The 144,179-nt window shown below is 38.9% G+C and overlaps 1 protein-coding gene and 2 long non-coding RNA genes across 24 annotated transcripts; 1 reads left to right on the top strand and 2 right to left on the bottom strand.

Moving 5' to 3' along the window:
* Window positions 1-42,699: 42,699 nt before the first annotated feature.
* On the bottom strand, window positions 42,700-57,625 carry LOC139153712 (uncharacterized). Its single transcript, XR_011556873.1, has 3 exons — window positions 57,560-57,625; window positions 56,628-56,670; window positions 42,700-42,777 (listed from the first exon to the last, which is right to left on the bottom strand). It is a non-coding gene; the product is annotated as an uncharacterized lncRNA (long non-coding RNA).
* A 6,653-nt stretch (window positions 57,626-64,278) lies between these two features.
* LOC139153713 (uncharacterized) lies at window positions 64,279-72,381 on the bottom strand. Its single transcript, XR_011556874.1, has 3 exons — window positions 71,542-72,381; window positions 69,873-69,966; window positions 64,279-64,416 (listed from the first exon to the last, which is right to left on the bottom strand). It is a non-coding gene; the product is annotated as an uncharacterized lncRNA (long non-coding RNA).
* On the top strand, window positions 71,758-135,038 carry ICA1 (islet cell autoantigen 1). Of its 22 annotated transcripts, XM_070728005.1 has the most exons (16): window positions 72,111-72,315; window positions 72,900-72,953; window positions 73,051-73,098; window positions 83,530-83,569; window positions 84,214-84,382; window positions 92,210-92,282; window positions 95,574-95,697; window positions 96,699-96,897; window positions 105,337-105,462; window positions 105,651-105,749; window positions 114,413-114,504; window positions 117,666-117,715; window positions 120,769-120,849; window positions 128,248-128,520; window positions 133,545-133,640; window positions 134,124-135,038. In XM_070728005.1, exons 4-16 carry the CDS (start codon window positions 83,553-83,555, stop codon window positions 134,240-134,242), a joined length of 1,518 nt encoding a protein of 505 aa, XP_070584106.1. In that variant the 5' UTR covers window positions 72,111-72,315; window positions 72,900-72,953; window positions 73,051-73,098; window positions 83,530-83,552; the 3' UTR covers window positions 134,243-135,038. The 22 variants fall into 22 exon arrangements, with proteins under 22 accessions (XP_070584112.1, XP_070584105.1, XP_070584102.1 ...); XM_070728004.1 differs by lacking the exon at window positions 72,900-72,953 and having other exon boundaries at window positions 71,779-72,315; XM_070728001.1 differs by lacking the exon at window positions 72,900-72,953 and having other exon boundaries at window positions 71,788-72,315; window positions 84,211-84,382.
* The last annotated feature ends 9,141 nt before the right edge of the window (window positions 135,039-144,179 follow it).

Here is a 144,179-nt window from a genome sequence, read left to right as displayed (position 1 = left end):
TTGATTCTCACTTTTTTTCCTATTTCTCAATTATGTAATCTCTTGCACAAATCGCTCCTTAATCATTCTGATCAGTTCTATTTTTTCCTTACTACAGATAATGCATGTTGAAGAGTTAGAGCCAGTGTGTCATGCCATCTCAGAAAATTTTGGAAATTACCTGGCCAGACCTACCATGCTGGACTAGCTGTTAGACTTTGGCGAACCCAAGGTTATTATTGAAACTAGGTTCATGAGATCTAAAACAAACTTTGCCCCACGTGGTGAATGCTTGGAGTTCTGTCTATCTCTTGCTCTGATCTTTTGCAAACACAAGGCAAAAACTTCAATGGGCAGAAGGCAAGTCTCAATATGAAGGCTCAAAATTCTGCTTCCCAAATTTATATAGTTTATATAGTTCATATTATAACTAACTCAGAAGTGTTTATATTATTTTCTTTTTGTATTACTAATACTTTGTTTATTGCTTTTTGATATATATATACATATAAGTATATTATTATTATTTTTTGTTCAAATATATATATATATATACAGTGGAACCCCGACATACGAGCAGCTCTACTTACGAGCTACTCGAGATACGAGCTGCGAGATTAGAGAAATTTTTGCTCGACTCACGAGCTCACATTTGAGATACGAGCCGAGAAGACCCGGGCTGGCTTGCTTTGCTTCCGAGCGGAAAAGCCGTGCGTGTGTTTTAAAACATCGGAGCCGGCATGGGGAGGCTTTTAATCAGCCCCCGAGCCCCCAACCCGGACTCGGGGGTTGATTGAGAGCCTCCCCATGCCGGCTCCGATGTTTTAAAACACACGTGCGGCTTTTCTGCTGCCTCCTGGCGAACTTCCCCGCTTTAGGAGGCAGCGGAAAAGCCGCGCGTGTGTTTTAAAACATCGGAGCCGGCATGGGGAGGCTCTCAATCAACCCCCGAGTCCGGGTTGGGGGCTCGGGGGCTGATTAAAAGCCTCCCCATGCCGGCTCCGATGTTTTAAAACACACGCGCGGCTTCTTTGCTGACTCCTGGCGAACTTCCCCGCTTCAGCCGACGTCTTTTCCCCTCAGCCCTCGGGCTTGCACGCATTAATCGCTTTTACATTGTTTCCTATGGGAAACAATGTTTCGACATACGAGCTGTTCGACGTGCGAGCCTCCTTCCGGAACCAATTAAACTCGTAAGTCGGGGTTCCACTGTATATATATAAAGAAACTCAATCAATAATCTTAATTTTAAAAATCTATAATTAAATTTAATGATAATGTAATCTTCAAGTGTGGCTTTTCTGCTTAGATCTTGTAACAGTTAGAGCTTTTTATATTTTGTATTAGTTAGACTTCTATGATAAGCGGAGCAATAGTAGCTCCTTAAATGTTCAATGTTGTGTGTCTTTGTTCGTTTTACTTTGAAAATAATAAAAAATATTTTATAAAAAAAAATGAAGGCTCAAAATTCTGCTTCCCAAATTAATGCGCTAAGATTATATTTGTGTGCTTGTTATATATAGTTCACTGGAACTGAAAATATATCTCTTTTCATAGCGCAGGTGCTCAGGCAATTAGAATCATGCTGCAGAATGAATCCGTGGTGCGAGAAAGATAGGAATTTTTTTTTTAAAAGCCAGAGTGCTGTAGCAAAAAATGGCTGACACTGTTCTTTTCCCCTTTTCCTTGCTATTCCACGCGCTGGATGCATCTGAAGTCTGACTGACAGGGGCTGAGGCATTCGCAAGGGAAGAGAGATGCCAATTTTTGTCAAAGAAAAATGGAAGTGCTGTTGCACAGCTCTGCTGAGTGAGATCACTAAATCTTCAAGCTTGTTTTATAGTGGGGAAGCAGTGAAGCAGGAAATTGCTAATGCAAAGTATGGAGGAGCAGTTCTACTGCAGGGGGAGACTGGAAGAAGGATACAAAGCAGTGAAGTTTTAACAAGGATTTTCATCTTCAAATCCGCTTTCCCTGCATGGAACATGAAAGGAAAGGAATCACGACATTCATGGTGTGAATGAAGAGAAAGTGCCCTTCGTAATAAAGTCAGTTTAGAATGAACTATGAATGCCAGCATCAACGGTGATAAAAAATGTCTCCTTCCCTTCCCTTCTTCCCTTCCCTTTTCCTTTCTTTTCTTCCTTTTCTTTCCTTCCCTTCTTCCCTTCCCCTTTCCTTTCCTTTCTTCCTTTTCTCTCCTTCCCTTCTTCCCTTCCCTTTTCCTTTCCTTTCTTCCTTTTCTTCCCTTCCCTTCTTCCCTTCCCTTTTCCTTCCCTTTCTTCCTTTTCTTCCCTTACCTTCTTTCCTTTCCTTCTTTCCTTCCCTTTCTTCTCCCTTTTCTTTTCCTTTCCTTTTCCTTCCCTTCTCTTTTCATTTCCTTTCTTCCTTTTCTTTCCTTCCCTTCCCTTTTCCTTTCCTTTCTTCCTTTTCTTTCCTTCTCTTCTTCCCTTCCCTTTTCCTTTCCTTTCTTCCTTTTCTTTCCTTCCCTTCTTCCCTTCCCTTTTCCTTTCCTTTCTTCCTTTTCTTTCCTTCCCTTCTTCCCTTCCCTTTTCCTTTCCTTTCTTCCTTTTCTTTCCTTCCCTTCTTCCCTTCCCTTTTCCTTTCCTTTCTTCCTTTTCTTTCCTTCCCTTCTTCCCTTCCCCTTTCCTTTCCTTTCTTCCTTTTCTTTCCTTCCCTTCTTCCCTTCCCTTTTCCTTTCCTTTCTTCCTTTTCTTCCCTTCCCTTCTTTCCTTTCCTTCTTTCCTTCCCTTTCTTCTCCCTTTTCTTTTCCTTTCCTTTTCCTTCCCTTCTCTTTTCATTTCCTTTCTTCCTTTTCTTTCCTTCCCTTCAAAATTCAAAACAATGTTCTTTATCACAAAATTCAAAATAAACTAAAGCACTCTTTTTGTATTGCAAAGAGCACTCTTCCCAAAACAACCGGGTAGTCCGTACAAGTTCCCTTAAGCAGTCATTAAGTACTTAGCTAGTAGCTGTGAAGAAATTCACACCCCTTCTTCTTCCAACAAAGTGAGACACACACAAACACACACGTTGCTCTTCTTTGGTTTCCAAGGCGTGAAAAAGCAACAAAGTCCAGCAACACAAGATTCCTGACGAACTGCGATCAGATATTCTTCCACAATGGCCAAACCCACATGCTGCTATTTATAGCAGCAGCCCTAATTACTGGAGCCCCATCCAAATACAGGTGGCCTCCCTTATTTCCTGTAATATGTTCTTACTTGGTCTCTTCTACGCATAATTCTGCGCTTGCGTGGGTCCAAAACGTCATCATCTGAAGATAAGGGAGATTGACTGCCTTGGCTGTGTGCCAAGCCCTCCTCTGCCGAGTCACTTCCCCCTTCTTCTTCGTCCGAGGAAACTAAACTCTGAACTGATTCTGTCGGCAGTAACACAGGCCCGTGACATGTTGAAGTTTCCCCTGGATCCACCTCCCCATTCCCTGGGGCAGGAGCTGGGGCAGAGCCAACCACAACATTTCCTTTCCTTCTTTCCTTCCCTTTCTTCTCCCTTTTCTTTTCCTTTCCTTTCTGTTCTGTCTGGGTGCCCCCAGACTTCAACACCAACTGGAAAAAGCAGCCAGACACGCTGGTAAAAGCAAAAGCACTTTATAGTTTGAAAAATAAACACAGAGAAAAACCTGTTCTTCCCAACAGGCAGGCTATGAGACTTCACAGCAGAGTCCTGATGGCCAGACAATACAGCAGACTTCTTGCTGGCAAACCCACCACTGTAGAGAATAAGACCCACACCTTTTCCCCCCAAGGTTTCAGTATTCAAAGTCACAAACCAGAATTCCAAGACGCCAAAGATCACAGCCAGGTCCCAGGACTCCCAAAGATAATACTCCACAAGCCAGGAAAGGTGGGTCTGCCTTTTCAGCCTTTCCAGAGAGCACCACACCCAAACCCAGCTGTTGCCTCTTTAGTGCTGAAAGTACCTGGCTAATTGTCTCAGACGGAATCACAACACTTTCCTTTTCCTTCCCTTCCCTTTTCATTTCCTTCTTTCCTTTCTTTTTCCTTCCCTTCCCGTTTCCTTTCCTTTCCTTCCATTCTCTTTCTCTTTTTTCCTTGGTTTTACCCAGTGAAGGACTACCAACATTTTTACTACCACACTGTGGGCGTGGCTTATGCAGAATGCCCTGCATTTTCTTTCAACATCTTTCAAGTTGGGTGCTCTGGGAGCTCCATTTTCTCTTTTTTTTTAAAGTATTTTTTATTAATTTTTCTTAAAATAGACGAACACACATACAAACATTAAACATAGAGTGGGGGTACATTTCCCCCGCTTATCTTGAAAGTATAAATTCAAATACAGAAAAAGAATACATAGTTAAATATATATTGAATATTAAAAGTCTAGTATATTTGGGTTAGAATTTTCCAAATTTACATATTATAATATGATTTTAAGCAAGGGAAGAAACATATTTTTGGAAACCAAAAAGCTGAAATTTTAGGTGGCATTGGCTTGCCTTTGGGGCAGCCTGGATACCATATTTGGAATACTGTGTTCAGTTCTAGAAGCCTCACCTACAAAAAGATATTGATAAAATTGAAGGGGTCCAAAGACGGGCTACAAGAATGGTGGAAGGTCTTAAGCATAAAACATATCAGGAAAGACTTAATGAACTCAATCTGTATAGTCTGGAGGACAGAAGGAAAAGGGGAGACATGATCGAAACATTTAAATATGATAAAGGGTTAAATAAGGTTCAGGAGGGAAGTGTTTTTAATAGGAAAGTGAACACAAGAACAAGGGGGCACAATCTGAGGTTAGTTGATCAGAAGCAACGTGAGAAAATATTATTTTACTATAAGAGTAGTAGATGCTTGGAACAAACCTCCAGCAGATGTGGTTGGTAAATCCACAATAATCAAATTTAAACATGCCTGGGATAAACATATATCCATCCTAAGATAAAATACAGGAAATAGTATAAGGGCAGACTAGATGGACTATGAGGTCTTTTTCTGCCGTCAATCTTCTATGTTTCTATCAGGCTTGAGTGAAGGACAGCCCCACTCCAATGCAGTTGGGCTTGGGCAAAGGGTGGGGGCGGGGAAGGAGGTGCTGCATTTGCCTTCAGCAGCCTCTGGTACAGCTTGGCCCATCCCACTTTACTTCCAAGCTTGGCTTACCTTCAGACGGCCTGGATACCATAAGGCTTGGCCCAGTCCCCGCTACCACTGGTAGAAGGGCAGCAGGGGAGGTGTGGATACAGCAGGGAAATGGCCGGACTGCTCAGAAAGCAGACCTGTACTTGTCTTTTCAAGGCAACTAGCATTCTGCCTTGCGATAGCACCTCATGGCTTTTGGCTCATGACCTGCCCATCCCATGGTCTGCCCAACTCAGCACAATGTATCTTTTCTTTTATGTACACTGAGAGCATATGCAGCAAGACAAATTCCTTGTGTGCCCAATCACACTTTGCCAATAAAGAATTCTATTCTATGCTATCCTATGCTATCCTATGCTATCCTATGCTATCCTATGCTATTCTATTCTATTCTATTCTATTCTATGCTATGCTATGCTATGCTATGCTATGCTATGCTATGCTATGCCATGCCATGCCATTTTTTTTCCAGTTTGACAGCTGACTACATCCTACCCTCCAATACACATGTTCAAAATGTTTTGTGGATGGGTGGGAGTGATGTTGCATTGGCCACATCCACAAGGCATAGCTGGGGTAGGGTGGGTCATATGACCAGTATATTGAGTTGGCCACCCCCACCCAGGCAGAGTATCTCCCAGTGTTTTGTTTTCTGTGAGAAATGGGTCCAAGTGGTTTATTTATTATTTATTTATTTATTTATTTTGTCCAATACACAATGAGGGTTTTAGTGGGTATATACATAGTGGGTATACACATATTAAATTCATGGCGAAGGTTATAGAGGAGATACTCATAGTAAAATATATCTAAGAAATAATAGAAAAGAAGGTATAGTAATAGAACATATCAATGAAAGAATAGAAGAGATATAGGAATAGAAGAAAGTTATAGGAGATATAGGAGAGCAATAGGACAGGGGACGGAAGGCACTCTAGTGTACTTGTACTCGCCCCTTACTGACCTCTTAGGAATCTGGATAGGTCAACCGTAGATAATTTAAGGGTAAAGTGTTGGGGGTTTGGGGATGACACTATGGAGTCCGGTAATGAGTTCCATGCTTCGACAACTCGGTTACTGAAGTCATATTTTTTACAGTCAAGTTTGGAGCGGTTAATATTAAGTTTAAATCTGTTGTGTGCTCTTGTGTTGTTGTGGTTGAAGCTGAAGTAGTCGCCGACAGGCAGGACGTTGCAGCATATGATCTTGTGGGCAATACTTAGATCTTGTTTAAGGCGTCTTAGTTCTAGGCTTTCTAGGCTCAGGATTGAAAGTCTAGTCTCGTAGGGTATTCTGTTTCGAGTGGAGGAGTGAAGGGCTCTTCTGGTGAAGTATCTTTGAGGGTTTAGGTTTGCAGCTCCCTGGTATAGGGCTTGATGACCTCCAAGGCTTCTTCCAATTCTGTTATTCTGTTCTGTTTCATTCCATTCTAATCCATTCCACTCCTCTCCTCTCTGCCCCAGCCCACCCTTTTCCATTCGGCTCCATTTCATTTTTTGTTGGAGACTTTGTTGGAGTATTTTGAAAGTTCCCAGTTTCATCATACTGATTACTGACCACCAGAAGGCACCACGTCCTCAATTTGGCCCTTCATTTATTTAAAGGTAGGTGAAAGTACCCTATCAAAGCTAGGTTGTTCTGCTATGTTGTATCACAACAGTTGCAAGACTTAACTTTAAGCGGAATGACACAGATGTCCTAGGAACAAATGCAGATAGGCAAGGGATGGAAACTCTATTGGAGAGTTGTATATTAGTTCATTTGGCCAACACTTTCTAAGCTAATTGTCTTTGTGGCCCACTGCCAGAGCTAGGTTCCATATACATTAAGGATCTGCATATAGAAGAAGCATTATCTGCATATTTCTCATATCTGTCTTGTTATGTTGACTGAGTTAAAAATATTATCTTTCTGTCTTTCTTATGTCTTCCGCATTCAGGCAATGTTAAAAAGGACCAAATGACTATGAAAAAAGATGCAAAGCAGCAAACCAAAGGTACTTCTAGATGAAGTAGAACAAATGGATTTAGCATATATTAATAAATAAAGAGTCGGGATCTTAAAAATTGGCAGTATTACATTTCAACAAAAGCTAATTAAGCTTCATTTTTAAAATGTGGCTATTAAACATTTGGAATTCATTGGTTTGTGAATTCTTGGGTATATCAGGCTTGGGATATGATGAAGAAAATACAAGTGGTTAGAAAAAAGATTGCAATGCAATTCAGAAAAAAATGTTCATTTTTAGCCTGTAAATTGGTTTTGTTAAAGACACAATTGAAAAACTGAGCTTCTTTATAATAGTCCTATATTTTATATAAAAGTGGGGTGGATTATGTTATACTTTTGCTTTTCTTTTTCTAGCCTCGTAGCAATAACTTAATTTTAAGAATAAAAGCAAGGAGTAAGACAAGAGGGGCGGCATACAAATCTAAATAATAATAATAATAATAATAATAATAATAATAATAATAATAATAATAATAATAATAATAATAATAGAATAGAATAGAATAGAATAGAATTTTTATTGGCCAAGTGTGATTGGACACACAAGGAATTTGTCTTGGTGCATATGCTCTCAACGTACATAAAATAAAATATACATTTGTCAAGAATCATGTGGTACAACACTTAATGATTGTCATAGGGGTCAAATAAGCAATGAAGAAGCAATATTAATAAAAATCTTAGGATATTCGCAACAAGTTACAGTCATACAGTCAACATGGGAGGAAATTGGTGATAGGAATGATGAGAAAAACTAGTAGAATAGAAGTGCAGATTTAGTAGAAAGTCTGACAGTGTTGAGGGAATTATTTGTTTAGTAGAGTGATGGCGTTCGGGAAAAAACTGTTCTTGTGTCTAGTTGTCTTGGTGTGCAGTGCTCTGTAGCGACGTTTTGAGGGTAGGAGTTGAAACAATTTGTGTCCAGGATGTGAGGGGTCAGTAAATATTTTACCTGCCCTCTTTTTGACTCGTGCAGTATACAGGTCCTCAATGGAAGGCAGATTGGCAGCAATTGTTTTTTCTGCAATTCTGATTATCCTCTGAAGTCTGTGTCGGTCCTGTTGGGTTGCAGCACCAAACCAGACAGTTATAGAGGTGCAGATGACAGACTCAATGATTCCTCTGTAGAACTGAATCAGCAGCTCCTTGGGCAGTTTGATGATGATGATGATGATGATGATGATGATAATAATAATAATAATAATAATAATAGAAAAAAATATAAGAAGGGTCATGGATGTGTAGGTGAGAGGGAAAGAGAGGGAGAGGGAGAGAAAGAGAGAGGATAAGGTTTAACAGTTTTAGTTTAGTTTGTGGGTGTGAGAATTATATTGAGAAGCTTCGAGCGTTAATTATACTGTACACACAAACAAGGTAAGAATGCATCTTTCTCATCATCACTGCTATTTTCACATGAATTTACTTGATGCTACAATTGATCCCAAACTTATGTTCAGTTACTTAACAACTGTTCACATTGATGAAAGCAACAGAATTGTTTCTTATGACCTCTAAAGCCCTCCCATCTGTCATAAACACTGTAATTATGCCTTTCCCTGGCATCACACGACCACATGTTAGGCACTTGGCAAGCAGTCACTTTTTTTAATAAATAGTCACAGTGTTTCATGGTCTGTTTCAAAACAGTGCCAATTGTTTTGCCAGATTCTGACATTTTTGTCCTATTTAATCCATTCAAATTAATTGGTTTACCTAATGCATCTATTTAGCAACCACTACAAAAAAGAATAGGATAGGATAGAATAGGACAGAACAGGACAAAATATAATAGAATTCTTTATTGGCCAAGTGTGATTGGACACACAAGGAATGTCATTGGTGCATATGCTCTCAGTGTAAAAGAAAAGAATGTCAAGATTGATGAAGTACAATATTTAATGATTGTCGTAGGGTACAATTAAGCAATTATTAATATTAATATAAATCGTAAGGATGCAAGCAACAAGTTACAGTCATACAGTCATAAGTGGGAGAAGATGGGTGATAGGAATGATGAGAAGACTAATAGTAATAGTAATGCATGCTTAATGAATAGCTTGACAGCGGTGAGGGAATTATTTGTTTAACAGAAGGATGACATTTAGGGGGGAAAACTGTTCTTGTGTCTAGTTGACTTGGTGTGCAGTGTTCTATAGTGTCATTTTGAGAGTAGGAATTGAAACAATTTATGTCCAGGATGTGAGGGGTCAGTATGTATTTTCATGGCCCTCTTTTTGGCTCGTGCAGTATACAGGTCCTCAATGGAAGGCAGGTTGGCAGCAATTGTTTTTTTCTGCAATTCTGATTATCCCCCGAAGTCTGTATCTGTCTTGTTGGGTTGCAGAACCAAACCATACATTTATAGAGGTGTAGATGACAGGCTCAATAATTCCCCTGTAGAATTGTATCAACAGTTCCTTGGGCAGTTCGGGCTTCCTGAGTTGGTGCAGAAAGAACCTTCTTTGTTGTGCTTTTTTGATGACGTTTTTGGACTTTAGGTGACCATTGTTAGGTCTTGAGATATTATAGAACCTAGAAATTTGAAGGTCATAAAATGACTTCCATTCATGGGGGCGTATCAACTTATGACTATAATGACTTACAACCAGATTTCTGGTTCCAATTGCAACCATAAGTGGAGGATTACATGTATCTGGTGGGGAGAGAGATAAGGATGGGGATGGGGACAGTTTGCACCACAAAAATAGGAAAAGTGCATCTGAGCCATGAAATGCAGATCCTGAAACTGAAAGCATTAAATAAATGCCTAATGTACCTTAGTTGCTGGAAAACTAAGCAAATTGGATCAAGTTTTACCTTCAACTGAGTAGCAATAAGAATATAAAGCACTAGAGTAAGACGGTGCATCTCCTTTTAATATTAAACAAATGTACATGCATCCAAATTGGCCTCTCAATATTGCCTATTGAGCAAGAAATTAACACTGATATTAGTTTGGAAAAGCAAGCTTAATCAGTGCTGCGACTAGTTAATAATTCTGTAATCTACAGGATTTGTTTTTATTGGGCTACATCTGGTGCACAACATGTGGAACCAAAATGTGACATAAACTAATAGTTATGGTCAACAGCAGCTTAGATGTTATGCATTTTACCAGAAAGGTCATCACCAAGTACATAATTTAAAGAACAGTTTGGATAAAGTAGGTAATGAAAATCCTTAAAATACTGATTGTGAGCGCTGGCTAATGATTCAGCAGGGTGGAGGGATTATTTCAACGTCACTTCTGTCACAAAGAAAGGCACCAGCCGTGTTTTATCCCTTGAATTTAGTACCTTCACATGTTAAAAGCCCTTCCCTAAATGCATATTAAAGGATTACATGAGTCAAAGGTAAATTTGCTGGAACCTCAGCATGAAACACCAGCACAAGAAAATTACACAGTAGACCAAAACATCAAACTTCAGCATCCTAAGAAGAAACACTCTGTCTGTCAGGATAATGGCTACCCTAACAAATTGACTTTGGTTTATGATTGTAGCTCACTTCTCTATTCATAAATGAGTAATTGTTCTGTTACACCTCATCTCCCCACTACATGGATCTTTTCCCTAACCACAAGAGAAGGGGGAGGGAGAGAGGGAGCGGGGGAGGGAAGGAGGGAGAGTTTAAAACATGTTAGGCTCAAATGGAAGGTGATAACATACATCCCCATCCATAAAACAAAAGTAAAAGGGGTTTAAAAAGAGCTTGTTTAAGCACCTATTCAGACTTTTCATATTTGTTTGTTTGTTTGTTTGTTTGTTTGTTTGTTTGTTTGTTTGTTTGTTTATTCATTCATTCATTCATTCATTTATTTATTTATTGGATTTGTATGCCGCCCCTCTCCGGAGACTTGGGGCGGCTAACAGCAACAATAAAGCAGTGTACAATAGTAGTCTGATGTTGGAAACAATTAAAAACCCATTAATATAAAAAACCAAACATGCATACATACATACCATGCATAGAATTGTAAAGGCCTAGGAGGAAGAGGGTCTCAATTCCCCCATGCCTGACGGCAGAGGTGGGTTTTAAGCAGCTTACAAAAGGCAAGGAGGGTGGGGGCAATTCTAATCTTTGGGGGGAGTTGTTTCCAGAGGGCCAGGGCCGCCACAGAGAAAGCTCTTCCCCGGGTCCCGCCAAGTGACATTCTTTAGTTGACGGGACCCGGAGAAGATCCACTCTGTGGGACCTAACTGGTCGCTGGGATTCGTGCAGCAGAAGGCGGTTCCTGAGATAATCTGGTCCGGTGCCATGAAGGGCTTTATAGGTCATAACCAACACTTTGAATTGTGATCGGAAACTGATCGGCAACCAATGCAGACTGTGGAGTGTTGGTGTAACATGGACATTTTTGGGAAAGCCCATGATTGTTCTTGCAGCTGCATTCAATTAGTCAGACATACCATATTTTTTGGTGTATAAGATGCATATTTTTACTTCAAAAAGTGCTTTAAAAATTGGGTGCGTCTTATACATCGAATGCTGCCAAGCCCACCCGGCAGCACTCAACGGGAGGCTGGCAGCTCTGCCCCGAGGATGAGCAGGGTGCCGAGCATAGCACCAGCAGCAAAGCGTTGCTTTCTAGGGGGCTGCCTGGGGCCTCCAGCTTGCAGGGACTAGGCAAGCGGACCACCTGAGTTAACCAGTTCTGGTGGATGCAGCAGCAGCAGCAACTGCTGAGGCAGCTCCGCAGCTTCCCTTCGAGGAGCAGCAGCACCAGGGATATCACGTCCATGACCCAGGCCCCCATTGCCGAATCGCAAGGCTGAGGAGGTCAGCAAACAGGCCCTGAAGGGGCAGAGCCATCTTCCACACTGACGCCGTTGTGAGTGAGCGGCTTTGGCAGGGGCCGGGCAGGGGCTTCGGAGCTGCCTGAGCTAGGGAGAGCCGGCCCGGCTCAAGCTGAGGAGGTCAGCAAACAGGCCCTGAAGGGGCAGAGCCATCTTCCGCAACAGTGCTGTCTTCCACATCGGAGAGCCAGCCCGGCTCAGGCAGCTCCAAAGCCCCTGCCTAGCCCCTGCCACAGCCACTCATCCAAGCTAATGTGGAAAACGGTGCCAGTGCAGAAGACGGCTCTACCCCTTCAGGGCCTGTTTGCTGACCTCCTCAGCCTCGTTATTCAGCGGTGGGGGGTCTGGGGTGTGGACGTGACATCCCCAGTGCTGCTGCTTCTTGAAGGTAAGCCCCTGGATCTGCCGCAGCTGCCACTGCCTCCGCCAGGACTGGTTAACTCGGGCAGCCTGCCTGCCTTGCATTTTCCTGTTACTTCCGCCCTATTGTCATTGCCTTCACTTCTGACCACGTGACTCCACCTCCGCCTTCATCCCTGATCCTGGCAAAGCCACCTCTTCAGTTCAACAGTACCGTTGTACCTTATGATTCTTGATGAATGTGAAAGAAACAATTCAAGATGGAGGCACTAATAGCGTTCAGTAGTTTTAGGGCGCTGAGCTCTTGCAGGCAGAGCAGGTGCGATTTGTGTATGTGTGCGTGAGTGAGGAGTTGATATGTTAACTACAGTACTTCCTCCTGCCATGGAGACTTCTTGCAGTCAGTTAATTTGTTTTTCAACATTTCCATTGTGTAGGCAAGCAGCCTTTCCAGTTCCAGAGTCATAATAACTCATTCTTAAGCAGTCAAAAAGGCAGCCCCAGGAAGAATGTGGGCATTAATGTCCCTTGCTTGTGAACCCCATTGGTCTGTCTTTAAGACTTGTCTTAAAGCTGTCAAGTTTGAAGAGCCCTGATTTAGGGGTTAGGAGCGCAAGGGTCCTCAAAACTGGCAAGTTTAAAGTTTGTGGATTTCAATTCCCATTTCTGAGGTAGCATGACTGGTGGAGGAATTCTGGGAGTTGAAGTCTACAAGTCTTAAAGCTGTCAAGTTTGAAGTTTGTAAAAAGTGTACATGGTTTTAAAAAGTATTCTGCTACACTGGTATTTTATTAAACTATATAATACTACACCATTTGGTTCAGAATACTTTTTTCCTTGTTTTCCTCCTCTAAAATCTAGATGTGTCTTATACACCGGTGTGACTTATACACCAAAAAATACGGTAACTAGAAGATAGTAATTATTTATTCTTCGTTTTCATCAGTCCTTTTGTAGGCTTTCTCTTTTTAGTAAAATCTAATCTGGATAGATTTGACTAACTTCAACATGATAAGTCTGTGAAGAATTACTACTACCACTCATTTAGGATTGTTTGTCTTCCTCTACCAAGCAGTGTTCCCTCTAATTTTTTTTTGGGGGGGGGGGAATATAGTGTCTGAGGGGCAGTCCCTTCGGGACTGGGCGGCACAGAAATAATAAATAAATAAACAAACAAACAAATAAATAAAAAACCCACCCTGTTTTGCCTCAGAGAATTTCAAAATAAAATACTGTACTGTGTATCTATAACAGTGAGCTCATAATAGGGCAACTCTATCAATATCAAAATGCCACTTAAATAGTTGAGCTAGTTTCAAACTAGATTTTGATTTTCTTTCTCTCTTCCTTCCTCCCATTCTTTTTCTTTCTCTTTTCCTTCCTCTCTTTTTTCTATCTGTTTCTCTTTCTCTCTTCCTCTCTCTCTCCTTCCCTCTCACTCTTTCCCTCTCGGCTTCTGGGCAGGTTTGGAAAACTCTGAGTTGATGATGATTTTTAAGTGAGCGATTGCTCACTGCTCAGCTTAGAGGGAACTATGCTACCAAGTTTAGTTATTGAAAGAAAACAGTCTGATCAACATTCTTTCCTATATCTCCACAGCTGTATTCTTATAATGCACTTAATCATAGTTAAATGAATTATAATTTAAATAAACTAATACAATATTCTGAATTCACAGAACCATAACCTAGTGACATAAGCTAGAAATATCTTTCTAAAATGTAATTAGTTCTTATGGCTTATGTGTTGTTTTTCCTTATAAAAATACCAAGTATTGAGCAATTTGCAGTTTAGAAACAAAAATGGAATCTTAAGTTATGCAATTTCAACATACATGCTAGTGCAAAAGAGTATCAAACTCTAAGGCCCACGGACTGCATTCAGGCCGCCAGGTGCTTAGATCTGGCCTGCGGGGCTGGCCTGGAAATAGCAAAGGATTGGCCCGCGTTGCCTCTGCTATCTGTGCCTCATTTTGGCTGCCAGAGTGCTGCACGAGCCATCCTTGACTCAGAAGTTTATAAAAGGAAGGAAAGGTAAAATATTTTACCTTTCGGGCTTGCAGGATTCTGCTACTATAGCCTATGCAATAATCTATACCTTTAGTCTTCCTATGTAGTCAATTTCTTGATTTAGTTTCTCTCTCTTAGGGTCATCAAGTGATCAAGTAGATCAACAAAATCACAGAAATGTACGTCTCTCTATTTTTATAAGTATATAAAACCATTGTGCAGAGGTGCGGTCCCGTGTCATGCCTACCACGGCCATGCCCACCCCAGCCATGCCCCACATCCCCAGCTCTCCAAGATCAACACAACAAGATAAGGCCCTCAATGAAATTGAGTTATATTAATAATAATAATAATAATAATAATAATAATAATAATAATAATAATAATTTCTATGCCGCCCTTCTCGAGGCGACTAAGGGCAGCACACAACATTAAATATAATAATGTATATAAAAAATCTAAATAACTATAAAAATTATGAAAATTTACTTTAAAACATTTTACACTCACACATATTCATCCAGTCCAATCATATCTAGTATCGGCCGGATACAGTCTCATCACTCATGGCCCCCATGCCCGCCGACAAAGGTAGGGTTTTTTAAGGAGAAGGGCGGCGTAAAAATCAAATAAAGAAATAAAATAAAGAAATAAATAGGGTTTTTTAAGCTTTATGAAAGACCAGGAGAAAGGGGGCAGTACGTATTTCCGGAGGGAGTTCGCTCCAGAGGACCAGGGCCACCACAGAGAAGGCTCTTCCCCTCGGCCCCGCCAGTCGACATTGTCTGGCCGACGGGACCTGGAGAAAGCCGACTCGTGGGATCTAACTGGCTGCTGGGATACCCCTGAGCTAGGCCCTTCAAACATGTAGAAGTACTGTATATACATTTGAATTTTCAAAGGCAAACTATAAGTTCTGAGGGTTAGTGAATCTTTAGCCCATATAAAATATGGCAATGAGCACTACAGATGACTTCCATTTCAGGGCAATGGTTGTAGGTAGGACAAAGAGGGAAAACATACCTCCTTGGCCCTCACAGTATATAGTGAATATCCTGGAGAAATTTGAATCTTGAAAGTTTTGGTAAGAGGTTTTAAGGACACATGGATAGAAGAATTTATTTTGTAAGCACCTGAGCTATATTCCCATATTCATGCTTTCTGTATTATTACTGGGACTTTTGTGAATTCTGTGTTGACAAGTCATTATATTGCTTGTAGTTCCAGACTGAAGCACAAAACATAAATAAATATCTATTGTCAATACTGTTCCAGGCAAATTGGGTGAAAAGGAATTTGGGAAACATATATTACCAATCTATGAGAAACATCTGCTTCCATCATTATTATTCAAAGGAAATTCAAAGGAAATTGGAAATAATCTTCATTGGAATTCTGTAGCGGGCATCAATCATGAAATTTTATAATAAAATTTTGCTAAGTCCAGAATGACTTTTGAATTAAAATATGTATTTTATTAGTATCCCCTACCCCCCAAAAAATCACCATGTTCATTCACTGCCACAATACCATGCCACCAAATAATCTTATAGCGCTTTAAGGACAAATGCATTTATTATGAAGTAGGTTGTCGTGGATCTCAATCAACTTCAACGTCATCAGACATAGTGGTTCAAAGAAACATTGTTTACTTTCAGAACTTTATTATTATCAACAGTATCAACAGTAGAGACCTTCAAATTTCTAGGTTCTATCATATCTCAAGACCTAAAATGGTCACCTAACATCAAAAACATCATCAAAAAAGCAGAACAAAGAATGTTCTTTCTGCGCCAGCTCAGGAAGCTCAAACTGCCCAAGGAGCTGCTGATTCAGTTCTACAGAGGAATCATTGAGTCTGTCATCTGCACCTCTATAACTGTCTGGTTTGGTGCTCCAACCCAACAGGACCGACACAGACTTCAGAGGATAATCAGAATCGCAGAAAAAACAATTGCTGCCAATCTGCCTTCCATTGAGGACCTGTATACTGCACGAGTCAAAAAGAGGGTGGGTAAAATATTTACTGACCCCTCGCATCCTGGACACAAATTGTTTCAACTCCTACCCTCAAAACGTCGCTACAGAGCACTACACACCAAGACAACTAGACACAAGAACAGTTTTTTCCCGAACGCCATCACTCTACTAAACAAATAATTCCCTCAACACTGTCAGACTTTCTACTAAATCTGCACTTCTATTCTACTAGTTTTTCTCATCATTCCTATCACCCATTTCCTCCCATGTTGACTGTATGACTGTAGACTAGCTTTGGCATTTTTCTCTACCTATCAATTCCTTCCCAAGGAACTAAGATAGGCAAATGTTTGATAGTGTTAGAAGTAGAATCATAGTTCCAAAGGCACTTTTCCAAAAAAACAACTGGATTTCTTTGTTTTTCTTGGAAAATTCGTTCACTTCTGATCACTTCTCAAGAACATCTTCAGTTCTCTTGGATGAGAAGCCTTTTGGAAAAAAATACCTTTGGGATAACCACGACATGATGATTGAGAATCTCCATACACATAAAGAATCATATAATTGTTTTCACTTCTGTTACTTCCTTTTGTGATTTTGTTCTGTTCTTTCTCTTCTATTCTTCTATATCTGGGTACTGATACATCCACTATTCTTTTTTTATTGACAATTGTTAAGCCTATAGAAATGTGTGGCAGACACTTTTCTGTTTGAATTCAAAAGTCCAAAGACACTTTATTTCTTCCTTTTCTATAATTTTGTCTAATTTTGTCATTTTACCAATTCGTGCTTCCAGGCAAATGGCATTTCTTTGCAGATATTTCAATGCACCCTTCTGCTACTTTATTATACCATCTCTTGTCGTACATTCATGCAATTTTCTTGCAGCAGCTAACCAGAAAGTTTATTGTTTCTTTGGCTTCTGTGCAGAAATGGTGTTTGCTTTCTGTTACTGTCTTCTAAGTTCTGGCTTTGGATCCATTTGTTTTATCCCCACTGTCTCTATCTACTCTGTCTGTGTCTGTGCCTCTCTGTGTGTGTGTCTGTCTCTGTCTCTGTCTCTCTCTCTGTCTCTCTGTGTGTGTGTGTGTGTGTGTGTGTGTGTGTACGTGCGTTTACCTGCCATGCTATGTAATACTTGTACATCTATTTTTGTCAGGTATGAATGACCAGGGACACATATAAATCTCCATTTAAACTGATTTATTGTTCATGTATGCACAAGAATCTAATCTAACAAATCAACTATTTTGGTGCTCGATTAGAGTCAATGAGATGAAAGAGGGATTGGCCTTAATATGCTTGTGGCAACATAGAGAATCTAAGTTGATTCCTCTTTTGATTCCAACCCCCAGGCTCTGCCATTCTTCTACATTTTTTTATTCTTCATTTGATCTTTCTTATAGGCCATGTTGGTTTGTCTGGTATTCAGTAAACCTTTGATATACTATGTTTTGGTTAGCTCTGGCCCAGCTCCTGTCGCAAGGACTGTGGATGTAGGGGAGACATCCACATGCTGCAGGCCTGTTTTGCCCCCGGTGGAATCTGCTGATGAAGGCTCCTCTGACCAAGAAGACATGAGTGACAGGGAGGAGGAGAGTGTGGCAGACAGCTCAGAAGGAGATCAATTATCTAGCTCCTCCTTGGATTCAGAACAAGAGTTAATGATACAGCCACGCATGCGGAGAGCGATGCATAGGCAACAACAACTGAGAGATTATTATCAAATAAAATGAGGCCACCTGTGGTTGGGTGGGGCTGTGATAATTAGTGAGGCTGCTATAAATAGCAGCCTGTGGGTTTGGCCATTGTGGAGGATTATCTGATCCTTGTGTTTTGTGACTGCTTTACTGACTTTAACCTTTTGTGTGCTGATTTTTCCCCACTTTGAAACTAAACCAGAGCAAAGTGTGTTTCACTTTGTGAAAGAAGAAGGACTGTGAATTGCCTCACAGCTGCAAGCTAAGTATCACAGAACTGATAAGGGACTTGTACAAATTACCAGTTTGTTTGGAGACGACTGCTCTTTGTTATACCAAAAGAGGGCTTAGGTTAAGTGAATTTTCATTATAAAGAACATTGTTTTGAATTTTCAAACGTGGGTGTGTCTGAAATTTGTACCTGTGGATTTTTGGGAGGAGTCTACCAGAGAGCCCGACAGAACATACTAGCTTCAGTGCATTATATTCACTGTCTTTCAGATAGTCTTCTAATGCCCTTTTTTCCAAGCCTGGTATACTTGCAACGTTGTATACTAACCTATACTATAAGTAGAGTTTGCCAACTTCGCTGCATGGATGAAGGAAATGATTCATTGTCATTAGTTTTCTGATCTTCCTATCCAGCATTTTCATTCTGCTTGAGTCCAGACCATTATTCCAGCTGTATATCTAATGACTGCAATTGCCCAAATGTTAGTATCCTTGATAGTACTTCCTCTACTGAATTTGGACTTTAGCATCTCACTACTAATCTTCTTTACTACGGTGTGCATTATGTTATCATATTGAAGGATTCATTCAATATGATTGTCTTCATTCAAATAATTGATGTAATTTTTTGAATCCTTTTATTTTTTACTATTTTTTTCCTGTTGATGGTGAGGGTGGTACATTTGTCCAGCCCAAACTCAACCATCTTGAATGCATGTACAGATGGTGTTTAGCAATAATTTTATTTAAGATTGTGCTTTTTCATACAGCTTCAGATAATATAAAGGAGATAGAATAGCCTAGCAGATGATTCTGATGTTTGATAACCATGGTCTGACTTGTTCAATACTGTTAACAGAGGAACTGATGCACTGGCAAACAACAGTGGTGATAGTAAGTCTCCTAGAAAGATTCTTCTCTTGATATTAACCTCTCCCAATCTATCACCTTTGACCAGCAACCATGCCTTCCATTGTGCTATTGATCTTTGTGCAAAGCTTTTGATGTTTCTACTGACTTCTGCTATTTTTAGGCCATTGATTATCTAGTCATGTGGCAGAGAGTCAAATGGTTTCTTATAATCATGCTGAGCTACAGTCAAGACAGTCTCCCTTCTGTTACAGTTTTCCAATATCATTTCATCTTTTACTTTTAGACTGCATTAGCTATCATACCAGCTATCAATCTGAAAACTGTTGGTAAGTAGGTAATTGGTCTATAGTTGGCTGGTGCTGCCCTTTTTGCTGGATCATTTGTCCAGCCCAAACTCAGCTGATTATAGATCTGTAGGTCAGCAGTTCAAATCTCATCACCGGCTCAAAGTTGACTCAACCTTCCATCCTTCCGAGGTGGGTAAAATGAGGACCCAGATTGTAGGGGCAATATGCTGGCTCTGTTAAAAAGTGCTATTGCGAACATGTTGTAAGCCGTCCTGAGTCTAAGGAGAAGGGTGGCTTAAAAATCGAATAAATAAAATAAAAATAAATAAAATAAATATTCATCAGAGGCAGTGGCAGTGTGTAGCTATCCCAGACCATCCAAACTGTGTTATAGGTCCAGGAAGCCTAAGAGATCAGAAAACATGAATGCTGAATCCCTCTACCTTTTCATCTGGAAACTGAGAAGCAAAACTTCCTCCATCCCCAGACTTCCGGTATGGGTTCTCGGTGGTAGATTTTGCAATATGCAAAATATTCTGGTTTCTAATTCATGAGAAGTATTTTTAATAATTCAATAAAATTTGGTTAAAACTGGTCTGTATCCAAATAGACAGTAATAATATTAATAGTCGCATTTGATCCTCGCTGCTAATGCCACCTTTCTTGAAATTCAGCATTTAATACATTGCCACAGAGAAAAGAAAAAACAGTTAGGAACAAAGCAGCCTATGCTTAACTGTTCTGAGATAACACAATGTTTTGCATACAAAGGCAGTGAGGTTGAAAGTGATAGTGAGGTTGGGGCAATATTATCCTTTCAGTTTTGGGTTGCTAGAATAAGCCTAAGCAAGGTTATCCAAAGTTTTTAGCAATTTTAAATGGGCAACCAGTGCAGCTCTTAAAGCAGGAGTGTTATACAAACATATCAAGGGATACCCATTACTGCTTTTGTCACCATATTCTAGATTAGTTAAAGCTTCCAGGTCATCTTCAATGACCTCACATTGATTGTACCACAATAGTCAATAGTGCACAGCTAAACCTGTGCAAGAAGAAACTCTTTGAAATCAATATAAGCCACCTTAGAAAATAAGAATGGTAAAGTTTGTAGCCCAGAGCTTGGTTAATATATAGTTGTTATATGCCAATTATTTTTTTATTTTATTTTATTTATTTGTCAAACAATTATAGGGTGATAATTTGTACAAATTAAACATTAGATAAGTAATGATAAAAAGTTACAAAAGAAGACAATAGGACAGGGACAGTAGGCACAGTGGTGCGCTTATCCACGCCCCTTACAGACCTCTTAGAAAGGAGGAGAGGTCAATTGTAGATAGTCTAAGGTTAAAGGTTTTGGCGTTAGGAGTAGAAACCACAGAATCAGGTAGTGCATTCCAGGCGTTGATTACTCTGTTGCTGAAATCGTATTTTTTGCAGTCAAGTTTGGAGCGGTTGACATTTAGTTTAAACTGATTTTGTGCTCGTGTGTTGTTGCGGTTGAAGGTGAAGTAGTCGTTAACAGGTAGGACATTTTGGTATATGGTTTTATGAACTATAAGTCGGAACGGAGACGACCGAGTTGTAAGTTGCCTAAACCAAGAATTTCAAGTCTGGGGGAGTAAGGTATTTTCTTGTGAGAAGAAGAATGAAGGACTCTTCTTGTGAAATATTTCTGGACTCCCTCAATTGTGTTGATGTCAGATATGCAATGTGGGTTCCATACAGGTGAGCTATATTCTAGGATTGGTCTGACAAATGTTTTGTAAGTTCTTGTTAGCAGTTCAAAATTACCAGAGAAGAAGCTGCGAAGGATTAGGTTAACAACTCTTAAAGCCTTTTTGGCAATGTTGTTGCAGTGGGCTCTAGGACTTAGGTCATTGGATATGAGTACTCCAAGGTCTTTGACAGATTGAGGGTTATCAATAAGTTCAATTCCTCCAAGTTTATATTTAGTATTCTGATTCTTTTTACCAATGTGTAAGACAGAGCATTTAGTGGTGGAGATTTGAAGTTGCCAGGTTTTAGACCATTTTGCTAGGTGGTCAAGGTCTTTTTGAAGGGTAGCAGCATTGTCGGTGGTATTAAATAGTTTGACATCATCTGCAAAGAGAACGCAATTGCTAGCGATGCAATCGCAAAGATCGTTTATGTATAGTATGAATAGCGTGGGTCCTAAAAGACTACCTTGAGGGACACCACTGTTAACAGGAGCAGGAAGAGAAGTGGCACTTCCTATTTTGACCACTTGTTGTCTGTTAGATAGGAATGCTGTTAACCAATTGTGTAGTAGCCCACAGATGCCGTAGGATTTGAGTTTCAGAAGAAGTTTGTCGTGGACAACTGAGTCAAAGGCTTTGCAAAAGTCGATATAGATCGCATCAATTGGATAACCTTGGTCAAGTTGAGTGGTCCAAATGTTTTTACAGTGTAAGAGTTGTAGATTACAGGATAATTTTTTTCAGAAACCAAATTGTTTATTGGAAAGTAAGTTATTAGCTTCAAGGTGGAGTGTAATGGATTGGTTTATGATTGATTCCATAACTTTGCAGGTGACACAACACAAGGAGATAGGTTTGTAATTTTAAATGTTGCTTGGATCTTCTTTTTTGAAGATAGGGATGACTGTGGCTAGTACTGAAGGATTTATTAAAAATTATGCTCAGAGGTTCAGCCAAGGTGGAGGAGAGCTTTTTTTAAAAGTATGCACACAGTCCATCTGGTCCAATATATAAAGATGGTTTTAGGTTGTGTAATGCCTTTCTAACATTATCTTCTGCAAAATCAATTTGTGTAAGATCATGGAGGTTATTTGTGGTGCGATTAGGAAATGTTGGGCATGAGCCATTGTTGTTAACAAAGACTGAACTGAAGAAGGTGTTAAAGAGGTTGGATTTGACTGATTCGTCATTATGGTCTATGTTGTTTGGTCCTTTAAGGGGTGGGATGTGTCTAGAGTTTTTGAGTTTATTGTTAACAAAGTTGTAGAAGGCACGAGTAGACTTTGTCCATAGAAGGTTTTCTTCTTGGATGATGTGATAATTGGTACATTCAGTCTTTATTTGGTGACACAAATTTTTATAGCGGCTTTTAAAGTTTGAAACATGGCCTGCTTTATTTTTGCGCCAAAAAGTTCTTTTTTTGGTTTGGAGCTTTCTTATTTTTATGAGTAATTTGTTTTTCTTAGTTTTGGTGAATATTAGTGGTACGTATAATTTGATGACTCTTTGATTTCAAGTAAAAACATATTGTAGTGGTCTTCAGTAGTGATGCAATCAGAGAAAATTGTGTGCCAGTCGAGAGGCTTTAATGAGGTCGTAATTGATCTTTTTGAAGTTATAGTTGGTTGTCCTTTCGTTAAGATGGTTTTTGTGAGGGTGTATGCTTAGGCAAAAGTCAATCATGCTATGGTCACTGTTAAAAAAGGGTTATTTTATTTGTAGTCCGTAAATTGAGTGTAGACTGTTGCAGAAGATGAGGTCAAGAGAATTAAGTCTAGTGTTGTTAGTAACTAGTTGATCTAGTCATAGGCTAGTAATGGCATTGTAAAGGGTTGAATGTATGGATTCAGTGGAACATTGGTTTAGGATCCAGTTTATACGTGGAAGGTTTAAGTCTCCAAGAAATATAAGAGGATGAGGGTGGGAACTTGCCCACGTTAGTAGTGAGGTTAGTTTGTTCACATGTGTGATATCATAATCTGGAGCTCTATAACATAGAAAGAAGCGAAGTGTGATATCTAAAGTCAGTTCACAGATGATGGTTTCAGGAAGATAAAGTTCTTGTTTAACTTGCACTTTTTAAATGTTGAGTGATTTCTTGTAGAAGATTGTAACACCACCTCCTCTGCGGGATTCACGGTCAGAATGGTAAACTTGATAGTCACTTACTGTGATAACGGAGTCGGGGAGGGATTCATTTAACCATGTTTCACAGATAAATATGATGTCGAATTTAGCAGTTTGTAGTAAGAGGAGTTCAGGTATTTTATTAACGATGCTTCTTGAGTTCATCAGTTTACATTTGAGATTAGCAGTGGATGTTGTTGAGGAAGTAAGGGGCGTGCATACCTAGTCTTGGTTTATTGAGAGTTGGTTTTGAGTAGTGATGGATTGGAAGTTAGGATGGTTGTGGTTGATGATGGTTTGAAGGTAGTGGTTAATGAGGGGTTGATCTTGGTTGAGGGTAGATTGGAGGTTGGGGTGGTTTTGGTTGATGATGGTTTGGGGGTTGGTTGGTGGATTGCGTAACTTGGTTTTGATGCAGCCGGCACAGTAGTCAATATAAAGATCAGTTTGGCCTTGTTCTTGACATTTTTTTAGATCTGCTCGTAATTCACGGGATTGGATACGTTGTAAAATTGATAACTCCAGTCTAGAGCGAAGTTTTTTAGGGTTTGAGTCATCTCTGGTTAATGTGTTTATGGTCTTAATGAATTTGTGTTTGCTGAGTTCATTTGTGAGAACTACTCTGCAGAATTTGGGGGCTACTGAACCATCTCTATATTTGTATTCCGGGCCATCTCTGGTCACTTCAACGATTTTATCAGCTGGAAAATTGGATGTGATGATTTTTCGAATTTGGTCTATATCGGATTCGTTAGTGACCTCGAGCCCAAATACGATGGCATTATTCCATTTTCGTTCACGTTCCAGGGTGTCTCTGATCAGTAGGGAAATATCATTAGGATGGTTTGAGAATAGTTGAGGGAGTTGATGTTGTGACTGAACATATGGTGGAGGAGGCAGTTGATGGGCATATGGTTGAGGTGATAATTGTTGTTGCTGAGTTGGAGTATAGTTTAGATGAACTGGGTTTCCTTTTGATTGTGTTGTGACTTTGTTATCCAAAGATGTGAAGCATGCTTGCAAGCGTTCTTCAATGTGGACTTGCAAGCATTATATAACGATAGCAATAGCAATTACAGTGATCCCCCCGAGTTTCGCGATCTCGATCTTTGCGAAACGCTATATCGCGATTTTTCCACCCAATGACGTCACTCCCTTCCTTTCTCATCTTTCTTTCTCTCTCTCTTTCTCTATCTTGCTTCTTCCTCTCTCACACTCTCTTCCTCCCTCTCTCATCTCTTTCTTTCCTTCTCTCTCTTTCTCTATCTCTCCCCCTCTTGCTCTCGAGCGGCGGGTGGCACCCAGGGAAGGTTCCTTCGGCCGCCCACCAGCTGATCTGCTCGGCAGCGCAGTAGCAGCGAGGAGCCGAAGATTGGGTTTCCCCTTTGCGTGGGCAACGGGGAAACCCCATCTTCAGCTCCTCGCTGCTACTGCGCTGCTGAGCAGATCAGCTGGTGGGCGGCCGAAGGAACCTTCCCTGGGTCTTCAACTCCCAGAGCGGCGGACAAGCGGAAAAGCGGCGGACAAGCGGGCAGGCAGGCAGCTCCTCAGCTGCTGGGTATTCCCAGGTGCGGAAGTAAAAACACCATCTGCGCATGCGCGGCCATGGAAAAAGGGGCGCGCATGCGCAGATGGTGTTTTTACTTCCGCACCGCTAAATCGCGAGAAATCAATTATCGCGAGGGGTCTTGGAACGGAACCCTCACGATAATCGGGGGATCACTGTAAATGTATAGGCTGCTTCATAGTGCTTTTACAGAACTCTCTATGTAGTTCATGGAATATTGCCTTCCCCCCCACCCCGCAAAAAAATTGAGTGCTCATTCTACAAACCTGGAGCCGATCAGGCTCTAACTTCTGGCACGGGTAGAGGTAGTCTGCAATATTGTATTCTGTGTCACCATAGCTTCTTGCCATCTATTATTTTTGTGATTTATGGCTTTTGTGATTAGAAAGGAAAGACTATGGAAGAAGGAAATTATACTATAATATACAGAAATATATTGGTAAAATATAATGCACTTCTTTTTCTCTTTTCTATTTTTTCTTGCACTTTTCCCCCGCTTACTTATTTCTTTTCTTTTCTTTCCTTACTTTTATATTTCAAATTTTGTATTGTTTTTAATATGAGCCGTGGTGGCATAGTGGTTAAAATGCAGTACTGCAGGCAATTTCTGCTGATCATCAGTTGCCAGCAGGTTGGCAGATCGAATCTCACTACACTTAAGGTTGACCCATCCTTCCATCCGTCCAAGGTCGGTAAAATGAGGACTTAGATTGTTGGAGACAATATGCTCACTCAATAAACCATTTAGGGAGGGCTGCAAGGTACTGTGAAGCAATATACAAGTCTAAATGCTATTGCTATTACGGTATATTTTTAAACAATTTTAGGAGGTCAGACCATTGCATTGTGATGAATAGATATTGCATTGCATTGTGATGAATAGATATTGCTTGTAACTCTTCAGGACTAGTTTCACAGTTATTTGTGAACAGGCATACCCTCTATAATGGCTATTACTCACAATGTATTCTTATGATACCAAATATAATCAAAGGTTGCTAAAAATTTGAATTTAAAATTAGAGTACAAAATTCCTGAAATAAATTGTTTGGTTCACTGACATCTCCCATCACAGCCACTACCACAATAGTTATTATAATTTCTGTTTAGCTCCTACATTATCTTGAGAACCAAAGATACTTGCTTTCAATATTTTAAGGAAAAGTAGCTCAACTAATAGTTTTGGGTGGTTAAAAGAAACAATGCAGATACTTTTGATCAATTATGTTATTTTCAAATTGAGTCCTTTTGCTTATCACCTCTAAAGTGGGAAAACTATTTTAAACTGCAATAGATAGAGATTATACAAACATACACATGTATACATACATACATACATACATACATACATACATACATACATACATACATACATACACATACTAAACTAAATGTTATAATGCCTTGGTAAGGCCACATTTGGAATATTGCATTCAGTTTTTGTTGCCACAATGTAAAAAGGGTGTTGAGACTCTAGAAAGAGTGCAAAGAAGTGGAACAAAGGAGATTAGGGGACTGAAGGCTAAAACATCTTAGGAATCATTTCAGCAACTGGGTATGACTAGTTTAATGAAAAGAAGGGCTAGGGGAAGCATGATAGTGTTCCATTATCTTGGGGTTGCTACAAAGAAGAGGAAGTCAGACTGTTCTCCAAAGTACCTGAGGTTAGAACAAAAAGCAATGGGTAGAAACTAATAAAGGAGAGAAGCAACTTAGAACTAAGAAATTTTCTGACTGTTAATTAATTAGTGGAATAAGTTGCCTCCAGAATTGAATGCTGCAACATTGTAAGTTTTTAAGAAGATGGTGGATAACCATTTGTCTGAAGCAGTGTAGGGCTTCTGCCTAAGCAGGGAGTTGGAATAGAGTAGAGTAGAGTAGAGTAGAGTAGAGTAGAGTAGAGTAGAGTAGAGTAGAGTAGAGTAGAATACTGATTGAATCATTTGATATTAGTGACATTTTTATCCTATTAAAGTTACTACTTTTTCCAATGAAATCTGTGGGACTACATGAATAATTTTGTCTTGTTCCACTGCCTTGAGATTAGCAGTAATTTTTGCAATGTTCAACAAATGTGATAACTAGCTTTTCTATGTCCCCAGGTTCCAACTGAATTGAATTGAAATGTGATTTTAAAAAATTAGTATGTGGTGACTCACTAACCAAACATAAATTGAAATGGTCTTATAAATAATTGGGGGATATCCTGTCATTTTTATATGTTTTTACTATAATAAATGGTAGTGATTTTGATCCTAAGATTCATTGTACCGAATAATAAAAATAGAGAATAAGGGGCAATGACAACTAGTGGTATTGCCATGGAAGTTGCCTTTGGAAGCTTAACTTTGATAGATTTCTGCATCATGCAATTAAATCCAGAGCTCTTCATAATGACATATTTCATGTGTTTGTTAGCCTGTTTTGATTTAGTAGACTGTTATAGCTGTTTTCTGAAATCTGTCACTTGAACAGTATTGGATTTGATTCAGGTAGTGAGACCTGACAACTCTCTTTGTGGTTTGTGTTATTTCTGCTGTGAGCAGCCCTCCATGCATCTGTCACAATACATTTAATAGGTACAATTCATAGTGTTGTTTGCTTGCTGTAACAATTTAGCAGGGCTACCTCTATAGAATTTAAGATCATTTTTCAGCACTAAGCAAAGGATTTTGTATTCTGTCAGGCTTCTCAACCTGGTAAACTCAGGGTACTAATATGTAACTGAACAATTATGCCTTGAAGCTGTTTTTTTTTCCTTTTCATCTGTTAAGGTTTGTTATTCTTGATACTTTCACTACTACATACTGAGTGTGGATTTATTTAGTTGCATTTAATTTTATGGGTACAAAGTGACTTACAAGTTGAAGGAAGGAAATGTAAGAGAAATATAACTCTATCATTTCCAACCTATATAATCTATAGTGAGCAAATTTTGTTCGGAGAAAAGTTTGACACTTCCTTTCATTAAAATGCTACTGCTGAGATCCCACCTACTTATTGATACATGTAGGACAATATAGGTATGGAATGTTTTGTTAGGATTCTCAGCCGTACCTCACACAGAAATCAATTACAGAGAAAATGCTTCTGGACTGTGGTTGTGTTTTTGTAATCAATAGAGCGCCATGTCTCCAGCTTCTATTGAATTGGGTTTACAAAGCTCTTTTGTTCTTACCTGCTTCAAAGAGAAATCACTCATGGCATCATGGATCTTAGCTAGCACAGACTGCATGAATCAAAAAGGTAAAACATTCAGTCTCTGGGGAGAGTGCCAGCTGCCTCATTGATTCAGCACAGTTCTTGGCCAATTCTAAAGGAGCACTGCATAATTTCCAGGGAGAGAGAGAGATAATAAGAGTCCATTAGCCTAGTTGTTACCAAGGAGAAATAAGGTGTATGGCCTGGAACAAAGAAGAAGTCCATAGTAGGAGCTTGGCTGTCAACACTCTCATACACAAAAAAAATGTTGCAATATCCTGTGTCAAAATCTTGTGGTCCAAGAAAGAAAGGAAAACACATGGAGTTTGATATTTTACATTTTAGCATAGAAACTGGTATTAAGAAATTGCCAGTAGCTCATTGTAATTCGATCTTCCCTTATTTTCTTTAGAATTGTAATTTGCTTTTTAGGGGGAGCAATATCAGCTGAGTTTTTAAAAAAATAAAGGCAATAAAATCTATATAAATAAAAATGTAAGTGTAAATTTTTGCCTTTCGTAAGCTACTTAAAACCCACCTCTGCCGCCAGGCATGGAATTAAGATTTCTTCTCCCCCTAGGCCGTTACAATGGTATGCATGGTATGTTTGTATGTGTGTTTGGTTTTGTATATTAAGGGGTTTTAATTTGCTTTTAGTATTGGATTATTATTGTATACTGTCTATGATTGCTGTTAGCCGCCCCGAGTTTTCGGAGAGGGGCAGCATATAAATCCAATAAAACTTGAAACTTGAAATGTTCATTTGTCCAAAATCTTAAATCTCCTAAAGTTCTTCACTGATTGCTTTGATTGCCTTGAAATTATGACATAATGTTGCATATGAATACGCGCATGATTTTATACCTATATTATATAGATGTCACACACGTGACAGGTAAAAACATACAGGTGCTTAAAACAGGTCCTTCTTCACTGATTGCTTTGAAATTTTGACACAATGTTGCATTTGAATATGCGTGTGTTTTTATATACCTACTATTACAGTATATTATATAGATGTCACACCTGTGACAGGTAAAAACATGCAGGTGCTTAAAATAGGACCTTCTTCACCGATTGCTTTGAAATGTTGACACAACGTTGCATTCGAATACGTGCATGTTTTAATATACCTACTATTATATAGATGTCACACCTGTGACAGGTAAAAACAGCAGCAATGAAGCTGTATGGAGAATTCTTTCATTTCCCATACATGAACAAATGTCGTGCTGTCCTAATTGGATTGATTCTGGCAGCAATTCAATCCCAAAATGACATAGCCTTGGCTCTTGCGTCATCCGGAATAGCTGCGATATTGCTACCAGGTGGGAGAACTGCTCATTTAGTTTTGAAATTGCCATTCAACATGCAACATGCAAAGGTTTTGACAGGACCTTTCAAAGGTGAAGATGTCCTCATTCCTTGCAATCCTATGATTCCAACGGATATGTCATTTCAAGTTCAGAGATTACAATTCCCAATTTGATTAGCGTTTGCATTCACAAAGTTCAAAGCCAATCTTTAGAATTGTGCAGTTTAGATCTACACATAGATTGCTTCTCACATGAACAATTATATGTTGCATCTTCCAGAGCTGGAAAACCAGACAAACCAGACTGAGCCACAGCAAAGCATGGCTGGATACAACTAGTAAACAATAAAATATAATAAATAATAAAACAAATACCATTATCATTAAATATCACTAGGCAGATAGCCAAGCACAGCTGGTTTAGGGGTTCTTGGTGCTCTATGAGCCTGGTTATTTTTATTACCCAAACTAGGTAACATTTATTTATTATTTATTTATTTAATTAGTCCGAACTAGTAAGGAATGGGGTTTGCTCTCTTTTTTATGCAAGTTTTTTATTGTTTTTAATCTTTAAACATCAAATCATTTTTTACACAAATCTGCACCCAAATTTCATACATCGTTATTTACATATCTATTTACAATACATATGTTTTCATTATCCCATTTCTTGGTCTTTTTTCCACGTTGCCTCAGACTTTTTTAAAAAAATCCAGTTGTACCATTGAGTTCAAACTTTATAATAATCCAAATCATTTTATCCTTTTAATTATATTGTCGATTTGTCCATTTCTGCACACCTGTATGTTTTATCAATCAATACATTTTCCAAATGAGTTTTGTTGTCTTTCCAATGTTGGGCATAAGCAATTCTTGCTGCCGTGATGATATGTAATGATAGATATTGTATATCCCTTGGTTATTGCTTTCTTATTCCTAATAGAAAGAATTCTGAAGTGTATTCTATTTGGCTTTCTATAATCTGTTGTAACCAATCATGAATTTTTTTTCAGTATTTTTTTGCTTTGGAGCACAACCACCACATATGAAAGAAGGTACCTTCACCTTTTTAACATTTCCAGAAAGACAAATTTGTGTTTGGATATATTTGTGTTGGGGTTTACTCTTTTTATCCTTGTGGCTTGTCCTGTCGGTGCTAGTGAGCATGGTCTTAGAGGTCCTGTGTTTGGGTTGTTTACTGTTGGCTTGTTTGAAAGTTCCTGGATTAATACATTGTATACTTGATTGTTAGTCTGATGTCAATCTTGGAGTTAGTCTATACTTATCTGGATGGTAATTGCTGGTGGGAAGATGATTTGGTCTTTTCGTTCCCTTTTTTGGTTTTCTGATTGTATAGTGTATAAATATTGCTTCTGTCTATGTATTTATTGATGGCTAATCTGTCAGAGGTTCTATAAGCCTTTTGCCAAGCTTCTAGAAATTCCCTAGCATTTTTAGACTTCACTTAGTCTACAATGGTCCCAGTTTTCCAGTTGAAATTATGGTTGAGTCTATTCATATGTTGTGAAATTAAAGAGTTTTCATCATGTTTTCTGACTGTTAATTGGTGTTCATGGATGTATTATGCCAGTCTTCTGCCTGTTTGTCCTATGTAGTGGTTGTTGCAATCATTATCTTGTAGATGATGCCTATTTTTCCTTCTGGGTTTTTTGGTTTACTTGGGATATTTAAAAAGACTTTAGTTGGCTGGTATGTTACCCTGATTCCATGCAGTTGGTTGTACTAGTCTGTTGGTGGTTTCTGAGACTTATTTATTTTATTTATTTATTGGACTTATATGTCACCCATCTCCGTGTTCTTGATATATGTTAACATTATTCTTTTTAGGGTTGAGTTGTGCTGTATTGGTTTGAGTTGTCAGGCACTTACCATATTTTTCGAAGTATAAGACATACCAGAATATAAGACACACCTAGATTTTAGAGGTGCAAAACAAGGAAAAAAGTATTCTGAACCAAATGGTGCAGTAATATATTATTTAATACAATAACAGTGTAGCAGAATACTTTTTACAAACATGTATACTTTTTACAAACATGGACAATTTTTACAAACTTCAAACTTGACAGCTTTAAGACTTGTGGACCAACTCCCAGAATTCCTTCTCCAGTCATGCTAGCTCAGGAATGGGAATTGAAGTTCATTAATCTTAAAGCTGTCAAGAAAACCCCTGGATTAGGGGTACAACGGTCTCCAAACCTGGCAACTTTAAGAGTTGTGGACTTCAATTCCCAGAATCCTCCAGTCATGCTAGTTCAGGAATGGGAGTTGAAGTTCATTAGTCTTAAAGCTGTCAAGTTTGAAAACCCCTGGGTTAGGGATTAGGGTGCACTTCAAGGGTATATAAATTTCCTGAGCTAGTCCTCCTCTAACTGTGGCTACTTTGCTCCTTAAAATTTTTAGCTCTATTTACAAAGAGCCATAAAGATTTTCACCGGAGATTCAGGAAAGGACGTGCAAGGGACAAATATTCTCAAAAGACAGGAAGTAGGGAGGGAAAGAGGAGCTGCTTATCTCTCTCTCCCCCTCCCCTTCCCACTTGCAGAAAAGATTGAAAATGATCTCCTTCTGTAATCAGGGCAAAGCTGGGGATTGCTTTAGTCCAATCTACCCTGGGAAAGAAAGACTGGAGTCCAGATCGCTTTATTTTATTTTATTTATTTATTTATTTATTTTGTCCAATACACAATGAGAGTTTTAGTGGGTGTATATATATATATATATATATATATATATATATATATATATATATATATATAGTAAAATACAGGATGAAGGTTATAGAGGAGATACTCATAGTAAAATATATCTATGAAATAATAGAAAAGAAGGTATAGTAATAGAACATATCAATGAAAGAATAGAGGAAGAGATATAGGAATAGAAGAAAGGTATAGGAGATATAGGAGAGCAATAGGACAGGGACGGAAGGCACTCTAGTGCACTTGTACTCGCCCCTTACTGACCTCTTAGGAATCTGGATAGGTCAACCGTAGATAATCTAAGGGTAAAGTGTTGGGGGTTTGGGGATGACACTATGGAGTCCGGTAATGAGTTCCACGCTTCGACAACTCGGTTACTGAAGTCTTATTTTTTACAGTCAAGTTTGGAGCCGTTAATATTAAGTTTAAATCTGTTGTGTGCTCTTGTGTTGTTGTGGTTGAAGCTGAAGTAGTCGCCAACAGGCAGGACGTTGCAGCATATGATCTTGTGGGCAATACTTAGATCATGTTTAAGGCGTCTTAGTTCTAGGCTTTCTAGGCCCTGGATTGAAAGTCTAGTCTCGTAGGGTATTCTGTTTCGAGTGGAGGAGTGAAGGGCTCTTCTGGTGAAGTATCTTTGGACATTTGCTATAATGCTAGAGGGGTTGGTGAAGGAAACCGTGTTGAATTCAGGTTTCTTTCAGTGTGATAACTGGAAAGGGAGGTGAAGTTTCTGTGCACACGCATTGTGTCTCTCTTTTCATTCTGCTTTGGGCAGCCAGAGATGTGGGCAGGGCAAGGCTACCCAGTGATAGAAATGAAGGGAATTTGCATTAGCTACCGTAGAAGGAGGCTGCTCAAAAGAAGTGAGCAATTTGGCATGATACAAATCCTTCTTCTCTCTTTCTCTCCCTCTCTCCCTCTTTCCCCTTCTCTCTCTCTCTCTCTCACACACATGCAAACACATGGAAGAGTCTGGCACTCAGGTCATGAAGGGATAGCACAGGGAGAGCAGCTTCATCCATCCTTCCCAGAAAGCATCTCTGCTGATTGACTGATCGGGGGGCGTAGGGGGGAACATTCCCCCAAAGCCTTTCATTGCAGCTGAGTGTTTGCCCTTGGAGGCTGCCTTCTTTCCTTCTCCACCTCGGGGGTGCTCTCCCACCCTACTGCTCCTCCATGTTGCTTTCATCAGAGGCTGATCGGAGCACACTAACCTTCAACCTCAGGCACTAGAAATTGAACCTTGCATTTTCTCCGGTGAAGCTGCCATTTTGATCGCTAATTTCACTATTTCCTCCTTCAGTCTTCCTTTCTGATTGGCGGTTGGATCAATCTCCTGGAATACCGCCAATCAGCTGTCTGTTGCCACAACTTGCGGCTATTACCACTGTCCCACAAACTCCCTTCCCCCCTCCACGGGTGCAGCATTCGGTGTATAAGATGCACCCAGTTTTTGACCCTCTTTTGGTCAAAAACCGGGTGCATCTTATGGGGGCTCAAATGGTGCGTCTTATACTCCGAAAAATACAGTATTCATAAAGTTGTGTTAATATCCATTTTGCTAGAATATTTTGAATAGATGTTCTATTTCCTCCCAGCATTTTCACTGTGCGAATAAATAAGAGTAGTATTATATAAACTATATGTAGGTATATACATATATTTCTTTCTCTCTCTCCATATGTGTTTACAGTGTGTGTGTGTGTACACCTGCTGCATTGATCCAAGTCAGGAAGAACATCATAGAAATAAATGAAAAATTCGCAAAACAACAATTAGATTTCTTCCAAAAGAAGTCTTCTCAAAGTATATTGAGGGGGGGGAGTCATCTTTAAATGGAAAATGAGTCTGTTTTTCAGACCCAGCTGTGGGCAACTAACTCATTAATAATCTCATCACTCTGCCTACATTGTTTCCAAAATCATTTCTTGAACATTTCCATGAAAACAAGCTCTTCAGTCTTTCTATTTTGGCACACAGGACACTTGATTAAAGAAGGCACTTATTTAAACTTGGTCTTCTGCTTCTATTTTTAATCCACTGAAAAGGAGTCAGAATGAGCACACGTGTTTCTTTCTCACAAACCATGACTGCGTTTGGAAAGGAAGAAAAAATAGTATGAAGTTGAAAGATTTAGCTAACTGGTGGAGAGACTTGGAGTAGGGGACAGATTTTATCTCAGTTGCAGACCACAGTTTTGGCTGAAGAATTAAAATTCAAATATTGAATTTGAAGAGAGACTGCTATTGTTACGTCCAGAGGGATGTAACACAAATTTGCATGCCGGTCATGGATTGGTTAAGGTTCGACCAGCAAATTTAAAGGTCTGTCAACATGCGGCTTCAGGCAAGCTGCTTTATATGCAGTTTCCCTGAGCGCGCAGCTACAGCTAAATAAACTTACAAACAGCAGCTACAGCATCCTGCCTCTTCTTTGCCGATTCTAAGACTGGTGACGAGGAGCTAAGAAGAACCATGTGGCATTGGCCATCTTAAAACCTAACCTAGGCAACATCTGGACAGAAGAAAAAAAAATGACTTCACAGATTGCACCACCAGCCGGATTCAACCCCTAGAAGGAATCCTGGAAGACCTATGTGTGCTGATTCGATATGTCCCTATGAGTTAGCAACTTCCACGACATTCCTGATGATAGGAAGAGGGCTCTCTTCCTGACCTACAGCGGCACTGACATTTACAATGTTGCCCAGACTCTAGTCGATCCAGGAGATATAGAAGAAATAGATTGGGTAGCATTGCAAGAAAAGCTAGCAGCACACTACCTGCCTGCAGCCCCAGCAATGGTGAGTAGAAATGAATTCTACCACCATAGATAGAGGAAAGGAGAAAGCATTAACAATTTTGTTGCAAGCTTAAGAGAAATTGCAACGAAGTGCATACCATAAGTATAATACAAAGACCAATATTTAGCACATTGCAAATACATGGACCAATATTAATTCTTATTCTTATTATTCTTATTATTCTTATTATTCTTATTATTCTTATTATTATTAATTAGATTTGTATGCCGCCCCTCTCTGCAGACTCGGGGCGGCTCACAACAACAATAAAACAGTGTACAATGAACAAATCTAATATTTAAAAAATATCTAAAAACCCATTATTTTAAAAAACATACAACACAAGCATACCATACATAAAACTATATAAGCCTGGGGGAGATGTCTCAGTTCCCCCGTGCCTGATGGCAGAGGTGGGTTTTAAGGAGGTGGTGGCAATTCTGATCTCCAGGGGGAGTTGATTCCAGAGGGTTGGGGCCGCCACAGAGAAGGCTCTTCCCCTGGGTCTCGCCAGACAACATTGTTTCGTCGACGGGACCCGGAGAAGGCCAACTCTGTTGGACCTAACTGGTCGCTGGGATTCATGCGGCAGAAGGCGGTCCCGGAGATATTTAGCACACAACAATATTTTAGCACACAGCAGTATTTATTATAAAGCAATAACTAGCAGAGAATGAGATTAGGGAATTAGTGTTAGCAAGAGCAATAGAGCAATAGCAAGCATCAGCAAGACTAACTGCAATAGCAACCAACAACAGAAGGTTACTCCAGAAGTATAGGAGATTCAGATTAACAGAGTTGGAAGGGACCTTGTAGGTCATCTAGTGTAACTACCACCCCACCCAAGCAGGAAACCCTATACAAGGCACGTACATAAGTGCACCAGAGGGCCTACCGTCCCGTCCTATAGTCCCTCCCATATCTCATATATCTTCTCTTCTATCCCTACATCATTTTCTGCTATTCTCTCATAGTTATATTTTACTCCTTTATTTTCTCCTCTGTTCTCCCTTTAATACATTCTACTTTATTATATTCTCTATAACCCTCATTGTGTATTATTGTGTATTGGACAAAACAAACAAACAAACAAACAAATAAACAAATAAATAAATAAATAAATAAATTTCTGACAGATGGCAGACCATTCTCTTTTTGAAAGCTTCCAGTGATGAAACTCCTACAACTTCTGGAGACAAGCTATTCCTTGGTTGATTGTTCTTACTACTATAAAATTTCTCCTTATTTCTAGGTTTAATCTCTCTTTGATCAGGTTCCATTCATTATTCCTTGTCTGGCCTTCAGGTGTTTGGAAAATAGCTTGACCCCACCCCACTCTGTGGCAACCCCTAGAATATTGGAATACTGTACAGTTATCATGTCTCCCCTGATCCTTCTGTTCACTACACTAGCCATGCAGAGTACTTGCAACTGTTCATTGTGTTTTAGCCTTAAACTTTGAGTGTTGTAGTCCAAAACATGCTTTATAGTGGTTGGCCCCTAGTGAACTCTATGAGTACCACAGGCATGTGTATTGGAGCCCAAAGTGTTGTTTTCATTTTACATTATTCCTGATATTTGGAGAGCAACAGAGTGTGCAGTGAGCAATATGCAATCTATTGTTCTCCGAATATCAGAAATAACCTGACAAAACACAGTGAGATCAACTTGTGACTTTTAGTTACCCTTGAAATTTAGGAATCTGCAACTAAGATTTAGGTGCCAAAATATACATGTTAACTTAATTAGTATTGTTTTGAAATGATTAGATCTATTCTTATGATCAAACAGGGAGCACTATTTCTTTTTTGTTGAAAAATTGGAAATTAGAAGGTTTGTGCCACTGCCTAAACTTAGTTTCTTTTCACCCTCCTGGCAAAGGAAGCAAAATGGATCGTAAGCAGAGATATTTACAGGGAAGGAGTACAATAAATCAACACAGAGGCTACATGGATACGATCAAAACATTTCCAATTTTATATAGCATTGTTTGGCTTCCATCTTGACTTTGTTCAACTCCTTATTAATATTAAATCATTTCTGGAAAAATGCTGAGTTTAATTAATTAACAAAGAGGATTGAAGTTACAAGCTGTAAAGATAGCATTATATTTACAGAGAGACAGACATATAGTATATACAGTCACGTTGTTTCATGAGGCATGGAACTCACAGAGCAGAAATAATCAGGTCAGAAAGCAATGCAATAACAATACAATTTAATTCATTTAAGGGACAAATAGTATCTTTTAAATATATTTGCAACAAATTGTGGAGAAATTAGTATCAATACCAAAACACACCTAAGGCACCCCTTTATTTATGCAAAGAAAGGCAGGTTTCTATAAACAAATACTATTTGATGATACAATGTGTTGTGTTCGTTTAAATAATTGAAGAAATTCAATGTTATTTCTGTTTATCTTTATTGGAATTGTTGCCTCTTTTATAAGAAAATTACCTTTGTTAAAATAGCGACAGAATAATAATAGTATTTAGACATACTGTATTTACTGCTCTATAGTGTTTAATAGTACTCTCTGAGAAGTTTAAAATGTCAGCATGTTTCCCTGAACTATCTGGGTCCTCGTTTTACTGGCCTTGGAAGGGTGGAAGGGCAAGTCATCCCTCAAGCTCCATCAGCATTGAACTCTCAGCTATGGGCAGAGTTTGCCTGCAATACTGCATTTTGACCAGTGTGCCACAAGGGCTCCTCCATCTGCAAAGTAGCTACAGTATCTGCAAAATATATTTTCCATTCAATACAGCCAACAGGTACATTCAGAGACTTCATAATATTTGAATTTTTAAAAAAATATTTGCACAAATAATCAGTGTTACTGTCAGCGTCCTTCCCAGAATCCCACCTAGGTTAAGGTTCATCTTACATCCCCCACACCCACAAGTTCATCACGAGAGCCAGTCTGTGTGCAGGGGATTATCAACTTCCTCTTCTCTTCAGTTGAGGCAAAACAAACGGTGGCCTTGGCTTGGAGAAATGAAGTTAATAAGCCCCTGCACACAGACTGGCTCTTGTGATGAACTTGTGGGTGTGGGGGATGTAAGATGAACCTTAACCTAGGTAGGATTCTGGGAATGAAAGAGCTTGCAATCCGGTAAGAGCTGGGAATATTGGGCTGGAACAAGTAAAGCAATGGGGGGGGGGGACTACCAAGATATTGTTTGGAAAACATGCCTCACAGAGAGTAACAATGAAAGAGCTTGTAAGCGGGTAACAGCTGGGAACATCATTAGCATCTGGTTAGGGCTGGAAAGAAACATTTGGAGCAAGTTAGACCAATGGTAAAAAAAAACTTCAAAGGCTTAGGACTTGGAAAACATTCTTCACAGAGAGAAACAATGAAATACTGTAGCTTGGGAACATTAATAGCACCTGGTTAGGGCTGGAAAGAAACATCTGGAGCAAGTAAAGCAATGAAAAAACAACCCTGCAAAGACAAGGTTTGGAAAACATTCTTCTTCTTAGAGAGTAATAATGAAAGAACTTTCAAGCTGGTAAAAGCTGGGAACATTGTTAGCACCTGGTTAGGGTTAGAAATAAACTTCTTTGGAGCAAGTTAGAGTAATGGGAAAAACCCTGCAAAGACTTAGGTCTTGGAAAACATTCTTCACAGAGAGAAACAATGAAAGAGCCTGCAAGGTAAGAGCTGGTAAGATCGTTAGCAGTTTGTTAGGGCTGGAAAAAAGAGCTACATTCATAGTATAAGACGCACCATAACTATCAGCCTCTTTTAGGGAGGAAAAAAATGCATCTTATACACCAAAAAATATGGTAGATAGCAAATAGTAAATAGATAGTAGGCAGTAAACAGTAGATAGCTTCTGTCTTGTAGGAAAAACCAAGAGTCAAGAAATGCACCATAGATTAGCATTTGGTAAAATAGCAATGAAGGCCTTGGAAAAGAGATTCAGATGTCATCATGCATCTATACTTATAAAGGTCAGAATTGGGTAGGAACCTATTCTCATGCCATTTTATAGAAGAAAAAGTTGGACTTTATCTATCTATCTAATTTATAGACTTTAAAGAAAGTCCTGTTGAATTTTGATATTCAAAATTGTGAGAATATCATGGATAGCAAAGGAAACAAAGGGATAATACAAAATCGTCAAATCATCCTGCTTCAGATAGATTAGGCAAATAGCAGCAGGTTGCACAGTTTAATTATGGCAGTACCTAATGCATTAAAGGAAAACCTGAACAGAGAGACTAAGGACAGGTGATCCCGCAGAAGACCTACTTCTGTGGTCAATAAGAGCCAACACTGATCTAATGGGACACAATAATAAATCACTAGTTCATAAAAATGTAGAATGTGAATGTATTTTTTTTCAGAGCTGCAAGAATAATTATCAAAATTGTGCTTTCGATTCAAAGAAAAAGAAAAGATGCTTTGGACCATGCATGCTCCTATAACATTTATGAATAAAGCAGCAATTAATTTTACAGGATCATTTTTGGGGTTTGTTTGTTTTTCCCCCCAAGTTGCAATGCAGTCTAAGGAAAAGATGTATGTGCTTTAAGGAGTTGCCAAGAGGTGTTTGTGTGTGCACCAAGTGTATTCTGAAACTCCTTCATTTTACATGCAAAGCACTGCACAATGGTGATGATAAAAACAACCACCATTAAAATATTATTTTCTACATTTACTTTCCTTAAACAGAATGTGCTAAGAATGTGCACAGAAAAAAATCCATAAAAACTAAACAATGAAATCTGCCTACCTGTCACTCAGGCACACATTCCCCTATTATTAAATCCTTCCTGTTTTATGGGGAGTATACACACTACTGTATCTGAGTGACTCACCTGCTTTTTGAAAATTAGCTAGCCTTCAGTCAAAAAGCTGCACAGCTTCTTTTGGGCAAAAGTCTAGACTCATCTTATGTGGTTACACTTTTTAAAGAGAGAGGGTGTATTCAGGACCAAATCTAAACTTCAATGTCATTAAATATAATCAATATAACTCTCTACTTAATAATTACTACTTTTTTTCTTTCTGGCATATTCAGATTAGCAATTAGGGAACAATTTTCTCTGGAAACCCCAAGGACACATGGTTCCCTTGGATTTTTAGTGATCCGCTCTACTCTAGATTCTTCATCCCAAAGCAGATATTTAAGTAGCTAGATCAAATGCACCTCTATATATAAAGCAATGAACAGTGAGATTTGCTAGTTGTCAATTAAATTTAGCTCAAAGCAATCACGTCAACAAGGGATTGACCATTTTCTGCAGTGGGTAATTTAAAAGGGCACACAATAGACGAGGAGATGTCACAAATGCTAAAAGCTTACCAAAATCAAACTTTAATTCATAAGCTATATACTAATAAACATTGGGGGGAGGAGTGGGAACTGGGGAGCATTGAATAAAACAGATTAAAGAACATTTGCTGTTGATCAGCCACGTTTATATAAAATGTGAATATGTTCATTTATAAAAGTAGATGAACATTGTGAAACTCTTATTCCAGTTAAATAGAACTGTAGAACATTTCCATTTGAGATCGATCTATCTATTGTCTGAGTGCTAATTGAAGTTGGATAATTTTTATGATTTTGATTTTAATCTTAAACTTGATTTAGGAGATTTTTCAAACAGAACTGCTTGCAGTAGATGTCTATTTTAAGGAAGTAGGATACATGGCCATCATATCAGCAGACCAAAATGCAAAGTCCACGGAGAGGGGCGGCATACAAATCCAATAAATAAATAAATACATAAAGTCAGTTAACAAAATTAGAACTCAGTGTTTCACGGTGATTAAGAAATGGGTAATGACGCCCATGAAAAGTTTTTTGCCCTTGGGGAATGGGGAGTATGGTGGTTGCAACAACAGAGTGATGCTACACAAATATGTAGTTCATGTTTAAAAAATCATAGGACTTTGATCGTGCAATTGTAATTACTATGTTTACTTTTTTTACCTTTCTACAGGTGTCTTTATTGGATAATCTTTGTATAATTCTCTTCACAAAAAGCAATACTCAATGAGCAAATCTTTAGCAATACCAAAAAGAGGAACATTACAGAAACCAGTGATATATGAGAGTGAAATGCACAGATTGAGGGAAGAGAGGGGCATCTGTTTAGTTACTTGTGATGAATAAGAGGTCCCATTTCTTTTTTTTCAATTTTTTTTTATTATTTTTCATAAAATAGACAAACAGACATACATACATTCAACATAAAAGGTGGGGATATATTTTCCCCGCTTATCTCAAAAGTATGAAGTTCAGTACATAAAAAAGAATACATAATTGAATATATAATTGAATGTTAAAAAAAGATTTGTTAAACTTTTCATTCAAGAAAGTTCTTCTCATAATAATTCTTTGCATATAAACTAATTCTAATATATTTCAAAACCAAACTTAGTTTATCTAACGCTATTATAACCAAAACAATTTATACATTTGTATCTTAATATTCTATTGTTTTTTCTTATCTATCCATATATAAACTTTGTTCCATGTTTCATAAAATTTCGTATCATCTTGATCATTTAAGCGTCTTGTCATCATATCCATCTCGGCGCAGTCCAATATTTTTGTGATGACTTCTTCTTCTTTGGGGATATCCTCCCCTTTCCAATTTTGCGCATATATAATCCTAGCCGCAGTTAAAATATGTATAATTAAATATAAAATTTCTTTCTTATAGATCTGATTTGTAATTCCTAATAGATAGAATTCTGGGGTAATTTCTATATCTTGCTTTACTATTTCTTAATTAATAATTAAGAGGGCCCATTTCTAAGGGTCAGTGATCTGGAAAGTAAATATTGCCATTGTTGACTGTTAAGCTGTTCTTTTCTATCATATATGCAATGGAGATTAATAAATATATTATTCAGATATTGCAGAAAGGATTTTCCAGCCAACTTCCCTTCTCAAAAAAACTCTAATGAAATAGGTTTTTTCCTGAAACTTCCGCATTGTTGAGGGAAATGAGGCCCTCAGAGAATATGAATGTCAAACCTCGTCTGCAGAGAAGGAACTGAACACCTTGAAATATTTTCTGTTTACCGCCACTGCTTTTTATAATATTTGTTAATATCATTTGCCTTCAGGAGACATACGCTGAATTCATTCTGGCTTTTTCTTCGCACATGTCATATAATCTTTGTTGCAGAGATAATAGCAATTTTTGATACTTTGGCCTTTTCATTGTTCAGCAATTTGATAGCAATTCCCACTCTTAGCATTAATAACCTGTGGAGAAGTGAAACAGAGAGGTTGTTCAAAATATAAAGAATACAGAAATGGCTTAAATAACTAAGTCATTAGGATTCTGATAGCTTCTTTTCCATGACAAAGATAGTTATGAACAGAAGGAAATGGTATACTGTGCATGCATTCATTGGGAAAATGACTATAATGAGACCTGAAGAAGGAAATATTATGAATGCAAGCCATTTTCATTATTCTTTGGGGACAAGCATTTAAAGTTCATTCTATCCATCACAATATTTACCTTGCACAACTATCAATTTTTCTCTATCGTTGCAGTGAGTATACAGTGCTTTTTTCTTTTCTAGTCTTAAAGATATTTCTTTCAGGTGAGACACCTGCAGGAGGTTCAGAAAAGTCAAGATGGCAACTGTGGGCTTCCAATCAATGTCTATCCATTTTTAATGTGCAATGTATATTTTAAAAGTGGAGGGCTTCAATAAATAAAATAAATAATAAATAAAATTTCCTTAATCAGGCTGCTTGCTTGACTTTAGTAGCCCTCCACTCCACACTCTGCAAATCACAGGCAAAAAAACCTGGTGGATTGGTTCAATTGTCTGCTGCTCTTACCTCTTTTCTATCTCCCCTTATTATAAGCAGTTACCTATTTACATTTACAGAGAGAAATGGCTGAGATCTGGTAACGTCTAGTTGTGTTGGACCATGGAATACTGAAAGCCGCTGTCTTGAAACATCTGGAGGGCCTCCTGTAGGATAAGGATGGTATGACTTGACATAAGAAGAAAACTGAAATAATCAAAGTCACATATATTCTCATTCTCTCACACACATACACACACACACACACACACACAAAAGATTCAAATAATTTAACAACAGGTTCTGTGGGCATGTGACTGAGTAGGCATGCAATTGGCCTGGGCAGGTTGTCATGTGGCTGGGTGGGCATGGCCAGTTCTATGTCACTTATGTGTGTGGTACCTGTATGGGATCGACAGGCTTTGGGAGGGATTCCAGGTTCTCTGGGGCGACGAGAGGAAAGAAAGATCCTGTGTGTGTGTGTGTGTGTGTGTGTGTGTGTGTGTGTGTGTGTGTGTGTGCAATCTTTTCATAGGGGAAGGAAAGGTTCTGTTCCACTCGAAACAGAATATCCTACAAAAATATCCTACGAAAATAGACTAACAATCCTGGGTCTAGAAAGCCTAGAACTACGGTGCCTAAAATACGATTTGAGTATTGCCCACAAGATCATATGCTGCAACGTCCTACCGGTCAATGACTACTTCAGCTTCAACCGCAACAACACAAGAGTACACAACAGATTCAAACTTAATACAAACCGCTCCAAATTTGACTGTAAAAAATATGATTTCAACAATCGAGTTATCGAAGCGTGGAACTCATTACCGGACTCAATTGTGTCAACCCCTAACCCCCAACATTTCTCCCTTAGACTCTCCACGATTGACCTCTCCAGGTTCCTAAGAGGCCAGTAAGGGGCGTACATAAGTGCACTGGTGTGCCTTTTGTCCCCTGTCCAATTGTCTTTCCTTTCTTTCATCTATCATATATATTGTCTTCCTTTCATATATCCTCTCCTCTAAGTTCACTTTACCCTTATATATATTATCACATGTCTTTTTTTCTTCCTATGTATTTGTGTATTGGACAAAATGAATAAATAAATAAAAATAAATAGTGCAGGAGCGTGGCTCAGGCACATCCCTTATCACCGATCTCTGCCAATTATTTGCAGAGCAATTTCTCCCACGCTGGGTATTAGCCAAGGGAAAGCAGCAAAATCAGTTTTTATTCCTTTGCTAAAGCTGCCTTTCCCCTTTTCACATGTGATCGCCCAACAGTGGAGAGGAAGAAGGAGAAGGCGGCAACATGAGCCGCTCTGAATCTCCAGAGGGGGGCGGCATACAAATCTAATAAATAATAATAATAACATTCCCGCTGTTTCTGCTAGCCCCACAGATAATGCTAGCAGCTACCACTGCCCAGTGGTGAAATCCTCCTGGTTTGGCCTGGTTCAAGCAAGTAAGTAGTGGCAATGGCACATGGTTCAGGGAACCGGTAGTGATGGCAGCATAAGGCTCCACCCATCTGCCCTGACATCATCACTTCCTGGGTTTTTTTTAACCCTTTTTCCCTGCTGGTTTATCTGAAAGAGAGGGGAGGGAAGGGAGAAGGAAAGAGAGGGTGGGAGAGAGAGGGAGATGCTAAAGTGGGGGGGGGATCAGAACTCCATTTCTGTGAAGACAAAAAGGTCCCTGGCCAGTGGCTGGCAAACCACACTGGCCTAGGACTGCGTGACATCTGGCGTTCTCCTAAAAAAAGATACACTTCCTTATCAGTTGTGTATTTAATCTGGAGAGACCCCTAAATCGCACCTAGGCATTGTCCTTAGCATAAGCACAGCATGAACTGACCATGAGCTGACCGTGAACTTGCCATGCAATTGTTTAACCAATGATGTCCTGTAAAGGTGTACCCAATATCCAGTGAAATGTATGGTGAGGACAATAAAAAGGGGTGCATTCCTTTTGTACGGTGTGTCTTCCCACAAGATACCTTCTGCCTGCAGACTTTCATTTATACGCCAATACAACTTTCCTCAACTACAACAGCAGCTACAATAAAAGTGCTGTGGAAACTCTTTTCAACGCATGGACTGCCGGATGTGCTCGTATCTGACAATGGCCCACAATTAACCTCCAGACAAATGGAGGTCTTCCTGGCCGAACGAGGGATCCGACATGCACTAACATCGCCCCATTTTCCGGCCGCTAATGGCCGGGTTGAACGCATGGTGAGGGTCACAAAAGAAGCCCTTCACCGATCAGCACCTGGAGACTGGCAACAGCGGCTGGACGAATTTTTATTAGTTCAGCATATCACCCCTTTGGCCAGCACAAACAAAAGTCCAGCAGAACTTCTCATGGGAAGGAAACTCCGTTCCCAGCTGGACAGAATTCACCCAGAGTATTCCAAAAGGAAAGACAAGCCTACAACGGAACCAGAACGGATGTTTAAAACGGGCAACCCGGTTTATGCGAAAGACTTTGGCTCGAATCTCCGCTGGAGAGAGGGGACAATTGACCTAAAAACCGGCCCCAAATCATACATGGTCCAATTGGCCAATGGGAAAATTTGGCGGAAACACATAGACCAAATCAGAAAACGACAACAGCACAAAGGGCAAACCAGAAGGGCATTTTCTGAACTTCCAGTTTGTCCGTTGTGCTGTTTTTTTGCACTCAGGAGCTTCAGGAAACTTCCCTGAAGCCTATGGAGTGCAAAAAACAACACAATGACAAACCGGAAGTGCAGTTTTTGAACTGCTGGTCTGCCTGTTGTGCTGTTTTTTGCACTCTGGAGCTTCAGGAAGCTTCCCTGAACCTTCCAGAGTGCAAAAAACAGCACAGTGGCAAACCAGGAGTGCATTTTCCCTAACTTCTGTTTTTCACATTTGGATTTTTTTTCACCTACCAGGCTTCAGTAAGGCCTCTGCGGAGAGGGGCGGCATACAAATCTAAATAATAAATAAATAAATAAATAAATAAATAAATAAATAAATAAATAAATAAATGTGCGGGAGGGCAGTGCTGGGGGGGTGCGCATGCATGTGGGGAGGAGAGGTGTGGGCATATGCAAGCATGCTAGCATACCCACACACATCTTTTAGCAATCACTGCTCTATCGTTTTGAGGGGAGGAATTGAAACAATTTATGTCCAGGATGTGAGGGGTCATGGTCCTCTTTTAACATGTGCAGTGTACAGATCCTCAATGGAAGGTTAAATGATGGTACGTTGTTTAAAGTAGAGATTTGTTTAAAATAGAATGCGATAAGATCTTTGAAGGAAGGACTTTTTAACATAGAATTCTGAAACATTAATACTTAGACACCATTGTTAATATTCCTACTTGAATAAATATTCTTGGTCTAGGAAAGGTTTTTTAAAAGTACTTCTTGGATCAGGGACATTAATTTTCATGCCACTTTAATGTGTCATTTACATTTTAATAAGGAAACCAGTTCAGTTCAGATCCATTATAGTGTAGGCATTTTACATCCATGAATTAATTTTGTCTTCATTTTCCAAAATGACTCTTCACATCATTTGAAAGCAACTTTTAATTAAATCTACCAGGTAGTGGCATCATTATTACACCTGAAAGATTCAAAAGAAGGTGAATGCTAGATGGCCACAATAGTGAATTCTGTCCACCCGCCTTTTGAAGGCTGATCACCCTTAAACTAATGAAAATGAAGAGTGGGACAATATAGGACAGATCTAATTAAGATAATGAACTAGAGATTATGAGCATTACTACAGTGTGTCTGAAGAATTTTAATGGAACAGGTTAACAGAAGGTTAAGTAGACATTAAAGATATTTTATTTAAATGCAGGCAGAGAAAAATAAAATTTGATCTTTTAGAGCTAAATAATACGTAATAACAAAAGCTCCAAGTTTAATATATTTTACTTTTACAGAAAAATATTCATAACAATATATTAGTCAAATGAATATGCAAAATGTAAAATGATACAATGTAGGAAACATCTGAACAAACTGATGGTATTCAACACAACTGAATTACCAAGAATTTTAGCAGCCATCAAGTATGGGGCTTGCCGCTCTTCAGGGATACATATTTCTTGTGGCCCAGAAAACTAAATCTTCATTTTGGTCTTACTGGATTGGGAATGAAAATAAGCAATTTTTATGCACATTTGAATACATACGAATATGTATTACAATGTGTATACATATGAGTAACAGAAAAAAAGGAGGAAAGTTGTAAATTAAAAAATGTAAACCTTTGGCAGCAATAAGAAATTTCTTCTGTCCACCTGAGATATAAGTATCATTCCTCTTTTTCCTCTGTATCAAATAAACTTTTAAAATATACATTTTACTAACTATGCATGCATATATTCCATTTTGGCAACAAAGATATATAGGTGTATACATATTCACATGTATTTTAAGACATATTTTGATGGCTACTAAAAGGACATAGAAGTGTGTTTTTCATGGTTTGTCATTGCTTTCTGATCTGTTTTCTAGGATCCCAGCATAGCCTACTGTCCTTATGTCCCTTGATAGCTTTCCTAGCTAAATAAGCTTCTAAATAGTGAAGGTTCCTCCATGTACCTACTTATACATGAATTATATTTTTCAGAGGAGGGTTGTAGTGCAGAAAAGCCTAAGTAAATCTAAGTAATCAAGCCAAAAAACTAAGCATACTTTATTTAGACTATGAAATCACTTGAGAGTAACTGTTAGAAGAGGCATCAGAGCACAATCTTAGTTTCCTGGTTCAGATATAACGAACTTGGGAAAACAAAGTGACCTTCTATCTTTTCACCTTCTGGTTGGATGTAGTCAGATATTAATGAAATGTACCAAATATAAGTGACTAGGAAAATGTGTAAAATAAGGAAGATGATCTTGATGGAGATGATGATGATTATTATTATTATTGTTGTTGTTGTTATTATTATTATTATTATTATTTATTAGATTTGTATGCCGCCCCACTCCATAGACTTGTTTTCTAGATTATAAGAGAACACAGATTATAAGAGAACGAACATATTCAGACTGCAGAAGTAGAAAAAGAGGGAGGAGCCTTACATTTGCAAGGCTCTGTTTTTATAGTCACTCTCGGCAAAATATGTTTTAGCTTGGTGGTGGTGTTGATTTTCTGATCTGGTCTAAAAGGTGGGGCTTATAAAATATATTTTTCCCAATTGAGAACTTTTATTAGGTTTTGTTCAGATTTAAGATATTTTTCCAGTTTGGGGGACAAATAGTCCAATTTATGGGAGCCCATCTGAACTAAATCTGATGAACTATTTGTGTTCATCAGTTCAGAGTTGTAAAAATACTATCAAAATAATTGAGGCAGACAGGTGAGATTAAAAGAAATAATATTATGAATTGTATTCTATCATATACTATTGTAAGCAGCCCTGAGTCCTTCGGGATTGAAGTCAAATTAAATAAATAAATAAATTCTAAAATTAATATATTATTATTCATTTATTCTAAAATTATGGAAATTGCATGAAAAACAACTAGAGTGGGCATTGATTAGTCAACTCTGTTAATTGTCATGCCAATGCTAGCAATTCTGTAATTGTACCTACCTACCAATGATTCTATCTTGAGATGAAATTTTCTTATTATATTCCGTGCCATATATATCTTATATATATCAGAATTTGGTGAATGATGCTCTTCCAGTCACTTTCATTCAGAGAGAAATGCAATGTATTTTTAAGAGATATTGCCATTTGATTACTATATTATCTCGGCTGTTATAATGATCTCAAGTATGTTCTTATATACTTTTTAAACATTTGAAAAACAATCTTGTTAAAATGAGTCAAAGTTTTAACATAACTAAATTACTAGTCTTTTTTAAAAAAATTGGATGTGACACTCCAAAATAATGTATAGCAATTATCATCTTATTTTGTAGAACCAAGTTTTATTTTTTCAGCCATTCTTACATACAGTAAATGATCTGGGATTTTAGAAAGCTTCTGTAAAAAAAATATAGAACATACTTCTGTGGCACTGTATATAACAGTGATGGTGGACCTTTTTTGGTTTGCATGCCAAAAGAGTGTGGAGTGGTGCTAGCATGCATTCACCATCCCACACCCCTTCCCTCCCCCCATGCATGTGCACCCGACCTGTGCTGCTCCCCCCAAACATGTGCACAAGTCTTACTGAAGCTTGGTAGGAGAAAATGCACTTCCGTTTTGCCATTGTCCTGTTTCTTTGCACTCCAGAGGGTTCAGGGTAACTTCCTGAAGCTCTGGAGTGCAAAAAACAGCACAATGGGCAAACCAGAAGTTTGGAAAATGCACTTCTGATTTGCCCATTGCACTGTTTTTGGCACACCAGGCTTCAGGAAGCCTCCCTGAACCGTCCAGAGCGCAAAACCCCCCCAGCACAACAGCTAACTGGAAATGTGTTTTTCCAAACTTCCAGTTTGTCCATTGGGTGATTTTTCCCCCTCCCCAGGGCTTCAGCGAAGCTTCCTTGAAGCATCCGGAGGATGAAACGGGCTCTCCCAAGGCCTAAAATCAGCTGGCCAGGGTACACATGCATGAGGGAGCTGACACAGGGCGTGCCCTCCGATATGACTCTGTGTCCCACCTGTGGTACGCATGCCATAGGGTATATAGGATTGTTATCTAGAGTCCAGGATATTGTGTAATATTTTTCTATTGGTTCATCCTAAAATATTATCTTGACAAAACTGTCAAGAGGATCAGATGAATATGTGAGATGATACAGATTTGTATATGCTAGCCAAACCTCATTTTAATTTTTTTTTTTACCCTGATTTTATTGTGTTTACAAATACCTTAAGGCAGTGAACATATCCAATGCTCCTTCCTTTTCCTATTTTCCCCACAATAACCCCATGAAGAGATGCCCAGAGTCTCCTAGCTGGCTTTCAGGACTAAAACAGTTTCTTGGTTTACAGCCTGGTGACTTAACCATTAGACTAAGTAAAATATTTAATATTGTAAGCTATATTCTGAATATTGATCATAGAGGATCTTGGTGACAGTGATATACATACACAGAACTTTGGATGGAATTTTGTGTGTAATTATGGTCATAAGTTGAAAACTATCGATAATTTGCCACCAAATGTTATCAGAAGAAAATATAAAAACAGTAAGGATCTTCATTGACTTAATTGTAAAAAAACTAACTGAATCCAGCCAGGAATTGATGCAACAGTAATACAAGGAAAATTATTGTATGGATGTAAAACAATACATACATTTTAAAAATCTAATGTTTCAGACATTTTTTGTGATTGCACATGATTACTTCCTTTGTAATGAAAATTTATATTGCCTTTTGCATTTAAATTATTTTTATTATCTAAAGATATTTATTTTAAAACAAATTAAACGAGCTTCCGTAGGGAGAGGTTTTGCTACATCACTTTGAAGATGTATATCTGTGGCCAATTACATGAAAGAAAAGTTGTTCAGGAAACAGGTAAGTCTGGAGATAAAGTTATGAGCTATGATTCAGAAACCTCTTTGTTTTCTATTTGCCTTTTGGGCCCTGTCTGGAGTAAGACATATTTCATTTAAGGGCAAGGGGAGGGCTTATCTTTTGCCCTGAGTTCCAAAAATGTAGATAACCCATCTCACCATTATCCAGTTTTTGCAATCCAAATTGGACAGCTTTAAGTGATCTTGTGAACTTTTCTAATAATATAAAATGTAATGGTTATAGTTCTGAGGCCATTGAAAAAGTTTGTAATTATTTACCCTGAATGGTTAATGATAAATGCAGCAGTGAACCAGTTTAATCAAAGCTCATAATACTAATTGCTTGAGCTCAAATGCCAAGGGAGCTCCTAACCAGAATGAGTTTTGATGAACTCAGGCCTATAGTATTCCCGTGGGCCCATAATTCCACATTTTTGCACTAGAAACAAAGCAAAGTCAACTAATGATCTTTTTGGGTCCTATATGTAGCTTAATATATGCTTTCCTTTAATATATTTTTGAAGCAATTGCTCCTTTTCTGTGAGAAGTCAGTAAAGATGCTGAGAAAAAAAATTATTCAGAGAATTGGAGGACAAAATTCTATTAACTAATGAAAGTTGAATAGCATTCATGGCTGTGGAGCTCAATAAAATATCCACATTTTTAGCAAAATGAGAGCCTTTATTTTCAGGATTGTAATTTTACTTCCACTACATGGAAAATGGTATCCAGCAGACAAACCCCGATATCTGCTGTTGCTCCATCTTTTCAGCAATAATGGACCACATTCAATGAAGACTTGATAGATGTTGGAAAGTATCCTTGAAGATTTTTTCTATATTAAAATTACTGGTATTATGTATGTTTTTTTAAAAAAATAATAAGGTTAATATCTTTAAAGAAATTCATCCTTCTGATAATTAGCCCACTGTCCATTATTTTGGTAAAAGAATATTTTATTGATATTCTGGATCCCTCTGGAATCAACTCCCCCTGAGATTAGGATTGCCCCACCCTCCTTGCCTTTCGTAATCTCCTTAAAACCCACCTCTGTCATCAGGCATGGGGAAATTGATTCCCCTGGGCCATTTCCGTTTTATTTATGGTTTGTATGAGATGTATGATTGTTTTTTATATTAAGGGTTTTAAACTGTTTTAATTATTGGATTTGTACTGTTTTTGTTGTTGTGAGCCGCCCAGAGTCTTCGGAGAGGGGCGGCATACGAATCGAATAAATTATTAACCTATAAGGTAAGAACTGGGAAGATCATTAGGACCTAGTTAGGGCTGAGGGGAAAATGCTTTGAAAAAAGCTACATGCAAAGTATAAGACACACTCAAATTTTCAGCCTCTTTTAGGGAGGAAAAGGGTGCATTTTATACTCTGAAAAATACGGTATGTTAATGACCATTAGACATTGACATTTCCATTATTTGAACAATATATTAATCTTTGCAGCATTAAGCATTGCAAAGTCAATCCACATCTTTCAATACCAGCTACAGCATGAAATAACAATGTACTTGGGAAATTAAGTACTTCAGTGTAAGGCTATAAACTAACTCATGATGCATAATTATGATTAGTGAACATGATTCAAATTATGAATGTCAATTGCTAATATAGAAGGAGTGGCAGAACAAAACTGAAAAAACAAAACAGTTGATGGAGATCCTGCCTAAATTCTTATCAGCTGCTCAAGAAACAAACTCTGAAACAGAGTTTATTCTATAGATTTCAAATACCACTGCGAGTTATTTTAGTTTTGCTCTATTTTGTCAGGGTAATGATGATTTAACAGCTGATCAGTTGCTATAATATTGTAATACTGTAATGCAGATGCAATGGTAGCAATGAATCAGCAGGGTTATTTGACTGTTACCAATCTAAGAGGCTGCTTTATAAGAGAGGTCCTTTGAAGGTGTCTCTGTGTGCTTTCGTGCTATAATTGATATCTGATTGTCTGTGTTTGCCTAGTTACGGGGTAGGCAAAGTTGGCTCTTCTATGACTTGTGGACTTCAACTCCCAGAATTCCTGAGTCAATCATGCTAGCTCAGGAATTCTGGGAGTTGAAGTCCACATGTCATGGAAGAGCCAACTTTGCCTACCCCTGGGACCCTAGTACATGTTCAGCGATGGGTTGCTCCCAGTTCAGCCCAGCTCAGTAAACCGGTAGCGGTAATAGCTCTGCCCATCTGCCTGGGAAATTTTTGCACATGTGCAAAAGTAGCATGTGCACACAAATCAAGAATGCATCACTGACATATACGTATATATTCCTATTTGAAAGACAGACTTCTGTTTACTATATTTTGTTCCTGGACTTCTAAAAATAGTCACACTGTGTGCACTTTGACATACTTTATGTCTTATTTGAGTGTACATCTGTTTATGCTAATTCTAGATTATGAGAATGATTACCCCATTTTGAGAATATTAGGATAGAGAAGGCTGCAGTGACTTGCTGTCTTTTAAATAATGCCAAACATTTATGGTAGCTAGTAGCGTCATCTCCTTCTTCACTAGAAAATGATAAATTACCTGTTTCATGTCATTTCCTGAACTATCCATTTTTACTTTGCAAGGTCTACCTTGCTGACAAACAGAACATACTGTTTATATATTGTGGGGGCAGTTAGCCTTCTGCTTATTTGCATGTTTTTCCTTTCTTTCATTTTGTTAATATATGAATTAATTGAAAACCTTACTTGATATATTATTACGGAATAGACAAGTGCTAATATAGTTCAATGTTATGTCCCACAAATAATTTATACAACTATTTTTCTAAAGTTATACAAGCAGTTATTTCAGTTTAACTATTGAGACAGAAATTCATTATTTGGCATCATGTAGAACTATTCCTAAAGAAAATATTATATTATTTAAATTCTTTGGGATGCTTTTTGACACAGGGCCAGATACATTATTGTATTAACTGAAATTAACATACCCATCAAATATGTCTTTATACTACCTGTCAATAGTGAAAATACTTTCATAGCCCTTATTTAATATTGAGTTGGGAATCTGTGGTCCTCCACATGTCACTTAACTCCAATCCCATTAGATCAAGTCCCCAGAGTTCTCCTATTTCTGCTTTTATTCTATTCCCTTTAAGGAACTTTAAGCAGCTTCCAGGAGCCAGCAAAAGGATGGGATTGCACTTCCTTTCAGTGAGCAAATGAACTGCCTCTAAGCTTTCCAGACTGCAAAACTGGAACTTTTATTCGGGTTGCATTGCAACTGACCTCAAAATAACTTGGCTTGGCTGTCAAAATCAATGGACACCATGAGAGCAGAGAGATCAAAAACTGCTTTTGAACTGGTGCATAGTCCTCATACAGAAGTGCCAACAGAATTTCTATAATGGGTAGTATTTTGTGTATGCTGCAGAATTGTAGTGGGTAAAAAGAGCCACCAGATGTCACTCTTGCTGCATACAAATTGCATTTTACAGACTCAGATTAATTCGCTTAAAACAGGAGAGCCTCGCAAGTTGAATTTTATGTCAGCTATAAAAGTTTAAATGCTTTGGATATTACCTCTGGAGGGGCCAAGAGGCAAAAAAAAAAGCAGTATGCTCCTCCCATATTTTGGCATACTAGGGGGATTCGACAGAAAACACACACACACACAAACACACACACACACATATATTTACATGTACGTAGACATGCATATTACATAATGAAATACAGTCAACCCTGCAAGCTGATAATGTATAATTATTTATATGGAAATGTCTATGAAACCACTATAATTAAAATAATGACCTAATACATATATGTATTGAATTTAATGGGATTGTACTGCATAAGATATAAACTATACCCAGTTTTCATTGAGGTAAGAGAATACTCATACATTCATGCAAGCTGTCATGAGTCTTTGTTATTTTATTTATTTTATTTATTTATTTATTTTATTATTTTATTTATTCATTTGTCCAATACACAAATACATAGGAAGAAAAATAGACATGTAGTAATATATATAAGGGTAAAAGTGAACTTAGAGGAGAGGATATATGAAAGAAAAAAAATATATATGATAAGTGAGAGAAAGGAAAGACAATTGGACAGGGGACGAAAGGCGCACCAGTGCACTTATGTTAATATAAGAACAGATGGAAACAGAAGAAAATATGATGCGCATATATTTTATTCCAAATGAAATTTAGGTTATAGTATTTATAGACTATATTTCTTTTTATATAGTCTGTCACAAGCACTCAGTGAAGGGCTACCAAAAAGTTTACTACCACACTGTGGGCGTGGCTTATGCATTTTCTTTCAATATCTTTCAGTGCAAATTGGGTGCTCTGGGGTGGAGCTTCATTTTTACTAGCCCACTGCACTCCCTGCTGTCCGGCCAGTAGCCCACCCCTGCAAGCACTCCAGTGGAAATAAATAATACAACCATGAAGTCATGTTCTTAATGCAAGGACTTTCAATAGATATGTTCCTGGTGACTTCAGATAAAGAATTAAGCAAGAATACATGAAGTCGGGAAATCGTATTGCACAATTTTTAAACATTAAGAATAAATTTAACTAAATTTGGATGATTACTGATGCTGAAATTACATTCTCAAGAGGAAGATGAATCAAAACAGCAGTTTTATGATAAATGCAGTAAAATGAATCAACCATAACAAAAAAGTGGCCGTAATATTCTTAGATATAGAAAAAATTTACACAAATTTTAAATAAAATGAATCCAGAAGAATTTATAATTTTGGATCAATAGTACAAGTAGTCCTCAACTAACAACAAGTCTGCAGATGGAGATATTCCATTCTGTTCATTTAGTGACCATTGAAAATTACAATGGCACTGAAAAATGTGGCTTATAACTAGGGGTGGGCTACTGCCCAGATGGAGGGGAACGCAGTGGGGTAGTGAAAATGGAACTCCTCCCCAGAGCACCCAATTTGCACTGAAAGATGTTGAAAGATGTTGAAAGAAAATGCAGGGCGTCCTGCATAAGCTACGCCCACAGTATGGTAGTAAATATTTTGGTAACCCTTCGCTGCTTATGACCATTTTTCACAATTACAACCTCTGCAGCATCCCCATGATCATGTGATCAAAATTCAGATGCAAAATCCAAGGTCGTGCTTGCACGAACTTCTCACAAGCAAAGACAATGGGAAAACCAGATTAACTTAACAACTGGGTTACTAACTTACCAACTGTAGTGATTCGTTTGACAACTGTGGTAAGAAAGGTCGTAAAGTGGCGCAAAACTCACTTAACAAATGTCTTAGTTAACAACAGAAATTTTGGCCTCAGTTGTGATCAAAAGTCATGGACTACTTGCAATGATTACAGCAATCCGAAAATTCTAAAGGTTTTGCAGTAAATAAAGATAAAGGCAAATTCAAACATTTGGAATGATACTCCTTTTAGGAAAATAGTTAGGAAATAAATAAAAAATAGAAGAATACTAACAATATTTATTATCTTGCTTTTTGTATCTTTAATCTAGTGTTTAAGCAATTTGTCAATGCCTATGCAATTTTAAAAAAAAAATTCAGGCAGTTTCTGTATGTTATACTTGCACTTGAATTTTCTTTCAGAACTGGCAGTAGGGTCACATTTCTCAAAGTCACCTCTCTTATGATTTCTACAAAGCTCCAACACTTGCAGTTCCTCCTGCTTTCATTCAGTGTCTGCTATCTGAAACAGACACTTCATCAGTCAAAAGAAGGGTTCTCCAACTTTGGCAACTTTAAGACTTGTGGACTTCAACTCCCAATTTGAAGTCCACACGTCTTAAAGTTGCCAAAGTTAGAATCCCTGATCTAAAGGATGTTTTTCTCAACCAAACAGAGTTCTAAACTACTTTAAATAAATGCTGCCATCATGTTTAGATTCTGAGGACAAATACAACAATGTGAACCTATAAATCTAGCAACATTCTTCAAGAGCCGGGGTGGCGCAGCAGGTAGAGTGCTGTACTACAGACCACTGAAGCTGACTGTAGATCTGTAGGTCAGCGGTTCAAATCTCATCACCGGCTCAAGGTTGACTCAGCCTTCCATCCTTCCAAGGTGGGTAAAATTAGGACCCAGATTGTGGGGCTCTGTTAAAAAGTGCTATTGCTAACATGTCTAAGTCTAAGGAGAAAGGCAGCATAAAAATTGAATAAACAAACAAACAAATTTCCTGATGGCTGCTGTATATATTCTACTTATTGAAATTACAGTGCAAGATTATGGATTCAAAATAAAAACATTAATAGATACGTGGGTTGTAAGTTATTGCAAATTTTCAATTTTCAGCCAATTATTTCATTTGTTATTTATTTGGTTGCCCATTTCTGAAAAAACTCTAGGCAGTATACTACAATCGATAAAACAGAAAAGATATAAAAACAATCACTATAGAAATACAAGGTCATTAAATTGAAGAAAAAATATATAAAAATGAAAATATTTTACAAACATTGCAGATTGCATTATTATGATGCAATTGCTCTCTAAAACCATAATTGTTTCTTCATGTAACAATTATACACTCCAGGATTTCTTACTCACTGATGCTTAGTGGGTCTTTTGTTGTCCTTCTTTGGTATTATTTCTAGAAGGATATAGAAAATAAACATAGTCACTTCAATAAATTAAAGGAAAAGTTGCCTTTGAATAGACCTCAACTCTAAGTTCCTGGACTTTTGCAACTATTTTGAAGCAGATTGAATTGCTTGTTCCAGAATGTTTTTCAACTTTCTAGACTAGTTTACAATATCTTGATTGTACCTTTATTAATATTATTAAATTAATATTAACAATCCCAAACCTATGTAACCAATCAACTCAGCCAAAGTGTTGTCAGCTGCTGTGGTTTTGAAAGCCAACCTCAATGTTGAGAAATAGTGCAAGTTTTTAGTTTTAAAAATGATTAGTCATCCCAAATCCTCAGATATCCAGACTTCTTGAAAAATAAAAAGAGAGGAAGAGCCAGAAAGCAGTACAGGAAATTGTGTTCACATAGTATCTGAAACTAATAGATACAAATTAATTGTATGCTATTTATTGCATATAGGCTACATTCACACCATTGCTCAAGTCAAGTCATTTTTAGATCTAGAGTTGTACAAAACTATAATTAAGGAAAAATGACTTAATAACTGTTGTTTAGAATGAGCTGCTGCTTGGCATCCATTTCCTAACAGATTTAATAAGCAAGCCTGGAAACACTGACTGTTAGAAATCTACAGTATGAATGAAGAATAAACTTGTAATGTAGAAACAAATACAGCAGATTTATGTCCAATGCATTGACACAGATATGGTTTAATTCTTGCATTGAGTATAATGTAATTTCCCCCCTTTCTATATATTTATTTATTTATTCAATTTTTATGCTGCCCTTCTTCTTAGACTAAGGGCGGCTTACAACATATTAGCAATAGCACTTTTTTACAGAGCCAGCACATTGCCCCCACAATCCGGGTCCACATTTTACCCACCTCGGAAGGATGGAAGGCTGAGTCAACCTTGAGCCGGTGATGAGATTTGAACCGCTGACCTACAGATCTACAGTCAGCTTCAGTGGCCTGCAGTATAGCACTCTACCTGCTGCGCCACCCCGGCTCTTATATAGTTTCTTCGGCATACAAATCTAATAAATAAATCAAATTTAACACATGGCTTAGCACTTATGCAAATACAGCTGTGATTTGTTTGCTAAATTACAAAAATCTGCCATTTCTACCTGTACTTGTTACAAAAACTACTTATGTTTTAACAGATTCTTCTGATTGAATATTAGTATTGTGATAATAGCAATTTTGATTTTTTGGGGGGCAAGTTCAAAAATAGAATCTAAGCATCTCACACTGCATAGTCATTTTTATGAGATATCATATAAATGTGAAAAATAAACAAATAACTACTTATTTCTGGAGCATTTCTTTGGCTGGACCAAGTTCCACCAGCCACAGAAGATAAGAACTTGGCTTTTCTAGTGAGCAGAAACCCATAAAACAACAGTAAAACTAAGAAAATGTATATACAGTTAGACCTCGTCTTACGAACTTAATTCGTTCCGTGACCAGGTTCGTAAGATGAAAAGTTCGTAAGATGAAGCAATTTTTCCCATAGGAATCAATGTAAAAGCAAATAATGCATGCAACCCCATTCCAAAAGTCACCCCTTTTGCCTTGCGTCGCTGGGAATCCCCGCCTCCGGACTTCCATTGTCAGCCGAAGCACGGGGATTCCCAAGGCTACCCTCGTTGGGAAACCCCACCTCCGGACTTCCGTTGTCAGCCAAAGTGTGGGGATTGCCCTGAGGTTCCCCTCGCTGGGATGCAAAGCAGTACTGGCAAAAATGAAGGGGAGCCTCAGGGGAATCCCCGCACTTCGGCTGACAACGGAGGTCCAGAGGTGGGGTTTCCCAGCGAGGGGAACCTCAGGGGAATCCCCGCGCTTCAGCTGACAACAGAAGTCCAGAGGCGGGGCATCCCAGTGATGGCGGCTCGGGTTCGTAAGGTGAAAATAGTCCAGAAGAAGAGGCAAAAAAATCTTAAACACCGGGCTCGTATCATGAAAAGTTCATAGGAAGAGGAGTTCGTAAGACAAGGTATCACTGTATTTTCATTTTCTTCCTCTTTGGACCCCTTCACTTCACCTTCAGAATTCCAATTCCAACATTTGTTCCAACTGATTGGAACATATTATAATCTCTGGGAGAAAACCTATAATTAAGTTCTTTTAAATCAAATTTAATTTGTATCCTTACTCTACCACTTCTTAGGATGTAGGCCTTGTTATTTGATTCAAGGGAGAAATGCTACCCTGAGGACAAAAAAGTTTATATGCCACTCGTTTAAATCTTCTGGTACGCATTATTTATTTGAAATGTGTAGAGAAATAACAGATAATTTTCTCTCCCTCTCTTTAAATGTTCTGGAATTAAATATAATATACAGGGATACTTTGCATGATGCCCTGTGTCCCACACAGAGTAGTAAATATAGCTTTCTAAAATCTAGTCAAAATAGATCATCTGTCCTCTTTTTTTAAGTCTAGAGAAGTAGAGGATGAAAAAAATCCAAATCATTAGAGAAAGTAATAAATATTCTACACGGTGCATGAGACAACCCCTATTAAAGTTCTGGTTCTTTTGTGACAGGTGATCTCTGCACTTTAAAAGACAGAAATTGCCCTTGAAAATACGTAGCAGATTGATACATATTTTGAAGAAATGACAATTTTACCAGAGTCAGATAAAATTGCAGCCACTTTTCCCAATTCAGCAAAGGTGCACAAGATAGCAAGCAATACTTGTACTTAGAAATGGATTTACAAAGACTATTTTCTATACCAATTGATAGTTTTTTAGAACACAAACCATCATTTTTCTTCTTTAAGCAAGTACAGTACGATTTCTTGACAGATAGACAGTGAAGCTTGTCAGCAGATAAGAGACTTCCAAATTGATACTTAGCAACCCACCAAATAACTTCCTGTCTAGAGACAGAAGTAAAAGGATATCTTTATCAAATTCATGACTACATGGATTTTATGGTTGCCAGTCTACTTTAAAATGTTGATTAATCATATTCATTTCTCTAGTTAAAATAAATGTGCATTTTTTAAAAAAATTGGAAAAAACTTACAATATATACAAAAATTGTTTCAATAGATATCATTTTCTAATACTAAACAATTCAAGACTCAAAAATGGAGAAATGTGCTTTTGACTTATACTCCTAACACTTCGCATTTAATTCTCCTACTTAGAATAAAAGCAATTTTTATGAAACTCATCCAAAAACAGATAAAGTGCATAGATCTACATTTAACCAAAAACTGTACATATAAACTCTGCTATCGGGATACATTTATTTAAATTAGTAGGGTCACTTGTAATTTGAAATCCAATTGACTCTCAGATTTTGTTCTTATTTCTCTAAAATAGATGCAAACACTGAATTAGCAAATAGTAAAACCTTATGTCTCAGGGAAATACAGAATGCTCGTTCATAGGAGAAAAACTAAAATAAGAAGATAGTGCAGTGGTTCCCAACCTTTTTTTGCCATTGCCCCACCTAAGCATCTCTCAAATCCTGATGTCCCCCTACCTCCATGACATATAGTTCTTATTATTCAAAAAGTGAACTGCTCACATGGAGGAAGCCTAAAAGGCCATTAATTTGGTTTAAACAAGGTTCCATTTGCCCCCGTCAAAAATCAAATTGTCCCCCTGTGGCACTGCACCCCCACATTGTGAAACAGGGAGGTAGAGCATCATCTTGTTCAACTTTCAGCTGGGAATGATTGTGTCACTCTTCTCAAATTCCCTGTTAGATTGCGTGGGAATGCAAAGCCAAGATGTAGGAGCAGTTCAGTACCTTTATTTAGCAGTAGCTGAAAGTAACACAGAATGCCAGCAAGCTACAGGGAAGGCTGTCCTGTAGCCAGCTGACCAATAACAGTTTATTTCTCCTGTTGCTAGACTAGCCAATCAGTGGCAGCTATGCGAATTCATGCCACATACAGCCATACATAACATGTGCATTCTAGAAATGTCCATGAAAGCGCCACCATATTGATTTGAGATGACATAAAAAATTTAGGAAGAAAATTTGCAATATGAGAATAATGAGGATTGACTTTATATTCTTGTTATTTAGTTTTCCAAAAATGAAATAGTTAAGTATGTTAACAGAGATTGATACCACATAGATAAACAAATTCTGTAGAAAACTGGCTTTTAAAATACTAAAATCCATACCCAAACCAAATCAAAGCAAGCATCCAGTTGCAACCCAATAATACTTATGAACTTTACAAGTCTAACATTTAACAGTTTTGAGTTAATATAGTTAAGGGATGATTGGCTCACATTGATGTAGAAATGCTCAGATTGATTGCAACCCAGAATTTTATATAAGTTCAAACCACAAAGTTTATTCCAACAAATTTATCCCAAACTATAAATACAATTTTACTTGTTGTAACCACATGTGAGCCATCGGGTGCAATTCTATCAGTAATGATTTTCAATTGTGTCTCTCCCATCATCACATCCAAGCAATGTTGTAAATATTATGTTCCACTGTCTGTGATTGTGATTTGGCATAATGTTTTGAAAGATTTGATTCAATTTTGACAATTGATAAATGATTGTGGGTCTCCTTATCCCAGAATGGAATATTTCCATCTCTTGCCTATGTGTGTGTTGCACTTTCTTATTCTGAGCAATTGGAAGTTCCGTTTGATTCACAGTTTCTGTTTGAAGAGCATGTGACAATCATGGCCAAGAGGACTTCAATTCTATCAAATGAACCTTTACCTGCACCTGGGAGAACTGCTCATGGTTACTCAGTAATGTTGGTTAGACTATCACATGTGCTCTACATGGGGTTTTCCATGAAGACCATCTGGATGCTGCAAATGGACCAGAATGCAGAGGCATGGTAATTATGGGCCTCTATATCACTGTTTTCCAACCAGGGTTCCGTGGAACCCAAGGGTTCTTGCAAAGGCCAGTGAGGGGTTCCGCAACTTAATAAAAAGGCAAGGCAGTCCCCTCCCTTCAATCACGCCCGCTTCTGCAGCGGCACATCCTCTTCTTCCATCTCATGTCCAGTAGATCAATCATGCTCAGCAGTAGTAGCTGTCAAGCAGGAGTGGCAGTGGTGGCGGCATTGGTGCTGACAGCAGCAGCAGCACCCCTCTAGCCCCTCGCTGCAGTGGTGGGGCCAAAGCATGGGCTGCAGCAGCAGCAGGAGGATGAGAAAGAAGAAGAGGCGGGAGCGGTTGCCTCTCCAGCACCTCCGATGCGGAGCTTCCCAATCCAGGGCCAAGGCGCGTCAGGCGGCTCAAGGTTCTCTCCCACTTCTCCACGCGTCTCCTTCCCACACCTGTGTACATGCCGCCATGCTCGGCCAAGTGGCCAACTCGTTATCTCCCTTTTCCCTGCACAGGGCACTGAAAGAGCATGCCCTACTACACCTCTCACGCTCAGGGCCTGAGAGGGCAGGAGAAGAGGAAGGTGGAGCGGAAGGCATTCACTCTGGCTTTGCCTTCACTGCAACCTTCCCACCAGCCCCCACACCCACCAAAAAATGGGTAGGGAAAGGGGGTGGAATGGAGCGAACAGCCTCCACTTATTGCCCCATTCAGGCCCAGCACTCCCGGTGAGGGTACGCAGCACAGCCCTCTCTCTCTCTCTCCCTCTCTCTCTCTCTCTCTCTCTCTCTCTCACTCACTCACACGCACACACACTCTCTCTCTGCTACTCCGCAGCCATGGACCCCACGCAGTAGCAGCACTTGCTGATTCTGCCTCCATCCTCTAAGGCTGCATTACTATTAGTCTTCTCATCATTCCTATCACCAATCTCCCACTTATGACTATGACTGTAACTTGTTGCTTGTATCCTTATGATTTATATTGATTGTTTCTTGATTGCTTATTTGACCCCTATGACAATCATTAAGTGTTGTACAACATGATTCTTGACAAATGTATCTTTTTTTATGTACACTGACAGCATATGCACCAAAGACAAATTCCTTGTGTGTCCAATCACACTTGGCCAATAAGAGAATTCTATTTCAGCTTCAGGATGGACAGTTTAATGCAGTGTTTTTCAACCAGGGTTCCGCCAGAAATCTGACGACACCAAAGGGTTCCCTTGAAGAAAAAAGGTTGAAAAACACTGCTCTATATATTCACTTCTAGTTTGCTAATTGCACAGAATCCTAGTAGGCTACTCAATGTAATTCAAGGTGTTGATTATCACTTATAAAGCCTAAAGAAATTAATATGTACACAAAGAAAAACCTTAGCTCACCTGATCTGAGCAGTAAGATGGAGAAAAAATATAGATTATCTCTATCAATATAAAGGTAATCATAGTCAGTCAGGTATGCATTAAAGATAAAATCTAGTGTTCTTAAAAGAAGTATATAATGATATAAAGATTAAATAAAAAGGAACTAAAACTTATATTGTATTAAGTTAATTGTCAAGTGATTCTGATAAAATTATGAGTCAGTTAAAAACTAAGAATCAAAGAGACCAGGTGCTTATTGTAATTATGTCCAAAAATGATACTGTATATCTTTTTATAAAATGAGAATTATGTGGAATATAATTAAATCAACATTTTAATTACACATTCCTCTGTACTATGCATCTTTACAGAAGAGACCATATGGAAGCAGTGATTTTTCTTGGTTTGAAATTATTGATAGAATCCATGTTATCGACACTTCGTCAGCACCTTCTAAAGAAAGCTCCATTGTGTTTTGGGTAATTAATGTATAGCAAAAGATACTAATTGTGACTCATGGATTCTAGATTAACTGAGATTTAAGAGACAAAAACAGTAGTCCCTGTACAGGTGGTTTCTTTATATCTCCTTATAAGGGAGATTATGTTTGTTGGAGAGATATTTAGCTTGTAAAAATATAGTTTCTGAGTGCTCTAAAATTGTATTCACTTGCTATTTCAATATTATTACTATATAATTACTACCGTGTTTCCCCGATAGTAAGACCCCCCCGATTGTAAGACATATGGGGGGTTTAAGGGGGGTCGGCTAATATAAGCCATACCCCGAAAGTAAGACATATGTCTTACTTTCGGGGAAACACGGTACTAAAAGCGAGGGAGGCGTCCGCTACTCCCGCCGCCGCCTTTGCTCTCCCCGCCACGCCTGGGGCTGCCTGCCTGCCTGCTGCCGTAGCCGGGCTGGGCGCGGGGCATCCTCGGCGTTGGGCAGCAGCGGGAGGAGCCGCAGCCTCCGGAGCCGGCCAGCCGGACGCCCCCCAGGACGCGCATCGCGGACCGGCCCCGCCGCGGCGCAGGAGGGATGGAGGCCAGGCCCGATGGGCAGCCGCGCAACGCCGCCTAACGCCGCCCGCCCGGAGGAGAAGAGGCCTCGCCCGGGCCGAAGCCCGAAGACGAGCCGGCCCCGGTGCCCGGGACAATATAACACATACCCCCAAAGTAAGACACAGTGGGGCTTTTGGGGGTAAAAAGATAGTAAGACACTGCCTTACTATCGGGGAAACACGGTATTACAATACATTATGGCAATGTTTATACTATATTCTATACTGTACTATTACTATTCAGTATATTATTACAATTATCTATAAGAGAGCCAGTTTAGTGTAGTAATTAAGGCGTCAGTCTAGAAACTGGAAGACCATTAGTTCTAGTCCTACCTTGAGTACAAAGCCAACAGGATGACCTATCTCTCAGTCCAAGGAAGAAGGCAATGGCAAGTCACTTCCAAATAACCTTGCCAAGAAAATTTCAGGGATTGTCCAGGTAGTCCCTAAGAATCAGGATAGCTTCAAGAACTGATTCAAGATTAAACAAACAAAAATCAGTACCATACATTACAATTACACATCAACATTTCTTTTTTAACTCTGTTCTGTCTTAAGTCCCTATCCCTCTCTTCTTTTTCCTGTTAATGGCCAGCATATGGAGCTCTTGCATTAAAAAATATATATATACAGTAGTCCCTCGCTATACCGCGCTTCACCTACTGCGGCTTCACTTCATCGCGGGTTTTCAAGAAATATTAATGAGAAAAATCATTCGCGGATCTTCGCTGGTTCGCGGGTTTCTGAGGAAGTCGATCGGCAGATTTAAACAGCCCGCCGAACTCGATCGGCAGGTTTTTCAAAAAAAAAATATCTAAAATTGTAAATACTGTATTTAAATACTGTATCTAAAATAAATACTGTGTGGGAAGGGTTTATAAACACTTAAAACAATGAAAACTTACCAAACAATTACAATATAAATACTTAAATAATTACTATCAGTCGATAAATTCCCCATCGCGGATTTCACCTATCGCGGCCAGGTCTGGAACGTAACACCAGCGATAGGTGAGGGACTACTGTATATCCTTTTGACTTTCTGTGGCAAGGTGCTTTATTTTCCTGCCTTTTAGACCATCTACTACTTCTGAAGAAAAAATACCTTTTGTTCTGTCACTGTATCTTGTTTGCTGGTTGTGCCAAAGTCCTCTCTCACCTGTTTCAATGTTGCAGCTTTTTAAAAATCATTTTGCTGTACTGATGGTGGGAGGAAGAGTGAAAGGCTCAAATAATGGGGAGAAAATCACAGCACAGATGCCTACACAGAAATTTTGCTGTGTAATTTCTTCTACAGACTTACATAATTAGTTTTTTTAATTAAATATATAATATGGCAACTCAATTTAAAAGTTCATTACATCAAACTGTTTTAAGCAATATACAGATTACTAATGTTTGTTACAGGTAGCCATGAACTTATGTCCAAAATTAGGATAAAAATATCAAATTGATTAACTAAGTAAAGTGATTGAGTCATGCTCAATTTTATGATCTTTTTTCCATAGTTATTAAGCAAATCACTTCAGTTGTTAAGTAAATCACATAGGACACTGGCCAAGATCACAAACAGCAATTCCATGACTCTCTAAGACAACTTCAACCATTGCCAGTTGTCATGTGCCTGAATTTGGTCACAAGGCCACAGGAATACTGCAACTGTAAGTCCTTGAATTGTACACTTCTTTCAATGCCAATGTAACTTCAAATGGTCGCTAAACAAATGGTTGTGAGAACTACAGTACCTGTACATATAATATATGAATACAAGTATATGTAATAAGTTTCTAGCATTAATTTATTAGAATAATTCCTAATTCTCTGTGCTTCTTCTCAGGCAAATTTCCTATTAAAGGATACCAATTCAAATAAAAGACAAGACAAATATTTAGGAAGCCACAAAAAATTGCAGAGAAAATGCTGAAGAATTTCAAATATGTTTGTTGTATCTATTTTCAAGCATGCTTAGTAATTTTCTTATAGAATCTATTTATTTTATCGAGATGCCTTGGAAGTGAATTACATTGATGATAAATTTCTTGAGAAAATAAAACACTTTTTACACTCTATTGAGAAATGTCAAAAAGTGTAATTTATGTTAGTTATAGAAATGAGAGGTAAATATATATATTTAAGGCTTAGGGGAAAACCTTGAAATAAATCTTGGGAAGCACTGTATGCAGAAATAAGAAAATCCAATAGCTTTGACTGCTGGCTGCCAGCAGTTCAAACCTCACCAGCTCAAGGTTGACTCAGCCTTCCATCCTTCAGAGGTCAGTAAAATGAGGACCCAGATTGTTGCGGGCAATATGATGTCTCTGTGAACCTCTTAGAGAGAGCTGTAAAGCACTGTGAAGCGGTATCAAAGTTGAAGAGCTACTCCTATTGTGCAAACAGCTATAGCCATTCAATGATGGGCAGAGCAAAATTAACTTTCTCTATTAATATGTCAAACAGCTATAAGATGATTAATATGTTTTTGTTGCTTTCTTATTATCACTAGGTAAAATCTAAGATTTATGTTTTTGACAGTTGCCACTTCCCTAATAATAAAGGTGTGAAACATGAGAAAGGGAAAAGGATATAATCCACAACTCTGCCCACTATGGGACTAACACCAATTTAGCCATTGCATTGATAGTTTTTTAAATAGTAATACAAATAACTTAAATTGGCTATATTATTTGACTAGGGAATTTCAAGTGATATACTGTCATAACATAGTGATAATAGCTTATACTACAGGAGTATTTGATAGCGTATGTCATTATTACCATGTTTCCCTGAAAATAAGACAGTGTCTTACCTTTTGAACCCCAATATAAGGGCTTGGCCTTATTTTAGGTGGTTGTCATTATTTCGGGGGTGCAGGAAGCCACGAGTGGTCTGCACACTCAGCTAGGATTCCAACAGAGAGGCTCACTGCATGCGCTGCCATCAAGCTTCTCCCCTCTTGCAGCGCATGTGCAGAAAGCGAGGTGCCCAAAAGTGCCAAGCTGCATGAGTTCCTGTCTTCCAGGCTTGGTGCAGAGCCGCATGACGCCTGGTGCCAAGCTGCATAAATGCCTGCCTCCCGCAGCGTGTGTATAAAATGCGAGGGCCCAAAGGTGCCAAGCCGTGTGAGTGCTCATGCGCCTCCCAGGCCTCACCACATCGATGTGGGTGAAGCCAGTGAGCTCCAGGTCCTTTAGGAGCTCGTAGCCAATGCCGTTAGCACCCACTACTAGTACCCATGCAGAAGCATGGCCTGGGCCATCTCTCCCTGCAGGATCCAACTCCAGCTCCAGCTGTCAACATGGAGTGGGAAAGCACACTCCCAGAGCAGATGCTGCCCTGGCTGGGGTTTGGAAGCCGCAGAGTTTGGGAAGAGAAAGAAAGATTTCAAAAGAATCTTCCACAAACTCTGCCCCTGTGGCTTCCAAACCTGAGCCAGGGCAGCAGCCACTCTGGAAATAGTGATAGTCGCTGGAAGCCTCTTCTTCCCTCCCCCCCCCCCCACTTCTTCTCCACTCCACTTGTCCCACGGTTCCCCGACCTGAGAGCTGACCGACCGGAGCGCCTTATTTCAGGACTCTTGCCTGCCTCCCTTCCTGCCACAGGCCCCACTTACTCTTTCCAGGCACCCAGCAGCGACATGCTGGACAACCATGCCAACGGCAGCTCTAACAGACATTTTGCTGTGTAATTTATACTTCTATGCCGCCCAGTCCCTAAGGGACTGCCGCTCAGACACAAAACTTTTCCGTCCACACCCAAAAAAATTAGAGGGAACATTGGCCCTAAGGTGGCAATACTGGTACTGGGGGTGCTGTGGTGGGTTCTCGATAGCACGGCTATGCGGATGCGGTACCTGGATGCAAAGGTGAGAGTAGACAGGCTGCCACCATGGCACAAGAGTAAGCACTCAATATCTACAGTCGGTGCCGTGGGTGGCAGAAGGGGCAGGGATGCAAGAGTTCACAGGGACGTGGTTGCCTTGGGAGGGTTGGGGAGGTGAGGGACCTGTGTGTGTAGGTGTGTGAGAGAGGAGAGGGATGAAGATGACATTGCTATCATCTATGGATAACTTTCTGAGGTTGGATCGATCTCTCTCACCCACCCACACTTCTTTTTTGAGGGGGATCACAGTACAGACGACCCTCCCAGAATTACAAGGCTGAAGGTTTCAGATGGAGCATTTTGGAGATGTGTGCCTATACTGTGATCCCAAATAAAGAATGATTGGCAGGAAAAGGGTGAGGAGGCAGGCAGCTGGAGATCTGGGCTGTGTTGCACAGCCCTTACTGGCTCAGCTGATCAGAGGGCAGCAATTAAGGGGCTGAACCTACATGAGATGATCAGGGAAAGGAAGAGCTGCCTCCTGTAATGGCCATGCCCACCCCTCCACTAGGGTTATTTTCAGGGCAAGGCATATATTTATGCCTACCCTAAAAATTGATTTTAGTTTTGGGATATATTGCATTTTGGGGGAAACATAGTATTTTTAGTTAACAATTTTATTTAGAAATGTTATTTTACTAAAATTTACCAAAAACCCACTTACTTTCCATTTTTAATCCAAGTGTACTATTTCATTACCCAGATATTATTCTTAAAATATTATTTTCGGAACTGGCCTCTGAACTAGGACAAACCAGTTTTGTTACAGGCAGCTATATGTAAATACACAGAGAGGGGGGGGGGAGGGAGGGAAAGAGGGAGGGAGGGGTACAGGCCACAGCTACATTTCCAATAGCATACCATGATCCACATTCCCTCACCCTACCTAAAAGACTATGTTTAGGGGGGAAAAGTAGACCACTGTAAACCCTAAAGTTAATTAAATTTTAATTATTTTTAAATGGGTTTTTTTAAGTGTTCTGTATATAACATTTTTCTTTCAGTCTTTTGTAAGTTGAAGCATTCTATCACTCTCCCTCTTCTCATCCTAGAATAAACTCAGTAGATGTAAACTCGGGATAAAGTAATGCTTTTAGGAAATTCTATGAGTTTAGACTTTTCTAGAAAGAGAAAACCTCTTCAGAAGTACTGGGAACAATTAGATTTCTTGAATTTAAAAACATGATCTAAGTGTAGAATTGATATGGCTTAAGGAAAAAAATCTGCAGCAGACATGCTGAAGTATCTCTAGTCAACAATTGTGTATTTAAAATTTTATTTTTAATATTACCCTGGCATAGAACACAACTGTATTATTTTCCTCTTAAATGAATTATATAATTTCTCTGGATAATTGCAATTTCATGGTTAACTACAGGAACTTGCAATTTCATGGTTAAAACAAAATAGGAATATATTGCTTTCTCTACGATCTATTATATTTCTCTATAAATATAAAAAGCAAATAAGACTATAAGTAATATTTGTGTTTCCTTGCTACAAAAATAGTATTATCAGAGTAGGAACAATTCAGAACAAATGCCATGCAACCTGAGGCAACAGTTCAATTATCAGAACATGGCACTGGACCAGAATATCTCTGAGACCGCCTGCTGCCGCACGAATCCCAGCGACCGATTAGGTCCCACAGAGTGGGCCTTCTCCGGGTCCCGTCAACTAAACAATGTCGGTTGGCGGGCCCCAGGGGAAGAGCCTTCTCTGTGGCGGCCCAGACCCTCTGGAACCAACTCCCCCTGGAGATTAGAACTGCCCCTACTCTCCTTGCCTTTCGTAAGCTCCTTAAGACCCACCTGTGTCGTCAGGCATGGGGGAACTGAGACATCTCCCCCGGGCATATACAATTTATGAATGGTATGTGTGTATGTATGTGTGTTTAGAAAATGGGGTTTTTAAAATGTTTTTAGTAGAAATTTAGATTTGTTATAAATTGTTTTTCACTTTGTTGTGAGCCGCCCCGAGTCTGCGGAGAGGGGCGGCATACAAATCTAAATAAATAAATAATAAATAAATAAATAAAATATACTTACTTTCCCTGCTAATGCTTGATGAGTCATTTATTTTCACATATACCATTGATTCAGTAGTTCGGTGAAAACAGTTTTCAGGCCACTTTTAGCTTCCCTTGAAGCAAACAGGAATAGAGAAAAAGAATGGTTCTGAATTATATACAAAAATCATATTATCTTGTTTTATCAGAATCAGCCCATAATTTCAATAATTATATTTTAAATATTCTATTTTAACTGGTAATTTTAAAATATCATTGATAATATGTTATTTGCTAAGCACAATTACTTTCTGCTTCAGGTTTACATTACTTTTCAGACAGAATAAGTAATTCTATTTAGGAATTTTTGAGGAATAAAAGAATCAAATGTCTTCCTGGCTATCATGCTAATTCAAAGTGATAATGACACATCCTACATATAGAACATGCAATGGTATTAAAAACATTAAATGTGTAAATTGCTTATATGAATATAAAGTATACAGAATTACTCAACTACTTATCTTGATTGAATTCTGAATCTGATTATGTGTCATCCTGTCAATGTCAACTCTTAAGGATCTTTTCATTTTTCTCCAGAATAAGAGTTCTAATTTCACAAGGCTAATATAAATGGTTATATTGTTTTTTAAAAATCATGTATAGGACAGGGAAGTTCAGTAAACGATAGGGGCTAACATGGTATTCCAGTTTGATAGACGGAATAACCTTAGCGTACACAGTTAAGATTTTTATAATAAAAACACATTTAATTGGATTTCATTTCAGAGTCAAAAACATAGTAACTACATTTTTATTATTAGTTGCACATATATTACTTATCAAAACCATGAAAAATGAAGTAGGAATACAGAACTAATGTAATAAGATATGAGAGTGCAAAAATTGAAGTACTAAAAATATGGAAAATCCTGGAATGATTAGTTATTACAATATAATTCATATATTTCCTTTACTGTAAGAACCTGTACATATAAAGATTGTGACATCCCAGGAGATGCTAAAAGGTGGAAGTGTTTTCACAAAGCAAAGGATATATTTATTTATTTATTCTTTGTCCAATATACAATACATATGAAAGAGAATAGACATTAAGTGATATATAAAAGATAGGAAGTAAAGAGGAAGAGAAGTGGGTGGGAAGGAAAGAATATATATGATAAAAGGGAAAGGAAAGACAATTGGACAGGGGACGAAAGGCACATCAGTGCACTTATGTACGCCCCTTACTGGCCTCTTAGGAACCTGGAGAGGTCAATCGTGGAGAGTCTGAGGGAGAAATGTTGGGGGTTGGGGGTTGACACTATTGAGTCCGGTAATGAGTTCCACGCTTCGATGACTCGATTGTTAAAGTCATATTTTTTACAGTCAAGTTTGGAGCGATTAACATTGAGTTTGAAGCTGTTGCATGCTCTTGTGTTGTTGCGGTTGAAGCTGAAGTAGTCGTTGGCCGGAAGGACATTACAGCGAATGATTTTGTGAGCAATACTTAAGGCAATATTTTATAGCTGCAAGGTCTTGACAAATGAGAATCGGAAGTGGAAAATTCAATCTATTCAATACAGATCAATTCATATTACACGCAATTGTGTTTTAAGTCTTTCGGAAGAAAGGTTCGAAAACTTGTACGTCCGCGTTGTCTAATAAGATGTTGGTTAGATAAAAGGACAAACTTTTGTGTAACTTACTTTTTACTGACTACTGGAATCCGCTTCCTTCCTCATTTGCCACAAAAAGAAAACCCTTTTTTCTATGGCCGAAGTCTTATGTTTTAACGGCCGAATTTGGGAGTGCGGGGTGGGGGTGGGGAGTTGCACGGGGGAAAGATGCTGAATCCAAATTCAGCAGCAATCATTGTAAGCACTTCACCTGCTTATTGCTACGGTGGTGACGTCGACGGCAAAGGAAGGAGAACACCGTTCTCTTATTTAGGAGGCTTTTAAAAATCTTTAAGGTTATGCAGAACGGGGGGCGGGGTTGGAGGGGTTGTTCCAAGCGCCAATGTCACTCCCGGTGCTCCGAGGGCACAGAAAGAACAAAAGCAGGAAGCCCGGCCGCCACAGACAGCCCCGAGCGACGGGAGGAAGGGAAGCCCCGCTCGCTCGCCTGAGTCAGGGCGGAGCGCGTCCCTCAAGCCCGCAAAAAAGTAGAAGGGCCTTTGGTGGCGGAGGCTGCGAGCGAAGCTCCGCCCCACTCTGCTCAAGGCCGTTCTGCTGTCAGGCGGAGGCTTTGTGACGCTCGCCGCGCTGGAACACCTGGAGCCACCGTGGTGGCCAGGCGAACGGACGACGCGACGACGCTGTATACGGCAGGGAAGTCGCTGGCGTCCCTGGCCGTCAGTGGAAGGCAAGGAGCGGTCGAGCGACTTGAGGGGCTCCCTGGTGAGGAGGAGCCACCGGCATCGGAGCGGGACGCGCGCAACCGCCACGGCTTATCTTCTCCCTAGCAAAACCGCGGACGAGGTAGGTGCTCTGCGCGTGAGTAGCTCTGGCCAAGGCCCTGCTCAAATTCAGTCTCGGTTCCCCGAGGCTGGAAAAACAGGTTCTTCCCGAGGCAGTGGTTACGGTTGTCGCCGCCGCCGCAGGGCGGGGCTGCGCATGCTGGTCAGGAGCCACCTAAATAACGCCGCCTTAAGCAGCTATCGGGAGGTAGGGGGATCTCTGGCTTCTTTCTCTCCGACAGAGGAGGAGGAGGAAGGACAGGTGAACTATTCTGGTATGTGTGTGCGTGTGAGGGGGGGGGGGCGGACGAAGAGCTTGTAATTTGGAGAGAGCGAAATGAGACCCGAGTTTCTCCCCATCTGGGGAATAATGTACTGTACTTCCAAAATGGCATCCTTTCCCTCTGCCAGCTCATTTCCCCAGACTCACGATTTCAAGAGATATTATCCCAGCAGGTGCGTGTCCTCCCCCACCCCCGGAGCGTTGGTGAGGGATGAGGAAGGCCATTTGCTGCGTGGTTTCCTGTAGTTAACTTGAATTGCTACTGCCCACATGCTTTTTACTGTATATTTTAAGAAATAATAAAAAATCGAATCTTCTTCTAGGGAGTATATTGAAAAATCAAGATGAGCAGTGTTAGCTCTGGCCGAAAATACCTGGTGATTTTCTGTGATTGGGTTTGGGGGGCAGTGGGAGGACCTTAACAAAAGTATTCCACTTCTTAATTACAGCACTTGTCCTATATCTTTCTCCCAGGGTCCTGTGAAGCAGTGATTACCCCAAAGGGCTTGAAGGCAATTTCAGGTACAGCCAGTTGGGGCATTCTAGAAATAGATGTGTTTAAAGCAGCGGTCACCAATCTTTCAGACCTAAGGAACCACTAAATTCATAATTTTAAATCCCGCAGACTCCTAATATGATTTTTTAAAAAGATAAATAGTGTTTAGTGCAGTATAAAAAATGCAAATAATTTTTCTGCGGACCACCAAAATTTTCTCATGGACCACCAGTTGGTGACCACTGGTTTAAAGAAAACTCGTCAAAGCAGTAATTTTGGGCTATCCTCAAGTGTATTGTAGAATCTAATGAAATGGGATGTTGAGTTCACCCAAACTGAACTTGTGTAAGACATACAGTGGTACCTCTACCTAAGAACACCTGTATTTAAGAACTTTTCTAGATAAGAACTGGGTGTTCGCAATTTCTTTGCACCTTCTTAAGAACCATTTTCTACTTAAGAACCCGAGCCCGGAAAAATTTCCCAGGAAATTTGAGGGCGGCAAGAAGGCCCAGCCAGTTAGCATGTGATCCAATGGAGATGAAAATGCACCCCCCATTCCCCCTTTAATCCCAGCCATCTTGGGCTTTTCTGGGCTGCCAGAGGAGCCTTTTGGTGGCGCTTAAGGAGCCTTGGCAGTCCAGAGCAAACAGAGCGTTTTCTTTTCTCTGGGCGCTTGGAGAGCGAATAAACCACTTTGCTGTGGTGACTTCCTCGCGCTGCCTCCCATACAAGGTTGCATCCCGGAGCATCTTGGCGTGGAAAGGCAAAAGGGGGCGCTTCGCCCCAGCCGAATCAACTTGGCTTCAGCCAAACCGAGGAGTCACCACAGTGAAGGAAAAGCGCCGGCTACAAGGCGAGCGAGCGAGAGAAGCGGGGAACCCTTCAGCATGGGGAGGAAGCAGGTAGCAGCAGCAGCAGCAGCCACCTTTCAGTCAAAGGAGCAGGAGGTTCCCCCCTCTTACCCGCCTGGGTTTCTCTCTCTGGCGCAGTGTATGGGAGGCTGCTTTGTGCCAAGTGTATGGGAGGCGTATGCTCCTCCTCCTCAGAGTCCCCTGCCTTTTTTTTTAAACCTTAAAGTTTTGGATTTTTTGGATTCCCCTCATCTCACCTTCTTCCTTTGGCACCGACTGTCCTCCTCCTCCTCTTCTTCCTCTTTCTCCCACCAAAATTCTGAACTTTTATTTCTTTCCTAATGGGTGTGCACACATTATTTGCTTTTACATTGATGCCTATGGGAAAAATTGCTTCTGCTTACAAACTTTTCTATTTAAGAACCTGGTCACAGAATGAATTAAGTTCTTAAGTAGAGGTACCACTTTATAATCAATTTAACAACTGAGAAAGCTGCAGCATGGGCAAACCACTTGATACAGAGCTGTCCAGACTTGGACAACTACATCATTTTTTAAACACTTCTTGTGACATCTGTCAAATAGGAACCTGCCAAGTATAAAATCTATTGCCAAGGTAGGTGCTCAATATAAGTGTGTGCTGTTTACTTAAAGTTGATAGCTCAATATGTAAGCTGGAATGAAAACACAATAATTGTTAGTTAAAGTGAAACTATCAGATGAAATAAAGGACTGGGGAGCAGGCAATCCCAAAGACCTTGTCATTTTAATTTAATTTATCTTACAGGTAGTCCTTACTTTTTAACAGTTCATTTAGTGACCATTCAAAGTTACACTGATACTGAAAAAAGTCAATTTTCACACTTTTGTCCACTGCAGCATCCCCATGGTCATGTGATCAAAATTCAGACACTTGGGAACTTATTTATGATGGTTGTAGTATCCTGGGGTCATGTAATCATCTTTTCACAGCCTTTTGACAAGTGAAGTCTTTGGGGAAGCATGTCACTAACTTATCAAGTACAATTATTCATTTAACAACTATGGCAAGAAAGGTCATAAAATAGGGCAAAATTGACTTAAATGTCTCAGCAACATAAATTATAGATTCAATTGTGGTTGTAAGTTGAAGACTATCTATACTGGTGGAAAATTTATATTATAGTGCATATAGGCAAAAAAAGGTTCCTTATCCTTCCTCCCTATCTTCCATTTCAGAGATTTTGGAAGTTGAACCCACATAGTTTGCACTAGCAGAGCTCCTTTTTTGTAGCTGTACTGACATGCAAGAACTGAGTTTAAATTATGGAGAACATGGTCATTTTGTACATGAATGCTCCGTCAAGCACCTGCCTTTCTAAATATCAAATAGGTTGAGGAAGTGGTAACTTTGAAAGAACTGCCTGAAACATTTTAGCTGTAGCACAGTGATGGGCCACCATTCCTGGCGCCACTGGAAAGGACCCTGAGCGCTCTTCTGCCGTCCACCTCTCCTGCCGTTAGCGATGGTTCTGCTGCATGCAGCCCGAGCGCTTCCCTGCCCGCCGCCTGCCTTACCTTTCTCTCCTGTGCTTGCATTCAGCACAGGGAGGAAGATGGCATGCGGCCCCAAGGTCCAGCCATGCATCTTGTTCTGTTCTCTCCGCGCCGCAGGCATCTGCCTGCGGCGTGGGAAAGTAGAAAGCAAGCCATGCGGCCGGAGCTCAAACTCTGCTGTGGTCTTGGATGGAACCCTATGATCCAACTGCTTTCTGGCTGTCCAGTCAACTGGGGTTTCTGTGGACCTTTGCTTTTTGACCACCCAGGCTAGAGCCATGGCGATGGAATATCAATATTGGACTCAGCACGGTACTCCTCTGATCTCGCATGCCCCTTTCAATTCTGGATTCAGTGCATCTCAGAACGTGTGCTCCAAAAGCCATTCAGGCCAATCCTGCAACTTCCCGACAGCTCTTCTAAACTCCCATACCAGTTCCTTCACTGGGCACCCAGCTTGCCTCAACTTTTGGATCTGTTCCTCGGCATCTACCTAATTGGCCTTGTCATGGAACTGACCCTTATCAATTGGATGAAGTCATCAGTGTCATCTAGCTCAGGGGCCGCTTCATCATAGAGTTCAGCCACCCATTTTGCTCTTCTCCCTCATTCATACCCTTGTTATCTTGCCAATCAGATTCCTATCTGTCTGGTAGCAGTCTCCATATTCATTGATAGAGGTCCACACTCGATGGAGAAAATAGGACAGCTTTGGGTTGCCATCGAACATAGCGCAGAACCGAGGTGCAACCTCCTGGGCTTGAGAGGTGGTCGCTGGCCCAGGTGCAGCTGGCAAGGTGACAGCCTGTTGGAGAGGCCCTCTGACTCCCTGCTGCCTCTGTTGGTCTACGCTCCATGCGGCCCTATCTGCAGGGAGGGGCCTATCCGCTGTTGGAGCGGTAGTTGCACCCAGACCTGACATCATAGGGGTCTGCTGTGCTGCACCCATCCATGATGCGATGCTTGGTTGCAGGAGCTATCCCTGAGTCCACTGGCTCTTCACCCACCCCACTCTAGGGAAGAAAGCCCATCCTAGTGGTCTTGCCATGGTGGCATTGTTCCCAGGGGGCTGCTGGTGGCTCCCAGGAGGGGGGACTGCTGGTGGTACTTCCCTCCCTCCCAACTGCCAATGTTGAGGGCTCTCTAGGCCAGGCTAATCGGCTGGCTTTGCAGGGGGGTATTGGGTTATGGAAGTAGGCTTCAACCCAGTGGAGAGGTCCCCTAGGATTCTACTTGCCTTTGTGTGGAAAGAACAGATATCCCCACTCAATAGGGGCCTTAGTGCCTCTGGAAAGGAGAACTTTTGCTGTGATTTGGGGCTTGTCTAACTTACATTTAAGTGATTCATCAACAACTAATGATATGACAGCAGCTGGAATTTTTCCTTTCAGAGCGGTCTGTGAGCTTAATTTCTTGCTGTCTCCATTCCTTTCCAGCAGCTGTGAATTTCTGGTGTGGATTGTAGAGGACCTGGAATTTCCCAACAGCTTTCTTGCTCCTCCTCTTCCTTTTTTTTTTCTTTTCCTGAGTTTTCACATTGCCCGGTGCTGGGTCAGATGTTGGGGTTCAGTTCCCCTGATTAGGGTCCGAGCTATGGGTAGCTGTGTGAAAATTTAAGAGAGATCCAGATTAAATCAGAGTCCAAATCAAAGTACTCCTCAAAGTTCCAGTTTATTTCCGGAGCCATCCTGACACCTGCACAGGGAAACGTGGATCTGAGTTTCCCACTCAGTTGAAAGTTCACATCCCTTATCCCCCACCCAGAAACTTGTCATGTTACCCACTCACGATTGTGCCAGCGTGAACCCCTCAAAAGAATGCTTTGTGACTTCATCTGTTCCCTCCTGAAAATCACCTCTCCGAGTTCCCATAAACATCAGGTCTTCTATAGATAGTGTGGCAAGCCATTAATTTATCACCAACTTCTACATCCATTTAACAGTACCTTTACTATCTATTATGAAAAGTTTGATTATACAGCAATGCCATTCAGCTTTGTACATTTTCATGTAGCCCTTGGATATCATGACTTTTTGGACTTTTACTATTTAAGCAATTTGCTTAATTACTGAAAGTTTGTGTTGTATGGAATATGTATGGGCAATCCTACAAACACCTGCATGGATATAAATTTTAAACTGGAAAAATGCATCTTTGATCTGCCCAGATTGGACTTTTGATTATATTTTCTCAGAAAAGATGAATCCATCATGACCTTGAAATTTCTGTTTTGTTAAACATTTTGCCCCCCATTGTAAGAGATACTGTATATAGAGTTTCCTGATCTTTGTTCAATTTGAATTTTCTTAGTTTTGCTATTCTAACTGCATTGCTCACTTGTGTTATTGAAGGGATTCTGTTTATGTAGGATTCTGAGACCAAAGTAGCACTTTGTCTTGTGATCTATTATTTTAGCACATTCTTTATTGACCCCACCATCTTTTCTGGTGGTTGGAGGTGACAATTTTTATTCTAATTATGGTTGCTATTATTTTATAATCAATAATTTAACAATAGTTTGTGTTCCTGTTAATTCATTTTCTTGGAGTCCCTTCTAAAAGGAACAAAAATGTTTTTAGCAGCACCTTTTGATCATTAAAGAAATATTCAAGTTGGTACTATCCCTTCAAAGATACCAAGGATATCATCTGTCAAGGTCCAAATTAATCTTAACAATTTGGAACATTTAAAATTTGTAAAGTCATACAGTGCTGGGTCAAGTATACTATTATTTTCTTATATTAATGGTCATATCTCTTAAATTTCTAAATTTCAATGAAGTTTCATCTTTATGATAAAGTCAAAAAAATCCATCCAGAATATTTATCTCTCCAAAACCTTGGTCATTGTGTGAAAACTGAATAAATAATTGCTTGTTTCATTGGTCACATCTATACTTAGCAATCCTAAGAGTCACATGGGTGGGTTTAAATGAACATATGGATGCTTCTTTCTTCTCTCTCTCCAGTTTTTTTTTGGGGGGGGGGGAGGAGAAAAAGAATGGCTTAATTTCCCTTCCTTTAGGGAAAGGGTTTTAGAGACCTGTCACTTTAAGATATCTCCATAACTTTTGGTGACTTTGAACTAGAGCAGATGTCAAGACCTACATTTTTTCTGTGCTATACTGTTAGCATAATGTACAAAGCAGTTGGGTTTTCAATTTATAAACAAGCTAACAATGAATGTTTGTTTGTATTGAAGTACTATAGCTTTAAGAAGTAGCGTTGCAAATTGTCACAGGAGGCAGCCAGAAAGCATGAGTCTCTCTCTCTCTCTCTCTCTCTCTCTCTCTCTCTCTCTCTCTCTCTCTCTCTCTCTCTCTCTCTCTCTCTCTCTCTCTCTCTCTCTCTCTGCTCTCACTGTTCTTTCTGCTGATTCACTATGACTGGTGTAGTAAGCTCTGTGTTAGTTTGATGTACGTACTTGTAAGCTGTAATGTATGTCTGATATATAAGACAACGACAGGCTTGTACTATTATCGTATTGAGAGATATTGACTGATTTGAATGTGTATGACAGTACTGTTTAACTTGATTATGCTATTTCTAAAAGGAAGCACTTTTGTACACACTTTAACATATCTTTCTTGTATGATTAAATAATTACTCATATCTCCTGGATATCTACAAGAATTCCACGTTTTCCTCTGTGTATATCCTAAGGGGGGGGGGTTGTGCATGTCCTTGATAACTCAAGGGTCCTGCACACTCCTTAACACACACTTCTGTATGTTTGCTTTTTTACCAACAAGCTGACTGGACTGTTACTTCCCTATCTCCCTCCCTCCCCCTCCCCCTTTCTTTCTTTCTTTCTTTCTTTTCTTTCTTTCTTTCTTTCTGATGTATATATTCATTTAATTTTTTTTATACTTGCTGCGAATATTGCAATAAATATTTTATAATCAGAATTGAGGAGAGATATAGGTCTATAGTTTTGAATTTTTCCCTATCAATTTCTGTTTATAGTATCAATGATATTAGCACGTCAAACCAGGATTGTGGTAGTTCAATTTCTTGGGTTATTTTATTGTAAATTTCTAGCATCTTTGCTTCAATTATATACATTTCTTGTTTATAAAATTTGGCTGGTAAACAGTTGGGGCCTGGTGCTTTATTATTTTTTTGTTGTTTCATTATTGTTTGTAGCTCCATAATTGTTATTGGGCTATTTAGCATTTGCTGTTATTCATCTGTTATTGAATTAATATTTACTGATTTAAAAAACTATCCAATTATCACTTCTTTGACTGTTCTAAAATTAATTTAGTTGATAAAATACTGTTATTAAATATTATTTTAAATACAGTATTCTTAAATAATCTTAAATATCAGAAGAACAAAAGATATAACATGTCAATGACAATAATATAAAATAGCAAATCAGGAACCGCTAAGAGGAAGAAGATGGCTATTAGCAACTGTTTATAATGTAAGGAAAGTAAATTTTTAAATTTTCGGTTTACACCTCTGTTATTTTTTGTTTTCTTCTAAATGTACCAATCCATTATACTGTCCCAATATTGTGTATTGAAAAAGTTATATATAGTCCGGTCCGATAGAATTTTATCAATTAACATGTCCGTTACTGTAGCCAAGTCTTGCTATAGCAGTCCTCTCGAAAAGAAGCTATCAATTTTGTAATAATCCCCAACTTGTCAAGCTTTTAAGTTGTCTCAATCTCGATCTTATATATTGTCTTTTTTCTTTAATTATTAACTAATATCTCAGGCTTGGAACCCAAACTCCATTTCTTTCTGCTCATAAATACTTTTTTTTTACATAGTCACTTTCATCTGAAACAATAATGGCACCTGTTTCTAATTATTTCTTAGTCTGTTTAATCTCTATCCAGCTCCTTGTTCCCCCTGTAATTATTTAAGATAGATCATCTCTTTTTATCTGGAACAAGTCAGCTGATTAAGTTGATTTTATCTTGTTGTTTTAAATTAGCACAAAGGGCTCACTTGTGATGGGTGTAATCTTTCAGTCCATCTTCTGCACTGTCATGGAGTGCGCTGTCAGCTTTGCAATCTCTCAATCACTCTTCCATTCACCGATAGCACTGTATTTATTTGTTATTATAATCCTATGAGACTTTCACCCTTTGTTTAACTCTGCATGATTCTTCTTCAAAATCCTAATTTCTCCAATTTTTCTTCTTAAACTCTTTGCCTTCCTGCTGTGTGGCCGTCCCTGCTTTGACCGGACAGTAAACACCGGTTCTTTTCTCTCTAAGATGAGGGGTTGTCTTAGTCCTACAGGGCAGTGGTGATTTACCTCTTGCACTTTGGAAACTCCCCTACCCATCCACAGGTCCCTCCAGGTCCAGTCAAACTGTAAAGCGGTCCTTTGAAGTGGAAAAAGGAGATGTGCAAGCAGAGCCTGCTCTTCAGCCTCCTGGCACAGTACGGCTGCCACCAGAAGTCAAGGCTGTTTCTGATTTACATTGTTGGACATAAATAATTCTACCTGCTGTTGCTACATGCAGTATAAGATATTGATTATTTTTATTTATCTTTTCTTTTATAATCCCTAACAAAAATAATTATGGTTTTAGTTCTACTTTTTGTTCTAGAATTTCCTCTATCCACTTTTGAATCTTTCTCCAATATTTATTTTGCCTCTGGGCCTGTCCACCACATGTCTACCCCTCTCTTAAAGTCCTTAAGATATCATTTCCTTGGCGCACTATTTACCATCACTATAATGCCATCACAATGATGCTTCACCTTTTCTCTATAATTTTCTGTTATAGCCATAAATGAAAGTGACTGGCCCAAGGTCACCTACTGAGTGTGTACTAAAGGCAGGACTAGACATGGTCTCCCTGTTTCTGAGTTGGAGCCTTAATAACTACACCAAACTGGTTCTTCGAATCTCCTAGATAAAAACATTCACTACATTTATTAAAAAACTAACATTAAACTTTGAGCAAACATCTGAAAAATAGAACGGTAACATCTCCAAAGAAGAAGCCTTACTATTAATAATGTAATGTTAAAAAAGAAAGAACAGAGGGGAAAGGATATATTTTAGTATACAGAGTGTCCTCGACTTACAACTACAAATTTTATGTTGCTAAGTGAGACCTTAAGTGTGTTTTGCCTCATTTTATGACCTTTCTTGTAGCTTTAATGAATTATTGCAATTCTTAAGTTAGTAATACAATTGTTAGGTGAATATATTTTCCCACTGATTTTGTCTGATGGTCACTAGCAGTGATATGACCCCAGGACCCTGCAACCGTCATAAATATGAACCAGTTGCCAAGCATCCAAATTTGAATCATGTGATTGGGGGGAATGCTGCAACGGTTGTGTAAAAAATACTCATGTCACTTTTTTAATGCCATTGTAACTTTGAACAGTCAAGAAACAAACTTTTGTAAGTTAAGGACTACTTGTATAATAGTATTCAAATTGCTTTTATTGTAGTATGTACACCAGAGGAGTGTGGGGATCTCTCTTTTCTGAATGGAGTCCGTCTTCTAGTAGGAACTGTTACGCAGATGGAGGTGCTTCTACAGAATAACAGAGATGGAAAGAACATTAGGGATCTTCAGGTCTAACCCCTTGCTCAAGCAGAAACCCTACATTATTTCAGACTAATGGTTGACCATTCTTTTCTTGTCTGATCTCTTCTGCAGGCAAGTTGTTTCACTGATTAATTGTTCTGTAAAGCATTTCACTTTATTGCTAGTCTGGGTCTCTCATTGATTGTGTTTGCATCTATTGCTTCTTGTCCTGTCTTCAGGTGCTTTAATAAACAGGTTTGCACCGTCTTCTTTGTGGGAGTCCCTTGGATAGTGGAACATTTATATCATGTCATTCCTTGTCCTTCTTCTCATTACATTAGACATAGCCAATTCCTGCAACCATTGTTCATATGTTTTAGCCTTCAGTCCCCAATCATCTTTTTCCTGTTGTCTGTAATTTTTCAAGACTGGAGTCTCAAGATCTTTTTCATATTATGGCAACCAAAACTAGATGCAATAATCCAAGTGCAGTCTTACCAAGGCATTATGAAGTATTAGTAACACTTCACGTCATCTTGATTCTATGCCTCTTAATGCAGCCTAGGTTGGCTTTTTTTGGCAGTTGCAGCATACTGCTGCCTCATATTTGATTGTTCACTGTGACTCTAGATCCCTCTTATAGTTCAACTGTTGAGCCTGATATCTAATATCTGTGAATTCAGTGGGGTTTTTTGTCTAAATGTTCAGTTCTGGAGCTAAGCAGTTTTTGCATTCTCTCTTCTCCCTCCCCCACTTACTCTCTCTCTCATATGGTCCACTTAGGGACCATTTTCCTGGAATGTACTGCTAAACAATAATTATCTGCATAAAGTTGTTGCAACAATACAGAAGTAATTTGCCATTACTACTTTGAAAATATTCTTCATTTTCACAATCTAGTCCTACACTCTGGTATTTTCTAGTATTTTTCATCAAAGTACAGTATTAAGTAAATCTAACATTATTTAGCTTTTTGATGTCAGTTAAGGTCAGTCAGATGCTGTCACTTAGTTGGGTATTAGCTTTTTAAAAAGTCTTAAATCCTATGTCTGTAGGCAGTAGTAGTGGCCACCTGTGATATGGAGGAAGACTGGATGTTTCTGAGGAGAAATTTCATGGTAGTTAGAACAATTAATCGGTGGAGTGGCGTGCCTCCAGGAATTGTGGTTACTCCAACACTGGAAGTTTTTAAGAAAAGATTGAACAGCAATTTGTTTACAATGGTGCAGTGTCTCTTGCCTGAGCAGGGGGTTAGACTAGAAGATCTCCAGGGTCCTTCAGATATTCTGTCTTGTTATGTTTGGCTTTTAATTGTTGGCTGTAGCTTTTGGCTATATAGGGTTATTTTTACAGTAAATTACTGAAATTTACTGGAATAATTAAAATGCCTAAATATTACAGTTTTCTCTGCTGTGTTATATTTAATTGAATAAAAATTTAAATGATTTTTTTTCTTTTCTACAATGTTTTTAATTTTGTTTAAGTTTTAGCTCTACTGTTTCTAAGGCTGGAAGTACATAATGAGAATAATCATTTATTTTTCTTAATTCATAGCATTTGAAAAATATTTTAAAAACATGGACAGCCATGAATAGTAAGTATGTTTGTGTGCTTGTGTATGCATATATGTACAAATACTCCTCAATTTATAAATAGCCACTTAACAATCATTTGCAGAGGTGGCCTCAGAATAGGTGCTTTATGATCTGTAAAGCATTTTTGGCCTTTTTAAAACATTGTTCCACTATGCCATTGTCCTAGCAATCATTCTCCCTGGTGTGATGGGAGAGAGCCGGGTCTCTCACTGTAACCAGGAGGTCCATGCTCTGCTGCTCCATTTAACAACCCACACAGTTACTTAGCTACCATAACTGATCATTGTGCAAAGTGGCCATACAGCATCTGACTTAACCACTCTATGACTAAGATTCTGGGTGCAATTGTTGTCATAAGTGGAGAACAACTTGTAATTTTGTGCTACCAATTTTGTTCTGGCTTTAATTTACTGAAATCTAATTAATATCACTGACGGAATAGAATCACTGACGGAATAGAATCACTGACTGGCAGCCAAGACATTGGGAGAGTAATAGTATGAATTATTTCACAAACTAGTGAAAAAATACGGTGAACCTAAGTCAAAGAAATTTTAATGTGGATGTAGATATCAAATATAAATAATCTGTTACATTTGTAATTTTCATGACTTTCTTAACTATATTATTTGGTTTCCAGCAGTTATTCAAGGGAATTTTATGATCGATATGCTCAAGGCCAAGATAAATCTGTAGTAAATAAAATGCAGCAGAAATACTGGAAAACAAAACAAACACTTATCAAAGTCACTGGAAAAAAAGAGGATGAGCATGTAGTGGCCTCAGATGCAGACCTGGATGCTAAACTGGAAGTATGTAAGACCTAAATGTTCTAAGTGCCTTTCAGTTATAGTTTTCTTATTGCAGTTTCCTTTTCTCACTCTTCTTTTATACCGGCATTTACTGATAGAAAGGAAACATCAGCAGTGATACATGAGCAGATTATTCACATGGGGGCCTTTACTTTAATTTCAAAACATGTGAGAATAACTTTTAAAGTATATTCAGATACAGCATAGCAGAGAGATATCTAGCATATAAAAGTTATTGAGCTTATTCAGTTATTGAGACTTTTGAAACATAAAATACAATGAATTACCTTTTTTTAAAAAAAGACTGGTAATATGACAGTTTCAGTTTGAGGATGACATTTTAAAAATGTATCAACCATTGTTTTCATCACTAAAGTAATTTTAGTATGATATCAGTGAAGTAACTTTGCATTTAGTGCATGGCTTTAGAAATACAATACCTTTTTAAAACTTTGCAGTCATATTCACTGTACAGAATGGCCTCAAAATAAGTAAACATAGCGGTATTTCAGTAACAGAAGGCATGTCATTCAGTTAGAATTTTTTGCCAAAAACCCCCTATTTTCTGATTATCACTGTTGTGTAATATATCTATTATTACAGAACAGTGATAATCATGTGATGCTTGTGTGAATGAAGTCAAAAAGTATCAAAAATTATCTGCAATAACTGAACTATACACAAATAAGCCTAAATATTGGTATGTCTTCAGAGAGGGGTGGCGTACAAATCTAATAAATTTTATTATTATTATTATTATTATTATTATTATTATTATTATTATTATTATTATTATTATATATTATGAATCATTTGCTTTAAAATCATTCCTGTTAACAACTTGCCAATTCAAAATCAAAGTATCTGCAATAAGATTGTATTGTCATGCTGCAAAGTAGTACTATATTTTTGGAGTATGAGATGCACCAGAATATAAGATGCATCTTACTTTGGGGGAGGAAATAAAGAAAAAATGTATCTACCAGGTATCCATCTGGCTAGCATTCTTACTCTGTTCAGCTTCAGCACATTATTTTATCCCTTGGTGATGGCTGAAAATGCCTTTTTCAGAGGGAGTACAAAAGAAAACCAGCCTTCTAAGACTAGGGGAGGAAAAACTGCTTTGGAGGGAGTAGGAATAAAAATAAATGTAGCAAGCCAGGAAGATTATTAGTACCGTGTTAGGGCTGAAAAAGCCTTTTTCAGAGAGAGTAGGAATGAAAACAAGCCTGCAAAGACTTAGGGCAGGAAAAAAACCTTCGGAGGGAGTAGCAAGTCAGGAAGATGGTAAGCTCCTACTTAGGGCTGGGGGGGGAGTTTCAAAAAAGCTACATTCAGAATATAAGACGCACCAAAAATTTCAGCCTCTTTTAGAGAGGCAAAAGGTGTGTCTTATACTCTGAAAAATACGGTAGATTTTTGTCACTTTGATCTCAGCATAAAAATCCCAATAATGGGAAGAAAGATATAATCAGGACTAAGGTAACTTTAAGGATCCTTTATTATAATTCTATAGGACTTTAGGAATATATCTGAAATTAATACGTTTCTATACCAAGAAACTTCAGTAATGGTGTGCAATGTTTTCCAGGTAGAACTCTTAATTCAGTGGTCAACCTCAAAATTTACCTTTTAAGAGTGTGGTTCTAAATTAAGTTCCCATAATTTCATTTAAAAGGATCCCTAGTAGCAGAGCAATATGTGAAATGAGTTCATCACTCAAATTAATCAACAGAGTGGGAGAGATAATTCAGAAGACTGACTTAGTAATTTAATGGGTTAGGTAGTGGGAAAGGTGCAACAGAGGATGTTTGTTGCTTTGCTGAAGAGTTTTTGAAAAATAGCTAGTTAGTAATTGACAACAGTACTATATGCCAAAGAAGGTTTCATCTAGTATATGTTAACAATCCTCTGCAGAATTTTTCTTTAGATTGTTCCCAAGATAGCATCTATCCCTAATTATATTTACACAAATGGCTAAATCATAATGTGGCTTATTTGCTTTTAAAATATTGTATGAAATTAATCATAATTTTTTTTTTAAATAATAGATCTGGTTTACTTGTTTTTTTTAACTCTCATATGCCATCTAGAGTCACTTTTAGGAAATGGGTAACCATATAAATAGCTAGAAACAGATACATTTATTTGTACATTGACTTAGTTCAGTCATAACTAAGATTACAGAAATACTAGTAGTTCTTATGACCATAATTGAACCCAGAATTCAAGAAAGAGGAGGCTTTGAAGGCTCAGGAAGCAGAAACCTGCCTCTCTAGCCTTGAGGAGAATTGCCTTTCTAACTGAGCTTTACATTGGCTGGGTGAACCTGTTAGTAGCCAACCCGAAAGGGAAAGAAAAGTAAATTCAAGCCTGGTGGGGAAGGAAAAAGGCCAGGCCTCTCAGAAATGATGTGGGGGGAAAGAAATAGGCTCACACATCTCTGGGCCTAGCCCAGAGCTGAGATGTTTGGTTGTGGTTAGATAGGGAGAAGGCCCAGGACTCTTTGAAGTGGCGGGAGGGTTGTATAAAGAAGGTCTACATATCTCTATCTGGCTGTGACAGATGTCTACATGCCAGTGGAATTCAGGACTGTGGCAGATGTCCACATGCCAATGGATTTAGCCAGCCATTGTTTCCCTTCCCACAGTGGAGGACAGAATTGTGGTGGTAATGAGGGAAGGCCCAAATTTTGACCATGTGACTTTGAGAGGTGCTACAATAGTCAGAAGTAAGGGCCATAAGTTCCTTCATTCAACACTATTATAATTTTTAGGGTCACAATGAATAGTATATAAATCAAAGACATTATTTGAATAATATGCTAGTCTGTGATCATCATAAAAATAATTAACTGCAAGATATAATGGATGTTTACATTAAATTGAAAAAAAACTAACCGTAAGAATAGTTCAGTAGTAAAATCAATTACATAGACAGAGGTCAGTTTTCATATGCTGGATGTAAACAAAAGGCTAAGAGATATTTTAGGCTAAGGCTAAGAGATATTTTAATAAATATTTTTTTACTGAATAGAGATTACTAGAGGTTTGGACTGAATTATTTCTGCCAACTATATAAGTCTGTGAAAAGTGTTTTCCAAATCTCTCCAGAAATTTCTATCCCATATACAAAGGTAGATTCTACATATTGTCATAATCATTGATCATGTAGTTATTGAAAATACATAATTTAGTAAAACCTTTATTTAATGAACACATGGAAAAAGAGGGAGTGGTTAAAGTAAAATATCTGTTAAATTCAGATGTGGGTTTTGTGTCCAACCATCTATAGCAATATTCCCAGCGACCAGTTAGGTCCCACAGAGTTGGCCTTCTCCAGGTCCCATTGACAAAACAATGTCGTTTGGCGGGACCCAGGGGAAGAGCCTTCTCTGTGGCAACACCAACCCTCTGGAATCAGCTCCCCCCCAGAGATCAGAATTGCCCTCACCCTCCTTGCCTTTCATAAGCTCCTCAAAACCCACCTCTGTCGTCAGGCGTGAGGGAATTGAGATATTCATTCCCCCCAGGCCTATACAATTTATGCATGGTATATTTGTGTGTATGTTTGGTTTTTAATAAGGGTTTTTAGTTATTTTAAATATTAGATTTGTTATATGTTGTTTTATTACTGTTGTTAGCCGCCCCGAGTCTACGGAGAGGGGTGGCATACAAATCTAATAAATAAATAAATTCCTCTTATTTTGGCTCTATGAGTTGCATCTGAAGCATACAATATTTGCTGCTTTTATAGTTTCAAAAGCAGAATCATAGCATCTGCTCTAGCAGATGTAATCAATAAAGATTATTGTGACAATTGAGGGAATGGTATGAAAAATTTTCTTGAAATAATGAATGCAAGATCCCCCTCTCCGATTGCAGAAAGGGTGCCTGAAACGTGAGGATCTGGAGGAAAGAGATTCTAGATGGCAAATTCCCCCTCCCCAAAAACGGAGGGGAATCTTCTACCTGATATCTCTTTCCTCCAGATCCTTGCATTTCAGGTTCCCTTTTTGCAATCGGGGAGGAGGATCTGCCAATTTCGTTTAAAAGGTTTTTAACGCAGTTCCCTGAGTTGCTTCAGGATTCAGGCTCTGACCAAGGCAGCAAAGGCGCCGGGGCTTGCTGGAAAGCCCGGTAGCATGTTTACAAAATGGCAGATCCAGGAGGACTGATGTATTGCCTCTCTATCAGACCTTTTGAGACAAAGCCTGGCTTTTATTTCCTACAGGTATAGGTAAGGAGAATGGGGCTTTGGGGGAATGGAGCCAAGTCTGTCTTCTACCCCAATTCTACCCCACCCTACCCACTCCAGTTAAATCCATCCTAATTTCTGCAGAAAAAAATGTCAACACATGCATGATAAAACAGAAAGTCTTATTAAAGATTTGAAGAATGTGTGCTTTAAAGAAATCTTCTTAGTCTTCCAAGTTTTCCTAGTATTGCCTGAGGAGAATTTTCTTGGGAAATTTACTCACCTTATACAAGTAAACTGACCACTTCCATAGCAGAAATCTGAGATTTACCTTATTCAAAAAAGTGGATTCTGAAAAATCAAGAAACATCTTCTACTACTACTATGTTTTATTAATAATACAAAAATGCGGAAGATTATATAATCATACATGACTTCTGGTAATTTCTTATTCACTTCACATTTCTGTAATCTTTAGGAAGCAAAATTCATTTTTATTGTTAGGACATATAAAAAGATCTGTGCTGCTTGTTATCAAAATCCCAGTGGAAATGAGGACCCAACTAATCCTGATGCTGGTAGGCAGAGGCAGAATTCTTTTTTCTTGTTTTCCACCCCCCCAAATTAAGGTGCATTTTATATTCCGGTGCGTCTTATACTCTGAAAAATACGGTACATACTAGATTTACTTACATGGATCATTGAAAGGAGGAAATGGCTCACACGCTTTGCCCAACAGTGTGATAGACCAGGGGTCTCCAATTTTTTGGACCCCAAGGACCACTGTGGGGGGGGAGGCTCAGCTGCCTTTCAGGCTTATCCATCTGCTTCTCTGGGAGCCGGAGAGAAAATGCCTGGTCAAGGCACACAGCCTGGAAACCTCTTTTATGTTCCTTCTCTCAAGAAGCTTGGTCAATCTGAGTGAAGGAAAACGAAGATGGGCATATTGATGGTATGGTATTGGTGGGAAAGTCAGTCCCGTATTTCAGAATTGTAGCTGCAGTCCCTTCCCTCTCCCTTTCCTTTCCTCCTATTTCCTCCTCTCTCCTCACTTCCTTTCCCCATTTCCTTCTTTCCTTTCCTTTTCCTTCTTTCCTTCCCTCCCTTTCCCCTCCCGCTTTCCTTCTTTCATTTCCTTTCCCCTGTTCCATTCCTTTCCTCCTTTCCTTTCCTTCCATTTCATCTCCTCTCTTTCCTTCCACCTTTTCTTCCCTCCCCTCCCCTTTCCTCCCCTTTCCATTTCATCCCCTGCCCTCTTCTCTTCCATTTCCTTACCTTAACTTTTATTTCCCCTGTTCTATTCCTTAGTGCAGCAGCGGCAAGGAATTCAGGGCAGCCGGCAGTTTATCTTTGTGTGCAGAGGGCAGGAGAGGGGAAAGCAGGGAGTCCCCCTGCCACCCCTCCATGCAAACTGCTGCTGCCCAGCAATCTCCTCCACACTGCCCATTTTGCTCATGGGGCAGATGGCTGGAACATCTGTGCTTCTTTGCTAGCATGATGGAAGAGGGCCGAAGCCACACACACCCTTTGTCCTACCTGAACATACAGCTGCCGTGCCCACCTCTCGCCTGCCATGGCTCCCAATGGCGGCAGCTTCAGGAGATGGAGGCCTGTTTGGAGATGGTCTCCTTCAGTTTGTCCCTGCTGTCCCCGGGTCTGAGGGTCTCTTATCTGTATGTTCAGATAAGACAAGGGACAGTATGGCTCACTGGAACAGCTAAACTATGTTTAAGCAAGGCTATGCATGACTGTACCTGAATCCAGCTATAAAGAACCTGGCCCAAAGGCATGGAGAAAGAACCACAGCTCCCCTTCCCCTCTTCCTCACCAATCCCAACAGCAGGACTCAGAAGAACAGCAGCAAGCAACAGAAAAATTGATATTTAGAAAAATTCTTGACTAATAACCATAGGGTAGAGTTAGTACATGGGGTAGAGTTAGTACATGGGCGGGCAAAAATGCCCCCCAGGGCTGCTGGGTACCCTGGCGCTGGGCTCTTTGGTGCCACAACCAGCAGAGGCAAAAACAGCTCCTATCTTTCCAATCTCCCCATGGCAGTCTTTCCTTTTACCTCAGCTGGGGCTCAGCCCATCGGTGAACAGTTTGGCTCACAAGTCCCTCCTGCCTGTTGTCCCCTCACTTTCTCGGGAAGGACAGTGGTCTGTCTTGGGAGCGAAAAAGAATACAACCTAGTACCCACACAGACACACACATATATGTAGGGATATACCCTTACACAAACTACCACAGAGAATCCTTTAGAACAGGAGTCTCCAATCGTGGCAACTTTAAGACTTGTAGACTTCAACTCCCAGAATTCCCCAGCCAGCATAGCTAAATAAATAAATTCACTTTGTGCTGCTGCCTGCCTGCCCACCTGGCTGTGCTGAGAATAAATGTTGCCTTGAATCATTTTGGATGGAAAAATCTCCCACCTATCTCATCCCTTTATCCACTAGAGTTGTCCTTCTGCTTTCCCCGGTTGCTTCTGTTGCTTCCCCCCACCCTCAGTAAAGTTTTACTTTGCACAGGCACAAATTATGTTCTCTTTTGAAATTCAGCAATGCTGCTACACAACTGGGAGGTTTATTCATGCTGATTCGGTGTATTTCTTCTCACCAGTCCCTTTCATTCCTTTCCTATTAGGAGAACCTCCTGCAAAAAGGTCCAATCATTCTGATTTTTAATGTTTTTTTGTAGTGCACGAATCAGGGAAGCAACCAGGGAAAGCAGAAAGACAACTCCAGTGGATAAAGGTGGGGGCGTGGGGGTATTTTCTAACTAATCAATGGTGAGTTCCAACTTACCTCGCTGCCGGTTCGCTCCCTCCCTGTCTTCATCAGCACGCGCATGCACAGTATGAAAAATCCAGGGGGGGGGGGAACTAAGCAGAAAAAAAGATGACAATCGCATGCACAGTGCCATAACTCGGCTTCTGTGCATGCTCAGAAAGATTTTTTTTAAAAGAATTTATGGCATTGCCCATGGATCGGCACCAACCAATCTGGTTCAGTGACGTCATCATGACATCGCCAGCAGGTTGCTGCTGATTTAGGTGAAACAGGAGGAACCCACCCGTGCCTGAGTTAAGGGCAATAATAGTCTTTTTTTCTTTTTTTTTCCTTTTTGCTAAATAAGGTTTCATTATGTCATACTAACATTTTGCTGTGAAAAAATTTAAGAACCAAGATTTTAGAAGTAAGAAATATAAAAGCTCTTTGGTGTAACATGTATTAAAACATGGATTTTTTACCTGTCCTTGAAATTTTGCTATCCTGTGAATTAAAATATAACTTAATGGATATTTGTTGATTTAAGATTTTGATCTCTACTGCAAGAAACAAATGCTTTCAAAAGAGGATATAGTTAAAACTACTTTTTTCATTCTAGTAAATAAAATGAGCCTGAATACACATGGTTTGATTACACTATATTACATGCTATAATATTCATCTAAGATCTATTTGTTTTTATTCCATTAGTGCAAAATACTATTTCATAATCATAATACATGGAAAATCCATGATGTTTGAAAAGTGCTTGGTTAAATGTCGCATTAAGAAAAATGTCTTGTTTGTCTCTGTTCTTTCAAATAATATTTTACTTAGTTACATTTATATTTATTTTTAGCTGTTCCATTCAATTCAGAGAACTTGTATGGATTTACTTAAAGCAACTGAAAATTATCAGAAAAGGATTTGTTGTAAGTATTCTCAGGTATAACTCCCTTTTCAGTTTAGTACAAATTCTATCCATGTCCAGTAAAAATGTACCCTACTGTGTTTAGTTAACTATGTTCCCACATCTACATGCAGTCATTAATAATAGCAACTGAGGAAAGTACTGAAGCAATCATCAATATTTATCAATATTTTAAATTGGAACTAAACCCAGGTTTTAAAATTAAGCATACTCAATATATCAGAGTATAAATAATGAACTGTCACTTCACTTCAAGAAGTTGGAAAGGATACTGAAACAATCAAAGGAAACTCTAAGCATTGTGGCCAGGCCACAGTCATCTACATTTATCTGATCCCAAGAGGTTTATATGTTTGTTCCCCCTAAAACAGATAATTCTGCTGTTACATCTTCTAGATAAAAGTCATTTAGCTATTCTTATTCTTATAAGAATATAATTTTTATGCCAAAAGTGGGGAAATGAGAGGAAAGGTTGACTTTCATAAGCACAGAAAACATGTGAAGGTTAATCAGAAATTGTAGAGATATGTTTAGAGCATTTCTCATCATTCCTATTATCTATCTCCTCCCACTTTTTACTGTATGACTAACTTGTTGCTTGTATCCTTCCGATTTATATTGTTTCCTGTTTGCTTATTTGAAACATATGGCAATGATTAAGTGTTGTATCTCATGATTCTTGATAAATGTCAAATGTTGTAAGTCACCCCGAATCCTGAGAGAGGGGCGGCATGTAAATCAAATCAAATCAATGCATACATACATACATACATATACATACATACACGCATTGCAGAACATAAGAATGCAGTTAAAAAAGAAGAAAAGACTTCCTCCCTTGTACAGCACATTAAAAAAACAGGGCACGAAATTGACTTTGAAAAAACTAAATTACTTTCCAAAACAGAAAATTTATATAGAAGAATTACTTTAGAAGCTATAGAGATTGAGAAACACCCCCTCTGCATGAATAAAAGGGATGATACGTCCCGCCTACCAGAGATTTGGAAACCAACCTTAAACAAAAAAACACTTCATAATAATCACCATGTCAATCCTTCAAGTAATTATGATTCCACCAACCAATCAGATCACTAAAACATAGTCACCAATCTATTTGCTACATTCAAACCAAATCTCCACCCCAACACTATATATAAGGAAGAAATGGCAGTTGCAAACATTCCATATTTACAACAGCACGAAGCTTGAAACTTCAGCCTGATGATGGTGAATGTGATTTCACCGAAACGTCGCATAGACACTCAAAATATTACACGGGGCAAAACCCGAACTCAGAACAATCTACATACATACATACATATATACAGTGAACCCTCGAGTTTCGCGTCCTCAAGGATCGCGAAAGGGCTATTTCGCTAGTTTTCAACCCGGAAGTAAACTCCACCATCTGCGCATGCGTGCCCTTCCACACATGCGTAGATGGTGGAGTTTCCCCGCCGGGCAGAGGCTTCCCTGGGTCTTCCCCCTCTTTCTCTATGTTGCTTCTTCCTCTCTCACACTCTCTTCCTCCCTCTCTCATCTCTTTCTTTCCTTCTCTCTCTTTCTCTATCTCTCCCCCTCTTGCTCTCGAGCGGCCGCCTAGCAGCTGATCTGCTCGGCAGCGCAGCAGCAGCGAGGAGCCGAAGATCTTCGGCTCCTCGCTGGTGCTGCGCTGCCGAGCAGATCAGCTGCTAGGCGGACGAAGGAACCTTCCCTGGGTCTTCCCCGCCCGGATCTTCGGCTCCTCGCTGCAGCCGCGCGCCCCTCGCCTTCGCCTCACCTGGCGGGCGAAGGAGGGCGCAGCTCCGGCCGCTCGCCTCGGAGCCGGTCTGCCTCACTGCCTCCAGTCCGCGGCAATTCCCCTCAGCACGCTGCCGGATCCAGCGGGGGAGGGGGGGAAGCGAAGGCACGGCGATGGGCAAGGGCTGCCAGTGAGCCTTCTCCGTCCCTTTCCTGCTGCACCGGTCTGGGGCCAAGTGGGCGGGGGGCGGCCGGGACCTCGCCTGTCTCCGCCGCCCGCATCGCCCCTCCGGCGGGCCGGCCTCCCCCGCCCGCCTCTGCTGCAGCCGCCACCGCCTCCCCGACTGGCACAAAAGGGCCCCGCCCGCCCCGCCCCGAAGCTTACCTTGCGGCGGGATTCCCTCCCCCCGCAGCCAAAACTAAAAGCCTGTCTCTTTTTTTTCTTGCGGCGAGCCCAAGCCGTTTCTCTCTCGACCGCAGCCGAGCTTCCCTCGGCCCCCTTTGGCCCCGTCGCCTCCTCCCCGCCTGCCTTTCCTCGCCAAGCGCACGCAAAAAAAAGAGAAGGCTTCTACCAGAAGCGGGTGATGGCGGAGGAGCTCCGAAAGCTGGCTAGCGGCTTTTCCCCCGCAAGAGATCCTTCATGCCCCTGCCCGCCGTCCCCGGCTTCTGGTAGAAGCCTTCTCTCTTTTTTTTCGTGCGCTTGCAGCAGAGGCGGGCGGGGGAGGCCGGCCCGCCGGAGGGGCGATGCGGGCGGCGGAGACAGGCGAGGTCCCGGCCGCCCCCCGCCCACTTGGCCCCAGACCGGTGCAGCAGGAAAGGGACGGAGAAGGCTCCGTCAGGTGAGGCGAAGGCGAGGGGCGCGCGGCTGCAGCGAGGGAAAGTGAAATGCCGGCGGCTCTAGCAGCTGCTACGAGCGGCATTTCACCTTCCCTCCCAGGCAAAAAGATGCCGGCATTCTGGGCTGATGGGGTCGGACTTCCCAGGCGGAAGGCGTGCCCCGGCATCTTTTTGCCTGGGAGGGAAAGTGAAATGCCGGCGGCTCTAGCAGCTGCTACGAGCGGCATTTCACTTTCCCTCCCAGGCAAAAAGATGCGGGGAGAGGGGCACGCCTTCCGCCTGGGAAGTCCGACCCCATCAGCCCAGAATGCCGGCATCTTTTTGCCTGGGAGGGAAGGTGAAATGCCGCTCGTAGCGTGGGCGGGCGCGCGCGCGGGGACCCCAGCTTCGCTTCCCAGCTGGGAAGCGGCCCCAGCAATGGCGTGGGCGGGCGGCGCGCGCGCGGGGAAACCCCAGGCGCGAGCAACAGGGTGGGCGGGCGAAGGGCGGTGGAAGTAAAAACACCATCTGCGCATGTGCAGATGGTGTTTTTACTTCCGCACCGCTACTTCGCGAAAAATCGATCATCGCTTGGGGTCCTGGAACGGAACCCTCGCGATGATCGAGGGTTCACTGTACATACATAAATTTCTTGCAACATTTTCTTTCTTAAAAAGATGGGAATAAATCACATTCCCTTATATCTAATCGCTTAGTTTTTCATCTTCTTTAGTTCTATCTCAGGAAGAAAATGAATTGGGAAAATTTCTCCGATGTCATGGTTCTCATGATAAAACAAGAGCAGGCAAGATGATGCAAGCTACTGGAAAGGCACTCTGTTTTTCTTCTCAACAAAGGTATGCTTAGCCAGATGGGCTTCTTTATTATTTATATTTCATGTATGGAACAGACCATTAACTCTGCTTTCTACTCTTTGTTTTCTAGCAGACAAATAAAGGCTTAGCACTTTATAACAAAATTTTTGTTTGTATTTCTGCTTTAGTTTTCTCCTTGGTTTTTCTGCTCTTTGCATTATCCTTATATTCATATCCTTTCCTTTAATGCTTTTTAAACTTTTGACTCCATATCTCTAAGAGGCAATGGCATTACAGTTGTTTCATAAATCCATGCAACAAAGATGCTAAATTTTCTTAATCTTGATATTTAGATTTGGAAATAATTCTGGATAAAGATAAGGATAGCTTTTCTCTTATCTAGACAACTATTTACAGTTTGAAACATTCTGGCATGACTTCTGAATCAAAATGCAGCCACCTTAAACTGCCTGCTATATAATATGAAGCTTTGTTAAAAATAATTCGTATCATCTAATGGATTGAATTCTTACTAACAGAGAGTAAATCATAGAGGGAGTTGAAGTTGCAGGAACTTTGGGTGAGAGTGACCAGGTCATATTGGAATCCAACATAATGCAATAGAACATAATCAAACTAGTGTCTTAGATTTAAAAAGCTGATTTCAGAAAATTCAGAAAGGCTGAAAATGGGTGAAAATCTTAAAGGGGAAAACAAGCCAAGAAACTTGGGAAACTTTGGAAACTTTGAAAAATAAGGGGGGGGGGGGGCAGGGGAACTGATCCAGGAAACTACAGATCAATCAGCCTAATATCAATGTCTGACCAGATCCTGGGAAAGGTAATCAAGCAACAGATCTGCAAACATCCAAAAGCAAGCAAAGAGTCTGCAAGGAGTTGGGCGGCCTACACGTCACATTAATAAATAAATAAATGTTTTATTTATTATTTATTTGTTCATATTTTATGAACTTGGTAGTCAACTTCAAAAAAATAATTCTAAAACAGCTGCCCTAAGTCCACATGTTTATCTTTTTGTTATAGACTGGCATTGCGCACTCCTTTGTGTAGACTGTACCAAGAAGTGGAGACATTTAGATACAGAGCAATTTCTGATACATGGTTGACAGTCAACCGAATGGAACAATGTCGGACTGAATACCGAGGAGCTCTGTTATGGATGAAAGATGTTTCTCAAGAACTGGATCCTGATCTTTATAAGCAGATGGAAAAATTTAGGAAGGTATGAGGTTTTCCACAATTTTCTAAATAATAGTCAATGGATTTGATTCTTCTGAGAAATGTACAATTCTATTTATTATTTTCTGTATATCAGAACATATGTATATGTAAATACAGTATATTTATTATTAGCTTACTAATGGGCATCCAATTAAAGATCCTAGATCAGCTGCTTCGCTATTTAAAGGAAAGAAGGATGTAAATACACTGCTCAAAAAATAAAGGGAACACTCAAAGAACATAGATTTGAATGAATGCAATATTCTCATTGAATACTTTGTTCTGTACAAAATTGAATGTGCTGACAACACGTGAAATTGATTGTCAATCAATGTTGCTTCCTAAGTGGACAGTTTGATTTCACAGAAGTTTGATTTACTTGGAGTTATATTGTGTTGTTTTAAGTATTTCCCCCTTGTTTTTTTTAGCAGTATATTTTAACTAGATACCATGAAGATAAAAATTACTAGTGTTACCTATATAAATTGGACATTACTAAAGATTGTTTGGCCAAGTTCTACCAGCGACTTTGTTACTAAAAACATATGGATAATTTTAATGAAGGATAACCATATTTCATTATAAATTTGTTGCACATTCAGACAGCTGTTGCGATTGAATGTGGCATTTTTATCCACTTATCAAGTTCTTTCGAGGTAGCTAGAATAGGCAGATGTGGATGTTTGAAGGTGAGAGAGAGGGGTTTACTTGCATTCGTTTCTTTTTCTATTCAATTTAATTAAATAAAGTCAAATGACTGTTCATTTTTTTTAATGTAACAATCTAGTAAAAAGTTATATATGTTTCTACGAAGCTACTTTATGGTGTTTAGCAGTGAAAAAGTAATTGTGCCACTTTATATTCAAAATATCTATCAGGCAGTTTATCAGAGTTTGCTTTATGGAAAACTAAAATGACTGCATGACATATAATACCCCTTTCAGAAACTAGGAAGGTCATGGTCTGGCTAGTGTTTTGACACTTGTTAGAATATAGATAAACATTTATGCTCTTTTTGCATAATGGGAGGGGGGCTGGAAGGTCCAAGATAGTCATCTCTAAGGTACTCCATGTGCATTTAATGATCCATGCTTCAGTTAGATCAGTGGCTCCCAGCCTTTTTTTGGCAAGGTCCCCAAATTTTTTAAAAATCCTAACACCCTCCCACCCCCGTGATATATAATTCTTCTTATTCAAAAAGTGAGCTATTCACAGGGAGGAAGCCTAAAAAGCCATTAACGTGGTTAAACAAGGTTCCAATTGCCCCATTACAAATCAAATTGCCCCCCTGTTGGACCTGGGCACAACATTGGGAATCACTGAATTAGAGCCATCATGATTTATCTTTCATTTAATACTTAACCAGTTTCATTTAACATCTCCCTGACATATAGTATGACCATAATGGACAGATTCAATTGCTATCATGTGTTGAGAACTGTATTGAACACCTGTGTAAAAACGTTTGATTAAATATTTTATATTGGTTAAAATATTCAAGTTGGGCAATTATATATATTAAATAAAGAATATTTCTAAATAATGCATTTTTGTGAGATCTTTTGACAGGATAATACTGAAAATATTAGGAGGTGTATATCTAATTATTGTATTTTTTGCTCCATTAGACACACTTCCCCCCTCCCCCAAAAAAGTGGGTAGAAATGTCTGTGTGTCTTTTGTGAATAGCAGCTGGGCCACTGCAGCAGGGTCCTTTTACAGTGCTGAACCCTGCTTCTTCTGTCTTTGTCATTGCCAAAATCTTCTGTCTTTTCTGCAGTGCAGGAGTCAATAGACAGAGCTGGCACTATCTGTGGTCCTATCTGTGGTCCTCACAGGCTCAGCCTGAAATTTTTTGTCTTGTCCTCAATGCTTCTTATGGTCAGGTGCATCTTATGGAGCAAAAAATATGATATATACTTATGGATAATATTACAAAAAATGAAGCAATTCTAAATGCTGCCACTGAATGGTAGTATTTTACTGACTACTTCAATATAAATTGAGGACTTTAAAAAAAATCACAAAAAACACTGCATAGACCTTTGTCATCAAACAAAGGAACACATCTGTAAATTTATGCAGCAGCATCTAAAATAACCATGTTGAAATTATCTTTATGATATGAGAGAGATATAATGGATTTTGGCAATAGGTGGGATTTGTACAATATTATATTTATAGAACATCTTAGTACTGGTGTCTTTGTCACCATTTCATTTTTAAATGTAAATGTTTGCTATATTTAGGACATTTAATCACATAAAGACTATCTGGTACACACAAATTTGTTACACAAATTTTTGTAAATCTTTGAAATAATCTAACATAGAAAGGTGGATCTAAATTTAAACATATTTAACTGTGTGCTGGGAAATTATTATTTACAAATGAGTATCTGAATATGAAATTATTGTTTATGAATTAACATCTGAATGCAGTGATACAGTACATATAGGTTTGTCATAAACTATATAGAGATTAATATCTAGTGAAAAACTGTTTGGGACTTGTAAATCAGCATTAGAATTTGCATGGAATGACACCTTTTTTTGAGAGGTGCTATTTACTTTATGTTCAGTGCTCCATACATTTTCACAGTTTAAGTATTATGTTGGAAACTTGTTATCTCCAGTTTGTTATCTAATAAAAGGGTTGGGATTAAGACTTGCTATAGTAGCGAATATCTGTAGCTTGGATATGAGAGTAGAGGTTTGTTCTCTAACCTTCTGGGTTGGTTTCTGAATGCTTCACTACCAGGCTAGGTAACATCTTCATGCAATTGAAAACCAGAATCCATGAATACCAGCTGGCATTCATTCACTATGATCCCTAATCTCTACCCACCCAGATACCAAACAGCACCAATTCAATACAAGAATCATTGGTCATGCTATCACTAGCCACATCATTATTGAAGACTGGCATTGCACAAGCAATTCCATCAAAAGATTCATCGACCACAACCAGCCTACAACCCTCAAAATTCAAACCAACTGCACAGCTAACCAGAGACAGCACCAACCCTTAACCAACAACCCAAGAACCTTCCCACTATTACTTCCTCCCAAGGATCCTCATTTGATGGGACATCTCCATCACAAGATTTATCATAAAATCCTAATCTGGCATGACCCACACCAGACCCATTACAAGACCCTCACCAGACATGACCTTCACCGGATATGCCTATCACAAGACCCACTGACCAAACAATGTTATCTGGCCCAGTAACAAAAAGTTCAGAAACCTACCCATAAACTCACGGAAAGAACTCCCTCAGATTAATAATTCTCAATTCTATACTATGCAAGTATCCTGTTTTAAATTTATGATGAGCATTTCTATGCCAACGTAGTTTTTACTGTTAAACCTTTTGGAAAATTGGAAATTAAATATTATTAATTTTGTATGTTTGTGTGTGTGAGGAAGGGAAGTTTCATATAGGTAGTCAAATATTTTAACCTTCTGGGTTGTAGCTAAACAGTGGAAAATACTTAGTCTCTGTTTTCCTTGTCTACACTGTATCAGATTAAAATAAATACCAAAAAGTTATACTTTCTTCTTTGTCTACTTGCTCTCAGTGATAATGCAGGTAGTCCTCGATTTACGACCACAATTGAGCTCAAAATTTATGTTGTTATGTGAGAAATTTATTGTGATTTTAGCTCCATTTTATGATTTTTCTTGCCCCGTTTGTTAACTGAATCACTGCAGTGGTTAAATTAGTAACACAGTTGTTAAGTGAATCTGGTCTCCCCATTGATTTTGCTTGTCAGAAGGTTGTAAAAGGTGATCCCAGGACCCCGGGGCACTGTGACCGTCAAAAATGTGAGTCAGTTGTTTAGTATCCTAATGAAAATCAGGTGACCATGGGGATGCTGTAATACTTAGTATGAAAAACTGTCATTACTCACTTTTTTCAGTGCCATTATATCTTCAAACCGTCACTAAGTGAAGTGTAAGTTGAAGACTTCCTGTATATTCTATGTAGTATTTGTTGTTAGAGATTTTTCTCTATGTTCCCTGTTTATTCTCTTTTCTGATACAAAAGATATTAGTAGTACAAAAAAGGTACTGTATATTTCTTGAAAATATATAAGGAAAACGTTTTGTTCTGATATGGTAGTTCCTATGTATTATATGATTAAGATGCAGTGAATTAAGTTTTCATTTATGTTTGAATTCAAGTCTTTGTTTATCCATGATACTGTGTAGGTGTAGGTTATCTTACCTTACAGAGTGTGGTGGGGTTAAAATAAGAGGCAGGAAACACATGAATATCCAAATTGCCTTCTAATAAAACCTTTTGCGGTTTCCTGGAAAAATAGCTTTTTAATAAAACCACATTTATCCCTGTCGCATTCTTTTTACCAGTAGATTCTTCATTCCTTATCTTTTATGAGAGGATTAAGGCCATTTCAACTAGTAGGGGATAAACTCAGTAATTATCGTTGTTATCTTAGAAAATAAACTGTTCCTTGACTTTTTTCCCCAATCCCAATCTACTTTCTAGCTGCAGGTGATATTTTAGACATTTAACCCAACCTTATTATTTTTATAAATGATTCAAGATGATGAATAACTCTGATTCGTCCCCTCCTCCACCCTGTGAAATAGCCAGTTGTGTTGCAATTCATTCAGAATTAACCTCAGATTTCAAAAAAAAAGATAGGAATGAATAATAAGACTGGCTCTTTGGTACACCCTATCCTCCAAGGTGAGATCTGTCTCCATTTTCTTATCCTTCAGTAAGAGCCTGAAGACTTGGCTCTGCAGATCAGCCCAAGAACCCAATGGGGAAGTACCACACCAGAGATGGCTGCTACTCGATTGATAGCAAACCCCACCTCCCAGCTTGCTCCTAACTTTCCCACTTTTCCATCTTTTATTCTCATATCACTATATTTTCATTGGTTTTTTTCACTATTTATTCTGATACATTACTATTGTTATATTATACTTCTTTTCTTTCACTAGAAATTAAAATACTGTGATATGGTGAAATATTTTAATTCCATGATTGTGAAATATAGCTATATCAAGAATCTGTTTAAAAGCTCAGGCCTGGAATTTATCTTTGGGTCTTTAAGTATACAAACAGAAATTTCCAAAAATGATATTTGAGAGGAGGGGGAATGAAGGAAGGAAGGAAAAGAGAAAGAAAGAAAAAGGAAGGAAGGAAGGAAAGAAAGAAAGAAAGAGTGGAGGAAGAATACAACACATACATACTCTTAAACGGGTGTTTTAAATATTTTTAGCTGCTGTCCAGGAGTGAGTTGCTGCCAGTTTGCTCAGGGTTGTGTTGGGGCGCGTGCTCACACTCACGGCAATCAAAAAATAGGTTCTGTGAATATGTAGATGCAAAAATTAGCTTCTGCAAGTGCACAGAAGCAAAATCCAAAATAGTGGCACCCACGGATTGGCACCGACAGTACCAGTTCTGTGACATCATCACTGCTTTACTAATGGTTCTAAAGAACCGGTTAGAACTGGTAGGAACCCACCTCTGTTATTTAATGTTTACTTGAAAAAGTATAATAAACTAAAAGCTCCTGGACAAATAGATGTACAAATGCTGTACAAATAAAACTAATGGAACGCACTGCTATCCCAGCAAAAAAAATATTTAGTCTAATTGGTTTGCTTGTATAGGTAAAACTCAAAAAATTACAATATCAAGCAAAAGTTCATTCATTTCAGTAATGTAACTTAAAGGGTGAAATGTAATATATTTTATTGATTGTAAGTAATATTCTAATTTTCTGAGCCCTAAGTCTTTGCGGGCTTTTTTCATTGCTCTGAATGTTTTTTCATAGCTCTGAATGTTTTTTCATAGCTCTTTTTTTTCTACTTGCTCTGAATGTTTCTTTCCAGCCCTAGCAAGGTGTTAACAATGTTTCCAGCTCTTAGTGGCTTGCAAGCTCTTTCATTGTTACTCTCTGCGAATAATGTTTTTTCCAATCCTTAGTCTTTGCATGCTTTTTTCATTGTTCTACTTGCTTCTTTCCAGCCATAACCAGGTACTAACAATGTTCCCAGCTCTTACTGGCTTGCAAGCTCTTTCATTGTTACTCTCTCCATATAAAGGTTTTTTTAAGCCCTAACCAGGGGATAAAATAATGTGCTGACGCTGACCAGATTAAGGATGTTAGCCAGATTAATATCTGGTAGGCAGATTTCCCCCCCTATTTTCCTCCCCCAAAACTAAGGTGTGCCTTATACTCTGGTGCGTCTTATACTCCAAAAATACAATGTGACAAATTACAGCTTGAATTATCTTGCCTTGAATGTAATGAGTCTCTCATATATATTACGTTTCATCTTTTCAGTTACATTACTGAAATAAATGAAATTTTGCACTATATTCTAATTTTTCGAGTTTTACCTGTAAATATTTGAATTTGCAGTAGTTTTGTTTCTACTATTCTGTGTTATTTTTACTCATTTAGGGTTTTAGGCAGATGATAACAAAAGTTTCATGCTACAGACTCTCAGAAAACCTAAAGATGAATTCTTTCTCTGAATCCTGATTGATTAGAAACAATTTCCTTATTTAAGTGCCATATAGCTTCACTCTTCCATGAAAAATTAAGAGTCAGTTGGAATGTTCATTTATAAACTTTGGTGAGGGATACATATACAGTTCTTTTAGTCAATTTATATTTAATAATTAACTTATTTTATTAAGCTGGGAATAAGCATTAGTACTTTTCTTCACCTCCGTTTCCTTCACCTTCTGGCTTTAATATTTACATTTAAACAGGACTTTCTAGTTTTCTTTGAAGACATTTCAATTCTCATCCAAGAAACTTTAGTGCTGAAGAAGCTTCTTGAATGAGAAGCAAACATCTTCAAAGAAAAACCAGAAAGTCCAGTTGCCTCTTGAAAAAACATCTTTAAAACAACCATGACTGGATGACTGAAAATCTCCATAGACATTTTACATTATAACAATTACTACATTTAAATTGGATAATTATAGATTATTCCTGGTTCAGTAAATAAATTGGACTAAGTTTTAAGATAAAATATAAATGTATAGTTAAATAAACCATAATATTAATGTTTGTTTGTTTGTTTGTTTGTTTTTGTCAAGTACTTATTGGTGACATACAAAGATACAACAGTGTTTATATACATGATACTGGTAAAAGAGAAACATTAGGACAGGGAATGGAAGGCACGCTGGTGCACTTATTTACGCCCCTTACTGACCTCTTAGTAATCAGGAGAGGTCAACAGTGGATAGTCTAACGGAAAAACTTTGGAGGTTAGGTGATGATACTACAGAGTCTGGTAGTGAGTTCCATGCATCAACTACTTGGTTACTAAAGTTGTATTTTCTTCAGTTGAGTTTAGAGCGGTTTACTTTAAGTTTGTATCTGTTGTGTGCTTGTGTGTTGTTGTGGTTGAAGCTGAAGTAGTCGTTGACAGGAAGGACCTTGTAGCAGATGATTTTATGAACTATACTTAGGTCGTTTTTAAGGCGACATAGTTGTAAGCTTTCTAAACCTAGGATTGTAAGTCTAGTTGCATAGGGCGTACTGTTGCAAGTGGAAAAGTAAGTACATTCATTATTTTTATTTTTATGTAATAAACAGTGGCACTTTAAAATTTAAAAAATGACATAAAAATGATTGTCTATTTCACTGTAAATAATCCTTTTGAATTTGTAGCAAGGAGGAATTGAGTATTTGTATCCGTCAAATAACAATGCTAGCTTGCATATCCTTCCAAACATGTTTATACTCAGAGAGATATCAAATTAAAAGACTTGTGTTAGCTGTTTCAAGTTATTGGACTGAAATCTGTATGTTAACAGGAGCAATCATAACAAAAAGATAGAGATTAGTAATATACAATATAAAACTATATGAAACAGAACAAAGCAGCACTGAAAAACAAGTAACAGATCCCTCAAGAATGTAATCATGGTTCCTTGCTGAACTGCTTGTCAAATTTGTCTTATTGATTATTTTTCTTGCAAAAATTTTGAAGCCTTTGATCTAAATTCTCACTTCTTTCCTGAGTTGTACTCCTTACTTTTTACTGGAAAAATAGCATTGCAATGTTTATAGAAAAGAGTCCACAGCTAGCCATCAAGGCATACCCTTAAGAGTTATCAGATTCTTGAACTTGTGATTTTCTCTCTTCCTACCAAGAATAAAGAAGTTTAGAACTCAGTTAATTGTACACAGTTTCTCAACAATTTATATTTATTTTTAATAGCTCCAGGAAGCATCTGTGAAAACTTCTTATTGAAGGATGTCATAAGTATATTAAAATTAAATAGGTATCTAATATAAAAAATAATCCAATTATGATTAATTAAATATAATTAATATAATTAAATCTTATTTGGGAATGAAGGGAAGCATTTTGGATAATCTGATATTTAAGAATTTCTTATTTTTTCAAGTAATCTTTATATTGATAGGTCCAAGCACAAGTTCGTCATACAAAATTGAATTTTGACAAATTGAAAACTGATGTCTGTCAGAAAGTGGATCTTCTTGGAGCAAGTAGATGTAATCTTCTGTCTCACATCCTTACAACATATCAGGTATTCATAAGGAAAGAATCTATAAAACCTAGGGGCTATTTTTAGGAATGGGAGTCATGTAGTTTTTATGTCCCAGAGAAGTAACTTTATGTATTAAAATATCTGCAGCTGGATAATTTTTGTTGGATGTCACAGGAAATGTTAACTATTGGATGTCATTTGAAGAATCATATTTATTTCCATTACAGACAACTCTTCTTCATTTTTGGGAAAAAACATCTCACACTATGGCAGCTATCCATGAAAGTTTCAAAGGTTATCAGCCATACAAATTCACTATGTTGAAGGTAAAGAAAAGTTGCCTAAACCTATACACTGCTATTTTAATAGCGCGATCTTAACAAATGAAATTTATTGTAAAAAACAGTTGTTGTGGGGGTCACTATCTACGCATTCTGAACTATGATTCTGGCTAGGCTTCACCAAATCATGAAACCAGACCCCTTTTACTGGCTAATGTGAATTCCTAGCATTCACATCCAGCAGAGTCCTGGCAAACAGTCTTTCAAGGGTGAATTGCAAACACAGACCTTATCAGCATAGTTCCCTCTAAGCTGAGCAGTGAGCAATCGCTCACTTAAAAATCATCATCAACTCAGAGTTTTCCAAACCTGCCCAGAAGCCGAGAGGGAAAGAGTGAGAGGGAAGGAGAGAGAGAGGAAGAGAGAGAAACAGATAGAAAAAAGAGAGGAAGGAAAAGAGAAAGAAAAAGAATGGGAGTAAGGAAGAGAGAAAGAAAATCAAAATCTAGTTTGAAACTAGCTCAACTATTTAAGTGGCATTTTGATATTGATAGAGTTGCCCTATTATGAGCTCACTGTTATAGACACACAGTACAGTACAGTATTTTATTTTGAAATTCTCTGAGGCAAAACAGGGTGGGTTTTTTGTTTGTTTGTTTGTTTGTTTGTTTGTTTGTTTAATATTTCTGTGCCACCCAGTCCCGAAGGGACTGCTGCTCAGACACTATACTTTTCCGCCCCCCCCCCAAAAAAAAATAGAGGGAACACTGCTTATCAGTCCATGGATAATTGCCAAAAATGTTCCCTCTATGATGTGTGGCTACGCAAAAAGTGGACAAAAAAAAGAGAAATGAGAAAATGATTGAGGCAGAGAATGAGAGGAAAGAGAGAAACAAAAGAGAGAGAGAAGTGACTCTTGATTTAGAGCATATGGTAAAAAGCACCCAAATAATAACAGAGAAAAAAAAACCCAGCCCTCACCTGTTTTTGGAAATTGTTCAAGAGTTCACACACACACACACACACACAAGGGGGAGAGGAGACATGGATAGAAAAAGAGAGGAGAAGTGAGAGGGGGAAGGAATGAGAGGAAAAGGGAGGAAGAGGGAGAAATGAGAAACAAATGAGAAAGGGGGGAGAGACAGGAGAGGTACCCAGAAATGAGTACAGTGATAGAAATTTGAGGAGGGATGATTGATGGATTGACTATGGAATATTGGTAAAATATATATTTAGATGTTGTTTAATATTAGGATGTATTAATTCGTAAAATTGGATTCGAATTTTAGAACTATATAGAATTACATAGGTAAAATTAATGGAAGATACATATGATAAATAAGGGGTTTATGATATGTACTGTATGATTTTATGAGTTTGCATTATGAATTTAAAATATACTTGGAAATGTAGAAGATAGATGAAAGTTAATAATAGTAAATGCTAAGTGCCTGAAAATTAATTGAGCTTGGAAATATTGAATGAAATTATAGAAAAGTATAATTTATGGAAATATATTAATTGATGCATTGGTGTTCAGATAGATTTTCATAGTATTACTAGATAATAGTAATACTATGATAAATATTTAAGAAATGAAGATTTTAAAGCATGGATTTATTAATATTTGCTTTTTTGATTTTGCTGGTTGCTTTAGTTTTAATAGTAATAGATTTTGGTTTTGTTTTATTATTAATTTCTTTTAATAAAAAAGAAGAGATTTTTTTTCTTATTTATTTATTTATTCATTCATTCATTCATTCATTCATTCATTCATTCATTTATTTATTTATTTATACATACTTACTTCTATGCCGCCCTGTCCCAAAGGGACTGCCACTCAGACACTATACTTTTCCGCCCACACTGAAAAAAAATTAGAGGGAACATTGGTTGCCAGGCCGATGGCTTCTTGACGCAATGCTCTACAAGGAAATACTTGGCAGGTATTTTCTCAGATAAGCAAATCTTCACACAAATGAACTAATTGTCTCCTTCAAACACTACTCCCCTTTTGTTCCTATTTAGTTCCTATGGAGGGGCCATTCAGTGTCCCTTGTGTTTTTATTCCCGAGTCGACCTTTATTCCTTAATTGTTCCCTTCTCCTGACAGCTCTGCGCATGCGCCCATCAGGAACAGGCTCTGCAGCCCCACTTATCTCTGTCTCCGAAGGTAGCTGATAACTGTCCTGGCCCCATATCTACCACCCATATCTACACAGAGCACTCATCAGAGCCTTTCCCAAAATCCAGGACTGGCCCATGTTCCCCCCCAACCTCCTCATTGTCTGAGTCTGTCACCAGCTCCACTGGTCATTTGTGGGCCATAAAAGTTACTTCTTTTTATAATTCTGCCATCAGTCATTGGCTTACTGCAAAGCTGAGATACTGTAACAAAGTGGCACTAATTATTTTGTTCCCTTTTTTGTGTTAACGTATGTACCATAATTTTCTAATTAAAAAATCACATTGATTTTCATAGTAAGCAAATAAATATTGGTGGGAGACCTGCTGCCTATGAACTGTATTTTTGGACCACAGAATCAGAGTAAGAATAACTAAATGGGTAAACTAGTTTTTAAGAATTGAAAAGCAAAAAAGGAGTTAAAAGAAAGCACTATTTCATGCAGCTTGAAAATGCAATATGCCTTTTTATGGCAGCATGATTCTATCAAAGTTGAATAACTGTAGAAATTTATATTAAAAATAAATGATTCTTCCAAAAATGAATAAATGGCAAAACATGTTCTTATGTGGATATGCACAATAATGCTGTTTGGTCCATAGAGTAGCAGTCACTAGCTGATTTTATAAATATCAAACGTTACATAAGGGTTCAAATGATGCATTTCTTTTCAAAGACAGTGTTAGAGTTCTGTGGCACTATGTAATCTATAAATTGTGTCATTGATTTAACTATACTGGGGTATAATTAAATCATGGCATAGTTTATTAGACTGTATACATGAATGTTTTTGAAGTGAAGATAATACTCCCCAGTGTGATTAATATTTGTATTCTGAGAATCATTAAGGTCAGAACACAGCAGTACTGCAAATTTAATTGTATTTTATTATGTATTTTCTGTGAAGCGTAGTACACAAAATATAATTTATAGAAACAAAACTTAATATTATTAAAATATCATTAGAGCATTTAGAATCTACTAAGATATAATATTCATGAACTCATAATATTAAAACTAGGATTTAAAATTCTGGAAGAATTAAAAAATTTCTATCTGTTGGGTTGCCAAAATAATGGTGAATAAGAGAGTCTAGAAATCACAATTCATAACCAGGGAACAAAAGGAGATTGCCTTTTTCTCAATAGTCATTATTTCATTGCAGCAGATCGGACTAGATTTTTATAAACAATTGTCAGTTTGAGGTGACGTTTGTGAAGTAGACCCAGAGACAGGGTTCAAGCAAATCGGTACTTTTATTCAGCTCAGAGAACAAGTGACAGCTCAGCAAGGTAAAGTGACAATTCAGCGAGTACCGACTGACTCTGCTTGGAAAAGCCGCTTCTTTTATACATTTGCGGCTCCCGCCAAAGCAAGAGCCAGCCGCGTCTGAGCCAATCAGGAGCGACTTCCTGCTTCGGCTCAGACAGCGCTGGAAAGCGGAACAAACTATTTACAGGAAATACAAGGTAGCCATTTCAGGATACAACACCCCTCCCCTCATAGTTGGACACATCCATCATGAAAGCCATGTGACAAAGTCGTCCAATCGGTGGGGCCTCCGTGGAGCTCGCTCTGACCTGCGCAGTTCAATTTCTCCTTCGACACCGACTGTGGAGGATGGCTCGCCGCTGTTCTCCCGGCGCTGCGGACTTGGCCTGGCGGGCCCAACGAAGGCTTCGGAGGATGAGGATGGCTCGGCGTCGCTGGATGGCTCCCCCTGGCCCGATAAGTCTCTTTGCGTGTTTCTTAACTCGGGCAGTGTGTTAAAGTCTGTTGAAGGGGGAGAGTCCATGTCAGCGGTTTGTGGCAATTGGTTTTCTGTTCGCTTCCGAATGTGGTCTATGTGTCGTTTCCACAAACGACCATCCTCTAGTTTTACAATATAAGTTTTTGGTGCGTTTTGCTTAACAACAATTCCTTTCATCCAGTTTACATTTCCATCAAAACTTTTTACATATACATTTTGTCCCAAATACATTTCTCTTTCAGGTTTTACACACATTTGATTATTATTAATACAGAACCTTGGGTTCAACCTATCTAATGGTGACCTTAACTTCCTTCCCATTAATAACTCTGCAGGGCTTACATGTGTGTGCGAGTTAGGGGTGATGTGTTGGGTGAGTAAGAATTGGTCCAAGTTCTGTTGTACATCCCCAGGGCCTGACCTGCGCAATGCCTCCTTTGCCACACGAACGTAACGTTCTGCCAATCCATTAGCCCAAGGCGAGTAAGGCGAGATGAGGGCATGCCTGACCCTTAGGCCATCTAGGAACAATTCGAATTGCCTGGCTGTTAGCTGTGGCCCATTGTCAGACACTAAGATATCTGGGCAACCATGGGAGGCAAACAGTCTACTCAATACCTTGATGGTGGCACTTGTGGTTATGTTGTTCATTGCTATTATTTCCACCCATTTGGAGAATGCATCAACCACAATTAAGAAATACTGGGACCCCACTGGACCAGCAAAATCAATGTGGACTCTTGACCAAGGACCCGTAGGCTGCTCCCACTCAGCCGGAGTTGTTTTGGGGGGATTAGGCCGTGACTCTTGGCATGGTTCACACTTTGAAACCCAGCTCTCAATATCAGCATCCAGACCTGGCCACCATAAATGCCCTCTTGCTAGGCTCTTCATCCTGACAATCCCAGGATGGCCCACATGTAACATTTTGAGTACCTTTTCCCTTAGGCTTTTGGGGATGATCACTCTATCTCCCCACAGCAGACAACCCTTTACATAAGATAACTCAAGTCTTTTGGTTTTGAAGTCACACAATTCAAGTTTCACAGCATCATTTTGCCATCCCTTAAGTATACAGTTTACCACTTGTTTAAGGATTTGATCTTGCTGCGTGTGTGCAGCTACCTCTTTGGCCGTGGTTAGTGGGTTATCCTCGAGTTCTATCATTAGTACATCTGTGGAAGGAGCAGGGTCCTCCACTAAGTCTGCTATGGGGCACCTGCTGAGGCCGTCTGCGTGATTGATTTCCTTCCCCCCCTTGTGGGTGAGATCATACTGGTACCCTGAGAGGAAAAGAGCCCATCTGATCAGTCTTGGAGACATAAAAGGCGGAGTGGGCTTGTTGGGGGCTAGCAGACCTAGTAAAGGCTTGTGGTCAGTGACTAATTCAAAACTTCTTCCAAAAATGTAATTGTGAAATTTCTTTACCCCTGCCACTAAAGCTAGAGCCTCCTTGTCTAACTGGCTATAATTCCTCTCTGTGCTGGTCATGGTTCTTGAGAAAAATGCTATTGGGGCCTCTGTCTTATTAGGCAGAACGTGAGCTAGGACTCCTCCTACACCGTACGGTGAAGCGTCGCACGTGAGCCTAATGGGTAGTGAAGCACTATATTGGACTACTACACTTTTAGAAGTTAATAATTGCTTTATTTGGAAAAAAGCTTCACGTTCAGTTTCCCCCCAGGTCCAGCGGGCTTCCTTCTGGAGTAAACGATGTAGAGGCTCTGCTACTGTTGCCTTCTGTTTTAAAAAAACGGAATAAAAATTAAGGAGGCCTAAAAATGCCTGCAGCTCATTCTTATCTCGTGGCTCTGGGGCTTCCCTAATGGCTCTCAGCTTCTCTGTTGTGGGGTGGATACCTTCTTTGTCTACTTTATATCCTAGGAATTCTATACTGTTGGTTCCCCAGACACATTTGTCAGGCTTGATTCTTAAGCCTTTGTCCTGTAACCTCTTAAGTACTTCCCTTATTCTTTTGTTTACTTGTTCCTGGTTTTCCCCTGCAATTAAGATGTCATCAAAATATGGAATGGCCCCATTTACCCCTGACAATAGGCGTTCCATAATGCTCTGGAATATTCCTGGGGCTATGCTTACCCCAAACTGTAACCTCGTGCATTTGAAAGCCCCCCTGTGCGTTACAATTGTTTGTGCGTTTGCTGTTTGTTCATCGACCGGGAGTTGCTGGTAAGCTTGCGCGAGGTCGATCTTTGCAAACCTTTTCCCTTCCCCCAGGGAGTGTAGGAGTTGTTGTACAACCGGGATGGGGTAGGGGTGGTGTTGGAGGGCCTTATTGAGGGTAGATTTGTAGTCAGCGCAAACCCTTAAAGAACCATCAGGCTTCAGAGGCGTAACTATGGGAGTTTCCCATGGCCCTTGCTCCACAGGGACCAAAATACCTTGGCTTATAAGTTTATCAAGCTGCAGGTCTAGCTTGGGGAGAAGCGGAAGGGGGACCCTGCGAGGTTTTAGCCTGACTGGTGGGACCTTGGGGTCAATAGAAAATGATATAGGGGGCCCCTTATACGATCCTAAGGTGGGGCTGAACACTTCAGGGAACTCTTGCACAAAGTTAGGCATATTATCACAGTTTACATTACACACACCCGAAATTTCAATCCCCAAAGGTTCCATCCAAGCCAACCCCAATAGAGAGTGCTTAGCCCCCGTTACAATAAGCATGGGTAGGGTACATTTGACATTCTTGAATACAATAGGTACATTTGCTGTTCCCAGGACCGAGATTACCCCCCCTTGAAAATCTCTGATCACTAAAGAGGTTTGTTTTAGATCAGATTTAGACATATTAGGCATATACAGTTTAAACTTCTCCCAAGGCATAATGGTATACCTAGACCCAGTGTCAAGCTCCATCGAGCATGGTTGGTTATTTAGTAACAGTGAGATAACAATTTTGGCCCCTTTTTTTGTTGCCGTGTTATTCACGGAAAATTGAGTGTTACCTCTATAGTAGTCGCGGTTAGCGGTTGAGTAGTTCTTTTGACCCAAATAGCGGAACGGTCTATTTTCTCGCGGTTGGGGGGTCTGGTTTTGAGGTCGTTGGTATTGTGGTGTGGCGAATGTCTCCTCTGGTGCCGTTGCTCTGCATGTAATGGCGATGTGGCCTCGACGGTTGCAGCGGCGGCATGTGGCGTCTCGGAAGGGGCATCAATGGCGCTGGTGGTTTCCCCGGCAGCCCGCGCAGGGGGCTGGGTGAGTAGCTCTGTGGTGTCTCGGCTGGTCTTGTACCAGGAAGCAGTTGTCCCTGTTGTGAGCTGGTTGGCTGGGGTCGTCTGATTCCACGGCGCGGGGAGACGCGGAGTCAATCTTGGCAATGAGCTCTCGCCTTCCGTGTTCTTTTAATTCTCTAGCTGCTGCGTCGGCGGCTTCTGCGGTTTGCGCTAGTTTAATCACGGTTTGTAGAGTCGGCTCTTCTTCGGTGAGGAGTTTGTTTCTCACCGTGGCGCTTCTCATGCCGAAAACCAGGGCATCGGTGAGGCGAGCTTCCGGGTCTTTAAACTTGCATTGGGCAAGTACCGTCCGAAGTCGCATTGTAAACTGGTTGATTGATTCAGTTTCCTTCTGAGCCATCATGGAAAACTGATGCCGGAAAACCATGGCTGGTTTGGTTGGTTTGAAATGGCTCGCTAGCTTTTCCTGTAGGACGTCCCAAGCTACGGTTCTCGCTGGCTGCGGGTCGGTGAGAGTCTGGGCAAGGCCACGGATTTCTGGGCCGCAGTAATTCAGAAAGATAGCCCGTCTGCGATCGGCTTCGGCGTCCTGTATCCCTGCCGCCTCGAGGAAGATCTCGAAGGTGGCCATGTATTCGTCCCAGGACGTTTTTTCGGGGTCGAAGAGTTCCGGAGCCTGGCCGATCTGGACTTTGTTCATGTTGCACGCGATGTTTCTTCCGTCCGTTCGTCGCCAGTGAAGTAGACCCAGAGACAGGGTTCAAGCAAATCGGTACTTTTATTCAGCTCAGAGAACAAGTGACAGCTCAGCAAGGTAAAGTGACAATTCAGCGAGTACCGACTGACTCTGCTTGGAAAAGCCGCTTCTTTTATACATTTGCGGCTCCCGCCAAAGCAAGAGCCAGCCGCGTCTGAGCCAATCAGGAGCGACTTCCTGCTTCGGCTCAGACAGCGCTGGAAAGCGGAACAAACTATTTACAGGAAATACAAGGTAGCCATTTCAGGATACAACAGTTTGTAATGTAAAAAAGCTATTTTCTGACCTGCCACTTCCAAATTAAGTAATTTAAAGCATTATAGTCTTCATGGTCAAAATTAGGACTTTGAATTGGACCGATATATCTAATCCTGTATAATGAGAGCCAGTGCAATCATTAGTGTAATATGATAACACATAAAAGAAGGGATGAAATATCTTGTGACTCTTCTGGAACACTTCACAATTCAACATGTTCCAACAACTAGGCAATTAACATTACGTCTGTCCTGTAAATTTGTGATACAAAATAAAGCATTTTTATTTATTTGTAAGCTTTCACGTTTAGTTTTAGTTATTAGTAGTACAATAATTTTCAAATTAATATACAACTTGTGCCACTAAGCATTCAGTTTCTTTTTGTTATAACACTTATAATAAAATTTAGCTACTGATCTCTTAAGGTCAAGGTTCTCTCCTTTAGATCAAAGTAGTTACTATATTTTTGTTTTTCACAGTTTGATTATTCAAAACATTTTAAAAAATCAGAATTCTTTATTACTAACTTTGTATATTCTTTTGTGTTTGTATTAATGGCTGGCTTAGAACTTACAAGAACCTGTAAATAAATTAATAGAAAATGAAGAAAGAGAGGAGGAACTGAACCATACCAAATCAGAGGATGATCAACAGAGTCAGTAAGTTTTACAGTATTCTTCAATTAAAGCTATATAATCATATGTTGAAGACTATCTATGCTGATGATACTATGTCACATAATGTTGAAGAATCTTATCTAGGTGATTCAATGTATATGCTAAATGGGGGAGTGTGTCTACCCCAGAGCCCCCTATATTAGAATGCCCTAAGGCTGTCTAAGCATACTCTAGTTGGAAACATATACTCAGAAAGGAATCAAACCACTGTAAAAGGGCATCCTAGCTGATAACACATAACAAACAATTTGAAAATATGCTACATTCTACAGTATTAAACTGTGCTGATTTCAGAAGGACTAATAGGATTGTCATCCTCCCATTTATGCCTCATAATGACCCAGACTCTGATTCCTATCCATTCCCTGATTTGCCCATAAAAGTAGGACTGTAACTTATAAATATACAATCATTTTTAAAGCAATCTTGCCACTTCTTCAGGATCAATGGGTTCAATTTCTTTCCAGGTAACTTTACAAGAGATGAAATTTGGCATGTCTTCAGTCTCTGAAGTGCAGTCAGTTTGCAATTCCAAAAGAATGCAAGTAATTTTATCCACATCACTATATGGCAGCCTGTTTGCAATTTTTTATTTGTCTTTCCCTAGGACACTTTAAAAATTGTTGCCAGATGGCATTTTACAGCTTCAGTAAGAATAGAGAAGTAATTTGGCTTTATAACTAAAGCGTAGATTTGTAGTATCAAACTAAAATCAACAGCCTAAACATACAAATTACCAGCTTCAGCTGAAATACCATTCTGCCTTCGAATAGAAGGTACAAGAGAAACACTTCTAGTTTTTACAACTAGCACAATTTCTCAAAGATGGCCTTACATCCAACCAATTGTGGAACAGGACTTTCCACTCTTCCATTTTTGGATTCAGAGTGAGTCAACACTTGAAACTCAGGTATTTTATGTACCAGATTCGTCCATATTGCAGTAATCAAGTTTGAACTGATATAGACATGAAGAAAAAATCAGAAAGAGATAGCATCCATCTTTTGTGGAAGCAGTCAGAAAGGGCAAATCTTACTGTAATCAGTGTTTCAGGTTAATGGAAACAAATTATTAATATACCAGAAAAAAAAGAGTTGGCAGTTGGATTTTATTTAATTTCCCCCCAAAATCTTGGTGAAATTATTTATATTCCTAGATAATTTTTTTTTAAACTTCCCTTAATCTAGACTCTTAAAAATATTATTTAGTAGCTTCAGAAAGGGTATATTATTGAGATGTTTCTTTTAAACTGTTATTTTCATGTCCACATACCACTGATGCAGCCTAGGAATTCTCTTCCAAATACTAACACTTTAATTTGTATAAGAGCAATTTTGAATGGTTTGAATGACTGCTGTAAAGAAAGCTTCTAGCTTCTTCCCTAACATAGTCAGCAAAAGCATGAATTGACTGATGCAAGCTTCTTTTTCAGCCTCATTATTGCATGAATGAAGACATAAAGTTATTTCAATTATTCTGATAATAACAATCTATATAGTAGCAGAAGCAGGATTATTATGCAGGTACAATATTATTATTGTATACTGTCTATACTCAAAAAATCTGTCCTCAGTGTTTGGCTCTGGGGTCCTAAAAAGATGATAGCATGACAATAGACACTTTGCTAAGTCATCAGATAATGTAACCAATAATTTGCTTATTCGGTGGCTGTGCCTGTTGCCTTACACAAGGCCAGAAAGGAGTTTCTTTTTTCATTTAAATCTGAAAAGAAAATAATTTTCCATATTTTTAACTTTGTGTATTGTATAAAATAATTATACAAAAACCTTTAAAAACACTTGAGAATCTCTCAAAAATAATCTCTCTTCTATTCATAAGGATCATTTATCCTTGTGCATCATTTATACTTGTCTGAAATACAAGTGTAAAGTAGGACAGTGTTTCTCAACTGTGGGAGATTGATAATGGACGGACTTCAACTCCCAGAATTCTCCAGACATAAAGATAATGACAATAGCTACATTTAAAATCAATGAAGCAACTGAATTAGTTCAGTAATTTATCTTCTTTGGATCAAAAATTGTTTAAGATTGCAATTCTACACTTGAAATTGTGTGCAGGATAACTTTAGGCCGCATCGCAATGATTAACATGAAAAAGATCTGGAAAAGCAGAGACCTGTATTGATATAAATACCAAAAGCAGGCTAGTTAGAGCAATGGTCTTACCTTGGGGGAAAGATCAAAAGCAACATGAGAAAATATTATTTTACTGAAAGAGTAGTAGATCCTTGGAACAAACTTCCAGCAGACGTGGTAGATAAATCCACAGTAACTGAATTTAAACATGCCTGGGATAAACACATATCCATCCTAAGATAAAATACAGAAAATAGTATAAGGGCAGACTAGATGGACCAGGAGGTCTTTTTCTGCGTCAGACTTCTATGTTTCTATAATGATATATGGGTTTGAGAGATGAATGAAAGAAAAGAAAGACTGATTGAAGAAGAATTGACACCTTTGGACTGTAGTGCTAGTGTAAATTATTGTGTATTGCATGGACAGACAGAACAACCAACAGATGCTGAATCGTAGAAAACCAGAAACATTAAAAGCCATAATCACAAGACTAGGTCTGATCTATTTTGGCCATGTAATACATAAAATTCTTTTGAGAAGTAAATGATCCTAGGAATGATTAGTGGATCTAAAAAAAGGGGGAAACAAAGAACTTGTAGGCTTGATACAAAAACAAATATCCAACAACTGAAAGAAGCTGTGTTTGAAAGGGTAGCATGGAGAGATTTGGACACACCTAAACAGTTAAAACTACTATTAATCCTATGGTGGTTCATTCTATAATTTTCTGGGAATGTCAGATTCTGGTTCTAGATAGCAATTAATGAGATAAGAGAGAAAGTTCAATAATATCAAAACATGATAATAAAACCTAACTCCTATAACACGTGATAACATCTGACGTTTAGGTATACTGAAAAATATACATATTTGCATGTAGTGAATTTGTTTTTATTGAAAGAATACTAATACTAGCAACTGAGCTTCAGAAGATTTTGATGTAGTTCATAAGCCGATATCAGAAAAAGGATATCATGCTTTTTAACATTCTTCTTAAAATATATGAGGAAATAAACTCTTTTTTACCCCTTTCAATTTAAGGTTGATATCGTTAGATGATGAAAGCAACACCAAGGAAACAGTCAACTCAGGTATTCTTTTATATTATATTTTGCAAATGCCAAGCATGCTCCAAATTCCCACTTGTCTTAATAAAAGCTGTGAACATTTTGTTCTAACAGGCTACTTTAGAGTATTAATACCACGCATCATTTCAAGATATTTCATCTCAACTTTAAAACATTTAAAGTAGAGGAAATCCATTTAAGAAAATATATTTGCAATTCATTTAAGATTTTATCTAAACAGTTATGAAGTTTTATCATACAATAAATATTATAGTATTTCACCTTAGTGCTTCAAATGACCAACTGTTTTTTTAAGATAGAGATAGTATTGTGCTATAGCTAGTGTTATTTCAATAAAAAAGAAATGGTAATCTGTGCTAAAGCAGCTAAAATAATCTATTGTGTTTTTACAAATGAATCAGACATCTATGTGTTATTTCTCAGTGAATAATATACATGTAATTTATGATCTGGACTTGGTTGAGAATTTGTTCTCTATAAGCATGACAACAAGAATACTTAAATTATTCTGGACATTTTAATTAAACTATTTATATTAGTATATTTCCGTACTGTACTGTACTGTGCTGTGCAAATATGAAATGTTATTTACACAGCACTGGAGGAATGAGGAAATTCCTATAAATGAAGCATAATTTAAGAAATACTAGAATATGCAGAATGGATAGGTTAAGACTAAAAATAAGATACAGAATATTTTTTATATGAAAGATTAATATATAAAATAAATAATATTACTATTACTATTATATGTATAAATAAATCGATCCAGATAATATACTGTTTACTAAGCACTAATATATGTTAAATAAAAATATATAATGGAATATTAATAGCACAAAACATTAAAACAGTTGTAAAAATTTTAGTTTAAAAGCTATGTTTAAATTGATAAAATAAACTGAGTAACATAAACAGCAAAAAAATTGGTAAGAACTTAAACACTGGAGCAAAATGAACCCATTCCATACACAGTGCCTGTATGGATCTATACTTAGATGTTTCTGGTTGCTTTTCAAGAGTTATCCCACAGAAAATGCCATATAAAGTGAAAGCTAAACAGAGCACTCCTGAAATGATTTTGTAATAACCCTACTCATAATTTGAATTGAAATATCTCAGACAGAAATCTGAGAGAGCAAAGACTAAAATATCTTGATATCTTTAAATATGATTTTAAGGCTAAAATGTGATTTTATCCATAGTTAGCAGAAGAGCCTACCCTTATTTTTGCAATAGCACAATGTTGCAGGTTGTTCTAGGGTTTAATTGGGAGGATGGTGGGCCTCCAAGCCAAATATTTGTAAACTGTTTGTAAACTGTTAAACATCTATAAATTTCTACATATATATAATGTAGTACCGTAAATAGGAATAATTGAGTGTCCTTTTCAAATGGTGTCATAGATTTTTTTAAAATAGAATATGTTATTTTGAAATCCCCTAAGTTGTGTAAGTTGATAATTTTAAAGATCACCAAACTTCCACTAATTTCCTTATATTAGTTTAGACTTATCAAAAATATATTCTGATTGATAAAACCCTTTTCACTGACTACCGTATATACTCGAGTATAAGCCGACCCGAGTATAAGCCGAGGCACCAATTTTTGCCACAAAAACTGGGAAAACGTATTGACCCGAGTATAAGCCGAGGTTAGAAAATGCAGTGGCTACTGGTAACTTATAAAAATGGAAAACAATAAAATTACATTAATTGAGACATGTTTTAGAATATTTATTTTAAAGAAAACCAGTAAACTAGCTCTGTAAATTTAAAAGAGGGTAAACAAATTAACAATATTAACAATAAATTAAAAAGTAAAAAAAGTAGCTCGATCAGGAACAAAGCTAAAACCTAAGAGTTAAAATCCTTCAAAATTGGATTCCTTCTCATCATTAATTGGATTTACATTATTGTTCTGTTTTTATATATGTTGTGAGCCCCCCTGAGTCCTTGGAGAGGGATTGCATACAAATCCAATTAAATAAACAAACAAACAAACAAACAAATAAGTGTATCCAAAGAAGAGCTTCAGCATTAGCTGCTGTGAGGTTATCAGCATAGAAAACCAAATAGATAGATAGATAGATAGATAGATAGATAGATAGATAGATAGATAGATAGATAGATAGATAGATAGACATAGATAGAAAGATAGACAGACAGACAGAAAAATAGATAGATAGATAGATAGATAGATAGATAGATAGATAGATAGATAGATAGATAGATAGATAGATAGAAATAGATAGATAGATAGAAATAGATACAGATAGATAGATAGATAGATAGATAGATAGATAGATAGATAGATAGATAGATAGATAGATAGAAAAATAGTTAGATAGAAAAATAGATAGATAGAAATAGATACAGATAGATAGATAGATGATAGATAGATAGATAGATAGACAGATAGATATAAAGATAGACAGACAGATAGAAAAATAGATAGATAGATAGATAGATAGATAGAAAGAAATAGATACAGATAGATAGATAGATAGATAGATAGATAGATAGAAAAATAGATAGATAGAAAAATAGATAGATAGAAAGATAGACAGATAGAAAAAGAATTCCTGTCTAGCTCTGCCTCATAACACATTATTAGATCCTATCCAAGCAAGGACAGCAACTACCACAAAATACCATTTTTTAAACAGTTTAAATCCTTTCAAAGGAGGGGGAGGAGAATCTGACAGCAGGGGGCCTTTTTAATCCGACTCACCATTGCAAATGGCTGCCTTCTTTGCTTGAGCTAGGGAGAGGAACTACGGCGTGCCAGAGGGGACAAAAGCTGGTGCCTCCTCGCTCTGGCTCAAGCAATGGCGCCCTCGTGTGGTGACTTTGTCAATGACCCGAGTATAAGCCGAGGCTGTGTTTTTCAGCCCATTTTTGGGGCTAAAAAACTCGGCTTATACTCGAGTATATACGGTAATCTTTTCTTCAGGACTATTTCAGGCTAAATAAAAAGTTCCAGTAGTAAAATGATCAAATAGAAAAATCTAAGAGGCACTGGTCATCTTTAGTATCATTCTTTTCTTTACCTAGAAAACATTTTGCTTACAGAAGAAGATGCTAATGACATGTTGAGTACTTTTGGAGAGAACTTCAACCACAGAGAAAATTCAGGTATGTTTTCAATTATGCACTGGAACTATATAAATATTTCAGAAATAAGTTTCACTGAGTTCAGTGGAACCTCTTTCCAGATAATTTTCAATAGGATTACTTGTTGTAAGTATGAAATTTACTGGAAAGCCTGTAGAAAAGTTGTTTCTTCAAATTTTATCTTTTTTTAGAAGTTATGGATCACTTATTAGAGTTGAAGCATGAAGAAAATGATATGTAAATATCGTTTTAATGTGTTTTTCAATGTGCTCATTGACTGAACGTTTAAGTATTACAAAAGAACATTCACTTGTTACTCTGATGTCAAACTTTATTTATGCATTACCTAGTCTACCATTGGATTTTTGGCAATGCATGTTTTCTGCACCAAATTATACAGTTTGTAGAAAGCTTCTGCTTGAGCAGGGATTTGGATTAGAAGATCTCCAAGGTCCTTTCAAGTCTTTTATTCTGTGTTATTCTGCAGTATTGACTAGTAAAATCTAAAGCTTGTTTCTCCTATTTCAAAATGGATTACTTCCATTCCTAGAACTTTTATTATATTTCCAGATAGTATCTTGTTGTCCCATAGGGTTCTTACCTGACCTGATTTTAATAATTTAAAATAATTTAAAATAAAATATAAAGTTGGGAATGGGTGAAACATCGACCTCTGGTATATTATTTATTTAAGCATTGCCTTTTGGCATCATGAAAGTTTTGAAGTAGACATTAATGTCACCCTGCTGTTATACAGGCTCTATCCTTCTTGTATATTTGAGATGATGTCCCATCCGTGTACAAAAGGACAGTATTTGCATCTCAACAGTACAAGGGAGAATCTTGGTATGTTAGTTTGTTTTCGGGTAACTGGTATTCTAGAACTATTCATGCCCAACATGACAGTATTTTGTAAAGAGTATAGACTCCTAATTTACTCATTCTGAATACACCCACTACATGCTTTCCAAACTCAGATGTGTCCCAGATCCCAAAAATGGTTATCTTTGTCATATTTGATTTTGACACAATTCACATTCTTTTCTCTTTTTTTGGAATATTTATTTTCACTCAATTCAGATCCAAAACAATGATTACTATTTAAGATAGTAATTTTTCCAACTTTCACTATCTGTATAAATGCTACCTTATCCCATATATGTTACGTTTGTAAGAAATAGCTTGATATACAATGAATGGTGAAAAGTATATTGTAGTATATGCCCACAATATATTTTAAGCTTTTTGCAGCCTATAATGTTTTTATAAAATATGCGTCTTGTTAAATTTTATAGCTATTAAGACTAATGGAAATTATAAAAACACGTGGGTATATCTGGTGGTCCATGTTCAAGGGATCTTGCAGGTTCGGCAGAAATGTCTTAGCTTCAACATTGAGGTTACATTTCACAGCTGTTTGTGAACCTTCTGGCTGGGACTCCTTCACTGCTGAAGGATCACCATGGTTACTCTTTGTGTCTTGGTCCATCAGGCTAAGCTTTGTAATGGTGAGGGAGGGCTCTTGTGATCCTGACCGTACAATGTCGCGTGTCTGACTCTTTAGTATCTCTGGTTGTTGAGATTTACCTCCCTCTTGAGTTTTGTACATTTACCTTGACTCAGTCGATCAGGCTCTCCTCTTCCAACTCTATAGGGTTGAATTTGGGGATAAAACCCTGAACCTCTGCCCATAAGGCTGTGGCCCTTGCCATCTTTAGGTTGGCCTCCTTTTCACTCTGCAAAAAATCAAGTTTGTCTTGAGCTTTGGCCATTTCTTCTGTTTGTCTGGCTATTTCCTCCTTTTGTAACTGTTCTTGTTTGCCAGTTCTAGGGCTACTTTAGCTACTTGTGCTTCAACCTGTGCCTCTGCAGCTTTGTTAGCTAGTTATCTCTTCTCTTGAGGGCATGGATCCATAGCTATGGCGGAATGATTGATGTGGAGGGCTGCTACTCACGTGAAGGCGTGCTGGCTTGGAGTGAATGGAGGAGGTTTTCTTCGAGCTATGAGATATCTCTAAGCTGAGCTTCTCATTCGTTGTGTTCTTGAAATGTTCGGATGAGGCTTTTTCAGAAGCATGTGAAGAGACTTTAGATCAGCAGTTCTCAGCCTTTCTAATGCCATGATCCCTTAATACAGTTTCTCATGTGTTGACCCCCAACCATAAAATTATTTTTGTTAGCTACTTTGTTGCTAACTATAATTTTGCTACTGTTATGAATCCTAAAGTAAATATCTAATATGCAGAATGTATTTTCATTGTTACAAATTGAACATAATTAAAGCATAATGATTAATCACAAAAACATATATATTGTACAATATTTATTTCTAATTACAAATAAATGAAATTTTGTCTTAAAACATGGTGTGATAATTCGCTTGCGTCCTGCGCAAATAGTTATGGACTCAGAGGATGCAGAGACTGTGGAGAGGCAAGGCAGGCATCCTGCATTCTTGGTAACTGAGAATAACAGTGAAAGTGACAAGGGATCAAGGTCACAACAAGAGCCAGGGCCTGCTGCACTTCCTGTCAGGAATGAATCAGCACTTCCTGTCAGGAATGAACCAGCACTTCCTGTCTTAAATGACTCAAGGGAAGAGGAGGAGCCTCTTCTGGACACAAGTGCAGTGGGCATCCAGGAGACTTGAATGGTTGGCTAAGAGAAGAGTCACTGAGGTTAATGGGTCATGCCCTCAGAGTATTTAAGAGTAAGCAGAGCTCCGCCTAGTTACTATGAACAATGTGTTTTGGTTTGGCTTGTGGCTTCGTGATCTTGCATCCTGTATTCGAAAGAACATTCTTGGCTTTTAGAAAAACTTCAAGCTTCAAGATTATTTCTGTGCAGCTCTACTTCAGACTATATACAACTGGATAATTATTTGTGCTTTTCTCGTTTTCTGGGACTCTTGGCAGCTGAAATATCCTCCCTGCTCATTTCCAGCAAAGATATTTGCTTTTTCCTAAAGACTTACCCTTTATCCACAAAGCTTTCCTTATAAATATACTCCTTATACAAAGTAAATTCCTTTATTATTTATATCTGGGGGTTGGTATTTGATTCCTGACAGCCTCAGTGCTAGAACATATAACACATGATGTAGCTTGGCATTGTTCAGGTTTTGTGTCTTCCCGTTACTGAACTTTAAAAACTCAGCATTTGATTTATTGTACAGTGTAATTTTCTTCAATCTTGTGTTATTATGATGCATTAAGTCACTACAGTTTCTGGTCTGGTTTACCAATACAGTTGGAAAGCAAACACTATCTTTAGATGACCTATAGAACCTATAGAAGCAGGCCCTTATCTGACAGTTTGGTAGTATCAGGATACAACATGCAGTATATGTTTTCTAAAATATGCATATACAGTGGTACCTCATCATACGAACTTAATTGGTTCCAGGAGGAGGTTCGTAAGGTGAAACGTTCATAAGATGAAACAATGTTTCCCATAGGAATCAATGTAAAAGCAAATAATGCGTGCAAATCCTTCAGGAAAATCCCAAACTTTAGAAGGGAGGCGAACAGAGGGCAGGGAGGAGCAGCTAAAGGGGGCGGGTGAAAGAAGCAAGGCTAGGCTAAAGGGTGAGTGGGAAGGAAGAAAGGCAAGGGGGGCGCCCCTCCCTTTTCTTTTTTCAAAAGACACCGTTTCAGTGCCTTTGCAAGCATGCAAAATCTTTACTCCTCCAAACTGCCCCTCCCTTTTCTTTCTTAAAAAGACACCGTTTCAGTGCCTTTGCAAGCATGCAAAATCTTTACTCCTCCAAGCTGCCCCTCCCTTTTCTTTCTTCAAAAAAGGGGGAAAAAAGAAACCCCTTCATCCCAGCAGCAGCTGCTTGGGTTCGTAAGGTGAAAATAGTGTGGAAGAAGAGGCAAAAAAATCTTAAACACCGGGTTTGTATCTTGAAAAGTTCGTTAGAAGAGGCGTTCGTAAGATGAGGTACCACTGTAATTAAGTTTTGGGATTACTTCATACTTATTTGAAAACTTTGTTTTCTGCCTTATACAAATGATTAGCAAACATATTGTACTGTATTTTTCAGTGAGGGCACTACCTCTCCAAAATCCTTTCTAAAATATATGTTACTTAATCACTGAATGGCCATTTGGAAAAGTGGGAACTAATCTGCAGTTATGGCAGTTATTTTCTATCATTTTTGAATACACAATATATACAGATAGCCAGAAAGCAAAACTAGTATTTTCCAATGAAACTTGTTCACCCAATAGCCTGAGCACTAATCTATAACTCATGGCCTTTGTCTTCCAATCAACTTGGTAGCACGTGAAGTAAATATTCTATGTATGAAAGTAAGAAATATAATCATGGTTGTGTTTTCAAGGTTATTTTCCCTTGTTCTCATCAGCATGAGAAGCCAGATTGTTGGGACAATATGCTGACATTGCATCACCCCAAAAATGCAGTAAATTTTTATATACTATGAGGCAGTACATTAATCTAAATCTATTGCTTTCCTCCTCCATTCCATGAAACTAATGCATGCATGAATTTGCCTTCTTTTCAGAATCTCTTGTTAGTAAAGAAGATTAATAATTTATTTATGGTTATTCATGGAACATGCACTTAATAAATGAAACTTAATTTAAACTACCTATATAATTGTTTTAAGAAAAAAATCTGAATACAGTGTTCCCTCAATTTTCGCGGGGGATGCGTTCCGAGACCGCCCGCGAAAGTCAACTTTCTGCGAAGTAGAGATGTGGAAGTAAATACACTATTTTGGGCTATGAACAGTATCACAAGCCTTCCCTTAACACTTTAAACCCCTAAATTGTGGTTTCCCATTCCCTTAGCAACCATTTATATTATTACTCACCATGTTTATTTATTAAATTTTATAAAAAATATATTTATTATAGGTGGATGAATGTTTGGCAATGACATATGATGTCATTGGGCGGGAAAAACCATGGTATAGGGAAAAAATCCGCAAAGTATTTTTTAATTAATATTTTTGAAAAAACGTGGTATAGACATTTCACAAAGTTTGAACCCGCGAAAATCGAGGGAACACTGTACATAACTTTAACCCACGTGAAGCACAAAAATATACTACCATGGCTATCACTTCAATAGCATGAATAATCAAAAAAAGCTGAAGCTCTAGATCAGTGATGGTGAACCTTTCTTTCCTCATGTGCTGAAAAAGCTTGTGCGCACGCTATCGCACATGCGCAAGTGCCCACACCCATAATTCAGTGCCTAGGGAAAGCGAAAACAGCTTCCCCTGCTCCCCCTGGAGGGCGGAAATGGCTTGTTTCCCAACTTCTGGTGGGCCCAGTAGGAGTGTTTCGCCCTCTCCAGACTCCAAAGGCTTCCCTGGAGCCAGAGGAGGGTGAAAATGTCCTTCCCCGTCCCTCTGGAGGCTCTCTGGAAGGCAAAAATGCCCTCCCAGAGCCTCTGTGTGAGCCAAAAATCAGCTGGCCGGCACACACATGCACAATGGCGCTAAGCTAGAGCAACGGCTCACATGCCAGCAGATATGGGTCTGCGTTATTATTTGCAAACATCCACCCAAATGTAATCTCACTGAATGGGAAAAATGGTAGCATAATCATAATACATAGTTTCCATATTTTTGTGGATTGCTTTGCAGAATAATTTATGAATACAAGAAAATGAATATAGATTTTTCCTCTTCAATATGGCAAGGGAAAAATAAATACCTACCTTATATGGAAAACGAATTATCAAAAGAAGAAAAAAAAAGAAAAATATCAGCAAAGCTAAATAGTTGTTTTGTTCCAAAGAAACTTCTAGGTGGTATACAAGTGGAGGAGGACAGCTTCCCAGCTGGATGCACTAGGGCACCTTCCATTCCATATCACACATCCATATTCATGCTATGATGCAGCCCCTGCAAATCCCCATATGCACCATGTTGTGGCATCTGTTCGCATTGTATTGTAATACCCACTCCCCTGCCTATACTTGTGCTGTAGCTTCTATAGCACTTTGGTGCCATAACACTAAGCATAATTAAACAACATGGTGTTCCATTTCAGTCTTACTTTCAAATTATTACATTGCTTCACAAAGCAGCTTTGAAGAAAGCCTTTAAAAAAAACATTAAATTGGTTGCTTTAGGGATTGTATGCAGCCTTATAATTTTCTAGTTAATATATTTCCTGATTTATTTAACAATCCAAATTTAGTTCTTTTATTTTCTCTATTTAAACCTTCAAGGTTATCTGCCATTATGTGTGTGAGAGAGAGTTCTTGAACATGCACTTTTAACTCCTGGAAACTGCCTGGACAAATCTTCATAAGATTTTAAAAGTGACTTGCCACTGCCTGCTTCCTACAGCCAAGGGAGAATGACTGGCCCAGGGATTTCAAGCCTAAAATGAGACTAGAATTCATGTTCCCTTAGTTTCTAGTCTTAGTCTTTCAAACTAGCTGGTTTAATACTGCCATGCTCTAAATAACATTGTTCAAATAATGTCATCTGATGGCACCCAGAAAGAAGGTTGCACCTTCCCTCTGGAACAGCATTTTCTCAGAGCTTTATATGGTGCCTACTGTATCTTTGTTCAGACACAGTAAAAATTAAGATATTCCCCAGTGGTGGATTGTTACCAGTTCATACCGGTTGTGCGAATAGGTAGTGGAAATTTGGCCAGGTCACACAACCGATAGTGAATGCTGGTTGACAATGCCCTCGAACCTCGAATGTGGCTACAAAGCTTGCCGAGCCGCTTTGCCCTGTCCTGCCTCTCCCTGTCACGACCATAATGCCCCAGCTCTCTCTCTCCTGGGGTCCCCCCTCCATCCCCACTGGCCTCTTTACTTTAAAGTAGGCCTGCTTGCTCATTCTTATAAATCCAGGGATTACATTAGCACACTCAGCCGGGAAGGGGTGGGGGACACCAGCCTTCACCCTCAACACTCTCATTCTAGCTAACCGATCATCCTACCCATTCCTTATTATTGCCATCCACTTCCACACTCACTCCCCAAACCACTCTCTACCCCAGTCTAAAACAATCACAAAACAGTAATAAAACAATATAGCAAAGGATTACATTAAAATTAACGCAATTAATTTTTGCATAAACTACTATAGTTAAGGTTAGAGAGCAGAAATTTTCAGATTACAGAATGATTCCAAAATGTAAAACTTTTAGCTGTTCATTTAAATTTAAATAATTGTACACACATTAATCAAGGATTATATGGAAAATTGTATTTTACAGGTGGAACTGTCTGTATAGGGTTGTCTGTTTAAATTGATGGTAACTCTATAGGGTTTGAGGCAAAAGTCAGTCTTATTCCTATCTGAGAATATGTACTCTATTTTTGAATTTATTCCACCGACCTAGATCTGGGTGGTTATTCCTTACATTTGTTCTTATTTTAACTAATCTATCAATCTGTATATTATTATTCTTTTAGCAGTATCAAAGGACCAGCTTGTGAGCTCCCTAGAACCCGAATCTACAGATAAGAATGACATGGTACTATTGAATGAGATTCTCAATGCATCGTCTTTGGATGATGGCGAATTCAGCAGGGAATGGGTAGCTGTCTTTGGAGAAGAAACCCTTGCTGAGACAGGGGCAAACTCTTCTATGGGAGAAATGGACAGCAGTCAGTCATCATCATCAGGCTTCCTTCCTTCTCAGCTTTTAGATCAAAATATGAATAACTTGCAACGTTCTCTTCAAGGTAAGCTTGTTTTCATACATGACATTATAATCCAAAATTAATCATTTTTCTGGTGACGTTATTGTTTCTGTCATTATTTTGGCCAAAAATAAAACAGGTATGAGTGTAGGAGTTCAATACCAACTTCTACTGCAGTATGCAAAGATGTTCTTCCATTGAAGCTACAGGACGGAAACAGTTTCGAAATATCCCCATCCATTTTAAATAGTCATAGTTTTCTATCTTATGTGAATTCAACAAATGTAATTTAAACTATGGTTTATCAAGCAATATGGATTCCCTGTACTTATTTGGGCAATATGCAATTGATACCAGTGTTCCCTCTAATTTTTTTTTGGGGGGGGGGGCGGAAAAGTATAGTGTCTGAGCGGCAGTCCCTTCGGGACTGGGAGGCACAGAAATAATAAATAGATAGGTAGGTAGGTAGGTAGGTAGATAGGTAGGTAGATAGATGGATGGATGGATGGATGGATGGATGGATGGATGGATAGATGGATAGATAGATAGATAGATAGATAGATAGATAGATAGATAGATAGATAGATAGATAGATAGATAGATAGATAGGCAGGCAAACAAACAAACAAACAAACAAACAAACAAACAAACAAACAAATAAAAAACCCACCCTGTTTTGCCTCAGAGAATTTCAAAATAAAATACTGTACTGTGTATCTATAACAGTGAGCTCATAATAGGGCAACTCTATCAATATCAAAATGCCACTTAAATAGTTGAGCTAGTTTCAAACTAGATTTTGATTTTCTTTCTCTCTTCCTTGCTCCCATTCTTTTTCTTTCTCTTTTCCTTCCTCTTTTTTTTCTATCTGTTTCTCTCTCTTCCTCTCTTCCTCTCTCTCTCCTTCCCTCTCGGCTTCTGGGCAGGTTTGGAAAACTCTGAGTTGATGATGATTTTTAAGTGAGCGATTGCTCACTGCTCAGCTTAGAGGGAACTATGATTGATACTGTAACTCAGACAATGGGAATAGGAAATTACAGCAATGGGTTATTTCCTGGTCAGTTAAGACTCGCCTTTCCCTCTAGACACTGGAAGATTGTTGGCATGGGGCAATTGTTGAATACATTTGAGTTTTACTATGGTCTCAATGATATTTACTATTTTAAATGGTCTTTTATTGTATCATGTTTTAATTTTGTTTGCTTCCCAGAATTCCTTCTGGAAGATGGATACCTATACAAGTTTGTTTAATAAATAAATGCCAAGGAAGAAATATTAGAGAAATCAAGTTTGCTTACAAAACTTAAATGATTGTCTTGCATTTTACTTAAATGTGGTTATATGCATACATATCTTGAGAAGTTTGCAAATATAATTTCTAGGGTGATTCTATTTCCTATATTACTCTAACAATAGATATTTTTTTTATTTTGTTAAAATCAAAAGCTGTTTTGCTCTCATTGAATATTGATTAATTATTGTCATACTTAAAAGATGTCTATCTCCCGGACAAGATTTAAAAGAAAACATGCTTTATTAAATCACCGTTCTTGTTGTTTAAGTTCTTCCCATACAGTGGGATATTTTCTCTGCTGCCAACGTTTTATGTTAATTTTTCTTGGGCAGATGGTGGCTGTGGGAGGAAGGCGTAGAGGGTGAAAAGAAAAATTGTCTCATTATTTTTAGAATGAAGGGATGACAAGTGTGAAGGGTACTTAATTCCTCCAGCCTGTTAAGGTGGGTTGGGTTGGCTGTCATTTATTGATGGGAAAATTATTCCTCTGAATTTGCTCAGGTAGAATAAATAATACAGTAGCAATAAAAAGAATGGCTTTAAAGGGACACTATTAAGACTGGCAGATCTATGATATGAACATGTCAGTAGTTTTATTCCAAATTCTTTGGCCTAATAAGTCTGAATAGAAAAATAGCTGCTTTCTCAGTACTGAGAAAATGCTAAAATATATTAGTTGGTGTGATTTACCTTGATATAGGATAAGAGTCTCCCTGAGGCGTGATGGGCATCAAGGAAATTTAAAAGAAACCAAAATGATCTAAACATGGCAAGAAATGGTACAAGATTTCTCACAGTTGTGACTGCTTTCTATTAAACAGCAGTTAAATGACAAACAGTAAGAATTAAAATTAAAAGCTGGAGAATTGAGACATGGTTTCAACTCCCATTATTTTTCAGGTAGTATGATCAGTGCTTAATAGTTAGGGAAGTAAATTCTATATGTTTGGCTGCAGTGATGGAATAAATAATAAAACATATGGTTTCTGAAAAAATCACTATAAAGGTGGCTTTCTGATTGTGTGTGCACAGATAAACATAAACACTGTCAGTGCTACAATTAGCATCTGAGAAATAAATCAGTGTCAGAAATAAATATTGTAATTGACCTGTAAATATTTAGGAGTCTAAAAATATTTTCACTTCATAGTGTATCTCCCCCTGTTTTATTACTGATCTTATATTGGACCCTATTACTGGCTTAAGCAAGCTGCAATGAAATACAGGATGAATTTTCTCTAGACTTCTAGGTAATGTAAGTTGCATACTGACTGGGTTTATCACTTACACCACTGGGAAAGGGCCTAAAAATTTGGATCCTAGCTTTTTGCTAGGCATTCTCAATCAGATGTATTTGGTTGACAAGAAGACTGAGAGAGATTGGAGATTGGAGCGACTGATGTTTGTCGGCTTGCTTCTTGTAGGCTTCTCTCACTGCAACAAGTGCCTTCTTGGTGTCTTCCCACTCGTTTTTTTAGTTTCTCCATCTATTTAGTTAGAGAAGTCAAAGAAGGAGGTTCTGTAGGTAATTCAGGCAAAGGAAAAAAATCTTAGCCACTGGAAAGGAGTTAGTCCCATACTGCTATTGACAGCGTTGTTATAACCCACTTCTGCAAAAGGCAGCAATTCCACCCAGTTGTCCTGTTGGCAGTCCACATAGCAGCTGAGGTATTGTTCCACTATAGCAGTGATGGCGAACCTATGAGACGGGTGCCACGGGTGGCACACGGAGCCATATCTGCTGGCACGCGAGCTGTTGCCCTAGCTCAGCTCCAATGTGTATGTGTTTGCTCAGTTCCAATTTGTATGTGATTTTTGGCCTCACACAAAGGCTGTGGGAGGGCATTTTTGGCTTCCAGAGAGCCTCCAAAGGGATGGAGGAGGGTGTTTTACGCTCCCCCAGGTCCACCAGAGAAGCCTTTGGAGCCTGAGGAGGGCAAAACACAATCTTACTGGGCCCACCAGAGGTTGGGAAACAGACTGTTTCCAGCCTCTGGAGGCCGTATAGGAGGTAGGGGAAGTTTTTTTCACCCTCCCCAGGCATTGAATTATGGGTGTGGGCACGCTCTTTTGGCACCCGAGGGAAAAAAGGTTCGCCATCACTGCACTATAGTGTTGGCTTTCTCTGCTGCTCCATTAGTGGAAGGATGGATCAGGACAAAGTCCTGATCTCTGTTTCTTGGCCAAGGAGGCCAGCATTGTCCAAAGACATTTTCCATGATAATGTGACCAGCATGACTACATGAGTACACAGGCACATAGAACACAGTTACTTTCCACAGAATGATACCTATTATTTTACTCACATGTTCATGCTTTCAGACTGCTACCGTGTTTCCCCGAAAATAAGACAGCGTCTTATATTAATTTTTGCTCCCAAAGATGTGCTACGTCTTACTTTTAGGGGATGTCTTATTTTTTTTCAATTAATTGTATCCTGTATCCTGCTGCAGCAAAAATGCATCCAAACACGCAGCCGCATGTTGGATGCTTATTGAATGTGTTTTAAAACTAATTGATGCAGCGTTTGGGGATGCAATTTATGGACAGCAGTGTTATGTATGTTCTGTTCAGGAATGTTGCAAAACGAAAGATCTCCTATGTCTTACCTTCAGGGGCTGCCTTATATTAGGCAATTCTATGAAACCTCTGCTATGTCTTACTTTCGGGGGTGACTTATTTTCGGGGAAACAGGGTAGGTAGGCAAGAGCTGGGGCAGAAAAAGGAGCTCAGCCCAGTGCGCAGCACTTGGATCTTGAACCTGGTTGACAATTTTCCAGTTGACAAGCTCAGGATATTTAACTGCTGAGCCATCACCCCTCCTCATATTGCTACCTTAACAGAAAGGCATTTGCTTTCCTAACTCTATTTACTTCTAATTTATTAATAACAGCTTGTTCCAGAAGAACTGCATTCTGTTCTGGATCTCTTTCTTAGGTTTAGAACCATCCCATGTTTAAGCCAAAATTAAAATACATAAAGGAAACTTGTGAAAAATTAAAATAATACAAAGGAAAATATATTTCATTTCATTTCATTTTATTGGATTTGTATGCCGCCCCTCTCCGGAGACTCAGTAATAAAAACAATGTGCGACAATATATTTATTTATTTATTTATTCATTTATTTATTTATTCATTCATTCATTCATTCATTCATTCATTCATTTATTTATTTATTGGATTTGTATGCCGCCCCTCTCCGGAGACTCGGGGCGGCTAACAGCAACAATAAAGCAGTGTACAATAGTAGTCTGATGTTAGAAACAATTAAAAACCCATTAATATAAAAAACCAAACATACATACATACATACCATGCATAGAATTGTAAAGGCCTAGGGGGAAGAGGGTCTCAATTCCCCCATGCCTGACGGCAGAGGTGGGTTTTAAGCAGCTTACGAAAGGCAAGGAGGGTGGGGGCAATTCTAATCTTTGGGGGGAGTTGGTTCCAGAGGGCCGGGGCCGCCACAGAGAAGGCTCTTCCCCTGGGTCCCGCCAAGCGACATTCTTTAGTTGACGGGACCCGGAGAAGATCCACTCTGTGGGACCTAACTGGTCGCTGGCATTCGTGCAGCAGAATCTATAGGTTTAAGGTACCCATATTTCCCTAAACCAATGACATGACAAAGCAAAATGAAAGCAACATTTCAGGACATGTCAAGAGTTTTTATTTTCCAAAAATGGTCTGGGTATTGTTACCATGAATGTTTTAAAACGATTAAGTAATTACTATTGATATATAGAAATGCATTTCTATTATTGAATCTTAGGTTGGGCAGCCTGCAGCATTAACCCATCACCTGCAGTGCAGACAGAACAGAAATCCAACAGTTTCAACCCAAATGTCAACAAGACACCAATGAAAGGTAACTGATAAAAGCTAAGCTTTTTAAAAATGTTACCTTTGAGCTCAGACTTCTCCAGAATCTTATATACTCTCAGATCTATTTACAAAGAATAGTTTCCTTTGAAACTATATTTTACTTATACTGCACTCTGACTAAAGTATTCATTATAACATGAACATAATTTGTATTTTACATGCTCATTCTAATGTTGTATTGCAATTGCATTGAGTGTGGGATAAATTACTTTTCAGAAGTGTATCATGAAAGTTAGGCTTCAAATTTACATACACAATGAATATATAAAGATAAAGGATGAACATACTGGATGTAGAATACCTGTCTGACTATAAGTACATGGGGCAAAGAGCCTTCTTAGATGTGCCTAAAATCCTTTCTTGAGTAATGCCTCCTAAATCCATTTGTTCTCATGTTGTCCTTCAAAAGTGCAGTCAAACACAAATACTGACTTGACCAACATTGCCTGTGCTTTCTTTTTTGCAGAAGCTGGAAGTTCTAAAGATCTAACAGCTTGGTTTAGCCTCTTTGCTGATCTGGACCCTTTGTCCAACCCAGATGCTGTTGGGAAAACAGATAAAGAACATGAATTGCTCAATGCATGAGTTATCTGGCTATGGTAAATCTCTATTCACCAATCATTAACACTATTTGGGGAGTTTTAAAAAAGTTAAAATGGAACCAATGCGTTGTTGTACAACTTCTCATTTTTGTGCCATTCTAATTAAACCACAGGATTGACTTTTCCCTTTCTATGGGTTACAGTTATTAGCTCTTGTTTATATAAACAGTTTACACCCATTTTTGTCAGTAGATGTACTGAACACAATTTTGATTTAAAGAGAATTGCCGACTAGATTAGTTTACTTGGTGTCACTTGGTTCTTGATAGAGCAGTAACATAGTAAATAAAAAGGTAAACTATAAAAGAAACATTATTTTTGTATGTTTATTCTTTGCCTAAATCAGAAAAGAAAATCATGTAATTGGAAGTTGCATGGATTGAATCAAAAAGACAATAATATGTAATAAATGCAGCATAAAAATATAAAGCAAATTTCTATTCTTAGTATCAGTAATGAAAAGTCTATACTTTGGGGCTAATCGTAAGAAAATTATAGTTGAGTATGAACCTATTCTGCTCACTCTCTGATTTAAAATTATTTAATAGCATGGCATAAATCCAAATCCACTGCCAACGCTACATACTTTTAGAGTGTTCTTTTGTGTGAGCAGTTTCTGCTATAAAAGAGACTAGATTTTATTGCCTTTGCCACCATGTGCATTCATGATCACTTTCATTTTCTATATAAGGCTCTTTTCATTGTAACTGGTTTCATACAATCATGTTCTTATGCCTGTTGTAACACTCTTCTTTAATAAAGATGGTTTTGACAAAAAAGTATTTGTATATTGTCCTTTTTTATCCTTTGGAACATAAAAAAATTTAAATGATAGAAATATTATCACGTGTAGTCAGAAATTTATAGTTAATTTTATTGTTGGAAAGGTAGTAAACAATTAGCTCATAAGGGAAGAGTTATTATCAACATGAATTATCTCAGGCATTTATTTAATTCGTGTCCAACTACCTGGTGACACTCATGGAAAGGAAGCAAGCAAAGAAATAAATCAGTAAGCTAATCTTTGTAGAAGATGTTCTTTTTATTCTCCTGACTGACAGCAAGAATGGGTTGTTATGTTGTCCTTTCTGCTCAGAGACCAAGTTAAATTGAAGCCATGCCCCATTGTCCCCATCTATGACTCTGGTTTCCAACTCGGTCTTGCCCTGTAGAGGCCATTAAATTTTGTCTCCGGACTTCTACTCCATTCTTGGACTCTCCTTTGAGGTTCAAATGCTACAGCCTTGATATTGACAGCAGCAGAAGCAGCAAGGGCTTGCCCTGCATTCGATCTAAGTCCCCTGACAGGGATTGCAGGAAGGTGCCAACAAGTCCAGGCTTCTGACAAACCACCAACCCACACTTCAGCTGTTCATTGCTGGAACCTTGGAGGCTTCGGAAGGTCTCTAGATAGAGCCACTGCCTGAACCATTGTTTGACAACTCGGCAGCATACCGAAGTCTCAATGAGGTCGCCCAAATTGTTGTGCTTTAACAAAAACAAGCCAGTTTAGCATGATCAGCTGTTTGATGGTTTAATTCTGAGTAGGGCAGCTGATATATCATAATTGTGCTTCTGGGTTTTTATCGCTTCTCCTGGGAGTCCCTGTCTTCTTCAGGGTACACACTGATTTGGCTCCCTGTCAACAAGCTACAAAATAGTGGAGTGTTACGAGGAATTTTCAGGGCGATCACCCTGAATTGCTTCCTGAAAAGCCTTCTTAGCTTTATTATCAGTCCATGTCTTATTTTGGGGAAAATACAATATCACTGACAACTGGATACTCAACACAGTGAGGTTTGGCCTCACCTTCGAATTTCTCTCCATGCCCCTGAGCCACTTTATACAGTGCCACATCTCCAACAATTCCATAAAGCATGGACTCATGGAATAGGCCATTCAGCACCTATTATCCATTTAGGCCATATAGTTGGTCCCTTGGGACCAGAGGAGACTGGTTTTACTCCATTCTTTTCATCGTATCAAAATCCTCAAGGAGGGGTGGAGAGCAATACTCAACTTGAAACCTTCACGCAGATAGAGTAGTCCTCAGACTAAATCCCTCTTTCATCCCCAAAATCATTTCTTGGTTCCACCAGGCCTAGGAGATTGTCCTGCCTAATTTTTGCCCAAAACCTTCCGATGCTCTGGAGAGACAATGGCATTTATTAGATTTGTATGCCGCCCCTCTCCGTAGACTCAGGGCGGCTCACAACAACAATAAAAACAATATCTAATAATTTTAAAAAACCTTTATTAAAAAACAAAAACATACACACAAAAATACCCTGCATAAATTGTATGGGCCCGGGGGAGATATCTCAATTCCCCCATGCATGATGGCAGAGATGGGTTTTAAGAAGTTTACAAAAGGCAAGGAGGGTGGGGGCAATTCTAATCTCTGGGGGGAGCTGGTTCCAGAGGGTTGGGGCCGCCACAGAGAAGGCTCTTCCTTCCATTAGTTCTGTGGGTCCTGCCATATCTGCCTCTCCCTAGCAGCACCGGGATATTCCAACCCTCTGCCACCCCAGAGATAAGTGTCCCCTCTCCTCCTGCCTCTCTAGCGCCAGGTGGGCCAAATATATCATACATATCATTCCCATTCAGCTCATACATTCCTTCCATCCGATCCCAAACATCCATCCTTAAAATCCCCCCCCAATAAATTAATTAAAAATATTAAATATTAAAAATATAAAAATTAAAATGGTTAACCGGTTAGCTTTTAAAATTAGTCTGAGACAATGATGTAATAGTCAGTTAGTCTAAAATCAGTTCTATGGGAAAAATCATCAAACAATTTGCCATTCCAGGTCAATAAATAGATAATGTCCTCTGTAGATCTTTCTTTAAATCTTTGAATCTGCTGTGAGTAAAATCTTCCACTAGGGGCACAGTTCTTCAATAATGATCTTCAAAAAGAGTGAGAAGAAGATGGAGGTTGGGGGGGGAGGGAGAAGATGACAGACAAGTTCTAATACAAGCTGATATCCCCAGTCAACTGCCCTCGATCATAGGCAGTTCAGCACTTTGTTCACTCCCCCCCCCCCAGCATTGGTTGTTCTGGTCCTCCATTCTCTCACCAGTCAACGCCCTCAGTCCATGCGGTGGCCTCCAGGCAGCCTCGTCCTCCTTCCCTTGGCCACCCATTTTCTTCATCCCCTCCTTCGGCACTGGTAGCTCTCACCCACCAGTGCCATCCAGGGGGTTGGGCTGTTGTTCCTCGCCCAGCAGCTTGGCAGCCTTCATCGGCCGGTATCCCTGGCTCCTCAGATCTCTTCAGTCACCCTCCGATGCTGGCAGCAGGCCACTCCCACCGACCTGCATTCTCAGCATCCTCGGTCCCATTCAGCCTCATTCAGCAGGCAAGTTTGTCCCAGCCACCACTTTAGTCTCCGCTCCTTCCTCCCACGTCCCTTTGCCTCTATCGCCTCAGCACCCATCGCTCCCACTCCCTGGTGCCGTGCCAAAAGGCTAAGTTCGCGGCTAGGTCTTTCCGCCTCCTTCCCTTGGCATCTAGGAGCGGCCGCCATCTTCCGCGCCCCAGCTGATCCGCAGCTGATCCTCCCGGCTGGTCTCTTGGCGCTGTTGTCCCGACACCCACAAAAACGGCAGCATTCACTCTCTGAGCGCCCAAACGGAGGGCTCAGCAACAAAGAAGACATAGACAATGACTGGCCTGAAATGAGTCATTGTTCGGCATTTTTTCCATAAGTCTCAGAAGAGCGGCAGCTCCACCATCCTCTCACCGCTCAGACCAGATCTGAGACCTTAGATATAAGGTGGGCTCTCTGAATATACATCAAAAGGACCACTAAAGACAGGGCATCTTGATTAGGTTCCAAAGTCAACTCTTCTATGATCAGCAGATGATTGAAAGGTTGCATAGCAAAGGCCTATCAGTACAAGCTCTGCCCCTGCATAATGGCCCACTCTACTAGGAGTGCAACCACGATGGCAGCTTGGGCTACCTAGGCCTCTATTGAGGAAATCTGCAGGTTGGCAACATGGGCCTCACCATTGCTTTTTATTTGCCATTATAAAGTGGACTCCTTTGCATCAGCTGATGCAGCCTTATAGATGCAGGTCTTATAGAAAGTTTATTCCTCGGGGAGAGGGGGTTAATCAGACCCAATCAGCTTCCCACTCTTAGTCTGGTAGGCTTTGTTAAATCCCTGCTGTCAGTCAGGAGAAGGGGCGTTGGTCCTATCTGATACACTATTTCTGTGGCTGATAGCAGGAGAGTCTAAACCCTCCCTGACTGCTGTTGGGCCTAGATTTCACTGATGACTCTGGACATGAAAGACTGTTGACATCCGAGGCATTTCGTACAATTCTGTCTAATGGCATGCAGAGTCTATTTAAGCTGTGTCTTCATTGGAAACTGGAGCCACAGAGGGAGACAGTGAGCCGTGGCTTTAATTTGACTCAGTCTCTGGGCAAAAAAAAGACAAAGTCACAACCCATTCTTGGACTCTCCTGCAGCCAGCCATTGGTAGGACTAATGCCTCATTTATCTTCTCTAGTCGTTTCTGTCCATTCTATACAAGGCAGGATAAGTCAGTTGTGCTTCCTATAGATATACATAATTTTGTGGGGTCATGAAAACCTGCCTTCTCTCTCCCAATACCTGTCTTCTGAACAAGAACTCCCCATGGATACATTCAATTCCCACCCTTCAAATGTTCCTGGCCTTAAGACCTAGCTTAAGATCTAGACAATTCCCAGGCATAGAGTTGGGATACTTATCAAGCCCTTGGCGGTTTGAATTTGTTATACTTGTAGTTTTATGGGGCTGGTCTGTTGGACTATTCATAAGCTTAGAAGAATCAATAACTCAGCCAGCCAATGTGGGTTAAATACTACTGAGCATGTCCAAGGAGCTAAGCTTGGGGCAGGGAGTGGTCTCCAGTTCAGTTCAATTTCAAATGCCATTTGAAATTCACAAAAAGCCATTTGCAAAGGACAGAACCAGATCTGAAACGAACAACATTGACTCCTGCACTGAAGCATGGCGTGACTAAGCCTTAAATAGTCCAAAGGCATGGCCAATTAGCCTGCAGCTCTATTCACGAAGAGATCTCCTCTTGCATAGCCACAGCCCTGCCTGCCCTAGAATCAAGAACATCCTTCTCTTCTCCTTGAGTCACTCATGTGTACCTCGAGAGGTGCAAAAGGCCCTGGTTGGCTTTCAGCCTCTGACACCAAATTCTCTCCGACCTCCTTGCTGTTGGACTCAGGTGCACGGGCCGATGGTACTGCACCACAATCGCTTCTCGATCCTCGGGATCTATGACCAGCTGTGCAGGTCATGGAGGGGACACAACAACAGCATTTTGGGGTTTTGCTACTTACTTAAGAGTAAAATAGAGGTGCTACAGCAATGGATGAGCTCTGTAGAAAGAAGGTATAAACAACAGTATGTCAGTTACAAACTGACAGTGGTTCTGAATTTAAATCAACAGTGGTTGGGACAGTTGGGAATAAAAAACAGATTCACAAATCCTTACACTGCAGAAAAGAACAGTGTAGCTAAAAGAAGGAATGGTTTCTTGCAAATCATGAAGGACTCACTCCTGGAGGATTCTGCCTAAGCAGATTGTATTAAAGTGAAGCCATATTGACTGCCCATTATTTAGTTAATAGGCTGTGGAGTTCTTCCATTAATAATATGCCATATGCAATCCTATATGGGAGAAAGACATCTCTGGCACATTTAAGGATTTTTGAAAGTGCTGCATGGGTACATATTCCAAAAGCAATCAGAAGAAAGGGACAGCAAAAGGCTGAAAAGTTCAGGTTTATGGGCTATGAGCCAGGCTCAAAAGGGTATCGCTTTAGCGATGGAAGTAAAAGGATTGTAATTTCTAGGTCTGCTAGTTTTGGGTATGTTTCACTTAGTGATCCACTAGTGAGGGTAATCTATTTAATGATAGTAATTCATCTAATGTTGGATGAAGGTGACAGTATTCAGGGAGGGGAAGCTGAACAAGACATGAAGACAGAAAAGCTTGAAACACTGGAGCAGTCAATGCCACGTAGGTCAGAGCAATGTTAACAAAGGGATTCTGCCTGACAGGTATTCTGCCAGCCAAGTAAAAATATGTAATGTGTGGTATGAGCCAAGAAGTTATAAAGAGGTGTTGGCATTATCAAAAGCTAAAAAAAAAAAAGATGGAAGGAAGCCATGGACAAAGAAATTAAATCCATGGGAGACCATGAAGTGTTCACATCTGTGACTTTATTTATTTTATTTTATTTATTTTGTCCAATACACAATGAGGGTTTTAGTGGGTATATATATATACATACATATATATACACGTAGTAAAATACATGATGAAGGTTATAGAGGTACCTAAACTGTGTTATAAGTGGGTATGTTTAAAAAAAAGGTATTATCCAATAATGGATTACAGTATAAGGCAAGGTTTTTTACAATTAAAAAATCTGCACTATGATGAAGTATTTGCACCAACTGTGAAAAGTGAGAGTATAAGATTAGTACTGGTATTGGCGGCGGCAGCATATAGGCATAAAATCTGGCATTTTGATATATAATCACTACATTTCTGAGTTAGAGGAAAAAAATTATATGATTCAAGCACCAGGGTATGAAACTGCAGAGCCTAACATGGTGTATAAATTAAACAAAGCTATTTATGGGCTGAAGCAGTCAGCCAGAAATTGGAATATCTGTTTAGGTATGCTTTAAAGGGTCTTGGGTTCAAGAATTGAAAAGCTGATGATTATATATATGATTTATTACCCACAGGTGCAGATTGAGCTGGGGGCGCCCCATTCATTCCCCGTGATTGGTTCACTTTTGTTTTCTTTTACTGTAGCCACCACCGCTGAGGTTATCTGGGGCTGGCAGTGGCGGCTTTGGGAGCTAATCCAAAATTCAGGAGCTCCCCGCAGAGTTCAGACACTTACACTTTTGTCCAGCTTGATCTTCACCTTCTTCTGCAAGATGATCTTCTGGATTCATTTGCTGAAGCTCGTGTTGCCCACAGCTCGGTTCCATCTCTCGCCCTCCTCCCGTAAGCAGCATAACTGCCCAGCGCTGGATCCTGCAGTCCCGAGGGGACCGGCTGAGCCCGTGGCTGTCGCAGCAGCGGCTGACTAAATCACTCTTTAAATATTCTGAGTCAGAGCCCTCCCCGCCTCCCCCTCCCACCCACCGCCTGCTTGAAGCTGCCGGCTGGGATCCTGAATAGCCGGTCAGCAGAACTTGCCTCCCCACCCCTCTGGCCCGGCGTGAGGCGAAGCGCTGGGGGAGAGGTTAGGCTCTGGGTCTGGAGTCTTCCCTCCTGCCCCCCCAAGCCGAGTTGGCAGCTTGAGCCTCAGAGCCCTCCCCGCCTTCCCCTCCCGCCTGTGGTGTTCGAGCAAATGCCAAACCTGAACACGAACTTTTTTAAAAGTCCAGGTTCGGGTTTGGTATGCCGAACACCGCAAAGTTTTGCACGGACCCGAACTATGCAAGTTCGGTTCGCCCAACACTAATCATAGTACAAACAACTCATGTTCCAAGATGTAGAATGTGTGCACTGGGCTGTTTATGCATAGTTTTTATGTGGTGCCTGATTGCATGTGGCTTTTAATTATTAATCAGGCTGTTGATAGCTAGGTATTAAATCATTGATTGTTCTTTCCTTCTGCTGCCATGCCCTCAGCTCCTAAGTGTTGTGGTTGGCTCGCAGCCAGGTCCTCCAGCAACGGACTTTGAGCCTAATGAACTGGGGCCATGTGGAAACAGTCGGCCTGTGTGGCTGTCGGAGGAGTTGGACAGTGAGGAGGAAGTGGAGGGAGAAACTAGGTGTGAGGAGCCTGCAAAGGCTATAGAACCTCCAACTGGGCATTTACAAGCCCCAACTGGGGTTTGCCAGGGTCTGAGGAGGAGGAAGAGAAGATAAGGAATCCGATCCTGAATGTACGGGTTCGGTATGCCGAACACCGCAAAGTTCTGCACAGACCCGAACAATGCAAGTTCGGTTCGCCTAACACTAATTATAACTCAAAGATTATCTGTATGTAGATTGAAATAAATCTATACAATTTCCTAAAGAGGAGAGCTATCATTTGCTCAGATTTTTTTCCAAAAATAGAAAGTTGTGAGGTTTTTTAGACTTGTAGTTTCGGTTGATTTTTGAAAAATAGTTGCTTTGCTTAGGCAATCTTCCTAGTCCATCTAGCAAGGTAGGAGAGCAAATGACATTCTATGCTTTTACCTAGTGAGTAAAGCAGTAGAGTAGATTCCTGTCAAACAAAAACCTGGATGTTTTCACATGCACAAAAATGATTCCTAAAATATTTAAACCACTTTTTGTATTGCCCAATATGATTTATCGGATACATGGTCATCCTAAGATATAAAAAAGTTTAAAACACATAGTTCTGAAACAAAACGTCCTACTCTGGATGAACTTCTTTTCATCTTTCAGTAGCAGGAGAAATGTTTCAGTATATTCATTTTGTTAAAACTGGTACTACTACTTGTAGAAGATGCCACAAAAGTTGCTTCTTGCCCTTGGCCATTTTTAGGATAGGTATACAGTACTTTTTAACATATTACATTAAAATGGATGTCTTTATAACAAGAAATAAGTAAGTAAATCATTGAATGTATGGTTTATATTAAAACTATGAAAAATTAAACAACATGTATATCCGGGGTAAGCAAGCAAATGTTTTCAAAATGTTATGTGTTTTCTGTATTCTATCATATCATCTTTTGGGAAAAATAAATGAACTGTTTTGATTTAATAAAGATACAATTTAAGGATAAAATTTGATTACTACCGTATTTTTTTTTGCGTATAAGATGCACCAGAGTATAAGACGCACCTTAATTTTTGGGAAGGAAAATAGGGAAAAGAATCTGCTTAGCAAATATTCTTCTGGCTAGCGTCTGTAATCTGGTCAGCTTCAACATATTATTTTATCCTCTGGTTAGGGCTTTTAAAAACCTTATTGGGAGAGGGCAACAATGAAAGAACTTGCAAGGAGATAAGAGCTGGGAATGTTGTTAGGGCTGGAAAGAAACATTTGGAGCAAGTTAAAGAAATGAAAAAGAAACCTGCAAAGACTTAGGGCTTGGAAAACATTGTTCACAGTGAGTAACAATGAAAGAACCTGTAAATTAAGAGCTGGGAAGATCTTTAGTGCCTACTTAGGGCTGGAAAAAACAGCTTCAAAAAAGCTACATTCAGAGTATAAGACGCAGCCAAAATTTCAGCCTCTTTTAGGGAGGAAAAAGGTGCGTCTTATTTTCCAAAAAGTACGGTACTTAGAAAACCTAATGATAGCTAATGATATGATTTTCTGGTGTTTGACTGAAATAAAGTGATTTGATCCATTCTATGAAATACAAGATACCTTAAGTCTCACTACTTTTTTTCATACACATGAAGATAAATACCTTAAATTTCAAGTGAATTATATTCCCATGAACAGGCATGACGTTCAACCAAAAGCAAAAGATGTGGCAATTTATGCCTGAAGTAGGGAATTCAAAATTTCATATATTTTCTGTTTCAATTACACCTTCTAGCTAGTTTACAAATAATTCAGTCATAATATACCTTGCAATTTTTAGTGTACGTTTCCTAATACAGTGTTCCCTCGATTTTTGCGGGTTCGAACTTCGCGAATAGCCTATACCACGGTTTTTCAAAAAAATATTAATTAAAAAATACTTCATGGTTTTTTTCCGTACACCACGGTTTTTCCCACCCCATGACATCATATGTCATCACCAAACTAATAATTTTTGCAAATAAATAACAAACAAAATAATTATTGTTAATAAATAATTATGTTTATAAATATCAGGATCAGTAAGTGTCTTATTCAATGGTGAGTACCAGTAATAATGGTGAGTAAATGGTTGTTAAGGGAATGGGAAATGGTAATTTAAG

Source organism: Erythrolamprus reginae, chromosome Z (assembly GCF_031021105.1).
Source record: "Erythrolamprus reginae isolate rEryReg1 chromosome Z, rEryReg1.hap1, whole genome shotgun sequence".
NCBI classification, from domain to species: domain Eukaryota; kingdom Metazoa; phylum Chordata; class Lepidosauria; order Squamata; family Dipsadidae; genus Erythrolamprus; species Erythrolamprus reginae.
Note: the sequence above shows the minus strand (reverse complement) of the source record. Positions and strands in the feature narration are given on the sequence as shown.

Coding starts and splice junctions, on each gene's coding strand:
- ICA1 (XM_070727994.1), top strand. CDS start 72,451: ATGCTGGTCAGGAGCCACCTAAATAACGCCGCCTTAAGCAGCTATCGG. Junction 95,698..96,698: donor TGTTTTTCTTCTCAACAAAG/GTATGCTTAGCC, acceptor TTTTTGTTATAG/ACTGGCATTGCGCACTCCTT. Junction 105,463..105,650: donor ACATCCTTACAACATATCAG/GTATTCATAAGG, acceptor TTTCCATTACAG/ACAACTCTTCTTCATTTTTG.